The following is a 112,757-nucleotide window of genomic DNA, read 5'->3' as shown; positions in this document are numbered from 1 at the left end:
AACTACATAAAGCACCATTTTCAAGGATGAAATTTAACCCCAAATCCCATTCTGATGTCTGTTTTTACATTTCGATCAAAAAAAAATTTTCAGCTCCGGAGCACAAAAATCCCTGACCCCGGCATCTGGAATTTCCTTCGCCAGACACCAAAACAGCTCAATTTTTAAAAACTACATAAACCACCATTTTTAAGCATGAAATTTAACCCCGAATCTCATTCTGATGTCCGTTTTTTCATTTGGGTGAAAAAAACATTTTCACCTCCAGAGCACAAAAATCCCTGACCCCAGGCATCAGGAATTTCCTTCCCCAGGCACCAAAACGGCTCAATTTTTGAAAACTACATAAAGCATCATTTTTAAGCATGAACTTTAACACCAAATCCCATTCTGATGTCCGTTTTTACATTTGGGTAAAAAAAAAATTTTCACTTACCGAGCAGAAAACTTCCTGACCCCGGCATCAGGAATTTCCTTCCCCAGGCACCAAAATGGCTCAATTTTTAAAAACTACATAAAGCACCATTGTAAAGGATGAAATTTAACCCCGAATCCCATTCTGATGTCCGTTTTTACATTTGGCTCAAAAAAAAATTTCAGCTCTGGAGCAGAAAAATCCCTGACCCATCAGGAATTTCCTTCCCCAGGCACCAAAACGGCTCAATTTTTAAAAACTACATAAAGCACCATTGTTAAGGATGAAATTTAACCCCGAATCCCATTCTGATGTCCGTTCTTACATTTCGATCAAAAAAAAATTTTCAGCTCCGGAGCACAAAAATCCCTGACCCCAGGCATCAGGAATTTCCTTCCCCAGGCACCAAAACGGCTCAATTTTTAAATATACATAAAGCACCATTTTTAAGCATGAACTTTAACCCCGAATCCCATTCTGATCTCCGTTTTTACATTTGGGTCAAAAAAAAATTTTCACCTCCAAGCACAAAAATCCCTGACTCCGGCATCAGGAATTTCCTTCCCCAGACACCAAAACGGCTCAATTTTTGAAAACTACATAAAGCACCATTTTTGAGGATTAAATTTAACCCCAAATCCCATTCTGCTGTCCGTTTTTACATTTGGGTCCCAAAAAATTTTTCAGCTCCGGAGCACAAAAATCCCTGACTCCGGCATCAGGAATTTCCTTCCTAAGGCACCAAAACGGCTCAATTTTTGAAAACTACATAAAGCACCATTTTTAAGGATGAAATTTAACCCCAAATCCCATTCTGATCTCCGTTTTTACATTTGGGTCAAAAAAAAATTTTCACCTCCAAGCACAAAAATCCCTGACTCCGGCATCAGGAATTTCCTTCCCCAGGCACCAAAACGGCTCAATTTTTGAAAACTACTAAAGCACCATTGTAAAGGATGAAATTTAACCCCGAATCCCATTCTGATGTCCGTTTTTACATTTGGCTCAAAAAAAAATTTCAGCTCTGGAGCAGAAAAATCCCTGACCCATCAGGAATTTCCTTCCACAGGCACCAAAACGGCTCAATTTTTAAAAACTACATAAAGCACCATTTTTAAGGATGAAATTTAACCCCGAATCCCATTCTGATGTGCGTTTTTACATTTGGCTCAAAAAAAATTTTCAGCTCTGGAGCAGAAAAATCCCTGACCCCGGCATCAGGAATTTCCTTCCATAGGCACCAAAACGGCTCAATTTTTAAAAACTACATAAAGCACCATTTTTAAGGATGAAATTTAACCCCGAATCCCATTCTGATGTCCGTTTTTACATTTCGATCAAAAAAAAATTTTCAGCTCCGGAGCACAGAAATCCCTTACCCGGCATCAGGAAATTACTTCCACAGGAACCAAAACGGCTCAATTTTTAAAAATACATAAACCACCATTTTTAAGCCTGAAATTTAACCCCGAATCTCATTCTGATGTCCGTTTTTTCATTTGGGTGAAAAAAACATTTTCACCTCCAGAGCACAAAAATCCCTGACCCGGGCATCAGGAATTTCCTTCCACAGGCACCAAAACGGCTCAATTTTTAAAAACTACAAAAAGCACAATTTTTAAGGATGAAATTTAACCCCGAATCCCATTCTGATGTCTGTTTTTACATTTGGGTTAAAAAAAAAAATTTACCTCCTGAGCAAGAAAATCCCTGACCCCGGCATCAGGAATTTCCTTCTCAGGAACCAAAACAGCTCAATTTTTAAAAATACATAAAGCACCATTTTTAAGCATGAAATTTAACCCCGAATCTCATTCTGATGTCCGTTTTTTCATTTGGGTGAAAAAAACATTTTCACCTCCAGAGCACAAAAATCCCTGACCCCGGCATCAGGAATTTCCTTCCCCAGGCACCAAAACGGCTCAATTTTTGAAAACTACATAAAGCACCATTTTAAAGCATGAACTTTAACACTGAATCCCATTCTGATGTCTGTTTTTACATTTCGATCAAAAAAAATTTTTCAGCTCCGGAGCACAAAAATCCCTGACCCTGGCATCAGGAATTTCCTTCCCGAGGCACCAAAACGGCTCAATTTTTAAAAACTGCATAAAGCACCATTTTTAAGCATGAACTTTAACATCGAATCCCATTCTGATGTCCGTTTTTACATTTGGGTAAAAAAAAAAAATTTCACCTGCCGAGCAGAAAACTTCCTGACCCCGGCATCAGGAATTTCCTTCCCCAGACACCAAAACGGCTCAATTTTTAAAAACTACATAAAGCACCATTTTCAAGGATGAAATTTAACCCCAAATCCCATTCTGATGTCTGTTTTTACATTTCGATCAAAAAAAAATTTTCAGCTCCGGAGTACAAAAATCCCTGACCCCGGCATCTGGAATTTCCTTCGCCAGACACCAAAACGGCTCAATTTTTAAAAACTACATAAACCACCATTTTTAAGCATGAAATTTAACACCGAATCTCATTCTGATGTCCGTTTTTAAATTTGGGTGAAAAAAACATTTTCACCTCCAGAGCACAAAAATCCCTGACCCCGGCATCAGGAATTTCCTTCCCCAGGCACCAAAACGGCTCAATTTTTGAAAGTCCATAAAGCACCATTTTTTAAGAGCTTGCTTTAAACATCCGAATCCATTCTGAGATCGTTTTTTACATTTGGGTCAAAAAAAAATTTCACTTCCGGAGCACAAAAATCCCTGACCCCGGCATCAGGAATTTCCTTCCCCAGACACCAAAAGGGCTAAATTTTTAAAAACTACAAAAAGCACCATTTTTAAGCATGAAATTTAACGCCGAATCCCATTCTGACGTCTGTTTTTACATTTGGGTCAAAAAAAATTTTCACCTCCAGAGCTCAAAAATCCCTGACCCCGGCATCCGGAATTTCCTTCCACAGACACCAAAAGGTCTAAATTTTTAAACACATAAAGCATCATTTTTAAGCATTGACTTTAACATGACCAATCCCTTCTGATGTCCGTTTTTACATTTGGGTAAAAAAAAAATTTTCACTTACCGAGCAGAAAACTTCCTGACCCCGGCATCAGGAATTTCCTTCCCCAGGCACCAAAATGGCTCAATTTTTAAAAACTACATAAAGCACCATTGTAAAGGATGAAATTTAACCCCAAATCCCATTCTGATGTCCGTTTTTACATTTGGCTCAAAAAAAAATTTCAGCTGTGGAGCAGAAAAATCCCTGACCCATCAGGAATTTCCTTCCCCAGGCACCAAAACGGCTCAATTTTTGAAAACTACATAAAGCACCATTTTTAAGCATGAACTTTAACACCAAATCCCATTCTGATGTCCGCTTTTACATTTGGGTAAAAAAAAAATTTTCACCTACCGAGCAGAAAACTTCCTGACCCCGGCATCAGGAATTTCCTTCCCCAGGCACCAAAATGGCTCAATTTTTAAAAACTACATAAAGCACCATTTTTAAGGATGAAATTTAACCCCGAATCCCATTCTGATGTGCGTTTTTACATTTGGCTCAAAAAAAAATTTCAGCTCTGGAGCAGAAAAATCCCTGACCCATCAAGAATTTCCTTCCACAGGCACCAAAACGGCTCAATTTTTAAAAACTACATAAAGCACCATTTTTAAGGATGAAATTTAACCCCGAATCCCATTCTGATGTGCGTTTTTACATTTGGCTCAAAAAAAATTTTCAGCTCTGGAGCAGAAAAATTCCTGACCCCGGCATCAGGAATTTCCTTCCCAAGGCACCAAAACGGCTCAATTTTTAAAAACTACATAAAGCACCATTTTCAAGGATGAAATTTAACCCCAAATCCCATTCTGATGTCTGTTTTTACATTTCGATCAAAAAAAAATTTTCAGCTCTGGAGCACAAAAATCCCTGACCCCGGCCTCTGGAATTTCCTTCGCCAGACACCAAAACGGCTCAATTTTTAAAAACTACATAAACCACCATTTTTAAGCATGAAATTTAACCCGGAATCTCATTCTGATGTCCGTTTTTTCATTTGGGTGAAAAAAACATTTTCACCTCCAGAGCACAAAAATCCCTGACCCCGGCATCAGGAATTTCCTTCCCCAGGCACAAAAACGGCTCAATTTTTAAAAACTACATAAAGCACCATTTTACAGCATGAACTTTAACACTGAATCCCATTCTGATGTCTGTTTTTACATTTCGATCAAAAAAAATTTTTCAGCTCCGGAGCACAAAAATCCCTGACCCTGGCATCAGGAATTTCCTTCCCCAGGCACCAAAACGGCTCAATTTTTAAAAACTGCATAAAGCACCATTTTTAAGGATGAAATTTAACCCCAAATCCCATTCTGATGTCCATTTTTACATTTCGATCAAAAAAAAATTTTCAGCTCCGGAGCACAAAAATCCCTGACCCCGGCATCTGGAATTTCCTTCGCCAGACACCAAAACAGCTCAATTTTTAAAAACTACATAAACCACCATTTTTAAGCATGAAATTTAACCCCGAATCTCATTCTGATGTCCGTTTTTTCATTTGGGTGAAAAAAACATTTTTACCTCCAGAGCACAAAAATCCCTGACCCCAGGCATCAGGAATTTCCTTCCCCAGGCACCAAAACGGCTCAATTTTTGAAAACTACATAAAGCATCATTTTTAAGCATGAACTTTAACACCAAATCCCATTCTGATGTCCGTTTTTACATTTGGGTAAAAAAAAAATTTTCACTTACCGAGCAGAAAACTTCCTGACCCCGGCATCAGGAATTTCCTTCCCCAGGCACCAAAATGGCTCAATTTTTAAAAACTACATAAAGCACCATTGTAAAGGATGAAATTTAACCCCGAATCCCATTCTGATGTCCGTTTTTACATTTGGCTCAAAAAAAAATTTCAGCTCTGGAGCAGAAAAATCCCTGACCCATCAGGAATTTCCTTCCCCAGGCACCAAAACGGCTCAATTTTTAAAAACTACATAAAGCACCATTGTTAAGGATGAAATTTAACCCCGAATCCCATTCTGATGTCCGTTCTTACATTTCGATCAAAAAAAAATTTTCAGCTCCGGAGCACAAAAATCCCTGACCCCAGGCATCAGGAATTTCCTTCCCCAGGCACCAAAACGGCTCAATTTTTAAATATACATAAAGCACCATTTTTAAGCATGAACTTTAACCCCGAATCCCATTCTGATCTCCGTTTTTACATTTGGGTCAAAAAAAAATTTTCACCTCCAAGCACAAAAATCCCTGACTCCGGCATCAGGAATTTCCTTCCCCAGGCACCAAAACGGCTCAATTTTTGAAAACTACAAAAGCACCACTTTTAAGCATGAAAATTTAACCCAGAATCCCATTCTGATGTCCGTTTTTACATTTGGGTAAAAAAAAAAAAAATTCAGCTCGGAGCAAAAAATCCATGAACAACGGCATCAGGAATTTCCTTCCCCAGAAACCAAAAGGCCTCAATTTTGAAAAACTACATAAAGCACCATTTTTGAGGATTAATTAACCCCAAATCCCATTTGCTGTCCGTTTTTACATTTGGGTCCCAAAAAATTATTCTCAGCTCCGGAGCACAAAAATCCCTGATCCGGCATCAGGAACCTTCCTGAGGCACCAAAACGGCTCAATTTTTGAAAACTACATAAAGCCACCATTTTTAAGGATTGGAAATTAACCCAAATACCATTTGTCTCCGTTTTTTATATTTGGGTCAAAAAAAGTTTTTCACCTCTGCAGCACAAGAATCTGTGATCCCGGCATCAGGGATTTTCTTCCCTGGATACCAAAACGGCTCAATTTTTGAAAACTACTAAAAGCACCATTTTTAAGCATGAAATTTAACCCCGAATCCCATTCTGAGGTCCGTTTTTACATTTGGGTCAAAAAAAATTTTTCATCTCCGGAGCACAAAAATCTATGACCCCGGCATCAGGAATTTCCTTCCCTGGATACCAAAACGGCTAAATTTTTGAAAAATAGAAGAAGCACCATTTTTAAGCATGAAATTTGAACCCCGAATACCATATGATTGCGTTTTACATTTGGCTCAAAAAACAATTTTCGCTCGGAGCAGAAAAATCCCATAACTACTGCACTCTGACCCCGGCATCAGGACTTCATTCATAGGCACCAAAACGGGCCCTCACTCAATTTTTTAAAAACTACATAAAGCACCATTTTTAAGGATGAAATTTAACCCCGAATCCCATTCTGATGTCCGTTTTTACATTTCGATCAAAAAAAAATTTTCAGCTCCGGAGCACAGAAATCCCTGACCCGGCATCAGGAAATTACTTCCACAGGAACCAAAACGGCTCAATTTTTAAAAATACATAAACCACCATTTTTAAGCCTGAAATTTAACCCCGAATCTCATTCTGATGTCCGTTTTTTCATTTGGGTGAAAAAAACATTTTCACCTCCAGAGCACAAAAATCCCTGACCCCGGCATCAGGAATTTCCTTCCACAGGCACCAAAACGGCTCAATTTTTAAAAACTACAAAAAGCACCATTTTTAAGGATGAAATTTAACCCCGAATCCCATTCTGATGTCTGTTTTTACATTTGGGTTAAAAAAAAAAATTTACCTCCTGAGCAAGAAAATCCCTGACCCCGGCATCAGGAATTTCCTTCTCAGGAACCAAAACGGCTCAATTTTTAAAAATACATAAAGCACCATTTTTAAGCATGAAATTTAACCCCGAATCTCATTCTGATGTCCGTTTTTTCATTTGGGTGAAAAAAACATTTTCACCTCCAGAGCACAAAAATCCCTGACCCCGGCATCAGGAATTTCCTTCCACAGACACCAAAACGGCTCAATTTTTAAAAACTACATAAAGCACCATTTTTAAGGATGAAATTTAACCCCGAATCCCATTCTGATGTGCGTTTTTACATTTGGCTCAAAAAAAAATTTCAGCTCTGGAGCAGAAAAATCCCTGACCCATCAAGAATTTCCTTCCACAGGCACCAAAACGGCTCAATTTTTAAAAACTACATAAAGCACCATTTTTAAGGATGAAATTTAACCCCGAATCCCATTCTGATGTGCGTTTTTACATTTGGCTCAAAAAAAATTTTCAGCTCTGGAGCAGAAAAATTCCTGACCCCGGCATCAGGAATTTCCTTCCCAAGGCACCAAAACGGCTCAATTTTTAAAAACTACATAAAGCACCATTTTCAAGGATGAAATTTAACCCCAAATCCCATTCTGATGTCTGTTTTTACATTTCGATCAAAAAAAAATTTTCAGCTCTGGAGCACAAAAATCCCTGACCCCGGCCTCTGGAATTTCCTTCGCCAGACACCAAAACGGCTCAATTTTTAAAAACTACATAAACCACCATTTTTAAGCATGAAATTTAACCCGGAATCTCATTCTGATGTCCGTTTTTTCATTTGGGTGAAAAAAACATTTTCACCTCCAGAGCACAAAAATCCCTGACCCCGGCATCAGGAATTTCCTTCCCCAGGCACAAAAACGGCTCAATTTTTAAAAACTACATAAAGCACCATTTTACAGCATGAACTTTAACACTGAATCCCATTCTGATGTCTGTTTTTACATTTCGATCAAAAAAAATTTTTCAGCTCCGGAGCACAAAAATCCCTGACCCTGGCATCAGGAATTTCCTTCCCCAGGCACCAAAACGGCTCAATTTTTAAAAACTGCATAAAGCACCATTTTTAAGGATGAAATTTAACCCCAAATCCCATTCTGATGTCCATTTTTACATTTCGATCAAAAAAAAATTTTCAGCTCCGGAGCACAAAAATCCCTGACCCCGGCATCTGGAATTTCCTTCGCCAGACACCAAAACAGCTCAATTTTTAAAAACTACATAAACCACCATTTTTAAGCATGAAATTTAACCCCGAATCTCATTCTGATGTCCGTTTTTTCATTTGGGTGAAAAAAACATTTTTACCTCCAGAGCACAAAAATCCCTGACCCCAGGCATCAGGAATTTCCTTCCCCAGGCACCAAAACGGCTCAATTTTTGAAAACTACATAAAGCATCATTTTTAAGCATGAACTTTAACACCAAATCCCATTCTGATGTCCGTTTTTACATTTGGGTAAAAAAAAAATTTTCACTTACCGAGCAGAAAACTTCCTGACCCCGGCATCAGGAATTTCCTTCCCCAGGCACCAAAATGGCTCAATTTTTAAAAACTACATAAAGCACCATTGTAAAGGATGAAATTTAACCCCGAATCCCATTCTGATGTCCGTTTTTACATTTGGCTCAAAAAAAAATTTCAGCTCTGGAGCAGAAAAATCCCTGACCCATCAGGAATTTCCTTCCCCAGGCACCAAAACGGCTCAATTTTTAAAAACTACATAAAGCACCATTGTTAAGGATGAAATTTAACCCCGAATCCCATTCTGATGTCCGTTCTTACATTTCGATCAAAAAAAAATTTTCAGCTCCGGAGCACAAAAATCCCTGACCCCAGGCATCAGGAATTTCCTTCCCCAGGCACCAAAACGGCTCAATTTTTAAATATACATAAAGCACCATTTTTAAGCATGAACTTTAACCCCGAATCCCATTCTGATCTCCGTTTTTACATTTGGGTCAAAAAAAAATTTTCACCTCCAAGCACAAAAATCCCTGACTTCGGCATCAGGAATTTCCTTCCACAGGCACCAAAACAGCTCAATTTTTGAAAACTACATAAAGCACCATTTTTAAGCATGAAATTTAACCCCGAATCCCATTCTGATGTCCGTTTTTACATTTGGGTAAAAAAAAAAAAATTTCAGCTCCGGAGCACAAAAATCCCTGACCCCGGCATCAGGAATTTCCTTCCCCAGGCACCAAAACGGCTCAATTTTTGAAAACTACATAAAGCACCATTTTTGAGGATTAAATTTAACCCCAAATCCCATTCTGCTGTCCGTTTTTACATTTGGGTCCCAAAAAATTTTTCAGCTCCGGAGCACAAAAATCCCTGACTCCGGCATCAGGAATTTCCTTCCTCAGGCACCAAAACGGCTCAATTTTTGAAAACTACATAAAGCACCATTTTTAAGGATGAAATTTAACCCCAAATCCCATTCTGATGTCTGTTTTTACATTTGGGTTAAAAAAAAAAATTTACCTCCTGAGCAAGAAAATCCCTGACCCCGGCATCAGGAATTTCCTTCTCAGGAACCAAAACGGCTCAATTTTTAAAAATACATAAAGCACCATTTTTAAGCATGAAATTTAACCCCGAATCTCATTCTGATGTCCGTTTTTTCATTTGGGTGAAAAAAACATTTTCACCTCCAGAGCACAAAAATCCCTGACCCCGGCATCAGGAATTTCCTTCCCCAGGCACCAAAACGGCTCAATTTTTGAAAACTACATAAAGCACCATTTTTAAGCATGAACTTTAACACTGAATCCCATTCTGATGTCTGTTTTTACATTTCGATCAAAAAAAAATTTTCAGCTCCGGAGCACAAAAATCCCTGACCCCGGCATCAGGAATTTCCTTCCCCAGGCACCAAAACGGCTCAATTTTTGAAAAACTACATAAAGCACCATTTTTAAGCATGAACTTTAACATCGAATCCCATTCTGATGTCCGTTTTTACATTTGGGTAAAAAAAAAAATTTTCACCTGCCGAGCAGAAAACTTCCTGACCCCGGCATCAGGAATTTCCTTCCCCAGACACCAAAACGGCTCAATTTTTAAAAACTACATAAAGCACCATTTTCAAGGATGAAATTTAACCCCAAATCCCATTCTGATGTCTGTTTTTACATTTCGATCAAAAAAAAAATTTTCAGCTCCGGAGCACAGAAATCCCTGACCCCGGCATCTGGAATTTCCTTCGCCAGACACCAAAACGGCTCAATTTTTAAAAACTACATAAACCACCATTTTTAAGCATGAAATTTAACCCCGAATCTCATTCTGATGTCCGTTTTTTAATTTGGGTGAAAAAAACATTTTCACCTCCAGAGCAGAAAAATCCCTGACCCCGGCATCAGGAATTTCCTTCCACAGGCACCAAAACGGCTCAATTTTTGAAAAGTACATAAAGCACCATTTTTAAGCTTGAACTTTAACACCGAATCCCATTCTGATGTCCGTTTTTACATTTGGGTAAAAAAAAAATTTTTTCACCTACCGTGCACAAAACTTCCTGACCCCGGCATCAGGAATTTCCTTCCCCAGGCACCAAAATGGCTCAATTTTTAAAAACTACATAAAGCACCATTGTAAAGGATGAAATTTAACCCCGAATCCCATTCTGATGTCCGTTTTTACATTTGGCTCAAAAAAAAAATTTCAGCTCTGGAGCAGAAAAATCCCTGACCCCGGCATCAGGAATTTCCTTCCCCAGGCACCAAAACGGCTCAATTTTTGAAAACTACATAAAGCACCATTTTTAAGCATGAACTTTAACACCAGATCCCATTCTGATGTCCGTTTTTACATTTGGGTAAAAAAAAAATTTTTTCACCTACCGTGCACAAAACTTCCTGACCCCGGCATCAGGAATTTCCTTCCCCAGGCACCAAAATGGCTCAATTTTTAAAAACTACATAAAGCACCATTGTAAAGGATGAAATATAACCCCGAATCCCATTCTGATGTCCGTTTTTACATTTGGCTCAAAAAAAAATTTCAGCTCTGGAGCAGAAAAATCCCTGACCCCGGCATCAGGAATTTCCTTCCCCAGACACCAAAACGGCTCAATTTTTAAAAACTACATAAAGCACCATTTTTAAGGATGAAATTTAACCCCGAATCCCATTCTAATGTCCGTTTTTACATTTCGATCAAAAAAATATTTTCAGCTCCGGAGCACAGAAATCCCTGACCCGGCATCAGGAAATTACTTCCACAGGAACCAAAACGGCTCAATTTTTAAAAATACATAAACCACCATTTTTAAGCCTGAAATTTAACCCCGAATCCCATTTTTATGTCCGTTTTTACATTTGGGTAAAAAAAAATTTTTTCACCTACCGAGCACAAAAATCCCTGACCCCGGCATCAGGAATTTCCTTCCCCAGGCACCAAAACGGCTCAATTTTTAAAAACTACATAAAGCACTATTGTTAAGGATGAAATTTAACCCCGAATCCCATTCTGATGTCTGTTTTTACATTTCGATCAAAAAAAAATTTTCAGCTCCGGAGCACAAAAATCCCTGACCCCCGGCATCAGGAATTTTCTTCCCCAGGCACCAAAACGGCTCAATTTTTAAATATACATAAAGCACCATTTTTAAGCATGAAATTTAACCCCGAATCCCATTCTGATGTCCGTTTTTACATTTGGGTAAAAAAAAAAATTTTCAGCTTCGGAGCACAAAAATCCCTGACTCCGGCATCAGGAATTTCCTTCCTCAGGCACCAAAACGGCTCAATTTTTGAAAACTACATAAAGCACCATTTTTAAGGATGAACTTTAACACCGAATCCCATTCTGATGTCCGTTTTTACATTTGGGTAAAAAAAAAAATTCCAACTACCGAGCACAAAACTTCCTGACCCCGGCATCAGGAATTTCCTTCCCCAGGCACCAAAACGGCTCAATTTTTAAAAACCATATAAAGCACCATTGTAAAGGATGAAATTTAACCCCGAATCCCATTCTGATGTCCGTTTTTACATTTCGATCAAAAAAAAATTTTCAGCTCCGGAGCACAAAAATCTCTGACCCCAGCATCAGGAATTTCCTTCCCCAGACACCAAAACGGCTCAATATTTAAAAACTACACAAAGCACCATTTTTAAGGAGGAAATTTAACCCCGAATCCCATTCTAATGTCCGTTTTTACATTTGGGTCCAAAAAAAAATTTTCAGCTCCGGAGCACAAAAATCCCTGACCCCGGCATCAGGAATTTCCTTCCCCAGGCACCAAAACGGCTCAATTTTTAAAAACCATATAAAGCACCATTGTAAAGGATGAAATTTAACCCCGAATCCCATTCTGATGTCCGTTTTTACATTTGGGTAAAAAAAAAAATTTTCAGCTTCGGAGCACAAAAATCCCTGACCCCGGCATCAGGAATTTCCTTCCCCAGGCACCAAAACGGCTCAATTTTTGAAAACTACATAAAGCACCATTTTTAAGCATGAACTTTAACACCAGATCCCATTCTGATGTCCGTTTTTACATTTGGGTAAAAAAAAAATTTTTTCACCTACCGTGCACAAAACTTCCTGACCCCGACATCAGGAATTTCCTTCCCCAGGCACCAAAATGGCTCAATTTTTAAAAACTACATAAAGCACCATTGTAAAGGATGAAATATAACCCCGAATCCCATTCTGATGTCCGTTTTTACATTTGGCTCAAAAAAAAATTTCAGCTCTGGAGCAGAAAACTTCCTGACCCCGGCATCAGGAATTTCCTTCCCCAGACACCAAAACGGCTCAATTTTTAAAAACTACATAAAGCACCATTTTTAAGGATGAAATTTAACCCCGAATCCCATTCTAATGTCCGTTTTTACATTTCGATCAAAAAAATATTTTCAGCTCCGGAGCACAGAAATCCCTGACCCGGCATCAGGAAATTACTTCCACAGGAACCAAAACGGCTCAATTTTTAAAAATACATAAACCACCATTTTTAAGCCTGAAATTTAACCCCGAATCCCATTTTTATGTCCGTTTTTACATTTGGGTAAAAAAAAATTTTTTCACCTACCGAGCACAAAAATCCCTGACCCCGGCATCAGGAATTTCCTTCCCCAGGCACCAAAACGGCTCAATTTTTAAAAACTACATAAAGCACTATTGTTAAGGATGAAATTTAACCCCGAATCCCATTCTGATGTCTGTTTTTACATTTCGATCAAAAAAAAATTTTCAGCTCCGGAGCACAAAAATCCCTGACCCCCGGCATCAGGAATTTTCTTCCCCAGGCACCAAAACGGCTCAATTTTTAAATATACATAAAGCACCATTTTTAAGCATGAAATTTAACCCCGAATCCCATTCTGATGTCCGTTTTTACATTTGGGTAAAAAAAAAAATTTTCAGCTTCGGAGCACAAAAATCCCTGACTCCGGCATCAGGAATTTCCTTCCTCAGGCACCAAAACGGCTCAATTTTTGAAAACTACATAAAGCACCATTTTTAAGGATGAACTTTAACACCGAATCCCATTCTGATGTCCGTTTTTACATTTGGGTAAAAAAAAAAATTCCAACTACCGAGCACAAAACTTCCTGACCCCGGCATCAGGAATTTCCTTCCCCAGGCACCAAAACGGCTCAATTTTTAAAAACCATATAAAGCACCATTGTAAAGGATGAAATTTAACCCCGAATCCCATTCTGATGTCCGTTTTTACATTTCGATCAAAAAAAAATTTTCAGCTCCGGAGCACAAAAATCTCTGACCCCAGCATCAGGAATTTCCTTCCCCAGACACCAAAACGGCTCAATATTTAAAAACTACACAAAGCACCATTTTTAAGGAGGAAATTTAACCCCGAATCCCATTCTAATGTCCGTTTTTACATTTGGGTCCAAAAAAAATTTTCAGCTCCGGAGCACAAAAATCCCTGACCCCGGCATCAGGAATTTCCTTCCCCAGGCACCAAAACGGCTCAATTTTTAAAAACCATATAAAGCACCATTGTAAAGGATGAAATTTAACCCCGAATCCCATTCTGATGTCCGTTTTTACATTTGGGTAAAAAAAAAAATTTTCAGCTTCGGAGCACAAAAATCCCTGACTCCGGCATCAGGAATTTCCTTCCCCAGGCACCAAAACGGCTCAATATTTAAAAACTACACAAAGCACCATTTTTAAGGAGGAAATTTAACCCCGAATCCCATTCTAATGTCCGTTTTTACATTTGGGTCCAAAAAAAATTTTCAGCTCCGGAGCACAAAAATCCCTGACCCCGGCATCAGGAATTTCCTTCCCCAGACACCAAAAAACGGCTCAATTTTTAAAAACTACATAAAGCACCATTTTTAAGCATGAAATTTAATGCCAAATCCCATTCTGATTTCCATTTTTACATTTGGGTCAAAAAAAATTTTCACCTCTGGAGCAGAAGAATCCCATCAGGAATTTCCTTCCCAGTACACCAAAACGGCTCAATTTTGGAAAACTACATAAAGCACCATTTTTAAGCATGAAATTTAACCCCGAATCCCATTCTGATGTCCGTTTTTACATTTGGTTGAAAAAAAAAATCAACTCCTTAGTAGAAAAATCCCTGACCCCGGCATCAGGAATTTCCTTCCCCAGGCACCAAAACGGCTCTATTTTTAAAAACTACATAAAGCACCATTTTTAAGCTTGAAATTTAGGCCCGAATCCAATTCTGATGTCCGTTTTTACGTTTGAGTCAAAAAAAAATTTTCACCTCCGGAGCACAAAAATCCCATCAAGAATTTCATTCCCCAGTCACCTGACGGCTCAATTTTTAAAAACTACATAAAGCACCATTTTTAACAATGAAATTTAACCCCGAATCCCATTCTGATGTTTGTTTTTACATTTGGGTCAAAAAATTTTTTTCACATCCAGAGTTCAAAAATCCTGACCCCGGCATCAGGAATTTCCTTCCCAGGACACCAAAATGGCTCAATTTTAAAAAACTACATAAAGCACTAGTTTTAAGCATAAAATTTAACCCCGAATCCCATTTTGATGTCCATTTTTACATGTGGTTCAAAAAAAATTTTCACCTCCAGAGCCTGAGGTGAGGTAAAGTGAGGTGAGATAAGGAGATAAGGTAAGGTAAGTTAAGGTAGGGTATTGTAAGATAAGGTAAGGTAAAGTAAGGTAAGATAAGATAAGATATGATAACATAAGATAAGAAGATAAGGTAAGGTAAGGTAATATAAGGTAAGGTAGGGTAGGGTAAGGTGAGATTAGGTGCGGTGAGGTGAGATAAGAAGATAAGATTAGATAAGGTAAGGTAAGAAGATAAGGTAAGGTAGGGTAGTCTAGGGTAAGGTAGGATAGGGTAGCATAAGGTAAGATATGGTAAGGTAAGGTAAGGTAAGGTTAGGTAAGGTAAGGTAAGATAAAATAAGATAGGATAAGATTTATTGTTATTTTTTTACTGTGGTCACAACGACACGCATCAAAAATTAAATTTAGTTGCCTGCTCTCAAAGTGAAACACATACAAGACACTCACCTAAACATACTATATACAACATAAGTATCGACCCAAACCCCTACATATACATAACAATAAATATTAAATACTGTCTAGTATTTAATATTTATTGGAAGCTTGAGAGCTTGAGAGTTCACAAGGTTAATGCTGTATGCAATGAAACTATTGCTGAATCTGGTGAGTTTCAGTAGATACTATCTGTAAAAATTCAGTCCATTCACTCTAGAATTTAACTGAGAGGATTTAAAAGGCTTTGGACCTTAATAAAAGCAGAAGAGAGCATTTCTACCTACAAAGATTATTGGAGTGGTGTTTCTCAGGAAAACCAAGTAATAGCTTTAAGTTAACACCAGGCTACGCATGATTATGTCCATGTGTCACCGTGTACCACACTATCACAAGCCTAATTATTTTGAATTGTTCCATATTAAATTAATGAAAGCCTTCCTGATCCCATATAGAGAGTGCCAAATCAGATCTGGCAGCCTGTCTTGACACTGCCTTTGCCATTTCATCTATGCAAACTCTATTTTACTTATGAAAACATTTTATGAGAATTGCAAATATGCCTTACCCTAAACATTTGAGAATCATTAGTCTAGGCTTGGTTTCTCCCTTTGTTTCTTTTGTAAAAGGAAAATAATCTGTGCTGCTTTTAATAGTTCCACCACCTTTTCCACCCACAACAACTGTGATTTTTTTGGGGGGGGGGAAAGAAATTTAAAAGATGCTCAGAGTATTTGGGGTCACTTTAGGAGCTTAAATGAATTTTTATTATTCCTGGGAACTTTGGTGCTCTGATGGCTATTCTAGGTTTGGAGAGTTGTGAAAGGATATGAGAAAAAAAATCTGAAAAATAAAAAGCCACTTGTATTTCAAGCGACATATTTAACACAGGTGAGTAGAAAAACATGCATTTGGGAATACATTAAAGAACACCAACTTCAGATTCATTCAAAAGCTGGCAGATATTGTTAAGTCCTGGGAGCGATGGTGAATGAAGAGTACACATGTTTCTGGAACAACTCTTTATTGTGCTTATTTCAAACTCCAACAACGAGCAAAGGCACGCAGGCCTCCTTTTATAGGTCCCCATTCCCCGGACAAGATGGCAACATCACTAGGCACTTTTCGCACTGTCGCTTGGTGCCTGCTGAATGGCCTTTAATTTAGCTTCAGAAGGGTGGATACCTTGAGCATCTATCCTGAATCCCAAAAAGTCAGTAGAATTGACTGCTATCTTACACTTGTCCTTTTTTAACTTGAGACCTGCTTATTTATTTATTTATGAGACTTATATACCGCTTTAAGTGCAAGCACTCTCTAAGCGGTGTACACCAGTAAGCAATGTATATATATTTTACACTGCCCCCAACAATCTGGGTCCTCATTTTATCTACCCCGGAAGGATGGAAGGCTGAGTCAACCTTGAGCCGGTGAGATTTGAACCGCTGACCTGCTGAACACAGTCAGCTAAAGTGGCCTGCAGTTCCCTAAAACGAAGCAAGACAGCCCTTAATCTCTCAGCCAAGTTTTGAGGTGATTCTCCTGCAATGAGGACATCATCAAAATATGGACAGACTCCTGGAATACCCCTCAGTGTGTTCTCCATAATACTCTGGAAAATGTCAGGGGCTACATTTACCCCAAATTGCAATCTCTTCACTTTAAAAGCTCCTCTGGTCACAATCGTCTGAGCCTCAGCAGCTGCCTCATCAACAGGCAACTGTTGATAGTCCTGTGCCAGGTCAAGCTTCGCAAAAATCCTCCCCCCCTTTAGGGAAGCCAGAATGTGACTTACTACAGGTACTGGATAAGCGTGTTGCTGTAGTGCCTTGTTTAGTGTGCACTTGTAGTCCGCACAAATGCGAATGTCCCCATTAGCCTTTAAAGGCGTCACTATGGGGGTTTCCCAAGGACTTGAATCTACAGGCTCTAGAATGCCCTGCTGTAGCTATTTGTCCAGTTCAGCATCAAAAGTGCAAACGGAACTCTCCTAGGCTTGACCCTAATGGGTGCTATGGATGGATCTAATCATAGTGAAACTGAAGGCCCCTTGTAGGTTCCAAGCTCAGAGCTAAACACATCTGCAAATTCCCTGCAGACTTCTGCAAGGCTAGATGTTTGCAAATGGTGCAGCCCCATGACCTGGATTCCCAGAGCCTCAAACCAATCGAGTCCAATAAGACTCGCACGTTCACCCCCAACAACCAACACATCTAAAGGACCCTCAAAATCCTTGTACTGTACCTTAAGGGTGGCCTCCCCCTTAACACACACCTTAGAATTCTGAAAGTCTGTAAGTATCACAGTGGATGGCCTGAGTTTCACTCGACAGCCACTGCTGCTGCAAATCTTCCTGAATGTGTTGAGGGAAATAATGAAGAGAGCGGAACCAGTGTCCAATTCCATGGATAAAGGAACCCCTTGCAACTTTACTTTAAGGGACAACTTCTTTTTTAGGGGTTTATGTGTGCCTATCCTCAGAATACTTCTGCATGTTGCGCAGAAACCCACCCTATTTTGACTGGGGACCCTGGTACCTTTCAGATGCAATTCTTCTTTAGGTTGTACCTTCTGACGACTCAGACATACGGCTGCAATGTGGCCTTGCCTTCCACAGGCCCTGCAAGTGGTGAACCGGAATCTGCAGTCTGCTCTTCTGTGGCGTCTTCCGCATCCGAAGCATTGTGAAGTTATTGAAGCCTTCTCTGTGCGATCTCTCTGTCTCCTTCTGGCTGCCTGGTAGAACTTATTCACCTCATCTTCAGGAACCTCTTCCGAATCTTCTTGCACGTTCTCCTGGTGGACAGCAACAGTCTCTGGAGGGCTTCTGGTGGGCCGCATGTTTTTTACTGCTCCGCCTGCTGCTCCCTCTGCTGTAACTTCTCGTAGAGCATCTTGGAATGAAATATTTTCTTTCGCGAAGATCTTTTGCTGTAAGTCTCTATTTCTCAGTCCACACACAAAACGATCACGCAGTCTTTCCTCTAAATCTTCAAATTCACATGGTCTAGCTGCTCGCCTCAATGCTGCGATAAAGTCCTTAGCAGATTCTCCTGCTCTCTGATCCCTTTGTTCAAACGTGTGCCTCCATGCAATGACGGACAACTTGGGCTGAAAATGTTCTTTTAGAAGTTTCTTCAAGTCTGTTTATGTTATGCCTTCCAGTGAAGCAGGAGCCACAAGGTTTTCAGCAATTTCAAAAGTCTCTTGGCCGCATACACACAACAACATGGCAGCCTCCAGCCCATCTTCACGAAATTGGTTAACCCTAAAATAGTTCTCTACTCTTGCAACGTATGATTCCCATCGTTCCGGGTGTGCGATGTCGAATTCTGACAAGCGGCCGATTTTCACCATTGTAGTTCGTGCTGCACCACTCGCTTCTGCAGGGAAAGGGTCTCTCAGCCAAACTCACCCTCCAGCGATGCTGTACTGGCAGGATAGCTGCTGAATTTAACGCGGTTTTCCCTTCCAGGACTTCTGTTGGGTAAGTATTAAAGCTTCCTTCTAGCTTTCCTTGTTAAGAATCCCACCCTCACTGCTGAAGAGATTACCTCTGCAATTAAACAATTAAAGGTTGGTAAAACTCCAGGTACTGTTGCATTAACTGCAATTTATTACAAGATGCTATTGGAAGAAATGATAGAACCATTGAAGGAACTTTTTAATGACATTTTGCTGGGAGCAGAGTTACCTCCATCTTGGAAAAGGGCCTTCATATCATTGATTCCAAAGGATGATCAGGACTTGTCCCAGCCTAGAAATTATAGGCCTATATCCTTGTTAAATACGGACTATAAGATTTTTGCAAAGATTTCGGCAAATAGATTAATGCAGATTTTGAAACAACTGATCCATACTGATCAATCGGGATTTATAACGGGAAGATATATGAAAAATAATGTAAGACAATTGGTTAATATAATAGAATATTTGGATAAGAATAATCAAATTCCTGCTGCCTTAATATTTATAGATGCGGAGAAAGCTTTTGATCAATTAGATTGGAAATTTTTATTGAAAGTGGTAGAGGAAATGAATTTTGGAGATAAATTTTTGTGTACTCTTAAAGCTGTATATCAGCAACACTCAGCACAAATTATAATTAATGGGGGATTAACAGAGCAATTTAAAATAGAAAAAGGTACTAGGCAAGGTTGTCCTTTATCCCCTTTGTTATTTGTATTAACTATGGAAATCTTACTTATCAAAATTCGAGAATCCTCTAGATTAAAAGGAATAAAAATAAATAAGATTGATTATAGGTTGAAAGCTTTTGCTGATGATTTGGTGGTGACATTATCTTATCCAATAGATTCGGTTAATGAATTGGTTGAAATTTTAGCGCAGTATGGACAGGTCTCTGGTTTTAAGGTGAGTAAGAATAAAACTAAAATTTTACTTAAAAAAGGGAAAAGATACTATAGCTGAAGCAACAGGTTATGATGTAGTTAATAAGGTTAAGTATTTAGGAGTATATATCACAACATCTAATGGGAAATTGTATAAGAATAATTATGAACAATTGTGGATAAAGGTACAAAAAGACCTAAATGACTGGCAAAAACTACAATTATCTTTGTTGGGGAGAATTTCAGTAGTAAAGATGAATGTTCTACCAAAGTTTCTTTTTTTATTTCAGATGTTACCCATTTTGAAAAAGGATGCAAATTTGGAAGAGTGGCAGAAGGGTATCAATAAATTTATATGGGGTGGCAAGAAACCAAGGGTTAAGTTTAAGATTTTACAAGATGCTAGAGAAAGGGGTGGACTTAAAGCACCTAATCTGAAATTATATTATGATTTAGTAAGTGATTGGTTCAATTTAACAAACAAAAATATTTTGGTTCTTGAAGGCTGGGATTTATTATTTGGTTGGCACGCATATTTAGTTTTTGATAAGAAAGTAGATTGGGTGTTTAAGTCACATATTTTAAGAACTCCGTGTCTGGAGGAAGTATTATTATAAATTGAACTATAAAATACCCATTTGGGGGATTTCTGGACAGGCAATTCAAGGGGTTTCTAAAGGGGTGAATTTTGACAATATTTCCTATAAAGAATTGCTCATTTGGTCAGGTACAGATTGGCAATTAAAGTCTTTTGATTTGTTAAGGCAAGAAAATATTTTACAATCATGGTTTCAATATTTACAAATATTGGGTAGATAAGAAGGTGGGAATTACTTTAACAGATGAGAACTTGGTAATTCAGATTAAAGATCAGAAATTTGCTCATATTAAAAGAATTTATAATGAGTTGATAAAATTGGATTCAGAAACAGAGTTAGTAAAAGATTGCATGATCAAATGGGCCCAGAATATACAGAAACCAATCTTAATGGATTCTTGGGAGATAATCTGGGTTAGAAATGTTAAATTTACTCAAGCACAAAATTTGAGGGAAAACTTTTATAAAATGTTTTATAGATGGCATTTGGATCATAAAAAGTTATCTTGTATGTATCCGAATTTGCAATCCAAATGTTGGAGATGTGGTTCATTGGATGCAACTTATTTTCATGTTTGTGGACTTGCAAAAATATTAAAGCTTTTTGGATTATTATTTGGTGGAACATTCAAAAGGTTTTTAAAAGGAAAATTAAATTTACTCCCCAATTATTTCTTTTGGGAATTTTTGATTTTGATGTTAAAGAAACTATTTTAATGCTGAATTTAATAACAGCAGCAAGACTATTGGTGGGTCAGTATTGGAAAAAAGATTCTCTGCCTTCTTTGGAAGAATGGATGTTCAAGGTTTCTAACTTAGCAGAAATGGCTAAAATTTCTGCTTACTTAAAGGACCATTCACAAAAGAGATATGTTTCTGTATGGAGAAGATGGATAGAATATATTCAGAAGAAGTATGGAACAACAAAGTTTCATTTATTTTATGAATAATGGATTTTTATTAAATTATGAATTCAAGTTTGTAGAGAGTTAAGGGTTATTAGGACTCCGGTTATTGTATAAATAGTAAATTTAAGTTGACTATGTTTAGTTTTCTTTTTTTTTCTTTTCTTCTTTTTTTTTTTGTAACCCTGTATTGAGCTCTGAGAAGTTGGGGGGGGAAGGGGGTGGGGGGAGGGGAGAGCATGGGTAGTATCTTTAATAGTTCAGATTTTGGTGATAGAGGATTGCTTGGGCATTTTCCCTCAGACCGCATCTGATTGAGAAGAAGAGGAGAGGGATAAGTAAGTAGAAAGATGGAGGAGAGAGGGAGGGGAGGAGAGGAGGAGGTAGAAGGAAGGGGGAAGTGAAGAGATGAGAGGGGGATGCGGTCTGGGGGGAAATGGGTGAGCAATGTTGGAATTTGTGTTGTATTTTAACTTCTTATGTATCTGAATTTTTCTTCTTATGATTGTAATGAAAATAAAATAATAAAAATTGAAAAATAAAATAAAATAAAAAAAAGAATCCCACCCTCGTCGCCAGTGTTAAGTCCTGGGAGCGATGGCGAATGAAGAGTACACATGTTTCTGGAACAACTCTTTATTGTGCTTATTTCAAACTCCAACCACGAGCAAAGGCACGCAGGCCTTCTTTTATATGTCCCCATTCCCCAAACAAGATGGCAACATCACTAGGCACTTTTCGCACCTTGCGCATGCGCGCTTGGTCAGCGCCACTCAGTCTGGTCCCAGGCAACTTTTGCAATTGCCCGGGAACCTTGCAATGTCCCAAGCCTGCATTTGCAGGCTCAGGACACAACAGATATAGAAAAGAGTGGTTTGTTCCAAACAGAAGAAACAGTAATGTGATGTCCTAACTTTTGTATAATCTTTGAATTATTGCTCCTGTTGTCGTTGGCACTGTCATTACTTTGTTTACTGCTTTAGAGAGTAAAATAAATGAAAGCAAGAGCAGATGTTGCCAAATCTAATTTTGACAAGGAGGGAACCAACAGAAGGAAGAAAAGATTATTTATCAGTGAACATGGCAGATTATGCCCAAACTGAGTTACAAGGCATTTGAAATTGTGGGTTTCAAACATCCTATTTAGAAATACTTCCAACAGAAACTTTGTTGATAAAGCGATAATCATTTAGGAGCTAAAAACAAAGATCTTAAATTTGTACATTTATACAAAATATATCTGACATTTCTTCTCTGCTCTCTGTATTTTCTCTTACCTGCTAAGCCAGGGTGTCCAATCATGGCAACTTTAAGAGCTGTCATCTTCAATTCCCAGCATAGCTGGCTGGGGACTTCTGAGAGCTGAAGTCCACAGGTCTTAAAGTTGCCAAAGTTGGACACCCATGTATTAAGCAAAGTTGGACACCTATGTATTAAGTTGGACACCCATGTATCAATCTGGCTTCTACATTCAGCCTTCTAAAGCAGGGGTAGTCAACCTTGGCTCTTTTATGACTCGTGGACTTCAACTCCCAGAATTCCTGAGCCAGCTAAGCTGGCTCAGGAATTCTGGGAGTTGAAGTCCACAAGTCATAAAAGAGCCAAGATTGACTACCCCTGTTCTAAAGGGTGATGCATTGCAGGATTAAAGTACTATCATCCATTGCAGACGTTGGCAGAACAGTAAGCCAGATTAGATATCTGTACATTCCTGATTGCATTCAATATTACCCTTCTCTTGCAATGACTGGTGATCTTCTAAGGAGCTGCAGACATCCTGGGGCCAAAAATTATGCCCCTTTGCCCCAAGATTAAATTGGCTCCATGACAGAATGGTATTCCTGTGAGGGCTCTGATACTACCATGACAGCTCCTAAGGCTGAGGCTGCTAATCTCACAACCACCATGCCAAGGATTCCCCAAATGCACCTGCCACCTTGCTAGAGAAGAAAATCACACTTGCTCTGATAAGAATGCAGAAACAAGATGTCCTACTATGTTGTTGTCTTGAAGAGCCAACAAAGGAGCCATAAGCTTCAGAAGCACAAGAAGAGAAGTGAGCCGAGTCTGAAAATTTTTTCAAGAGTTGGAAGGCTTTTCCCTGCTTTGTTGCTTGGACCTCATGCAATGCGGTGAACAACTCCCTCTCCTTTTCCTCAGCTACATGGGAGGATCAAGATCCACTCCTTTCTTCTCATGATGCTAATACACAAGTGCTCCACAAGGCCAGAAGGTATGGCTACTAGACTTGGGCTGCAAAAATCCAGATAACCATTACAGGACAGCAAGAAGTAAATGATTCTAGAAGTTCTTTGAGGTGTCATGGCCCAGACATAGCAGCCCCATCAGAAGATTCTTTTTTTACATAGGTAATGTTAGACTTCTACTAAAGCAAATGTGGGCTTTAGTGCTGATTCTTGGATCAGATTTCTGATTTTAACTCCCGCACCGCAAGTCAAAGTGCTGGGCATTATATCTTAAGTTCTTTGTGACTCATGACCTGGCTACCTCAAAGACTACCTACTCTTAATAGACTCAACCTGGTCTGCTCAACATACGTCTTTGAAGAGTGCTAGCTGTAATAAGTTACTTGATAAATAACATCTAGGTTTATATATTCTTATTAATAAATAAAAACATATAAACCTACCTTCCCAGAGGGTGCGACATATTTAGATATGTTTTCTGGACTCTTATCAAGGACACAGTTTTTAATGAAAGAACTTACAAGCAAATCTGGAGATTAGTTTAAACACAGAGCCCTAGAAGTTCTGACTTTAGATAATCATCTGAACAGCACCAAACTATAAGCAGAGTTCTCACCATATCCTTGAAAGATAATCTCCAAATATGAGCATCACTCGTTACAAAACTATTTCCGTGGTCTTCTCCCAACTGTTAATTCAGTTTTTTCTGCTAACGCTCCTGTGCCATCCCCAAGGAAAGGGGAAAAAAGCAGCTGTCTATTCCATGCTCATTTTTACCTATTCTCTACTGTAAATCAGGATAAATTAAAGATAGAATATCTGCTACTGACAATCAATAGAACAAATCAAACCAAAGTCAAGGCACAAATCATTAGATTCAAATAATTATTAGACAAAGACTTCTCTCTTTGAAATGTCTGCAATGCTGGGAGAGATGTAAGGAATACATACATAAAACAATGAAACAACACATTGAAAAGCTAAGAAGATTGCAGATAGCTCCGTCTGGGTAATTGTCATTATCACAGTAGTCTGAGCATTTATTGAACACCAGCCGGCATCTATATTACAGAATTTTGAAAGAAATATGGAAGACTGTGGTTAATTACCAGGCTGTTTATTCTTACAAAACTCTTGTCTTTTAATCATGTATGACAGTAAATTTCCACATCACTGCATTGCTGTGTTGAGTTGGCTCATACTGTGTGTATAATCAAGCTACATCCCCAGCAGTTTCAAGGGATGGTTTTGAATTTGGGTGGTGATGGAAAAGATCTCACAAAGGAACCAGTGGCTTCATTTGCTACTGTCCTACTTGAGACACTAAGTAAAGAGAGGCATTCCATAATCTCTCTGCATGCTACTTGGTTGACCCATGAAATCTTGAATGCAACATGAATTATATGTTATCTTGAAATAATTATATCAAGGTATGGAGTGAAATTAATAAAAATGAGTTGCCTCCACTACCTATTCTTACACTGAATGTGGTTCTACTTATGATCTGAGCCGTGGTGGTGCTGTGGTTAGAATGCAGGCTAAATGCTGCCAACTGCCAGCAGTTCGATTCTGACTGGCTCAAGGTTGACTCAGCCTCCCATCCTTCTGAGGTCGGTAAAATGAGGACCCAGATTGTTGGGGGCAATATATTGACTCTGTAAACCATTTAGAGAGGGCTGTAAAGGACTGTGAAGCGACATGTAAGTCTAAGTGCTATTGAACTCAGGATTGTTATGTGCTATGATAGGTTCGATCATCAGAGGAGCATCTTAGCAGAGGGAGTTGCCAACAGTTTGATCAGTTTTTGGAAGTTCTTCCATTCAAAAACAGTTCTTGAACTGTTGGGCAAATAAAGTGCATCCTTCAAGGTTCTTCTCCTTGTAGCAAAATGTGTATTAGCACACTCATTGTGCTGATTGTTCAAGCAGTTGCTGTTTTCTCACTGCACCTTCGGACCTGAATGTATTTGGAGTTGGCAATTAGTAGCTTCTCTACTTTGGACTAATAGCATTCAAATCTAATACTTGGAATATAGCTACATAACTGAGTAACTATGGGTTATGTACAGTAACAGAGCCTCTCTGCTGCAAGGGATCATGTTCATGTGGGTACTTCTTACGTTATTTTATTGAGGAAAGAAATTTCCACATCATTTTGCCCCAAACTGTACTTACCTTTGAAGGTTTAGCTCAGGGGTCTTCAAACTCGGCCCTTTTATGACTCATGGACTTCCAAATCCCAGAATTCCTCAGCCAGCCTGCCTGGCTGAGGAATTCTGGGAGTTGAGATCCATGAGTCATAAAAGGGCTGAGTTTGAAGACCCCTGGTTTAGCTAGTCCTTTGAACCTCATATTCAGGGATTAAAACTTCCTTAAGGAAACATCTGTTTTGAAACTTAAGGCAGCGCAGCTATAAACCTATTGGGAAGCATTAGGGTTTCCTGTCCTTAAAGTTTCTCTTGACTGTTTGGAAGAGTCTTTTGCATGGAGCACCAAGAAATTGTAAATATGAGACAGAATGTTGGAATATGAAGCCAAATCTCTTACTGGCTATGTTCAAATGATGTTGTACAGAAGCTACAAATGAGCCAAGTTTAATCTGGTCTACTCTAGCTATGATTTTATGTAAACTCACGCTGAACCATGCGGTTAGTTTATATTTTGTACAAAACCAGACAAATAGCATCCAGTTGAGTCAACCACAGTTACATAAATCAGGGGTAAGCATACTGTGCAAAGATGGATTCCTTTGTTAAGAGTTCCTGGACCTTAGTTCTGTGCAAGATGAGACCACATGCAGTTACAGTATTCTTAAGACCATCATTTATATTTATATACAACAATCATTTGTACACTTTTATATGACATATAAATAATTAAGACCTTTATTCTGGAGAAAGACTGGATCCATGCTAGGTTCCCACTGGTTTCATATTATTCCCAGCAGGCCCCAAATCTGCCTATTGTCCCTCATCATTGCTGCCTTGAGCTTTTAGTTGCATTAGAGTGTCATTTTCACATTAAATTACCATGCCAGTGAAGAAAATGCCTTTATTGATATGAGAAGATAAAATTGCATCATTGTGAATAATATTACACATCAATAACGTACTTCAGTTACCCAAATTAGTTCATATATTTTATTTCAGCAAACCTAAATACATTGATCAGGTAGATTGGTTATTGTCTTCATGTTTAGGTTGTATAAAAGGCTTGAGAAAAGCTTCCAGCCGCACAATAACCATAGTGACTCCCATAGTGAATTTATGATTCATCTTCATATGCCTCGTCTTAGCCACAGGATGGCCTTTTGCTAGCTGAAATTTCAAAAGGAAAAGACTTTTAGGGCTTGATGCAACAGCCAGTGAAGACATTACAATCCATTCAGGCATACACATGGAGTTGGGAGAGGGAAATACTTTAAAATATTAAATGTGACAGTAAGGGCTTTCTGGTTCTTGGTAGTTATCATCTGAGGTAGTAACACATACAGCCATTACTGCAATTGTTTCTGAAATCTTAACTGTACTTCTCCAATTTTCCTTTTCAAACCAATTTTGTCTTTTTTTTTAAGGCTGGTTGAAAAGCTTCCTAATTTAAAGCTCAGTTCTATAATTGTATCTCTAACTTATGCCTAAACGATCTCAGGCTGATATTCAGTAACCAGATTCAAGTTAGTTTCAATGCAAAATAGAAAGATGAGTGTGAATCTCACTTGTTTTCCTACTGCCGAGGCTTTGGCCATGCACAGATTTTTTTTTGCCAGACATCAAGTCTTCTGGATGATCACTTCAGTGTTTCTCAACCTTGACAATTTTAAGACATGTGGACTTCAACTCCCAGAATTCCACAGCCAGCAATGCTGGCTGTAGAATTCTGGGAGTTGAAGTCCACATGCCTTAAAATTGTCAAGGTTGAGAAACACTGACTCAGATGCTTTGACTATTCATTTCCATAACTTAGTATCAGATTTGAGAAATTGTACCTTAGGCAAATCTTTACTGAGAAAAGGTTTTATTAACCGGAATACTTCTACTATATGCTTTTAAATTAACCATTTATTACTGCCTACTATCATCTAGGACCAATCACAGTAAAACATTCTAATCATTCTTTATGATTTAGTATTTTGGTACTCCACTTGTATTAATATAAATAGTGTGCTAAGAAACTGATCTGAACTTCACTTCTGCAATAAAGTGATTGACTAGTCTCAAGCAAATCACCATTTTCAGTTATCTGCAATATAGGTGCTATCACATAGCATGACTGTGTGTGCAATGCTCAGATTCTTTGAAGTTTCTTAAACACTCTTACCATCCTACACAAAATATTTTGAGATCCATTATTTTTCCAAAGACTGATCCCCCCCCCTTTTTTTCCTTTACTCTTGTGAGTCCAAGCCTGAAGCCCAAATTGAACATTCTGAATTATCTACTGTTATCGCTAAAGGTCTTATTATTTTTCCTACCTCATTTATCAGCTGCAGCAGCAAACTAGATACCCAAACTAACTATACTCAAAATAGTCCAGACATTTTTTTTTGTTCTTTGAAATTAAACTAATCCTAAATTAATCTAACCCACTTCTGTAGGAAACCCATTTTCTATGAACTCTTTTTAAAGAGAAGAAATGGCACAAAGTGAAGGCTACTATCTTTTAAACATGTACGTTGCTTTTATTTATACAAGGATAGAGAGACTGTAGCAATTGTTGCTTTTACTTGCGATCATTTAGGCTTAGCATTACTAATAAATTGCTAGAAATTTAGTTTAGAATCAGATAATGGGATTTTGGCCGGGAAGTGAAAAAAAATGAAACCTCCCATCCCACACCAAACATTAAAACCAGGGAATATCTAAATTTATACATGACATATAGACAGAATGTTAATTCTCTCGGAAAGAATGGAACTTGCTCACCCACTACGGAAAGAGATATTCCCCAGTATTCCCAAGTGTAGACTTTAAGGATAAGTTTCAAAAAAAGAATATAGTATTTCAGCAATCTCTTGCAGATTTCCCTCTTCAAATTTCTCATCCTGAACCCACAATGCACAGCAACCTGTTTCACTGTCAGCATGAATACCTTTTGCTGTTAAAAATAAGGCCTGCTACTGGCACTCTGGTCGGAGCAGGGATCAGAAAGTTTTGGATTAGAACTACTGGAAGGCATTCCCCCCCCACCCCCACCCCACTTTTAGGATACAGACCTGCCAATATTTTAAAAAGGCTCTAATGTTAAAAGGAGCTGTTGGACATAAGGAGGGGCATCAGTAAGGTGTGCCAAGCCACTCCTGAACAGCAAGAATATGTCTTCCGATTAAAATCTGACCCATTTCACACTGTAGGAAGCAGGGGCAAGAGAAATGCGAAGAAACTGCTTTCCCGGAATGGAATGATTGGGAAAAAGAGACAGCACAGGGATAGCAAAGTGTAAATTTCCTTTCTCATTAATATCTCTAGCTAAGTGTGTCCCGCAATCTTGTTCTTCAATTTTGGAAAGTGGCCGAGTTTGCGGTCCTCAGGAACTGGATGCCTCGTATTGGCTTGATCTAGGTTTCCTCTGTGGCAGAGCCTTGGCTTCTGGGCTGAGTGGGACCAAATGTGTCTGTAGGGACGGGGCTGGTGGGCCTGGCTCAGGACCAGGCCCAGTTCCATTGATTCCGGTGGGGCAAGTCTGGTTGAGGTTGTTTGAGTTTCCGGAGGGTGGTCGGGATTTGTAGTTGGACTGGTACCAAGACCCATTTCTATAGCGATTTGAATTGAGATGCGATGAGCCATTTTGGCGTTGTCCTTGGGACCGGTAACCTTGACCAGACCTTCTATTTCCCTGGAACCCCTGGAACAGAAAGAAAGGGGGAAATCAGAGCGATCAGTACCAGTATTACCTGAGCACTCTTTTCCATACTCAAAATAGGATAAAGATCCATAGAGACCAAGGAGATTATTTTACAACCAAAATCAGTAAAGCCGGTTTCTGAGAGGGTCTGAAAATATAGCACTCCATCCATTGCCTAACTCTATACAATTAGAATATATGCTGCATTTTTAACCTTATATTAATACACATTAATATTCTTTACTACACAAGAAGATGCAATGGCCTAGAACAGTGTTTCCCAAAGTTGACAATTTTAAGGCATGAGGACTTCAACTCCCAGAATTCCACAGCCAGCAATGCTGGCTGTGGAATTCTGAGTTAAAGTCCACATGCCTTAAAATTGTCAAGTTTGGGAAACACTGGCCTAGAACAGTGGTGGCGAACCTATGGCACATGTGCCAGAGGCGGCAGTCAGAGCCCTCTCTGTGGGCACGCACACCATTGCCCCAGCAGCCAGAGTAGCGAGCATGTGGCGTTTGGAAGCGACGGGGCAGGAAGTGAGCGAGCAAGCGGCATTGGGCCCCTGGGGATGCCCTGCAGATGGCGAGGGACTGGTCCCCGCCACCCTGGTCTTGGCCCAACCCTGGCCACGCCCATTCAGTCTGCCATGACCACCACAGCTATGCCCACCCAGCGGCCATGCCCACCCAGTGCCCCCCCCCCGCTCTCCCTGAGAACACCACAATGCTGATGCGGCCCTGGCACTTCGTAATAAATAAATGGGTTTTGGGTTGCAGTTTGGGCACTCGGCCTCTAAAAGGTTCACCATCATTGGCCTAGAATGTTTCATTTGAATGCTGTCAATCCAGTCTTTAAAAATGGGAAGTTATTTCAAATTTGGTCCATGTTCTATTAGAGTTGAATTATCATTCCAAGCATTGGCTTAAGACAAGCAACTGTGAGATTAACTGTGCGGCACAACAGCCTCTCAGTCAAAATGTGGGCCCTTTGTTTTTCCCTTCTAAGTGAAAAACTCTGCTGTAAAGAAGATCCACGCCTGGGCAATCTCCAGGTGACTCTCAACCACAGAAACAACATTAAATCATTACCTCCCGATGGGACTGAGATGGGCGGCTTGTTGCATTTGTGGAGGTTTCTATAGGGGATGATGGTTTCTTATTGGCCATTATGAGGCTAGGAGAAGAGATAGAGGCACACACTGTGGTAGCGGACTTATCCGGACTGCTCACCGCTGTGGAGGAAATAGAGCTACACCGTGATCTGGTTGAATAACTGTTCTTTGGATGTGAAACTGAAACAAGAATGACAAAAAAAAAGACTTATTTCACACTTTTTTTTTACAACAGAAAGATGAATTTACCTCTCACCTCATCGGCAACCAGTGATGATACATTTTCCAAATCGTTACATAATCAAATTGCAATAAAAATGGCTTCCAGTCTGCTCCTGTTCTTGTAGCAGCCATTGCCACCACTTTACAAATACTCCTCAGAGGTTGTGAGCTAACTGTTGAGGGATCCATGTACCTGCTGGAAAATACCCTGAAGTATAGAAATAGTAGACCTAAAGGTATGGTAAAATTGAAAAATAAAAAAACAGAACCGGCGAGCAGAGAGAAGAAGCTTGCAAATGCATTGTTATATAAACTAATGGCTTTCATTTTACTAGTACTGCAAAAGGGCTTTGAACATTTTTCCATTTTTCCTTAAAATCCACGGCATTGGGCGATCTCAAATGGAGGCTTCCTAAGAGCGGCCCCACTCCACACGTATTAATTTGAAATATTTATAGTACGCCCACACCCAAAGGATATGTAACATATAAATACATATTATACATAAAATAAGCAGGATAAAGTAATAAATGTATGTAAACAACTCAGTTCAGGGACTGTAATAATATGAAGACTAACAGTGAAACACATAAGGGACCTCGATCATTTTCTGAGCTGATAAAATTCTGAGAAGAGCCTTTTCAGCCGAAAGCCACAGAAAAATGTATTTTCAGAATTTTAGAAGTGCTTTTATCAGCCACGCGTGTTTAGTTTAGTTTAGCTTTATCCCATCGTTGCTGGGTTTTTGTTTTGTGTAGATACCCAGGACATACAATGTTTAGACTAGCTCACCTTGTCCAAAGGATTCAATGCTTTTCTTTAGGGAATCCAAGTCACAAGTGAAGCGAGCCACCCTGCCGAGATCTTCATCGTATTTGCGCTCACTAACAAAGTGCTGCAGAGAAGAAAAAAAAAATGTAGGCATGTTAGCATTATGCACAAAGCACATTCATGTTTTGGGAGAGGAGCCGTCGTGTGAATTGCGGGTATCAACCGAGGCACAAACTACACACCCTTCTCTCTGCTTCTACACAATTGAAGAAGAATAAACAACTGGATTTATTAGAAAATAATAAACAGTTTAAAGATGGAACTGCTGACAGAACAGCAATTACCAGAGTGAATTTTTCCCATGCAGTGAGATTTTGGTGGGAATTTGAACGTAACTTCATTCTGGCCTCTAGTGGTAGGCAAGGGAAGCTATTTGTCAGACAACACCACACCACTAAGAGCAAATTTCACAGTCACAATCTAATAATTCATCAGCTTTATGGAGGTTAATAAGTGTGAAAAAGTTTCAGGCAAAGTCTGATGTTTGAGTTTGTTCTTTTCAAAACTTTTTTTTTTTTTTTTTAAATAATGCTTTTGTTTTTCAGTCAATCCTAACATTAAGCAAATGTTGTTGCCAGGTCAGGTATTGAAATTGCCTGTTTTAAATGCTACAGACTAAGATTGGCTCCTCCTAAGTATGCCCTCTACTGCAGGGGTCCCCAACCCCCAGTCTCTGAACCGGTACCAGGCTGCGGCATGCCAGCAACCGGTCCGCACAAATAAGCAAAAGCCCCATCCGCAGGATGCAGGCAGCACACAAAACCACGCCCTCTCCAGTCCATGGAAAAACCTTTCTCCGTGGAACCGGTCCCTGGTGCCCAAAAGGTTGAGGGCCTCTGCTCTACTGTTCAATAGAGCTCTTCTGCGTAAGAGGAATATAAGGAAATGTAATTACATCAACAGAACCTGGGGAAATGTAATTTCTCTGTGCATACTGTGGCTGTACTTCAATAAGATCTCTGCCCCCAACTGCCTAATCTATGTAGATTAGAAAAAGGTGCACATAGCCCAAAGCAGTCTGGGGATTCACCTTTATATCCGCTCTAAGTTCTACCAGCTGTTCTTCTGACATTCGGACTGCTACATCGGTTAGTTTCTTCAGTGCCCCTGCCTTCTTTTGGCGGCTGATTAGGATTTCCACTATAAGGTAAAACAGAACCCCCCCAAAAGGCAATCACATTTATAATAAATAGAATAATTAAGCAATTAAAGCACAAAACAGAATGTCAAGTTGCTACAAATCTAATTCCTGCCAGCCCCTATTCTCCCCTTTCCCCAATATTTTAGTTTATCCTTCAAAGGTCAGCTTCAGCTCTGCAATACATCTGATAAATGCTTGAGGCCTTGGACAATACCTAAAAAGACTGGAGTTACAGTAAATGCCAGGGGATAATTACCTAGGCAACAGGGCGAGAATTCTTAAATTCCCGAAACTGACAGATGCCTATGTAGCTCAAGCTCAACACATGAAATCTGTGAATAGGGTCCTTTGCTTTCTTTCTCTGTCTCCCTTTTTAATAATAATAATAAAAAGGAAGTTATCAAGTCAAATTGGTTGTTTACTTAATTGCAATGTTTTGGGCAGGGTGCAGTTTATAACTCTTTTCTCCTGTACTCTTTTGCCAATGAATGACAGTAGAACAAAGTAGTTCTTTTGTCTTGTAAGGAGAAAACCATATAGATACTACAATCAAGCCCCGGGGAACAGAAGCAGAAAGAACTGCAGCTTCTGAGAGGTAATGGGAATTGCTTCTTTGATATACAGCTAGTCCTCACTTAACAATAGTTATAGGGACTGGAACTTCCGTTACTAAGCGAGGCAATCATAAAATATGATGTGACCTGCCCGTATTGCTTAGTGACAGCAATCCCAGCGTTTCCCAATTGCTGTTGTTAAGCCAAGTTCCTGTGTCTTTAAGTGAGTCCAAGGTGATTTGTATGCAGGCTGGCTGGCAGGCAGGTAAGTGGGGCTGCTGCCGGGTGGGGGAAGGTGCAAGGGTGGCCAGCAAGGTGCAGAGCAAGCTTGTCGGGACCAAGGGTGGGTACTGCCAGGTGGTGCAGAGTGCAAGAGACTTCAACCTTCGCTGCTGGCTTCTCCATTGACTTTGCTTTTGAGAAGCCAGCAGTGAAGGTCCCAAATGGTGGTCATGTGACTGTGGGAGGATGCCCCTGCTGTGTGAGCTGGTTGCCAAGCACCCAGACTGGATGGGATGCTGGGACAGCTGGAACTTTTGAGGATTGGTCAAAAATAGCACTTATTCAGCAACTTCAACTAGTCGCTGAGCAAATTAAGTGAGGACTAGACCTATGAGCCACATTAATCAAGTTGCATATCAATCAAGAGTCTTCAAGGAGTTATGTATTCTCGTTACCTTGTTCTGGGGAATCCACATTTTTCATGGCATGTACAAAGTTCATACTGTCGGAACCATGCTGCTGCTAACATTGGATGTTTTGGCATTGACACATACTACAGTGGTAGTAGCAGTAATGGTAGCCACAGGTTTATTTAGATATGAAGGTTAGAGGATCACAAGCAGTCTCAATTCAGACAATCGGGCTGGCTGGGCACATATTTTATTCTTGCACTTTCCCATATATTTGGACAGTGGTAGTTTTCATTCGGGATAAGTAAATCAGCATATAAATGCAACACATAGAAGTCTTAGGAGGCCTCTGTTTTAACACTGTGCTTGGAATGAGGAAACCCCACATGCTTTTCTGGTGTAATGGCAACTAGGATTAACTATGGCACTATACTTGGAAATAAATGCATGTAGTCTTTGACTTATGACAATTGACCCCAAAATTTCCATTGCTAAGCAAGACAATGAAGTGAGTTGCACCCCATTTTACCTTTTTTTTGCCACAGTTGTTAAGCGAATCACTGAAGTTGTTAAGTGAATCATGCAGTTGGTAAGCTTTGTCCCCCCCCCCATTGGCTTTGTTTCGTCAAACGTTCGCAGAAGGTGACCAGCTGGGAAGGTGACAAAAGGTGACCACATGACCACAGGACACCGCAGTGGCGGAAATGCCTGCCTGTTGCCAAGCACCTGAATTCTGACCACGTGACCATAGGGATGCTGCAACGGTCGTTAAGTGTGAAAAATAGTCATAAGTCACTTTTTTCAGTGCCACTGTAACTTTGTACGGTCACTAAATGAATGGTTGTTAAGTCAAGAGCAAAACCAGATCTTACCCATGTATATGTAATTACAAGATATTTGAAACATGAACCTATACAACTAGATGTGATAAAAAATATATATAGCCAACCTGTACATATATAGTATGGTTTACACATTTGGAAATACCAGAAATTTAAGTCCTTCTTTGTATTTTGTCTTGGACTGCTTACTTCAAAAATCTGGTAGTCTTGTACGGTTTCAGGACAAAGATATTAACATAGTTGTTTATAAAACTTACTTGCTTCTGCTTTTACTTTGTCCATTTCACCAAGTAGGGCTACTTCTCGATCCATGAGGCTAAAGGAAGAAAAGAAAGGAAATAAAAGATTAAAATTCTCTTATATTCATAGGCTATAACTTTTAGAAACCAACTCAACAATCAGTCAGGTCATTAAATTGGGACAAATCTCTGCCTCCCTGATTAAAAAACAGTTCTTTTGTATACATTGAGCTTTCAAAGATGGAATGGATAAATATCACTAACAAGGAACAAGTCAACTTTTTTTCAGAGACGTCCAGCATCTCTTTTTCTTAGGTTTAACCAACTGAAATCCTACATGGTTTATCACTGTTTTGGTTCCAAAAATCATAAGTATCTTGATGTCTAAAGCTTTCATTTCCAAAGTTATTTACAGTTGGCTGTTCTACTTTTAATTCCCATGTAGCAATCACTGTGGCCCATTAAAGTGTTTAACTGCCTGTAATTCTCATATTTCAAATGGTCATCTGTGAATTCGCATATACAAGGTTTGTGCTTGCAAGCACCCAATTCGAAACATTCCAGAACTATTCTTTGCAGGAAGTTGAGCCTCATTATAACATGTCACCTACAAGTAGTGACTCTTGTTTTTCTCCTCAGATTAGGAACTGCTATAGTAATTACTGGAACAGATAAAGCAGAATCAAATATCTCAGAGGGGACCAGGGACCGATTCCATGGAGAGAGGTTTTTCCTTGGACCGGAGAGTATGTGGTTTTGTGTGCTGCCTGCATCTCGCAGATGGGGCTCTGCTTATTTGTGCAGAGTTGCTGGCATGCTGTGGCCCGGTACTGGTCCACGGACCGGTTGCTGGCATCCTGCGGCCTGGTACTGGTCCACAGGAGTTGGAGACCGGGAGTTGGGGACCCTGAAATATCTGATATTGGGGAGGGGATTAGTGTCCATTTGGTGAGCACAGATAACATCCAGTTTAAGAACAAGTTCTGTTCCCAAGATCTGTCTTTAAGTCAAATTTGTATGTAAAGCCAGAACAGTATTATTATATTTTGTTGTTGTTGTTAATTGCAAAGTCGTGTCCGACCCATCGCGACCCCATGGACAACGTTCCTCCAGGTCTTCCTGTCCTCTACCATCTTCTGGAGTCCATTTAAGTTCACACCTACTGCTTCAGTGACTCCATCCAGCCATCTCATTCTCTGCCGTCCCCTTCTTCTATTGCCCTCAATCTTTCTCAGCATTAGGCCCTTCTCCAGTGAGTCCTTCCTTCTCATTAGGTGGCCAAAGTATTATTATATAATACTGTGTAAATAGTATTGTGTCATTAACTTGAACCATTGCGTATTTAACTCAGATTTTGATAGAACAGGTTCTAGACTGAACTCTGGGTTGTCCTTAAACCAGGGCATTCTTAACTTGGGGGCTTGTTGCATATGGTGACCACTTGAAAAACCAGAGTTTCAGGTTAAAAGTTAATCTCTTCTTTTTCACCGTGATTTCCTCTGGGTTAGCACCAAAGAACCAGTCAGACAAAACTGCTGATTGAGAATAAACATTGATGGTACTAGTACAGATCTATACAATACAACAGTGGTTCTCAACCTTTCTAATGCCGCGACCCCTTAATACAATTCCTCATGTTGTGGTGACCCCCAACCATAAAATTATTTTCGTTGCTACTTCATAACTGTAATTTTGCTACTGTTATGAATTGTAATGTAACATCTAATATGCAGGGTGTATTTTCATTGTTACGAATTGAACATAATTAAAGCATAGTGATTAATCACAAAAACAATATAGCAATGCTCGATGGAGAAGCTTATTCTTCCTTGCTCAAAAATGTTGGGAGGGAGGGAAGGAGAAGGAAGGAAGGAAGATTGAAGGGGAAAGGAAGGAGATGGAGAAGGAAGGAGATTGAAGGGGAAAGGAAGGAAGGAAGGAAGGAAGGAAGGAAGGAAGGAAGGAAGGAAGGAAGGAAGGAAGGAAGGAAGGAAGGAAGGAAGGAGAGAAAGAGATTGAAGGGGAAGGGATGGAGATGGAGATGGAAGGAAGGAAGGAAGGAAGATTGAAGGGGAAAAGAAGGAGATGGAGAAGGAAGGAGATTGAAGGGGAAGGAAGGAAGGAAGGAGAGAGATTGAAGGAGAAGGGGATGGAAGGAAGGAAGGAAGATTGAAGGGGAAAGGAAGGAGATGGAGAAGGAAGGAGATTGAAGGGGGAAGGAAGGAAGGAAAGAAGGAAGGAAGGAAGGAAGAAAGGAAGGAGAGATTGAAGGGGAAGGAATGGAGATGGAGATGGAAGGAAGATTGAAGGGGAAAAGAAGAAGGAGAAGGAAGGAGATTGAAGGGGAAAGGAAGGAAGGAAGGAAGGAAGGAAGGAAGGAAGGAAGGAAGGAAGGAAGGAAGGAGAGAAATTGAAGGGGAAGGGATGGAGATGGAAGGAAGGAAGGAAGGAAGACTGAAGGGGAAAGGAAAAGATGGAGAAGGAAGGAGATTGAGGGGGAAAGGAAGGAAGGAAGCAAGGAGAGATTGAAAGGGAAGGGAAGGAGATGGATGGGTGGATGGAAGGAAGGATTGATTGATCTTTGGAGAATCATGTTTTTCCAGATGGTGAGGAACTGCAACTCCCAGCATTCCCCACTCTTCCACAGTGCTTTTTAGAGCTGCTGAGAATGGTAGTCCAGTAAGGTCTGGAGACACACACAGATGCCCTCCGATGGCAAGGGAGGCAGGCCGGGTAGCGTGGGGGAGGCTCCGGCGGGGCACGGAGGGCAGCCGGGGGCGGAGCACGGCCGGGCAACCAGGAGGTGTGGGGATCGACACAGTGCCACAACTCAGCTCAGCTCAGCCAGCAGTAGCAACAGCACATTGCCTGAGCAGGGCGGGAAGAGAGGGGGTGGTGGTGGCAAATCATGAAAGCAGCGTCCACACATTCAGGGTGCAAATGCCTTGGACCGTTTGGCTCCCCCACCCCTTTATTTACTGATCTGCCACAAGCTCGTGCAAACAAACCCCAAGGAGTTCTGAATGAGCGGTCGTTTAAAAAAAAAACTTTCAGCAACGAGGCAGAAAGGGGAACTCGCTCACAGCTCTTTTTTTTCCCTTTCTCGGCGACTGGGAAAGCAGTCTCTTTTCTCTCTCTTTCTCTCTTTCCTCCTTCTCTTTCTGTGTTTCCTCCCTTTTTCTCTTTCTCTCTCTTTCCTCTTTCTTTTCCTCTGTTTCTCTCTCTTTCCTCTCTCGCTTTCTCTCTCTTATGGCAGTATTGTCGGGGGTCCCCACCGCCCCTGGCCTCTGCGCATCCTCAGCCGAACGGGCGGGGAGGGGGAGCAGGACGGGAGGCAGCGGCAGAGACAGGGCAGCATTGTCAGGGTCCCTGCTGCCCCCGGCCGCCGCTCCCGCTGGGACTCCGTGCTGCCCGGCCTCGGCCTCCGCCCATCTCTGGAGCCGCGGTGGAGGCAGCGCCCACCCGAGCCGCCTGGGGAGGCAGCAGGAAGGAGAGGAGGAGGGCGAGGAACCAATCGCCCTAGTCGGGACTCCGCGCTGCCCGGCCTCGCCCTTCGCCCATCCAATGGAGCCGCGGTGGGGGCTGGTGCCACACGGCCACTGCCAGCCCCTCGTCCAGCCCAGTTGCTCCCCCCCAGGCACCGCTCTTGTCCCAGCACCCACCCGAGCCGCTTTGGGGGCAGCAAAAGGAAGAAGGGGAGGAGGAAGGGGAGGAGGAAGGGGAGGGCAAGGAAGCCGCCGCCAGCGCTGGGCCCCAGGAGGCGGCTCTCCTCTCCTACTTTTGCTGCATCTCCTTCTTCCTTCCCAGCAGCCTGGATTCCGGCGCGCCTTCCCAGCCAGCAGGTCCAATGGTCGGGCTGGCTGGGGATTGCAGGGGCTGGTCTCCCTTGGGCCGCGGCTTGCGGGAGGGCTGCCCCGCTCAGCGGAGCCTCCAGCGGGCTGCTCCCAGCAGGGATCCCGGGGCTTCCCCAGGCGGCTCCAAGCCACGAGGCCCTGGCCGCGCTTCTCCCAGGGGGTGGGGCACCTGGGCGCAGGGCCAATCAGGAGCCCTGCAGGAGGTACGTCAGAGAGAGAGAGAGAGAGAAAGAGAGAGAGAGAGAGAGAGAAGGGAAGCGAAAGTGCCTCTCTCTCTCTCTGTCTCTCTGTGCAAGTGGCGGAGGCCGTGCGGAGACAGATGCGGAGCGGTGTCTTGGTTCCTAAGACCATCGGAAATATGTGTTTTCCGATGGTCTTAGGCGACCCCTGTGAAACAGTCGTTTGACCCCAAAAGGGGTCGCGACCCACAGGTTGAGAACTGCTGCAATACAAGAATCGGTATATACGGGCACATACGTAGCTGAAATGGAATGATCTAGTATAGACTGGGTTCCTTTGCCAGCTCACAGCATATCAAAATAGCAATGTTTTGAATGACACAGGTACCACTTCCTTAATCTGTTCAGAGTAGAAGAGAATATACTGCTCCTTATGAAGAGCTTCTAGCCTCTTAAGCATCCCTAGTATATTCCAAAGAGGAAGACAGAGTTGGAAAGAAAAATAGAAAGAATAAATTCCTGGTTGATATGCAAGAGAACAGGCTTTGCCAGCCTCAGTTTATTCCTATGGAATGCCAGGAATTTGTTTATAGGGGGCAAAGCTCACTCACACTCCATGCTGTAATACTCGTGAGAAAAAAATGGCCTAGTAAATCCAGGATAGTAAATGCACAGAGATTATTTATGGGCATCATTAGAACCTCTAAAAGTCTGTGAAAAGACATTCCCCTCAGGAGTCTCAGCAGAGGTTGGCATGGCTACCAAGAGCTGTTCGCCATACAGCTGCTTCTCTGATCTTCACTACCACCCTCAGTAACAAGGAACAAGGAAATAAATAAAACATTATCTGTTGATATTTTAATACAGCAATTTTAATGGAATCTGAAAAAGCTCAAAAGGTTTCCTAAGGGGGATGCTGGATCATGAATCTGAGAAAGAGATAAAGGAACCATCTGATATTTCAGTTTTAATTTCTCAGAGGTTGAGGATAATTCAGAGCAGTTATCTGTCCCACAGTACTACTAAGTCAAGCAGAGATGGGTGGTAAGATTTTGAATATCTGCATGAATAGGTTTCAGTTTAGATGCATCCAGAGGAACAACTGGTAAAGGATAAAACATAATAACTGAAAGCTTGCATCTCAGAGGTTGAACAATCCCAGCAATGATTCAGGGGTTGTCATAACAAAGGCCATGGATGATGATGATGCAATTCTAAATCCTAGTAACCATCTGTAAATATGTTCCAGCTTCTATCCAGGACAACAAGCCAAGGAAAGCCAATAAAATCCTGACAGTGAGGAGAATGAAAACAGGATAGATATCAGCCTTTATGCTGCTATTAAAGCAGCTACAAAGTAGAGTTCTGTTGCTTGCCTTTATGAATGAAAGAGAACTGGTCCTCACTTAATTGGGACTGGCAACTCCATTGTGATGTGGTTGTGAAGTGCGACCTCACATGACCATGCCAACTTACATCAGTAGTTCTGGCAGTTCTGGTTCCCATCATTAAGTAAATTCCGTGTAGTCATTAAGCAGAACATCATGTGATTGCCATTTGAGACTTCCTGCTGGCTTCCCCAGTGCTTGTGGGAAGCCAGTGGGGAAGGTCACAAATAGTGACCACGTGACACTGCAACCATCACAAATGCTGGTTGCTAAGTGCCCAAATTGCAGTCACATGACCACAAGGATGCTACAACAGCTCTAACTACGAGGACTGCTTGTAAGTCTCCTGGTTCAGTGCCATCGTAACTCTGAATGATCGCTGAATGAGTGGTAGTTAAACAAGAGCTATCTGTACAGGGGAACCAGAGAATTTGTGTTTGAAAGCAATTCTGATGGCAAGGCTGATGAAATCACAAGCAATGGATTTGTTTCTCAGACCAATATTAGGTAGTAGGCCTGAAGGGCTGAACTGCCTATGTATTTTGTATTTTATTCTTTTATCATATCTTCAGTATCAGATATGGTATGCCTGCTTAACTACATACACATAATTCTACATACACATAATTCTAATGTTCAAGGCAATCACAGAATCTGATCAGAAAGTTCAGAGGACTAATTAGGCTGCATTTGTGATGGGCTCCAACAGACGGATGATTTGTCCTTCAATAGGAACTTCATAAAAATTCAGAAATTATAAGCTGAACTTGTATATTTAAAGGTTTGAGCATCTTGAGCAGTGATCTCCAAAACCTGAAAATCTTCATTCCTGGCAATAACGTCAGGGGTTCACAGCACATTCCTTTCTTTTAAAAGTGGCAAAGAGAATTTCCCATCAGGTCAATGATTTATTGCCGTATTTTCTCAATTACAAAATAGCATCTAGAATGCAGGCCCCCCCTAAAAGATCTATTGTGGGTGTGCCTAATTCTATAGAACAGCTAATGTTGAAAACAGCAAAAGAGTAATGCAGAGAATATTTAACATGAGGGTTTGATCTTCAGAAAACTGAACACTTCAGTCTGTTACACAGCAAGGTATTCCTGAATGGATTTTCCTCTTTATGCCAAACATTATAAATTCATCACTTATGTTTGAAAAGAAATACAGCCTGTCTAATGAGCACATTATGAATTTCTAAAGCAAAATAATTAAGTTTTCAAGGGATGCTATAAAAATATTACTTGTTCAATTTTAGTTTACAATATTGTGGTAATTCCTTCGAGACCTCTTCCAGCAAGCGACTACAGCCAACATATATTAAGAGAACATAATATTCGTATTACCAACAGTTGCAAGACCAGTTCTCTTGACAGACTTCCTAAGTTGAACTGGCAATGCTGCATTTATGTGATGATGTAAATAATTTTCCTCAGAAGTGACTAGAAAGGGATTTGTACGCTGTGGTTGGAAGGTACACAGCCTCATTTGCAGAATGGCAATCACCCCGTTTTCAGGAAAGAACAAATAACAAACCCTTGATTCTTTATCTGGAATTTATTAAAGGAGGTTCTGCTGGCTTTCTTCCAAACTAGCCATGCATTTCCCTGTGTCACGGAACTGCACTTCCTGTTTTCTGCCCTTTCTCTGCCCCACAGCAAGCAGAATTATTGAAACAAGGTCTTTAACCTTTTAAAACATGACGCATGACAAGGCGAAGATTAGAGGAGTGACCCAGGAGGTGATGATTTATAAGAAGCACTAGCTTTTTATGCTGAAGGAAGAGATATCTGCAGGAAAATGCACCATCCAAATGAATGCTGGATAATGCTGAATGATAAATCTGCTGGCAAAATCCGCAATCAGTTCTAAATATTAAGTCAGCAGAGGCTGCTAGCCTTCGCTTGAGGAATCTTTCAAGATTCTTCTTTGCCTACAATCCCAATATGTATCCTTGGAGAAATAAGTCAGATGCAAGTAGCCCACATTAAAAAAATGCTTTCATTATTTTTCTTAAGGCTGTATGTAGGATAAATAGCAAAGATTTTAGTTCAGCTATGTAGAAATCTTAGCGATTCAGACAGTGGATTTGATAAGCAAGAACTGCGATAGATTAGGTCAGCCTATAAACCAAAAGAAGTCTCTTGATCTCAGATTGTTAAGATTTGAAAATGAAAATGCTTTTTGACATGGAAAATGATTCTGTCCTCAAACTTTCTATTTATTTGGTCAGATTAACTTAAACTAACTTTTTAAACTCACTTGGTATTAAGCAGAAATTCTTATTTGTATTGTTCATTCTGTAGCTTTGTGAAAATTGGGAATCAAATTATTTTAATCACCTGTGCATTTGAAATGCAAATGCAATAGATTTCTCAATCATAATGAGGATTCGTTATTAAAAAGTCAAGTGGCCAGTGAACTCCTGCATATACGTACAGAACATTTGTTTCCAAACTCTGTCCCATTTTTATCCTAATCCAGTGAGAACCAATCAGGTGCTCAGAATTCAAAAATAGCTCCAAACAAACAAACAACCAATGGCATGACCAGCTGTCCATACTGCCACACAAGACATTTATAAGCTAAGGAGAACAGGACAAGGAAATCCTGATGATGTTACCTAGTTTGGTAACGAAGCGTTCAGAAAGTATATGGAAACAAGCTTGGAGAACAAGCCACAGCCAAAATCATAAGGCAGTTTCTAAAAAATTAGGAAAACATAACAAGTGACTATCGTATGTTGCAATGCTATAGATTATCTTTAAGGCATCTACTCTTAGTAACTTGCATTGCTAAGTCCATGAGTTCCCTACATAAAGTCACCCATATACGTAGTAGTTTTATTTGGGGATAAAGTTGTTATTTGGAAACAGTTTGTACCCTAACAACATATAGTACCACCAGAATCTGGAGTCAGACCCCATTATAGTTAGGACAAAAATCCCTAGACATTTTATAGAACACGTGATCATGAACCCATGCGCTAGTATGACTCCAACTAATCATGTTGTAAATACACCTTCAGGCAAGGACTAGTTTGGTAAAGGAAAAAAGGAAGGCATTATCCTTAATCAAATCCTTTAAAATCATGCTCACACCAGATTTCAAAGTATTAGCATACCAACTCTGCAGCTCTGCAAAGACCTGCTTCATTTTCTTAATAGAAGCATCCATCTCTTCTTTAACCACAACCCGATACCGGGACAGTGACACGGTGCATCGCTGGAGGTCTTTTACCGATTTTTCAATATTGGAACCTATCCAAAAAGAACACAATATACTAAAGCGTCAGTACTCCTTGCAAATTTTCCAAGAGTTATCAAAACTACAAATTGCTTGACATAAAGTATTTGTTCATTACGAGAAAAAGAGATTCCAAAGAAACTTGAATGCTGCTTTGAGTGCCATTTCGTCCAAATATTTCTGCTAACTATTTACAAAAAAATTAAATAAAAATATTCCAGGAATAAAATAGCAGCATTGAGTTATAAAGAGAAAATATCTAATTGGGAACAAAACTGTAAAGTTCACACTATGATTGACTCTCCCCTATACAATCAAATCTGCATGAGAATGCCATTTCCTCTATAAGGCAAGGTATAAGGTTTAGGTATTTGTTGCAAAGGTTAGACTCCAAGAAAGCACATTTCCAAGCTTCTTTGTGTCACCAAAAATTACTGACTTGTGCTCACCCTCGGTTGAGCTGCTTGTTATGGCCCTTGTTAAAGCACAAACTTTGAAATGCTGCTGCCAAGAGGCAGATGTTCCTGCCTCCCCAAAACTATGGATAATGACCATGTTTAGAATCAGGATTTTGAAGGTCTCATTTGCTGACAGACATAGAAGGGAAGAACAGAAAACTAAAAGAAGGAACAGCCAGGGCTGTGGCTTTTCATTTATCCACTGAGGTTCATTGGAAACTTGGCTCACACCATGAAAAAAAAAAGTGTGCACAGCTGGGTAAGAAATATAATGATTAGAAGGGAGAGTGCACTTTTCTAAAACTAGGTTGCACACCACATATACAGAGTGAATCACTGAGCAATGCCAGCTAATTAAATAATCTAAGTCAACTAATTCTCATTTTATTTGTACATCCAAACGAGGAAAAAAATATCATCAATTAATTCTCATTTTATTTGCATATCCAGATGAGGCAAAAATGTGGTCTACAACTTGCCTCAAAGGATGCATTATTTATATTAAATAATTTACCATCTTTCAGCGCTCCTTGGTAAGTCGGTTAAAACCAGTTTCAAGTAACTCTAGCTGCTAGAGCTAATGTGCTCTGAAAATTACTCCCCACTTTAATAGGATAGATTATGTACGAGCTCTCTGCAACTCAAATAGAAATAGATAAAGAAATTCAGACAGAACTGGAAAGAGGTATTGTGCCCAGTGAAGGCGTTTATTCCCAGAGCAAGCAGGTATTGCTCATCAGGCTTGAACAGATCTGTACCAATTTTGAATTTGAATCTAAGAATCCCTTTGCAAAGTCACCATAAAGCTAAATGAGAATTATACAGTGGCAGCAATTTAACACTGAAATAGGAAAGATGGAAGTGATTGATCGAAATCAGAGAGGAGAGAATATGGCAATCAGCTTCCACAGGAATCCACTCTGCATTTACCAGTCCCAGCGCAACAGCTAACATATTACTTATGTTAAAAAGCAATAAAAGCCCCATGATGACAAATGATTTGTTGTTCAGAGCATATTAAAAAGTTATCAATAAGCACGTCAGGACAGCACAAGGATAATCATACTGAGATGTCCTGAATATTTATCTTCATCTTAAAACGTAAGTAAAATATATTCACATACTTGCACATTAAGTATCCAGAACAAAAATAACTGCAATTTTATGTTCCATTTAATTTAATCTTACTGTTTCCCAAGGAATATCTGAAATGCTAGATTAGACTCTTTTCACTTAACTTTGAAACTGCTGCTGAAGGTTAGGCTGACTTGGTACGTGGTTACCCAATGAACTTTATGACTCAGCAAGATTTGAACGGGATCAAAGTCCTGTACTACCCACCACAACACAACAACTAATGAGATATACACTAAGAATTACAAGCTTTAGAGTTAAAACAAATGTCACCTGGCACCCTATAATTACTTTGCAACAAAGAACTTCTTAGAAAAACTAAAAAGAGAACAGAATCATGTCATAGATCTGTAAATTCTACCTAGTTTTTTGTTTCCAGGGGGCACAGGGACCTCATCCAGCATTGTTAGGGATGAAAGAGCTGGAGATTGGGTGCTGGAAGCAGGTCTGGAAAGTGACTTGCCAGCGTTTCTCAATTCAGGTTGCACTCTGAGGGGCTGGGTATTCTGGGAAGACCGCGTGCTTGCAGATTTTGGACTCAAGTTGGTTATTCCATTTTCAAACTGTAACAATGCTGAGGAAGGGGGAAAAAAGGTTACTCTAAACATCCCACAACCATAAAATAACATAAAAAAGAACAATAGGATAAGGAATGTTATGTAGACTGGAATCCCAAATTATTTATCTAGGGCAGTAATGGCAAACCTTTTAGAGACCAAGTGCCCAAACTGCAACCCAAAATCCACTTATGTATCGTTGGGTGCCAGGTAGGCATGGCCAATTGGGTGGGCATGGCCCATTGGGTGGACATGGCTTCGGTGATAATGGCAGACTAGGTGGGACTAAAAACTTCAAACAATTCCAACTTTGCGAGATCTTTTATTTCCCCGCGAGAAGTTGAAATTGACTGGTTGAACCTTTTTTTTTTTTTTTTGCACATGATGGCGGAGGCCTAAAGCAAAATGGTTTTATAAAACCCAGCTGAAGGCCTAGGACTGGGGTGATGGCGCGCATGCCCACAGAGAGGGCTCTGAGTGCCGCCTCTGGCACCCGTGCCATAGGTTTGCCATCACTGCTCTAGGGTGTCTCTGTATGGTGACCATAAGCCTACCTAGAATTTACATCAGGGCCTGTCAACTAGGGCAACTTTACAGCCTATAAACTTCAGGAATTCTGGGAGTTGTAGTAGATGGTTGTAAAGTAGCCATAGTTGCCCACCCGATTTACATGGTACCCAATTTTCCACTTCAGTACATTCACCACCCATGCAATCTATGGATTTCCAAATCAGATTATATAATTTAGTACAAATTCCAGTTATCTATAATAATTACTGTCATGTTGCTTCCATTTCTACCTCTCTCCCCCTCTTTGGAAATTGGGAAGAGTCAATGCAATTTGAAAAAAGAATGGTTCATCTCCTTCTGTGGCAACTACTGAATAGTGGAAGAGAAATTGTAACTGTTGGGTTGTTAAACAATGAAATGTGGCGGAAGACACTACACAAGTAGAATGGAAGAAGGAAGCCTTCCTACTTATACAGACTTTCTGATTTTCATAACAATCCAACAAAAAACTAACCTGTCCCATCAGGAGCCTCAGGCATAGCAGACTCACTCTCCTCTAACTCTCTTGCATCAATGGAAAGTGTCTCCAAGCCTTCACTGAGTGAGTCCACAGACTCTGTGTCATTGGCCGAACCATTGACATGGTAACCGTTAATCCCGCCCTTCTCTGATGAAACGGCAGACTGTTCTTCTTCAGGGGCCGCTGGCTTGCTGGAATCAGGAACATTGACACTCGATTCTGCAGGGGTTTTTGATTTGGTCTTCTTCTTTTTGTTCTAGAATTAAGATATCAGCATTATGAGAGAAGAAACTAAGCTCAACTCCTGATATGAAATGGAACGTTATTACTATTGCCTGAATGTAAAAGAATTAAATTCTTAAGCAGACAGGTCTTAAGGATGATCCCTTAAATGTGGGATGGGATTTATGTAACAGCCAGAACTGATCGATTGTGATATTAATGAAATTCATGTGGGCAGTGTGTAGTAGCCATATACAGTGTGGATCCAAGGGATGTTAAAAATGCTGCATTTTACCCCGAATTAGTCAGAGGGGCTGACTATTCTCAGAAATATGCATATTCCACAATTCCATAGAAATACAGAAAAAGATGTGCCTTGTGAAATCTTAGAAGACAGGACAATTTCAGCGTCAGGTTTCAAAGAATTAATGGGTGAGACCTTATCATCACACATCTCCTTAAGCCTTCTACATTACTAAAAGAAGCAGAATGAATTAGCGTATGCTTGATTTTTATCATGGATATATATCCATACTAATCTTTGCACATAGAATCTATATAGAAGGTGGTGAATGTTCCTGCATTTACCTGGGTTTTCCACAGTTAAGGATGGAAAATGCTGGTCAGGCTAGACGTTGTTCTAATCCGGCAGATTAGAACACATACCATATATTCAGTGTTTCTGGGAAATCTCACCTGATGTTACAGAATGCACTAATATCCCCAAGCAAGTACTGGAATTTTTTTGCTTCTCTCTCCCTTCCCCAGAGGTATTTTTAAACAGTCATTCCCTCTTAAACTAGTTGCATCACCTCAGTTATGCCACAGGAGAACAGGAGCTAATGGGCCATGACTTTGGATTGGCTATGGATCCCTGCTCTAAGGCCGACCTTCAGCATAAATTATTTTTAATGTTGCCAATGTGAGAATTAATAAAGGAAAAGCTGCAAACGTTTTCATAAAGGCTGGCAATGAGTTTTTAAGTTTTCCCCTTCAAGGGTTGTATGCCTCGTTTTCATTGGGATAGTCACGACTTTTGGGACTAGCAGGTAATGTTGAAATTTCAAGATTGTAACAGCAGGGTGGAGATCCCTGACCACAGTATTAAATGAAAATAAAACAGAATACTCTTCTGTTTCCAAAATGGATGCAAGAGGAGGAACATCCAGCCACAAAACATCGTTTATCAGAAGACAAACAGATGAGAATGGTCCTTCATAACTCTCTTTACACCCTAATTTACTTTTGTATTTTTTTTTCTAATTATGTGGGTACACCTCTAACCAAAGCAGTGGACTATAGCCACCAACAGTTTTCATCTTCTAAGACGTGCAGTATCCATTGGTAAATTTAGATCTGCAAGTACTCCGTTTATGTAGCAGACATAACACTTTTTTAAAAAAAGTGTTAAAAGTGGAGCCTCAAGGATACTAAGTGAAGGTCCTATAGGTGCTTTGGAACCTATAAATGCTTTACTGGGGATGCCAACTCTACATCCTTGGTGGGAGAGGAAGGACCTATGAGTGAGGAATTAAAGCCTCTAGATTAGAATATCAAGAGATAATAATTAACAGCCACATTATAATTCAGTAAAATACTCTACCAAAGCAAGTTCACGTCCAAACCAAGACTAACCTTTTTCTTGCCCGTTACCGTCCATTCTTTCAACACTGCAGCAGCACTACCTATTAAGAAAAAAAAAACATAATTATTAAGATTCACATGCTCCTTAGCTATGCAAAACAATAATAACAAAACATAAAGATACAAGAATAGAATATAAAACAGTAAGCTTATGTCGCTGATATCAAAATATGGCAGACAGACAGACAGAAAAGATACGAATTTATTTTCTGGTCAGAAGATAGAAAACAGTGTGTTTTGTTTTTGTTATTAAAAAAAAAAGAATGATTGTGGTTCTTAAGGAAAGACCAGGATATGCTACTGAAGTGTGAAATTTTTAAAATTTACCTTAAAAATAAATATAATAACGAAATGCCTATAAATACTGTATGTAATGTATTCTTGAGAAGAGTTTGCTTTCTATTATGGTGACACCTGAATTGTTTTCCAGGATAATTGTTGGAATTTAAAACAAAAGCTTAAGAATACTGGTCTACAGGACATTGAGTAAAAGCTAAGCTGCTAAATAGGTATTTTTAGGACATTGTTTAGACAAAGTAGTTTTGTATCGTAGTGATAAGGTTTTAGGATTTCTATGCTTAACAGAAGCCTCATTAAGACCCATTTATTTAAGTCAAAAGCCACTAAACGGTAGCATCCTTACACAGTTTCTGAAATCATGTTTTCCAATTAATTTTAGTACCTAATGAAAAGCATTAATCCATTTCAATACAGAACAATCTCAGAAAAAATGCTTCCCTAATCTGGGTTCTGAAATGTACAATTCTAGGCTCAACCAGAAAGTCTTGTTTTCAGAAGTCTAAAATAGGTTGTGAAAGAAGTCATAGGATAAAACCATATTTAAAATTAAGAATGAAACTTTTAAAAAAAGCTATGAAAAAGGATTACATTGTTTAGAAAAAGAGATGCACAACACTTTCTGGGCTAACAGCTAAAAAGCTAAAAAGCACTGTGTTAAATCACCTCAAAAACATTAATTTCATTTTTATTTAAGTTAGTATGTTACAGTAATGTTTTTCCCCCCTATCACAATTAAAATGACAATCTGATAACAATCTTTAGTGTCTCTGGGGCAGTACTCAGAGCTTCCAAAGGCAGCATATAAACTACATAAGTAGTTCCTGTTGAGGCTCTCAATAGGCAAGGAAAATTTCAGTTTCCAGGACTTCCTGTGAACATGCATGAATGAGTTATGGAGAAAATTTGTGAATGTGCTTTGCTACTGGAGAACATAGTATTCAATATCTAAAGCAGAATTTTAACTGAGCACACTGCTCATTTTTCTCCATCCCAGGCAACCATTTCTAGTCTTCAACAATCAAATTAGAATTTAGAAATGTTTCTGATAAAAAGGGCAGACGTTTTATATTTCCTTCATAATTAACCTTGAAGTAGAGAGTCTTGTAAAATATATTCCAAGTATCATGCAAAACATGTAAATCCTATGCCTGTTATATAACTTAAAACACCATAGTATCAGAAAATGAAGAAATGTATATATTTTAATAATTATTTAGCATTCTGTAATTGCATTACGCTAAGATTGCATGTTAAATGACAACTCACTGCTTCCCCCCCCCACATCATATTTAGTTTTTGAGGCCTGCCAGAAAATATCTCAAGATAGGAACTAAGAACTTACCTTCCATGAAAGCCTGTACAGTTCGATCTACACAATTATCAAAGTGTTGCAGCACTAGGATAATCTCATTGTTGCTGCGGTTAGGGACTATCGCTCTCACGGCACTAATCTGGAAAAATGAGATACACAGGTCACATGTTAGCCATTTACTTCCCAGACAAATATTTGCAACTGTAAACCCAGGAGAAAAATTAAGTTTCTTTTCTCTTAAATTGATGTCAGTTTCGTTTTTACTCTGGGAACAGCCCATTCATTTTTCCTCTGGCAGCCTGTGTGTGGTGTTAAACCCATTTCAAGCACTTACAACTAGAGTTGCAAGCAACATGAGCCAGCAGCTTGAGTAAAGCCATCCAGCTTCCACTGGTTAAGAGGTCACTGAAAAGCAAATATTATGACTCAATATGCTCTGAAATAGTCTGACCAGAAAAGCTTGTCCCCAAATCAATAGCAGCTAAAAAAGAAGGGGAAAATAAATGTTCAGCCATGAGACAACAGGAGGCAGGACTAGACACCAAGGATGGAAATTAATCAAGGAGAGAAGCAATCTACAACTAAGGATAAATTTCCTGACAGTTAAAACAATTGATCAGTGGAATATCTTGCCTCCAGAAGTTTTTGAAGAAAAGATTGGACAATGATTTGTCTGAAATGGTATGAGGCAGGGGGTTGGACTGGAAGACCCTCAAGGTCCCTTCCAACTCTGTTATTCTGAGACAAGCTATCTGTCAATAAATAGTTGAGATTGTGGAAGAAGCAAGATACCACTTCCCACAGGAAAAGGACCACAAGAAAAGTTAAGAACTTATTGTCAATTTTCATATGTTCTATTCATACTTCAAGGGAGTCATCATACTTTCTGACTTTCAAAGCAATACTATATTATTTTCAGCTCTTAATGGTCTGTTAAGATATTACTTACCTTCTCTTTCATATTTTCAAAGGTACCTCCTTGGGCCATTACAGTATTTGACTGCACATCAAATATGAATCCTGACAAATCTGAAGAATCAGAAAGAGATGAATGTTCAGAATGAGAGGGAGAAATTTAAGTTCAGAGAGTAGCTGTAGTTATAGATTGTTCTGCGCAGGATCACATAAATATAGGCTGGAAATTATGCTAGAATAACTCATCCAATCTCTGGAAGCAATAACTTGCAGGCACACCCCCTGGGAGAGGCAGAAAGCATATCAGTTTCACCTGTTGAACACCACAGCACTAAGTACATACTTTCTTAAAGCAGGCCTCTGAAAAAAACCGTTCTGGCAATATTGCAAAACTAGTCAAATATTAAAACATGCGCTAGAAAGGATTTTAGCTGAATAATTTTCAAAGTCAGAAATTCAGACTCCTACATCTTACGGCATATTGGAGTTCTTCTTAATGTTTATCACTAAATTCTATAAATTTTCAGGGTAATTCTAGAATTACAGCAAGTTGTGTTTCCTGCTAGCTGTAAAATTTCATGGCTATTCTATATTTCAAGGCAGCATTGCTGAGTAGTCATTAGTTGATTGTTTGGGGAAAACTCATGTTCCAATGTTGATATAGCTGAGGTCATTGTAATAGCAATGAAGAATCAGTTCTTACTTTCAGGGTTGCTGGAGAAAAAGTGACCCGGTTTAACTGACCTCTACTGATTCCATACCCAGGTCTACTATACCTAGCTCACAAAAAATAATAAGTTACCTAGCAAGTACAAATGTATCCCTGAGGTAAAGATACACTTATCTACCTCAAAGGTGGCACTGGGCCACCCAACTCAGATCAGAATTCAACATTTAAAGCAGTGGGATGTGTAACAATCAACTGGAATGCACTATCTTTGATTGAAACTCACAGCAGGAATACCAGATTGACTGTGTAGTTCAAAGTTGCCTACCCCTGGTGTAGTTTATCAAGAGACACACTAGTTCCGTTTCTTTTCTAACCCGTTTATCTTTGAGAATATGTTGACATTCTTCGACATTAGCAAGTTTGGCTAAAAGAAAAACATCCAGAAAAATCACAAAAGCAATGAACGAATGAAACCTTTCTCAGATTGACAATATAGCATCAATTACGGCAACTGGATCAATTTTAACAATATAATTTTTTCTGCTCTTTACTAATACAGAAAATAAGGTATCAAATCTATGTATTAGAATCCACTTCAGCTCCAAGACTTTACTTAATATTGAATATTGCCTCTCTCTTCAGGATATATAAACTGCAGGATTTTTGTAATGCATTATTAGGTCTACTAGTTATTATCATTTTCATGAAAAATGATTAGATATTCTGTTTTTATACATGTCACCAAATAAGGACATTACAGGTCTATCCTTTTATCAGTTTTAGACCTAGCAGCAAATGAGTTGATGACTTAAATATCTAGTTCAGTGGTTCTCAACCTTTTTATACAGCGACCCCGGTCATAAGGACGTGCGGCGCCGCCCCCTGAGGGAAAAAAATGGCGGATCGCGTTGTTTGGCGACCCCCGTAAAATGGTCGTTCGACCCCAAATGGGGTCGCGACCCACAGGTTGAGAACCACTGATCTAGTTGATGATGCAGAAATCAGTAGTACAGCAAATGGCAGTTGAGATATTTTATCTGAAAATTCTCTAAAGTCTCCAGACCTGAAATTCAAAGTTCAACCAGGAAGTAAACATGTAATATTCACCTTTCTTTCAATGGTTATTCAGAGATGCATTAGTTTGATGTCTCTTTTAATTTTAACAAACATTGCTCTGTCTTTTGAATTGCATGAGGCATTCAATAAAACACTGCATGAGTGCAAAATTAAGAGGTCAAGCTAAAACAGGGGTGTCTAACCTTGGCAACTTTAAGACTTGTGGACTTAAACTCCCAGAATTCCCCAGCCAGGCAGGCGTAACACTTCTTTATTAGATAAGCATATGCAGGCAGTTGCCACAAGTAATTCACCTTCAGATTATCATTCAATCATATTTCATCAATACTAAAATAATTACTAAAATAACTAAAATACTGGAAGCATCCTATTCACTATAGCAACAGTATGTTTGTTACTTGTTGACTGCATTCAAGTAACCATTTACCCTGACACTATTTTAATAAATAAACTTTAAGAAATAATTGGTTTTAGCAAGAGTTCAGTCAGTTGTTCCCAAGCCTTTTTCCCAAGCTCCTTATTAAGATGAAACCCCAAAATGGAATCTTCTACCAATAATAATGCCATCAAAGTAACATTAGTGGCATTTTTGCTTACTTCTAATTTAGTATACTAGAAAACAGACTGCACATTAATTTGTGATCACGGTTCATGTTAAATTTGTGAGACATAGTACAGCCATGTCTTATAAATTTAACATAAACAGGTGATCCCACCAATCTACCATGTCAAAAACTGCAAAAGAAAACACTGTATATGGCAAACCATTTATATGACTTTCCATATGTGATTGCCAACGTGCAGATCTCAAGATGAGAATTGCAAAGGGGGGGGGTTAAGCTGGAATTTCTATCTATAAAAAAGAGCATAGGGGGAAAAAACAGCAAGCTCTTCCTTCTTCCATAGCTTATGCCATTTTCTTTGTTCTGAGAAGAATGGACAGAACACCAGAAAAGCTAAAGCATTTAAAATGGCTCTTAACATTTTTCTTCAAAGATTGTAGTTTGAAAACCTATGCTGTAGGTTACATAGAATTTGTTCATAATATAAACCTGTAATATATAGGAAGATGTAGGAGGTGTGAAGATGTGCACAATGTTTTGTCCTACATAGTGAGCTATCAGGATTTAAAATCTTGTCTATCCAGAACATTCATGTGGATTTTTAGATGCATGTCTACTTCTGAGACTTCAAAATGACCAGGACAAACTAACCAGGTACTTCTATCAGGTCAAGCATGAACTAAACCTTTGCTCCCTGGTGACACTTTCATAAAAGACAAAACAACCCGACAAAGTGAAGAAAGCCCGCTTTGCTTGCCAAGAGATGCTTGCTAAATAGTATGGCTATTTACTCAGTAGCAGAATCCACAGTAAATAGGATGGCTATTTACTCAGTAGCAGAATCCACAGAAAACAACAGCTCATAGACTGAACAACGGAGGAAAATTGTTGTTATCATCATATCAAAAAATATTGCAGAAATAATCCTTGGGGGCAATTTTATACCACAGAAGAGAAAATTTACTTAATTAGTCATATCTAACTAGGAACTGCTAGAAATTCAAACACCTTCTCTTCAATTCATTATTCAACGAACTGTTCAAGAACTAACTAATAAGGCTTATTGCTTATATAGAATACTTTAAGAGGAAAATAGCAATAGCACTTAAACTTATATACCGCTTCAGTGCTTTACAGCCCCTCTCTAAGCAATTTATTTAGTCAGCATATTGCCCCCAACAATCTGGATCCTCATTTTACCAACCTCGGAAGGGTGGAAGGTTGAATTGAGAATCAGCAGAATTAGCCTGCTGATTATAATCATCTCTTGGGAGGTTCCCAATGACACTCTACTCCCACCCCTCTAAGGCTCTGAGGCGAAATATAAGGAAAATGGGAAACATCACTATTCATTAGTTGGAATTACAGCTAATGCCCTACTACGTCCAGAATTTCCCAACTGCATTGGATACAAAGGCTCTAATATGAACTAATCTATTTCTTTGCTGTTCAGGAAAGTTTATTAAAATCTGTATAGTAGTGTGAAGGTTTCTATAAAGATTTTTGGGTAGGCTAGAGTAGCAGCTACAGCTGGGGTTTGAGTTAAGGTTTGCAATTTTGGGAAAAATATACAAAGCCTCATTCTTGTCATTGTACTCTTCAAGATGCAGTAAAGCAACAAATTTTTAACTAGGACTGGTTAATCTCTTGTAACGTTGTTAATATTCAAGAAACGGTATGAGTTGAAAGGATTGGATTTAGTTTCCCAAATGATATCATCGTTCTGCAATCTTATTAAAGCTGCACCTCCTAATGTCACCCATTTCATCATCAAGGCAAAAAGAGAAAGCCACTGGAAAAAATTGATTTGTATGCTATAAAATGGAGAAAGATACATTTTTGAGCAAATGTGCTGCCAAGTCTTGGCTTTTCCAATGGCAGAAATAGGGGAATGGGCCAAATGAACCCCTTAAATGGATTAAAAGAAATAGTTAAGCAAGACAAAGCTATTAATATTAGGGTTTGCAAAGTCAGTTACTTTAGCAGGCAGGTAGGGTGAATTGGGCCCAGAAGAGTTCTATTCCTGATTTACAAATTCAGTTTTTAAGAAAGTGGACTTTTCAGTGTGATAATAAAAACAATATTTACTCCCCAAATTTACTTAACTATCTTCAAGTATAAATGTATACGGGTAGTCCTTGACCTACGACATCTGCGCCCAAAATTTTCTGTTGCTAAGCAAGACAGTTGTTAAGGGAGTTTTGCCCTATTTTACGACCTTTGTTGCCACGGATGTTAAGTGAATCACTGCAGTGGTTAAGTTAGTAACACGGTTGTTAAGTGAATCTGGCTTCCCCCATTGACTTTAATAATAATAATAATAATAGTAAAGTTGGAAGGGACCTTGGAGGTCATCTAGTCCAACCCCCTGCTCGGGCAGGAAACCCTACACCATTTCGGACAAATGGCTGTCCAGTCTCTTCTTAAAAACTTCCAGTGTTGGAGCATTTACTGCTTCTGGAGGCAAGCTGTTCCACTGATTAATTGTTCTCACTGTCAGGAAGTTTCTCCTTAGTTCTAGGTTGCTTCTCTCCTTGATTAGTTTCCACCCGTTGCTTCTTGTCCTGCCTTCAGGTGCTTTGGAAAATAGCTTAATTCCCTCTTCTTTATGGCAGCCCCTGAGATATTGGAATACTGCTATCATGTCCCCCCTTGTCCTTCTCTTCGTTAAACTAGACATACCCAATTCTCGCAACCGTTCCTTACGCAAACCTCATGCAAACCGTGACTTTGCTTGTCAAAAGATCGCAACAGGTGACCGCATGATCTCGGGGACACTGCAACTGTCATAAATGCATGCCAGTTGACAAGGGTCCACATTCTGATCATGTGACCACAGGGATGCTGCAACGGTTCTGAGTGTGAAAAGTGGTCATAAATCACTTTTTTTCAGGTGCCATTGTAATTTTGAATGGTCACTAAATGAAAGTTTGTATGTCGAGGACTACCTGTAATTAGGTTTGCATCCTTTATCTTTTATTAAACAGCTTTCTGGTTCCCATTGTGGAGAGCAGATAGCCTTGTTAATATAAGCCTTTCATAGGGCATAGGTTTGGCATGTGGCCTTGTCCAATTTATTTCCTATATACGATTTAGGTACTAGAGGCCCTGCGGGATTCATTCTCTCATAATAATCTATAAATTTTACATTCTATACCAAGATGCCCATATAACGTTAGCTGTCTATATGATTAACTGCTGTTAATGGCATGAAAGATTCAAGAGACGTGAGGCATCTTGGCCGTCATACTGAACTTCAGGGACCCTTTGGAACTATGAGGCTGCTTCCAGCAAAAGTACGATTGCCATGGCCAACTGCCTTTATACAATAACCTGTAGCAAGAAAAATCAACATTTTTCTGAATAAACAGAGATTCTTAAGCCTTACTTTAACAGCCAAGGAAACAATATTCTGACTGAAAATAAATCCAGTGTTATGGTTCCGGCTAATGAAACACTTCAAAGAACTTCCAGGCATTGATTTTCCTAAAAGTCATTTATTGTTACAAAATGTCGGCACAGGCATACAGAAGGTATGCCAAGATCTAAATTCTCTTCCCCTGAGCAATTAAATTATCAGCATGTTCCCTCCCTAAATTAGCTGTCATATATCATGTTATCCAATTAGTGTGAAGGTCAAAGGTTTCCTTCCTCTCTCTTTCCTGGGCTTTTCCCTCCACCCTCTTTTGCTCTGCATTAACTCTAAAAATACCAGACAGTTCTGCATATTGTCAAAGCAAGAATATACAGTATTTGCAGCGTTGACATCCAGTATGTGTCACTTATATAAACATGGAACTGCATTTGCTATCTTTTGGTTCCTCTATTGAATTCTGCAACTTATGTGCAAATACATTCTCTCTTTAGAAAGGAAAAAAAATGAGTGAATTTTGAGTGTATGGAGTTACGTTCGTTTAGAATTCTAGAAATTTTTAGAAGATTAGGGAGAATAATCTTATAAGCAATTATTGAAATAAGAGATGATATTCTGACAGATGAAACAATACTGTACATTTATGCAGACCTAAATTCAATAAGAACTGCAAGATGGACAGCTATTTTTCTTTGTAGCAGCTTTCCTATGCAGCTGAAAACAAATACTGAAACTCTTCTAAATGAGAAATTCTGATGCAACACAAAAGAGTTATTGCTAATAAAAACAGAAAGTATAGCTGCAAATTCCTTTTTAAAAGATGGAACATAATTTTCATTGTTCCATGAATTATAGTCATTACTAAGTCAACATCATAGTGTGATTTTTGCAGTTGCTTGTTCCATAAACGCATTTTTTTTCAACAAAGGAAGATAAAAAGCTAAATGTAACCAAAGCTATTGTTCCATAAAACAACTGTGGAATAGGCAAATTAATTACAGCTAATAACATAATTTAAAACACAATTGCTCTAGGAAAATAAGATTACATAAAATTACATAAAATCCTTTTGTCAGAGGTTGGAATAAGATTATTTTGGAGTATTTTTTTTAAAGATGGCAATAATAACAACAGAATTGGAAAGGACTTTGGACGTCTTCTAGTCCAACCCCTGCTCAGGCAGCTAACCCTATACCAGTGATGGTGAACCTTTTAGAGACCGAGTGCCCAAAAACTGCCCCCGTCCCTGCTCTGCTCCCCTATTCCCCACCCCTCCTGCCCACAGGACCACTCAACGCCTCCAGGGCCCGCCGCAGATCGCCCAGGCAGCCCACTAGCGTTAAGGCGGCCACACCCTCTGCCCGCGCCTCACAGCATCAATTGCATGATGGGGTGTGAGGGCAGAGTCTTGTCTACGCTGCCTGGCTGCCATGTCCTTGGCTGCGCTGCTCTTTGTGGACCACGCTCAAGGGCGAGTCTCCTTCAGGGGGGCTGCTGGAGAGGAGGGGGTCATGGGGGTGGCAAGGCTGGGGCAACGGCACGTGTGCCCACAAAGAGGGCTCCGAGTGCCGCCTCTGGCACTAATGCCATAGGTTCACCACCACTGCCCTATACCATTTCAGACAAATGGTTGTCCAGTCTCTTCTTAAAAACTTCCAGTGTTGGAGCATTCACCGCTTCTGGAGGCAGGTTGTTCCTCTGATTAATTGTTTAACTGTCAGGAAATTTCTCCTTAGTTCTAGATTGCTTCTCTCTTTGATTAGTTTCCATCCATTGCTTCTTGTCCTGCTTTCAGGTGCTTTGGAGAATAGCTTGACTCCCTCTTCTTTATGGTAACCCCTGAGATATTGGAACACTGCTATCATGTCCCCCATCGTCCTTCTCTTCATTAAACTGGACATATCCAATTTCAGCAACCGTTCTTTATAATCATCTTTGTTGCTCTTGTCTGTACTCTTTCTAGAGTCTCAACATCTTTTTTACATCATGGTGACCAAAACTGGATACAGCATTCCAAGTGTGGCCTTACCAAGATGTTATAAACTATTAACACTTCACGCGATCTTGATTCTATCCTTCTGTTAATGCAGCCCAGCACTGTGTTGGCTTTTTTGGCAGCTGCAGCACACTGCTGGCTCATATTTAAGTGATTGTCCACTAGGACTTTGAGATCCCTCTCACAGTTACTACTATTGAGTGAGGTACCACCTATACTGTACCTGTGCATTTGGTTTTTCTTGCCTAAATGTAGAACCTTACTTTTTTCACCACTGAATTTCATTTTCACTAAATGGCATCTTTCAAAATATTTCCCAAAGGAGCTGTAAGTTGGAGGTGGAAAGAATGAATAGGTGTAGGAGTGGTGATTTTGGATAGATCTGAGGGTCTTTAATGGAGTTCTCTGGAGCTGGAGGAATGTGCCAATGTGGATGAGGTAAAGTTGCATTTGGTAAAGCAGTGCCTTGGATAGATATTGCAGATTTGGAAGAGAGCAAGAATGCTCATTAGAAAATTCAGTTCATAACTTCCGGTTAGGTGTCGCGGTGTGACAGGCACAGAAAGACAGGCTCCGTCTTCTATGTTCGATTTTGCTCCACTGGGGACTCTAAAAAGGGTCAAAGGTTGCCCTGGAGAGGTGACAAAGGAGGGGACCCTCATTGATCGCAGAGGGGGGGTGGCCCTTCCACTAGATCCGAGAAAGCCCTCCAAACCAGCGGGGGAAAGACTGGCTACATTAATGTAGCACAGACATGTCAAACTCGCAAACATCACATGACATCACGCGACGTATCGGAACTTTTCCCCCATTGCCGGCAATGGGGTGGGCATGGCTTCGTGACACATCCAGCCCATGGACCAGCAGTTTGACACCCCTGATGTAGCTAGTCAGAAGCTGCTGACAACCGAAGATAAGCACTAACTAGCAATTTTTGAGCAACGTGGATGGAACTGGGTGAGACTTTATCCTCTTTGACTTTAATACTACTGTCCTGGAAAAAAGAATGCCCAAAGCAAAGTATCCTCCCCAATGAGAGAGGGAAGGGAAATTTTTGCCCTGCTCCCTCAGGAAAAAAAAAGCGGTGAATTAATTGCTTTGGTGGAAAATAGAGAAAACTACAAGATCAATTTGGAATTAATACAGATAAGTAGCTCTGAAATTTGGGGACTAAAAGTACTTTTGAGATTTTTTTTAGAAAAGATATTTGAAAGTCTGTAAAATAGGCTTGAATTTGGAAAGTTGGAAGACAGTGTCAACGACATCTAGTGGCGAATCACAGCACTACAATTTGTTATGCTTAAAGGAAATTTGGCTTGAAGCCCGGACTTAGATAAGACTCTTTGTTGTTCCTGGAAACTTTCTCTTTTGCAGACTGCAGCTGGGAAAAGGAGAAAAAAATTCTTGGGCTGCTTATCTGTATTGGGGACCCTATTGGACTATAAAGACTACATACAAAAACAAAATGGGTGTCTCATACTTACTTAGCCTCAAATGGTAAAAAAAAACATCTTTAATACTTGTCTCCAAAACCCCCAGCTTGATATACCAACAAGAAAATATTAATGAATCTCAGAAAGAAATTCTTTCTATGTTGAAATTAATCCAAGAGACAATTGTTTTATTTAATGATGAAACTAAAAATAATGCAAATGAGATAAAAGAACAATTTTCCAACCTAAACTTACAAATCCAGAAAACGACTACAAAGAAGGAACTAGTAACCTAGAAAACAGAAGGAAAATTAGAAAAAAATGGATCCAAAGATGGAGGACCTAAAGGAAGGACTCAACAGACAGATACAGACAAATGAAAAATTAGAAGATTCAGTGATAACACCAGAAATGGAAAAGATATCTTACTTGTCAAGATCTCAGAACACAATTGAGAATAAGGAAGAAGAGCTGATCAAACGGATGATAAAGCTGTTAGAGAAATGCTGAATATTGACAAACAAGAAATGAAAAGAAAAACTGAAGGAGAAGGGTGGAGGCTGTTTAATGAATATAAATGTGTTGAGCGTTCTTCCAAAAATACTTCAATCAAATTTTCTTCCTCATTCCAAACAATATATACAAAAACAGAGGAAGATTACTTGATGATTCAAATGCACTGACTTGGAAAGTTATTTTGCAAAGGAAGAAAGCTAGAGTAAGAGTGAAGAAAATGGAGGTTTTGACCTATTAGATGGTATATTATACTATTAAACAGATGTTTGAATATGGTTAAGAAAATAGATAACTGTTAGAAATAAAATTATTATAATTAGAAGGATAGGATTTGTAACCAGAATATTATACTTTGTTATGAGATGGAAAATATGAAAATTCTAAAAGGGTTTGAATAAGGGAAGCTTTTGGTTACCCAAATATAATTTATTATGAGAAAATTATAAGCGAAAGAGATATTTTGAACATTGACGGGAAATTATTTTTTTAAAAAAAGCTGGAAAAACAGGATATTGATTGAACAAATAGATTTTAAGTGCAAATGCAATTGAGATATGTTCTGGCTAGAAAAGATATTATAAACTGACACTATCGATATTATGTATAATACCAGAAAAATGTGATGAAGATGTCTATATTTAATTGTATATGTATTAACAGTAACAAAAATTTCATTTGCCCAGTGTGGAAATATGCATACCACCAGAAGAAGAGAGGATCAAGGAAGCACTGGATGGTTTAGTATTGGAACTAGACTGAGAAAGTTAATATGTACCACTGAATTACCAATGGATCCAGACAACAAGTTGTTTATTAAGTACTCATGATTGTAAAATTAGAAAATTAATAAAATATGTATAAAAAAGATAAAGAAAATGCAATTCATGGTGTTTCATGATGATGGAATGCAAGCTTCAGGTTCAAGAATTTGGAATTGGAGGGAAAATTATTAGCAATTTCCTGTCCTGGGTAATTCCTGTAGGACTGTGGCTGGGTGTCAGTGGAGCTTGACTTACTTCTAGTATTTTAAGAATGGGACAACAAGGTCAAGATATAATGTCCTAAGTCTAGTGAGGGCTTCATGGACTTAGCAACTGAAATGCTAGAGTTGGTTACAGCTCAGGTTGAGACTCCCGATAACATCAGAATCCCTCTGATAATTCTATCAATAGAATGACCCAAGGGCATGTCATTGTCTGGTGAGCAGTAGAAGAAGTGAACTGGGTCAGCAGCTCGAGGTGGACCTCCACTTATAGTGAGATGTCAGGGGCTATAACAGGATACATTAATAAGGTCTTGAAACAGGAACACTTGGGGAGGGGGAATTAGGATGATAGAAGAAAAGAAAGATGGGTGCATGGTTGGGTTCCAGTATGAGTGGCTTTGCCATATTGCTGGCAATCTGTAGGTGTTGAAACTGTGCAGAAAGTAGTCAAAAATATTTCATATTATACTGGGGGGGGGGTTTCAGATGAGGGGGAAGCGTATTCTGATTTTGGTGGGATAGAATAGGCAACAGTAGGTATGCCATTACAGTGAAGAAGGGGGCAATTATCTGTTTTTAACTTCTGGCCTAGTGGCTTCACACCTGAATAACAGGGTTGGTGGTATAGTGGCCTCAAAATACTGGTTTTCTGCTTACTATTAAAACTGAAACTATTTTGTATTGTCCTTTGGATGCTGATGTGGCACCATCTGTTTATTGAGATTGGAACCATTATTGGTTTTAGTTATAAATAAATGTATGCTTTTAAGTTAATCACAAAGAATACAAAATTAGCATTTTTACAATCTAAACTGCTTGTCTTTGTCACTTATCAAGACTATTCAGTTGCAGCTCAGAGCAAAAATATACTTGAAAACAGATTCCAATTCCATAAAATTACAACTGGATCCACTTATAACAAATTACAGAAAGGAATATGACACATTAGGGAGCTGCAAATTCTATTACTAGATTTAAAAAAGAGGATAATCTGGAAACAAAATAACTACCTTTAGAAGGCTATTTATATCAGGCTGAAACAGAAAGCCTTTTCAGACAAAAATGTCCAATATTAACACACTTACTGTACTCATGTCAGAAAAATTTTCTCAGGACCTAAACATAAGTGGATTATTTCAATTTTCATTTGTTTCTCAGACTTTTGGCGAAGATCAAGTGTAGCACTTGTAAGTTTCATACAGACACCTCTTGATTAAATTCTTAAAGATACTAGTCCAGTGATGGCGAACCTTTTAGAGACTGAGTGCCCAAAAACTGGCCCTGCTCCCGTTCCACCCCTTGCCCTGCCCCCACCCCACCTGCCCACAGGGCCACTCACCACCTCCAGGGCCCACCACAGATCGCCCAGGAGCCCAGCAGCACCATTGCGGCCATGCCCTCTGCCCGCACCCTGCAGCATCAATTGTGCGCAATGGGGTGTGAGGGCAGAGTCTTGTCTATGCTACCTGGCTGCCATGTTCTTGGCTGCGCTGCTCTGTGTGGGTCACACTCGGGGGTGACTCTCCTCCAGGGGAGCTGTTGGTAAGGAGGGGGCCGCGGGGGGGAGGCAAGGCTAGGGCAATGGCACATGTGCCCACAGAAAGGGCTCTGAGTGCAGCCTCTGGCATGCATGCCATAGGTTTGCCACCACTGTACTAGTCCATTCAATCCACACAGAAATTATTTGTAAGGATTGCAATTCTTTTTCAAAACTGAGCCCAGGTTTTCTTCAATGTACACCTATTTTGTTCAACTGGATCTACAATTTCAGAAATTTTAAAGGCAGTTTGCTACCAATAAATGTAAAAGCTATTTTGATGTAATTTATTATTCCAAATGCAAATATACAATATCCATAGCTGTATTCACAGTGAAAATGATAAAAGTGTTCCTTTTGTTAAAATAGTCAATGAAAAGAATTTGAATTCTGAACTTCTTATCCAATGAAAGTGTCAAACTTGACAAAAAAACCACCCTCATTTTTTTTTTTCTGTTGCTGGAACCTCATCCATATCCTATATATCTTGCCATCATATTCACATTGTTTCTTTCTTTCATACATTACTCTAGATTCTGTTCAATATACTACTACGTACTCAAAATATTCAAATAGGTTGTCTATGGAGATTCTCAATCATCCAGGTCATGGATATCCTAAAGTTGCTTTTCCCAAAGGCAACTGGACTTTCTTGAGTTTTTTTTTTTAAATATTTCCTTCTCATCCAAGAAGCTTCTCCAGTTCTGACTGAATGGTGGGGAAGGGGCGTTGTCTTACCTGAACGCCTTTTCTCAGCATGGAGATGGAGAATCCACCAATGGGTTGAGACTTTATTCCTGCCCAATCAGATCAGTCAGCCAAAGTTGCCATGCCCGTCCTGGACCACGAGATCCCAGTCTTGACATGAGCGAAGCCATTGACTGACAGCAAGACGTTGTGGCTCACAAAAAAATTAAGCCTAGACCTACATGGCCTATAAGGGTGGGTGTGGATTCTCCATCTCCGGGCTGAGAAAAGGTGTTCAGGTAAGACAACGCCCCTTCTCCAGCACTGGAGATGGATAATCCACCAATGGGACGTACCAAAGCCTATTGTCCCTAAGGATGGGAAATAGACTGGTCCCGTGTGGAACTTTGGTTTAAAATCTGCTGAAGAACCCTCCTACCAAAGGAGGCCTCTGCAGAGGAAAATCTATCGATTTTATAGTGACGGATGAACGGGCAGGCGAGGCCCATGTGGCCGCTCTGCAAACTTCCTCAATTGAAGCTTGGGTGGCCCATGCCGCCAAAGTGGCTGCACTCTTTGTAAAGTGTGCCATGACCCGTTTGGGGATCGGCAAAGCCTCCGCCTGATATGCCCCAGTGATGCATGCTCTGATTCACCTACCAATAGTGGAAGAAGAGACCTTTCGACCCCTGGAAGAGGAGTGGAAGGATATAAACAGAGCTTCTGAACTGCGGAATTCCGCTGTCCGTGAAATGTAGTACCTTAGAGCCCTACGGACGTCCAATGTATGCCATTGTCGCTCCAGGTCGTGTGCTGGATTTGGACAAAAATCCGGTAGGACTATCTCCTGTGACCTGTGAAATAAGGAATTGACTTTTGGAATGAAAGTAGGGTCTAGTCGCAGGACTACCCGATCCCTGTGGAAGCAACACAGATCATTCCGTATTGAGAGCGCGGCTAACTCAGAGATACAACGAGCCGACGTAATGGCTACCAAGAATGCTACCTTGTGGGTTAGATAGCGGATGTCACATGTTTTCACTGGCTCGAACGGTGCCCTGGTAAGCGCCCGTAGGACCCGTGGTAGATCCCACAAAGGATACCTGTGTACAGTAGGTGGCCTGATGTTCGCGGCCCCTTTAAGGAATGAACAGAGTAAAGGATGATGGCCCAGAGACTCGCCAGAGTTGCACGATAGGACCGTGGAGAGGGCGGCGATCTGTCTGCGCAATGTGTTTGGAGCTAGACCCCTCTCCAGGCTGCTTAACAAGAAGTCCAAGATGTTGGGAACCGTAATTTCCCCAATGGTCAGGTGCCGGTCAGAGCACCATGATTGAAAATTTTTCCACATGGCCTCGTAAATATGGTTCATGGAAGGGCGTCGAGAAGCCTGAATTACCCTGATGACCCCTTGCGAGCAGAGTCCCCTTGTTAAGATCAAGCACTCAAGTGCCAGACGGCTAGTTGTAGCCACTGTGGCTCTGGGTGGAGAATCGCCCCCTGAGACCTTGTCCGGGGGATCTGCCAAGGATCCGTGAGGGAGAGGCTTCTCAGATCAGCGAACCAAGGCCTCCTTGACCAATATGGGGTCACCAGGAGTATCTCAGCTCTTTCCTGAAGAAGTTTGCGTATTACGGCCGGGAGAAGGGGCGGGGGGGAAAGGCGTATAGCAGACCCTGTGGCCATGGGCTCCGGAGCACATCCGTCTGTTCCGCTCCCGCGGACGGGAATCGGGAGAAGAAGCGTGTCAACTGGGCATTGGACTGAGATGTGAAGAGATCTACCTGAGGGCGACTGAAGCGGTGACAGATTTCCTTGAAGATGCTCGAATGGAGGTGCCATTCCGAGTGGTCTACTGTTACCCTGCTCAGCAGGTCTTTCTGAGTGTTTGCTTCCCCTGATATATGGTCGGCCTTGATTGAGGCCAGGTTCTGTTCTGCCCAGGCTCCCAGTAGGAGGGCCTCGGACCATAGGGAGAGGTAACAAGTGCCCTCTTGTTACATTGTCCGTGAGGAGTAGTATGTGACGCCATGCCAGCAAAGTGTGGAAGTGCCGTAGTGCTAGGTGGATGGCTCGTAGTTCGAGCCAGTTTATGTTGTGCCGGAGGTCCGATGTGGACCAGCGGCTCTGCGTCCACTGGGTCCCGAGGTGAGCTCCCCAACCAAACAGGCTTGCGTCGGTCGTGAGTACTAACCTGTCCGGTTCTCTGAAGTAAGAGCCTCTGAGCATGGCTGGTGATAGCCACCACGCGAGGGAACGCCGTGCCCATTGTGGCAGTCTCACCCTTTGTTGGGACGCACTGAGTTCCTGTCTCTGGAAGGGAAGCATGAACCATTGTAACTCCTGTGAGTGAAGTCTGGACCATGGAACGATTGCTATGGTCGAGATCATCTTCCCCAACAATTGGGAGAGACTGGCCAACGTTACAGACTGGCGCCGGCGCAATTGGAGTACTGACTCCCTTATGCTGTTCCGGCGTTCTTGGGAAAGGAATACCCGGCATTCAACTGTGTCTATGATGGCCCCAAGGTGTAGTAGTCTTGTTGTGGATACCAACTGACTCTTGAGGAAGTTTACCGAGAACCCGTGATCCTGGAGTAGTTTTATCACTAGTTCGAGGTCCACCAGGGCGGACGACGACTGTATTAGTATGTCGTCAAGATAACATTGGACTCTGACTGGTATCGTCCTTAAGTGAGCTGCCAGGACCGCCAGGATCTTGGTGAACACCCTGGGGGCCAATGACAGGCCAAATGGGAGCGCCCTGTATTGGAAGTGGCGTCCCCTGTATGCGAACCATAGAAAACGGCGGTGGGCCAGAGAGATAGGGATATGAAGGTAGGCCTCCATGAGGTCGATGGACGTCAGGAGGTCCCCTTTTCTTACCTTTCTAATATGGAGCGTAGCGTTTGCATTTTGAATTTGCAATACGCTAGATGGAAATTCAGACCCTTGAGGTCTAGAATGGCTCTCCATCCCCCTGAAGCCTTGGGGACGACAAAGAGTATGGAGTAAAATCCCTGGCCTCTCTGGTCCGGTGGTACCGGTTCTATGGCTCGAATACTTAGTAGATGTTGAACGGCTTGGTTCATGAGTCTTTTCTTTGTTCGGTTCGGGGGTGTGGGCAAGAGAAGAACCGATTTGGGGGATTGGAGAGGAATTCTAGGGATAGCCCGTGACGTACAGTGTTTATCACCCATGCGTCTGTGGTGGTGGCTTCCCACTGGTGGGCAAACAGGGCGAGTCTGCCCCCTATGGGAAGGTCTGATGAGGAGTCATCTGGAGTGGCGGAATGGGCGGTTGTTCCCATGAAAAGGCTGCTTGCCCAGCGCTTGTTGCCTAGGTCTTGAATTTTGCCTGTCTGCCTGTCTCTCCTGTCTCTCTTGTCTGGCCTGAAAGGGGTGCGATGGCTGGGAGTAGCCAAACCTAGCTTCTGCACGAAAGGACTGCCTCCTCGAATAGTGGCCGGGGCGCCTTTCCGGTCTCTTGAGGATGTGGTTAAGGACCTTGCGCTTGTCCTTGTTCTCTGTTAGATAAGGAATCAGCGCCTCCCCAAATAGTTTACCTCCCTGGAAAGGGGCAGATGCCAGCTTCCATTTGGATTTTGCATCGGCTTGCCAGTGTTTTAAGCAGAGCATGCGCCAGTCGGTGATGCTGGAAGCCATGGTCCTGGCCGCGAATCTGGCAGCTTGGAGTGATGCGTCTGACGCATACTCCGTGGCCGCTACCATCTTACTGAGTTCCTGCTATGTACGGACGTCCTCAGCTGGAACTCGGTTCTGCAGTTGCCGGAGCCAACAGAGTGCAGCTCTACTGAAAAATGAAGCAGAGGTTGCGGCTCTGGTAGCCCATGCGGCTGCTTGGTGTGTTCTCCGGTAAGTGGACTCGCATTTGCGGTCCTCGGCCTTAAGGGCCTCAGAGAAATCCCCGGATATGGCGGTGGCCGATACTAGGGGCCCTAAGGGCTCGTCCACCATTGGTACCTCCAACGCCTCCTCCAGTTCCTTGGCCACGTTGTACAGCCTCTTATCAGTGTTACCTGGAAGAGGAAGCGAAGCCGGGGAGATCCACTGTTTCCGGATTGCGTTCAGGAACAACGCGAACAGGGAATGCGGTGTTGGGTCGCTACAGGTTCGACGAACCTTGGGTCGGCCTCCGCATCAGGAAGAACAGGTTCTGATGGAGTTCCCTGTCCGAGGTGAGCTGTGGATACGGCCTTACGCAGTAGGGTAATAAAGAGAGAGGGGTTAAAGAGACCGCCGAATGAGGGTACCTCAGGTGGAATGTCCTCCTCCTCGGACATTTGAACCTCTTGCTCTATGCCGGGTTGGTCAAGGTAAGAGTCCTCAGAAACAGATGACCCGGATGGAGAGGAGGGACATTGCTGGGACTCTGTCCCTTGCTGATGGATGGACCTGGACCTGGACGTTCCCGGCTGGGCAGCTAGAGCTCTGGCCTCAAGAGCTCAGTCCACTGCTTGTGCGATCAAGGTCGCTAGACGTTCCTTCGAAGGTAACGGAGGCACCTCGCTAGGTCGTAGCCCTGCTGCCATGGGTGTAAAGGTGGCTTCGGGAATTCCCTGGGGCACCCGTGGAGAAGAGGATTGGGACAGAGAAGAGAACTCACCTGTCCCGCATCGTGTGGGGGACTGCGAAGACTCCCCCGTTGACCAGACCCCCAGTGGGGACGAAGAGGCCCCCAGAGGTAAGTCAGGGGCAAGGCCTCCATTCTGATTCTTTTCTATTCTGGCCCTTTTTTGCACCCTGGCGAATTCCTTTTCTAGGGCTTGGTGTCTCCTGTTTGCCTGTTTGTCTGCCTTCCTGGAGGACTTTTTGGTAGACCTGACCTTAGTGGCCGTTGTCATGTCAGTGCCATCCGGGCCAGGTAGACTTGACGTGGATGGTATGGCTCCTGTCGAGGGAATGATGGCTTCCTCCATTCTCCAATAGCGCAGAGCCATGGTAGGGGGACCCCGGTAATAGGAGAGTATACACACTGAGTAAGGACAGGCGCACTACAGGGGGTGTCTGGAACCCAGGGACAGCCTCTGCGTCTAGATACAATCAGTAGCTGTGCACGGATAAGGACAGACACATGACTGGGGGTGTCTGGAATCCGGCCTGGTATGCTGTGGATAAGGACAGGTACACAGCTGGGGGTACCTGGAATCCACGCAGTTACTATCCGGATAAGGACAGGCACACTACTGGGGGTGCCTGGTCTCCGGTTGTAGCCAGTCAGTGGAGTGATTAATTGTGGAAAACAAGGAGGCACCAAGTCCTGGAAAGTGGAAGACCAATGACTGTAACTGTGTGATCAAGCTTGCTTGTTTAGTGATGTAATGTTTAGGGTACCTCTTGGAATTGATTATATTATAACTAAGATCAAGATGCTTAGTGGTTCAATTAACCTTATTTCTTCAGTTGTTTATTAATAATCCTTTATTAATTGTCTCTCTTTAATTGTGCCTGTTTATGGCTAGGTCTAGATCTGCCTTCAAGTGGCTAGTCCTTATCAAGGAGCCAGTGGATAGGAATTGAGTCTGAGCCTGCCTATTTTAATTGTGGCCCGGTTTGCTCGCTGCTGCCACCTGCTGGGCTTTATGAAGGCCCCACGGGGAATGAAACCACGCAGGCGCGAAGTGATGCCGCACATGCGCAACAGCCCTCCCATTCGAGCCTGCTTCTTTAAAACCTGTCCAGACCATGTGTGAGCAAACAAAGGGAGTCGCGCGTGCATCATGCAACTCCAAAAATGGCAGCCCGCGTGGATAAGGGTGCTCGCTCGGGGCTCTCAGCGCTGCTTTTAGCAAGGGGAGGGTTTGCCGGCGGCCGCCTATCAGCTGGTCCGCGGCCGCTCCGTGTGGTGTTCTGCACGCGCATACACCCCGCTGGTTAATCACCACCCCTCCAAAGGGCACCCCTCTCCAAAGTTTGCCTGTGGGTCCGGAACAGCCCACCAAACAGCTGAGTGAGTTTGGGGACTTTCCCTACGTCCGAACTCTTCAGCGGAGCTGCAGCTGCAAGCTCCGCTCCCGAAAGCATTTTCTGTTTGCTGGAATAACAGCCGTTAGTCCAAGCCGCTGTTAAATAAGGGCCCTACTTGGGGAAAAGGGAAGAAGTGTGGGGAGGGGGGGAGGGGGATGGGACCCCATCCCCAACAGGGCCTGATACCACCCCAGTGAGAAATTTAGGTATATCTAGCCTTTTTTTTTTTTTTTAGGAAGGAGAATTTAGAATTTGTAAAGATCTATTCAAATTAAAAATTTCAATTAACTAAGCTACTAGAAATGAAATCCACCAATGGTAGACTGTACTTGCCTAAGAGCCAAGTTGCACGTCTGCTCCAATGGGTGAGATCAGTCAAGACTGGGATCTCGTGGTCCAGAACGAGCGTGGCAACTTTGGCTGACTGATCTGATTGGGCAGGAATACAGTCTCAACCCATTGGTGGATTCTCCATCTCCAGTGCTGGAGAATGGAAAGATTTATTTTCTTTGCAGTCTCAGAGTGCTAACAACCAGATGACTGCAAAAAATATAAATCCTTCCATTTCTCATTTCTAGTCAGTTAGAACTGAAAAAGCTTCTTGGATGATTTCCAAAAGGAAAAGAAAACAAAGAAAGTCCACTTGCCTTTTGGGAAAGCACCCTTGGGACACTCAAGTAGATTGTTCATACATTCATTCAGCTCTGAATCCCTATTTTAGTTACTGATAAAAGATGATACAGGTTTTCAGGTTACTTTCTAAAAAAGTTTTCAGTTTGCCTCAATAACAATCTTCTTGTTGAAAACTAAAAATGTGGCTAGTGCCAGGTGTCAGGTGACTTAGTTATATGTTAGAAGAAAATTAGAGAAAAAGTTTATGTATAAAATCAGACTGCATTCAGATACGTTTCCTTAGGAGCTGCTGCATGAGTTGATGATGTTGATAAACTTTTATGAAGCTCAGGAGATGTTTGACTTCCATTCATTTCAAAGTATGTTAATATTTAAAACAAGATTAAGTTGGGCAATTCAAATTCCTGTGTCCTGCTCATGTAAATTTTAATCTTTAAAAAAAAAATCCTGCCTTTATTATAAAAAAAAGTTGGAGAACATACCTAATACTCCTCCCTACTCTTATTTTCCCCATTAACAAAAATCCTGTGAGATGGGTTGGGCTGAGAGAGAGTGACTGGCCCAAAGTCACCCAGCCGGCTTTTATGCCTAAGACAGAATTAAACCTAGTTTCCTGGTTTCTAGGCCAGCATCTTAGCCACTGCACCAAACTGGCTCTCTCATTTGGTTTAAATTGTTTTATTTTAAATATTTAGCCTCAGCTCTTTTACAACGAGAAAACAAAATGCAACAAGATAGTTCAACCTATAAATAAATGACGCATTTTAACAAGGAATTCCTTTAGAAGAGGAGGCTATGTATGGCAAGACTACAGCCAAAACTGGTCTACAACTTTTGTAAACTAAAAGCCTTAAACTAAAGTCTTCAGGGCAGTGGAGGTCGGTATGTACTGGCCTATCCGGTGTTGCCCATAGCATACAGAATATTTTGACTTGGAATGTAAGAAAGGCTAGTGGGGAAGATATTAATTTTGGACAGAAGGGTCTTTGGAGACAGAGCACTTAGTAATGGATATCTCCCTTAACTCCCAATCCAGAGACAGGATCAGAAGATTCAGGCAGTGCTTCTTGTGGGAAGAAAGAGATCCGTCTCCAAATCTGTAATAACAAGCCCAAAAGAAAGTACCCAGGAATGGTGGGACTAGTACAGAAGTAACAGAAAAAGTATAGCAGGGGTCCCCAACCCCCGATCCGCCACCGGGCCACAGCATGCCAGCAACCGAGCCACACAAACAAGCAAAGCCCCATCCACGGGATGCAGGCAGCAGACAAAACCACGTACCCTCTGATCTGCAGAAAAACCTCTCTCCACGTAACTGGTCCCTGGTGCCCAAAAGTTTGGGGACCTCTGCTGTATACTATTCATTGTGGAATAAATAAGAGTATTAGGGACCCCAGCAGAGAGTGATGGGCTGTATGTCTTTTCTCCTACACAAAAATGACTTACAGGTAAGTCCTGTGTATGATCTGCCTACACCAAAGTCAGAGTCTTTGATATAGGATATGCTAAGGCTGTCCCTGGGAATGGGATCTTACAAGGCTTCTAATCCTTGTTGGCAATTATTTTCTGCAACATCATCCAGCTGAACGGTGCTCTGTCTGGATGTGGAAATGAACAGCACTTTCTATAGGAATATCGTGCAGCAGTTCCACATAAACATTCCTAGGTGGCTTTGGTGTAGAGGTCCTTCTAGTGAAGTCATTCACAATTTCCTGCGTGCCAGGCTTACTTGGAATTACACAGATAATTTGATGCATGGAGATGCTTTATTTACTTATAACATATGTATGGCTGCCCAACTTGAATGCTACAATTATGGGCAGCTTATAATAAACCCATATAAAATAGATAAAATGATTCCATTGAAATAACCAACCCTTGATAAGATATCAGGAATTCACAATTATTATTGTCTTCCAAATAGAGACTCCCATCTTCCTGGCCCCAATTCCTGAGGAAACAATCAGGTTTTTAATGTCCTTCTAAAAACCAACAGGTTCAAGGTCAATATACAACTGGGGGACATTGTGTCAGGATCACAGCAGTCCCAAGTGGAATTATTGGAACCAAACTGATTTAAGATTGAATTCCTCTTTCTGTTCAAGCAGATTCTGCCCAATTTACCAAGTTATTCCAATCATTTGCTAATTGGATTTTCAGAAGAGAATAGGGGGAGGAAAGGATAATTCCCTGACGGTGAAAGGCCCAATTCACCTTATTTATGAATAAGGTGCTCCTTTGCTATTCCTGGTAGATTCTAGCTTCGTCCCAAATCAATCACTTTTATTGCATTAAAGATTACCACTTAGAAGGATACTTATTCTGAACTATATTCCAAAGGGAAATTGACCGTCTGGGATTACATCAGTTTCAGAACTCTAAAACTCTCCCTTTTTTTTTAGAACTCATGGGGAAAATGTAGCCTACATTAGCTTATGATTAATTCATATTTTAAAACATTTGTGATGCAGCAAGATGAATTCGTCTGAATAAAATTGCAGGATGGCAATATGCACATTAAAACATATTCTGACACTAATGGTTAGTAGCTCCTGAATTACTGTTATTATGGGAAAGTGTTTGGGAAGATTGTAAACCCATGTGTTTTTTTAAACAGATCACAGAAGAACATTATGAAGATAGATACTGATAATTTGCAAGAGAAACGGGAATACCCTACTTTAACTAAGAAGCGGGTTAACATCTTAAAGAATGTTAAATATGTCTCTGGAAAACGTTTCAATAAGGCTGAATATAAATTTTACAGAATGAGAGAATAAAATGGTAGAAAACACACTGAAGTATAAGTTTTGGGCATGCTCTATTCATTTTAGTTTTGTATCTATATAATTTTAAATTGTATTAACTGAAGTGCCTAATAGCTGAAGCACTTTGAGTGGTTTACCATGAAATACACTAAAAACACAATCTGAATACAAAGATACAGAATTAAATAAAAAATGCAAAATAAAAACTTCATATAAATTATAAAACACTGTTGCATGTAAACTAGACAGCAAGACAGTCGTTCAAAATCTAAAATACAAATTAAAATACAATTAAGAGCCCATTAAAAAATGTCATAAAATAACAAATCACAAGCACACACATTAACTAAAAGTGGAAGCATTAATAGATCTGAATGAAACTGGTCTGAACTTCTGGAGGTGATGAATACATGACTGGAAGTAAAGATCTATGTTTAATTATAAAAGGGCTAATAGAGATGTCAGAGAATAAAAACTGCTGTAATCTAGGTTACGGTATGTATATACTAAAGTAAGAATTCATAGTTTGATGACAATGGCAATGCTGTGCTCCAGAGAATAGCAATAACGAAAATAACTAGAAATGAGTTTTGAGAGAGGTAGCACAATTTATATGAACCACTGTAATGTGAGGGAAACAAATTATTCTGTTGGGTGGCACGAATGGAGGAGGGAGGGAGGGAGGGAGAACAGAAAAAGCCATTCAGCAATCTAAGAAAAATGAGAATGATGATTACAGGTTGCCTTCAACTTATAACCAGTAACGGAGCCCAGAATTTCTACTGTATATCATGACGGTGGTTAAGTCGAGGCAGCCATATGACCAAATTGACTTTACGACATTTTTGTAGCGCTTATTAAGTAAACACTCTGGTTGTTAAGTGAACCCGTTGTTCACAATGGGTGTTGTTGTTTTATCAGAAACCAGAAATAAAGGCTGGTTTCCGGTTAAAAAAAAAAATCATCATAAATGGCAGTCATGCAACTGCGGGACACTGCAAAGGGCCATAAACCAATTGTAGGTTGAGGACTTGTACCTGTGCTTGCTTGGAAAAAGGCCCTTTCTGAATACTGTATGTAATTTAAGCATTAGGTTTATTGAGATGCACGCATGGCAAAGAGATTAACATAAATCTAAAGGAATGATTGGTCTCCTTGTTTGTGCTGTAAGACTGAGAGAATTAGCAAAGGATACAAGGGGCAATGAGAGACTTTGAATGTCAGATGGATCATCAAATGATTGAAGCCCAGAGATGCTGTTTTTCAGAGGCAAGGCCAGTTATTTGGAACAGCATTCCACTGGAAATAAGACTGTTGCCTATTACTGATTGCCTTTCAGGAGATGCTACAAACCCAGCAGACCATCTGGTAATCCAACAGTTGTTGGACTGTTGTGATTACTGCTGCTGTCATTTTTATTCTGTATTTTTAATCTCTATTATTTTTGCCATTTATCAACTTTCTTACTGCATTTTTGGTGCCATGATGAGGCCAAAGAGTATCTGGATAAGAAAAGAAAGGTTTACAAGAGAATGATTGCTGGAAAAAATAAAAATGAGAGATGTTGTATAATGTTGTAATAAATGTGTAGGCAAGTCCCTGTCCCCACATATACTATCATCGCTGCCAGCTCAGACATTCAGATCAGCCCATCTTGTCACAAGCAGAAATATGCAGCAAGCAGATGCCCCCCAAACCTAATCCTTTTTATAAATTAGGGGAAAAAAAGTTTTCTCCTTTTAGAAACTGAGTAGAAGTTGCTGGACAAAAGGCTGAAAACAAGTGAAATTTATTATCTTCCCTCAGCCTCAGATTTAAGCTGGAATTTGCAGGAAGCAGGATTACTGAAGAATAACCTATGTTCCAAGGCTAATCGATTCTTTAGAGCTATAGAGGAAAATTAACTAAGAACAAAATCTTTAGTTTATTCTTTCTGGCTTCTGATATTTATGTTTTTTATACTTGCTCAGTACATTGTTTTATGCACTTTTTCATATTAGAAGCAGATCTTTATGATTCACTTAGAACAGGGGTCCCCAACCTTTCTGGGCTATCGGCCTGAGGCATTGGGGTGGAGGCGCCTTTATGTGTGCAAGCACATGCATGCATAAATGGGACTGTGCGCACACGATCGGGGCTGTGATTGCGTGCGTGATGCAAACAGAGCCACTAGCACCCACGCAATGCTCGAATGATGCTAGTGTGAGTGGGGATGTTGCACTTGCAGCAACAATAGTGCCAGCACCATAATGCTAGCACGAGTGGGGGGGTGCGCTTAGTGGCGATGCTAGCACCTGTCCGACGCTTACAGCATTGCTAGCGTCTGCGCAATGCCATGACATTGCACGAGGGGGGGTTAGAGTGCGCACACGCATGTGTACTGGCCAGCCACTCATGCGGCCCAGTGGTCAACAACCCATGGCCCGGTAGTGGGCCGCAGACAACAGGTTGGTGACCTGAACTTAGAATCATATGTTGTTCTAAGGGAGTTTCTTTTAAAATGGAATCTGTGATTTGAGCATCCCTGTATTTTCTTCTCCAACAGGAAAGGTTTTGTATGGGACTATTTGAAAAGGAAGTTCTACATTCTTTTCTGTCCTCTGGCAAGATAAGCTGTAGCTAATAAGCAACTACGCCAAAGCAGGAAGGAGGGGCCAGTTTGTGTTAGTCCAGAGGGTTTTTGAGAGAAAAGACTTCCAACGTTTAGACTCAGCCCTGACACTATAAATGTATATACTGAAAAAAAAGCTATGAACAATCTTGTTCTGTCATCACAGAACCACAGAGTTATTTAAAACAAGCAGCAAAAATACAGAGCAGTTTTGATAGGAGTAAATGAAGGCTAAAAATGTTAACATTTAAGAAAAAAATATATAAAAAGGGATACTATGAAGTTGTTAAAAATGGTAAGGTTGCAAATGTACATGGTATGCCTGGAAAAATGTAAAAGTATAGATTTTGTTTTTTTCATGGAGTGCTGTGTAACTTATTTAACATGTGTGAGAAATGGAAAAATGATTGGAAAAATCCCAATGACTGGAAAAATCCAGTTATTCTTCTAATTAAAAGGAAAAATAGCAAGAGTAAATGTGAAAATTAGAGAGGGATTAATTTCAGACATAACTGAAAAGATGTGGGCAGAATATTGATCACAAGCAAAATCTGGAAATTCTGTTAGGGTAGTGTGTATTATACATCAGATATTTGTTCTCTGGTTGCTTAGAAGTGTACAAAAGGGAACATTTATTGCATATTTGTTGATTTAGACCCAGTGTATGATAGAGAGGGGATGTTAGAAGTGTATTGATTGCTTTGGAATGTAAATGTAACTTTATAATTTTTGAATTATTAGCCAAGAACCTAAATCAGAGTTCCCCAACCTTTCCGGGATGGCAGCCTGGAGTGGGGGGGGGGAGGGGAAAGACGGGATGGTTCTATGGGAGGGGTAGGCTTTCCCAAAAGAATAAAATGAGCATGTACAAACAAGACAGTATTCAGTTACATACTGTTACAATCAATGTCTAGTACTTGTTAGTAACATTCACTAAGTGCATATATGATAAATTTCACTGACTTATTACAGCTTCCCATCACAAATAATATACATAACTGAAACATTAGAAATTACATCTGTATACAAAATGACCATTTCCTACCAGAAAGATATGTATGAAACAAGACCAAATCTTAGTTGGTTCATAAAAATTAGGGTTTCTGCACCCACAACCCAATACAACTTGTCTCGTGGGAAAACAGTAAATAAATCAATTAGAAATAAATTGTCAAGATCAAATCGCTATGATGCCCGTTAACCTTTATCACTAATCAACTTGCCATAGAAAAGGGGGGAGGGGTAGAAACCGAAGGGAGGATATGGAATGCCAGGATGCCGTTCAAGGACCGTGACAGCCAAGGTCATTGCCGCAGGTGCTTCATGGAGAAGTGTGCCATTCCCATAACAAAAAGGAGTAGTATTATTGGACAATGTGAACAATTGGTGGGTGGGGACTGGGGAATCTATTGTTTAACTATGTAAGTTTTGCGCGGGAACCCCAGAGCTGGTTTTGCTTCGTTAGTTCTGACATGCTGTACCCAATAAAGTTTTGCCTGCTTGGACTTAATTGCCTCGAGGAATCCTTTTGCTGGGTTCATTAGTGGGACTTCTGACATAAATAGCAAATAAAGCAATTGGAAAATACAAATCAGAACTAATATCCTAATAGCTTAAGAATATGCATTAAAATATAAACTCATATGTTCCGTTTCTAAATTTTATACACAGATTATTAACCCAACCATAATTTAGCTTTAAGGACAGTGGAAATAATAATCTGAACCAAATGTCTGGTCTAGAAGAGCCAAAAATCTTTTTTCCACAGGATGAATAGCGTAACACTTTACAGCTGGAAATAGTGCACACAGCCAACTTAGCAATTTATTCTTTCACAATTGTCAAATTTTATTTCAGAAGGGACTGGCAACAGAAATTGTTAGAATTATTGCATGACATAGAAGCAGTAAGTTAGGCTTATTTAAAATCCTTTCCTTGTTCTCAATACAATAATCCAAACACATTTATAAGGAACCAAATTATATACTCTGCCGTAGGATGTTTCTGAAGCCTGTGAACAGCTATATTTTTGGAATCTATAATTAATCAATCTAGCCATTTTAGCTGAAAGTTGTTCAATGGGACTGGTCAATAAGCATGCCATTTATCCAGATCAGCGCACTTCCAGCAAAGTTGAAACAATTCACTTTAAACTCAAAATGCTGCAAAGATATCCACATATTCATAAAAGCCTTAACAGACTCATGGTCATTTTTTAAATCTAATTCAAAGTGCTAGTTTTGATCTTTAAAACCTGTCCAAATGTCATGTTAACTCAAACATACATAGTGAACCTTGATTCTTGACATATTATCAGTAGCATCCAAGAGAGGGCAGGGAAATGAAAAATACATCATAGCCTTATCAAGAAAAGACACCAGCAACTTTCATTTGCAAAACCTGCATACATAAAATAAAATGTTTTTGCAGACAGACATACTTTGCACACACTCTTTACTTAATATTAACAGGCAGATATAGATATCAGTTTTCAATAAGATTTATTGTTCCTGACCTTTAAAAAAACAAAAAGGTAAAGGCTTCCCTGTCCAGTTGTGTCCGACTCTAGGGAGCAATACTCATCTCCATTTCTTGGCCAAGGGAGCCAGCATTGTCCGAAGACATTTTCCGTGGTGATGTGGCCAACATGGCTATATGCCAAAAGTGCATGGAATGCTGTTACCTTCCCATCAAAGTGGTCCCTATTAATCTACTCACTGCATGCTTTCGAAGTAGTGGTTCTTTAAAATTATACTGACTTCTCAGGAAGACAAAATTCTGCCTAGAGAGAGGTGCAATTCCTCAAATGAGGCACAGAGAATAGACAACTCTCTGCCATAGCAGGTCTTGCAGTTGTTACCATAGTATTGATGGTTCTGAAGAAAAACTAGATTTATTTATGTCTGCCATTAGTTTAAATTCCTAACACACTTTTTTCAAATGTTGAAGACATTCCTTCTTCGATTTGAGACAAGGATGAAGGATTGTACTTTAGAAAAGTAATCTTATATTTATTTAGCAAGATGTGAACAGGATTTCTCTTCTTTACAAACACGTAAGAGAACAATTAGAGAACCTCCCTGACTTTGATGAATGTATTAACACTGACTAAATTCCCATATTTGATAGCAATCTATTATATAGTCCTTTTTCTTAGTAATACTACCTCTATATTAAACCTTACCTTTTTGGTTTTGCTTCTTAGACATAATAGCTTGTCTTATTTAATGTCTGTTACACAGCAAAAAATATGGTTCCTCAAGTATGAAAGTAGCAGATGTGATTCAAGTACTGCTTTGCATCCAGGCAGGAAATGGCAAATATCTGCTCAGAGACAGCAACCTCCCCAGCTCCCAAGGCAACTGGAGAATTGTCAAAATCCTGCTAGCTGAAGACTGTAGAGTCTTTCTTTTAGCACCAATCTTCCATCAGGAAGCACCCACACAGCAGTTCATGTTGCTGTTTTACAGATTCTGAAAAGGAAAACGTACAGGAGGAATTTAATTTATCACTTCTATTTATTTTAACAAAAAAAAATCTAGGATAATGCGGGATAAATAAGTTGTAGTCACTATGCAACAGCATTCCCCAAAATGGGGCGATTTTCACCAAACTCAATGTTTCTTCACTAAAATGTAAAAACAAAGAACAGGGGAAACTTATCGAGGCCAGCATAACATCTAGCAGACTTTGCCCTCTGTTTAAACAGCTAGCATTCTGAAACTGAAGTTAATGTATTTTACAGTTACACAATAAAAACATTTTGAGAACACTGAGAAGGTTTGACTCATGAGCAGAATTATTGCAAAAAGAGTTTATGGTATCAAAGTGATATTTATGAGTACATATAACATAAAAGAATTTATGAAATGCTGTCGTTCTTAAGGTACTGCAGTTCTCCTTTTAAAAAAAGTTACATATATGCCACAGGGGGAAAAAATAAGAAAAAAGGGTTGCTATTACCACCAGAATAAAAGAAAATAAACTAAATTAAAAATTGTTTGGTGGCACTAGAAATGGCATTAAAGTTTCAGTATAAAATCACACAAACTTGAAAGTTACTTTTAAAACATATAAACTGAAGAACAGAAAGGATCGTATAAGAATAGTATTTTACTGTATTCCAAACTTTAAATACTGAGACATTCATTTTTTTTTTGTTTAGTTCTTAGCTTTTAGCATATAGCATTATGGATGATAGCAGTTTTGCTTAATTCTAATTCCAATGATAGACTATTTCTGAAATTAACACTTAGGACAGAAAATTACATTATATCCTCTCTGTATGGGTGAGAAAAGAAAGCAACCAAACAAGAAATCTTCCTAGTCATCAACTGATCTCTTGACCCCTTTTCCCCCACCATCAAAGTCTTCTAATGGAGAGCTTCCTATGTAGAATTATCCATTTCTTGCAATTATGTCTTAGAAAACACAGAACTATGCTAACTGTTTCAGTATGGGTAAAATAGTATCTGTTAAAGCTTTATTGAGTAGATTTCAGGTCCTGGTGAGTTTCAATACTTAAAACTAAAATCAATATGTACAAATCCACTAATAAATGATGTTTTATTTCTTAATATACTTAGGACATTTTATGTGAAAAATCTTTTATTTCTATAATAGATTGTCACTTAAAAAAAATAATTTACCTCATATTAAAATTCAAGAATAAACTTAAGGCAAGCAAAGAATCATGAAACTGTTTCCTAAAAGTTTGCAATTCCTCAAAGCCAACAACACTGTAAATTCAACAGCTCTGAAACTCAGACATTACTCATTTAGTCTGGTCTAGAGTACTTATAAATCTAAAACCTCTGTTAGCTATACAATCCAACATCAGTCAGGCAATTAAAAATACCATTTCAAAATGCTAAAGGTTCAGTTTTTGTTCAAGATATAACTTCCTGTTCTCTACTTGACAACCAATATTTCCAGAAGAATGTACCTTACAGTTTCAGAAGAATTCAGAGTTTATTATGCATTTTAAGCAAATCTCAAGAACTGCAACATTCAAATTACATATAGTCTCCCAAATGGTGCAACTTACAACAACAGCTACACCCTTTCCTACTTTTTTTTCAATTAGAAAACAGATACACTCTAAAGTTTTGACAATGTTAACACACCTATAAAAAAAATCACCCCAAATAATGAAAAAAACACTCACACCTAGTTGCATGCTATCAGTAATACCATCCTATCATCATATCACATGCAAGAGCCCCCAGAGTCTGGGGAAAAAAATAAATGAAGATCACAACTGTACAAAGGATGCAAATAAGAGAACAAGGTTAATAATACTGCAATTAAAAATATTGGCTATTAAGAAATGTTTTATTTCAATATCTTTCTTTGGCTTCCCACATAGAAAAATATTTCAGTGGAAAAAAAATTGGCTGAAAGAAATACACAATCCTAAAAGTTTCAAGCATCTTGATCCGTCTCCACCCATCTTGAAACCGATTCAATTTTTTTCTTCTTCAAAAAGAGTACTTCAGGAACATACATTATTTAACTAAGCTAGTCCATTTTATTCCCTGAATGGGTTATTCTACCGGAGGTATTTTCTCTGATTAGCAAACAATGAAAGTCACAGACGCTGTCTGAATGGATCACTCACTCATGACCTGATCATCTCCCATTTGGACTGCTGCTACCTCTGAATAGTTATCAGGAAGCTTCAGCTGGTACAAAATGTGGTTGTATGGCAAGTTTGAGTGCCCAAAGAACGGCACATGTAACACCTCTACTGCACGAGCTGCATTGGGTTGCTGGTTTGCGTCCAGGTCCAGTTCAAGGTGTTGGTTTTGAGAGTTAAGCCCTAGATGGCATGGGGCCAGGTTAGCTATGGAACTGTCTTCATCTTGTTACATCAATTCATCCCATCAGGTCAGGCAAGGAAGGAATGTTTGGATTCCATCGGTTAAAGAATTCTTCGGTTAAAGAATTCTGACTGGCGGTGTCCAGGAAGACAACCTTCTCTGCTCTTGCCCCTGCCCTGTAGAATACTTTTCCCCCAGTGGTGAGGTAGGCCCCACTCTATTGGGCTTCTGGAAAGGTGTGAAAACATGGCTCTGCGGCCTTACTTGGGGTGGACAGAGGGACACGTAGCTGGTTAGTACTCTGAAAGCCCTTTCCCTCTGCCTTTTAATTTTTAATACTGATTGCTTTTTAAATTTTATATACTGTTTTTATGTTTTTAATATTTTATTTGCACACTGTCCAGAGTCCCTCTGTGAGGGAGACGGACACTTTTAAAATTTTAGAAATAAAGTTGTAAATCAAGGAAATCAATTATATAGGGTATACAGTTGGTACAGCTTATATATCCATGACATATTTTAAAAACTAAACGGTATATTGTCAAACATTATCAGAGATACATCTATATCTGGTGTATCACTGCAGTATTTGTCTATATACCAAATGGCAACTTTGGACTGTAGCCCAAGATGATTAGCTTCCAGCTTTTAACACAGAATTATGCTTTAAAAAATAGTGGCTAGATCAGTTATTCCAGCTATACAAAGCGCTGTTGTTATAGTTGTTTCCCCCAAGACAAAATAATTGCTGTGAGAATAAGCATGTTGATCCTTGCTCATGAATAACTGTCCCAAAATCAGCTAGCAACTCTAGAAGCATTACATAAAAGCAGGGGCTGTTTCATGCAACTATTTTTCTAAAAGACAATAATCTATTCAGCCGGAAGCCAAGCATACTAATAGAAAACTAATCACACTTATGGACTGCATGAAATAACATTTTTAAAATCTCAAAACTGTAACAAACAGTTTCTTATAAACTGAGTTAGACCTGAATACTTCAAAAAAAAAACCTGGCTTCATAATATCTGTAGCCAGCCATCAGCTACATTAATATTTATACAATATTAATACTTTATGAAGTTTCACAAGCTAGAAAGGGACAGTGTCTTTGTCCAACTGGAGGCTACTAAGATCAAGAACACAGCAAACAGTGAAAAAGCAAAAATATACTAAGACTTTTTTTTAAATATGCCTTTGAATCCATGTTTGACTTCTGGTGAACAATACTGGACACTGATTTTGATTTATTTGCCATCAAATTGTTTTTGACTCCTAGTGACCACATAAGATTTTCTCATGACAGTCTATCCCTAACTTCAAATCTTCCAATGGTGCACTCATAACTACTCTAACTGAAGCTTGGACATAGATATACAAAAATAAGAATTATGATGTATATCCTCTATAAAAATGGGTAGTGACAAAAATATTGGAAAAAAAAAATCTACCTTGCCCAGATTGGGAGAAGATAATCATGATGGAACTTAAGTGCAGATTATTATTCTGTAATAAATCTGGCCATCAGTTCTTTCAGAATGTTATCACGTTGCAATTAAAATACATCAAGCAAGTATACACTAATCAGACCTGGGCATTGCACATTTTATGCCTTCCCCAGGTCACATCCAGATCTTTGGCTATCCCTGTCTGGCCCAAGTGGATTGTTTTTATTTTGAAGGCAACTGCTTCTTTTTCAGTTTATGCATGTGGGTGGATGCATGCCTGTGCACCTTCACAGTCCTACTGTTCAGCCCTCCACAACAGTCCCTGCTTTTCATGTCGCCCCTTGGTAAAACTAACTGCCCATCCCTGCACTATGTGATGTATTGGCTTATATCTGAATTTCTGCCTATCGTAGAGTAGAAAAAGATAATTGTTTTGAATAGTGTCCTATGAAACAACTTAACCTAACATTCATTGTTGGTTTTGTAACATTCATAATACTCAAGGCTACATCTAGTTGGAATTACAAGAACAAAAAAAAGCACTTGTTTGTTACAAGACTTGGTCAAAAACGATTGGTTTCGTAAGAATATTAAGCATCCATTTAGCTACACTATTGAAGAATCCCATGTTGATGAAACAGCATTTCTAAACATGTGTTCATCATGTACAATTGATAATGGCAGCCAGAAGAGTAAGTGGTGCTTTGGGTGGATTAACCTGCATTTTTTTAAAACTCAATTTTTCACTATCTTTCTTGAAAGAGATTCAAAGATTCACACTTTACAGTCACCAAATGAGCTCAAGAATAAACAGATAGCACACAATTATTTGAATGCTGCATTCAATTTCAAGGCCACTCAAAAAGCAGAAGTACTTCTGAAACTCTGTGCAATTGTAGACAGCAAGCCTCCCTCCTTGGCAGTGCTGTATCAATCTGTTAAACCCATCTGTGATTAGGACCATCTTCTCTTGAAGTGCAATCCTATTCAAAAGTCACACTGAAGTCAATGCTACTCATTCCCAGAGAATTCCACAGGGTTGTACCTCAATAAGATGAATTCGAAAAATCAAAACCACAACACTTATTGTCAGAATGCAATATCTGGTACCACACTTTATAAAGTATAAATACTATACTTTATAAATATAGACTATAGGTGTGATAGTTATGAAATAAATTGCTCAAAATTTGGAAAAGTAGGTTTTTACTTGTAAAAAAATTGAAAAGACTTAATATAAATCTATAACCAAATAAACTTTATAACAAAGATGAAGACAATAGAATTAGAACAGCTTTCGATCCTGCTTATCCCCAAAAGTGATAAGCAGTATATGAAGATTTGCACATGGTTATAGAGTTGATAAGCCACCTGGGAAAGCCAAGGGAAACCATCAAAACAATTAAAAAACGAAAATTAGAATATTTCGGACATGTGATGCAACACCCAGAAAAATACGGCATACTCCATTTAATCCTCCAGGGAAATATTGAAGGCAAACGAGGTCCAGGCAGAAGAAGAACATCATGGCTTCAAAATCTAAGGGACTGGTTTGGACAAAACTCAGCAGCACTTTTTTGTGCGGCTGCTGATAAAAACAGGATTGCCAACATGATAGCCAACATCCTATAATGGATATGGCACAAGAAGAAGTAGATTGTGCAAGCCCCTCAAAAGAGGTGTTCTAGAACAAGTGGGAACATGAAATGAAATCACTGTCTATGGATACATAGGCAGAGAAGACCACAAATGGCTTCCAAAGCAACCACTTAAGCCTGGAAAAAGATACAGCCACTTTAACAATTCAGAAATATGTTTCTGAATTTTATTTTTATTTATTGCATTTATTTGTATCTCACCTTCATTATTTTTACAGCAAACATATTCAACATACATTCCTCCTTCTATTTTCCTCACAACAATAACCCTCTGAAGTGAGTTGGGCTGACAGACACTGACTAGCCCAAAGACATCCAGCTGCCTTTCAAGGTGGGATTAGAACTTACTGTCTCTGGCTTTCAAGCTTGATGCCTTAACCATTAAATCAAATTGGCTTGAAAGATGTCTCTTTTCTAAGAGAGTTGCACAGCTCTAGAAAGATCTACAATATAGAAATATTGCATATAAATTCAAATTTTATTTAAAGCAAATAATTCAGCAATGTAGAGAATATTTAAAGAGTTTTGAATGCATTCTAAAATTAAGTATAGTACTGATAATAACATACAGTCCTGTTGTCAAATTTTATATTCTGAGAATAAAAGTCCTGTTATTGTTATTAGTTGCAATGTATAGTTCCTTTCTTTTTGTCTGTCTTTCTATCTATAACAATCAAGGGGATTGACTTCCAATGCCAAATAAAACAGCCTAATAGAAGTGTTGTTAAGGAATAAATTATGGTTTTTAAAGCTCCATTTTATTTAACCATTGAGGATTCTTTGGCATACATTAAGTGAAGACTAATGTTAATGATATTCCTTAATATTCCATACTGCAGATGCAACAGATCTATAACTGAAGTAAATAAATTTGATTTGAAAGCATTTCTAAATTGCACAGATCAGGACATCAAATAAAAGTCACTCTAATCTAGTACTTTAAATAAGGAGTAAATTACAAATGCAACCAACTATTCAATATAAAATGGAACAGATAGCTGTCATTTTATCACAAACACAAAACATCTAGTCACATGTGCAATTTTAATACCTAAAAAAAGTTGTAAAAGTAACTGCAGAGTTTCCTTTCTATCCTTAAATAATACCTTATCTAACTATGCTTTCTATATTTATATAGAAATATATTTATGTAGCATCATTAGTCTATGATGTATCTGATGATCTCAGAAATCTGCCACTGTAGATCAATACATCCAAAGTTTTTGGTGGCCAATGTACTTTGAACCAAGACAGCAACCACTCCATAGTCAGATCTAGTTTGTTTTTCCGCTTCATTCTGTGGTACTGAACAAAAAAAAAGTTTACCCTTTTCAAAGCCTGAACAACATCTATGTTAAACAGCAACATCTGGCTAATTGGCTTTGAGTACAGTAGTCCCTTACCAAGCTATTTTAGTCTTGTTGATCATGAACATGAAGAGCTCTGGATGTTCACAGTCCATAACTTTCAATTACTTTCAAACATCATAAGAAAGAAGCGTCACAACAAATAGCAAAAGCCCTAAGGATCAAAACTGTTTATCCCAACTTACATGCATCTTTGTAATCAGGGAAATAAATGTATTTCCTTTCTTGGAAAGGAAATACATTTTACATTAAAGCCACAAACTACAGTTAGATTAGCACTGTGTGAATGGAACTGTATAATTAAACAGGAAAACTCATCCTCCAATCTTAGGACATTCTTTTCCTCTCTGTTTTGCCTCGATTTATCTTTTCTGCTTAACTAATATAATTCCATTCAGTCTAAAGCCATGCTCCCTATAAGCTTCTGTCACACAGGTGCTTTTTCCAAAAGGCAACTGGACTTTCTTGGTGAAAAGAAAGTCCAGTTGCCTTTTGGAAAAATCACCTTTGGGACAACCATGAACTGGATGATGCAGAATCTCCAGACATATAAGTTTCTCTGTTTCACCTTTCCATTGCAAATAGGGCACACCGGTACATTGTTACTGTATCTTTCCAGAATACCAATAACTATAATTCACTTCAGCAGTAACATATTTTACTTTTGCACTCTTTAGCTACTGCTGTTTCCCTTTGAAAATATGTTTTTCAAATACCAAAATGCTGCAGTTCAGATGCAAATATTATAGCAGCAGGCACTAGTCTATAGTACTGCTACAACTTGCTTTTTTATAAACCTCATAATCCCCATTGTTATTTTGCCTTCTTCCTCCTTTCACCCTCTCCCTCTCCCAGTGCTGGGTGGGAGAAGGGGGTGACAGTGGAATTAAAGGTTTAGGGCATGTGGGAACACTCTAATTCCGTATGGAAAAGAAATCCCTCTAGACAAGATCAGGACTTTTTTGCATCCTTCTGAAGGCGTTTACCAGGTTGCTTGATGAACGGTTCTCCTAAATCGAACTGCTTGCCCTGCAGCCTGTTTTGTAAATTGTTCTTTGCGAGTTCTCCTGGGAAAGGGATGTCCTTATCCGTAAAGGACTCTTTTTTTGCAAAGCCAAGGCGTCCACTTTTCCGCGTGCGCTCTTTCTTTTTATTTTTTCGTGGGATGCAGATATTGTTCCTCTGCTGTGGAGTTCGGGAGTCGCCAAGGCTCTGGGCTGAGCTTCAGTCCTGCCTGCCACATATTAAATCCCTCCTCCCACCGCCACATCGCCTCTGCGTTCTCCAGCCCGCCGCCCCTCAACGGCCTGCCTCTGAGCCCACCCCTTATTCCCCCAACACAGGCCATTCGCTCAGCTGCCTGCCTGTGCCACGACTCCTCTCCTTGTTCCCCATCACCGCTTCCAGCTTCTCCCCTCCGAAGCTCCTTCCCCACATGCTTTTCATCCCCCCCCACCAATGACGCCCAATCCCCGCTCTTCGCCTTGTTCCCACGCGCCAACAGTCCTACCCACCTCGGCGGAAAACCTCATCAAACCTCAGCCACTCCACTTTCACGTCCTCACCTCAGGCCGCCGCCGCCAAGCGCCGGGGAAAGTGAGCCCCGCCCACCCGTAAGGGAGAGACCGAGAGAGCAAAATCGTCGAAGGCTGCGCGAGCCCAACAGCCAACCGGACACAGGCGCCCTCTTTCCTTCAGCCAATAAGAAAGGTATTTCTCTTCGGCGGAGCGCCGGCCAATAGGAGCAACGGAGAACCGAGTTCACTCCCACCTTTTCTCTCCTTCCCCCCCCCTCCAAGATCCAAAATTGAGTTCGGCTCCAGGACAACGGAACCGCTCTAGCCACCGAAGCGCTTTACCCGTTGTCCAATCGGCTTAGGCGTTAGAAAGACCCAATCAGCGACCACGAAAGAGGTTGTTTCGGCCGGATGGTTACTTACGCTAAACCAATTGCCAAAGCCGTGGAAGGAGACCCAATCCAGGCGTACGGAGGGGCGCGAGGAGCTCTGGCTACCCAATAACGTCTCTCGCCGTTCTTTCCTCGCCTTCTGCGAATCCTGAAACAAGGTGTGGAGATGCGCGTTCTTTCCTGCAACGGCCGAAGGAGGATCCTTTGACGGCGGTTGCTTAGGCTCTTTCATTGAGTGGCTCCAGAGTTTTGGTGGAGGCGGTGGACGCCTCCGCCCCCCCCCCCTAATACCTGCACGCCGCTTATACTTTTTTTAAGTTTTCTGTATGCCGGCTCTATGTATAAGCCGTTGTTATTCGTTGTGCGTCTGCCCTGTTTTATGTGAGAGATTCAGAATATCTGTCCCTGAGGATGTTGACGTGGATGGCATGACCTACTGAACCATGGATAGCTTACCTATGGCTTCTCGACCCATGTTTCTGAATTCATCGAGCATATCAATTCATGATTTCACTTTTATGCTAGACATTTGTCTCAGTGTAGGCCCTTTTATACTAACACTTTTTAAGGAAAAAAAAAACCTGCAGGTTTGCTGAGCTCTCACAGGCAATGATTGGCTGAATGTGAACATTGCTCAAAAACGTAACAAGCCACATTAGTGTAGGGTGAAATCAATCTCAGAAGGTTTGTACCATGATTAGACAATGGCACATTCTGTGCAGGATTCCACAGTGATACTATAATGAATTTCAGTTCTCATTGAATTTGTCTGATTTAAATTCTCCCCAAATCTTCCATCTTTTAGACAAAGCATCACTTACCTTCAAACCTCAAAATGATTTCTAAATTTGGCTGGAGACCCATTGTCTTCCCAGCCATAATATTTAGGGTGTGGTGCTGCTTCTAAAATACAGATAAAACTTTTTTGAAGGCTACTACATCCAGACCTGATTTTTTTAAAAAAATCAGTTTTCTGTTAATAGCTCAATAGTGTCACCTGCTGGGCTTAGATGACCATGTAAGTATTTCAAACCAATAATTCATACTGTGTTTCCAGTAAAAGGTAATTAATAAAATATATAATAAATAAAAATATTGGTGTATGATTTACCAACTACAGTCATCAAAGCACTCAAGAAAAATTAGCAAGATAAACTGCAGTGTAAAGGAAAAGTACTCTTTCAAATGCTACATCATAATAAAACTGATGGCCAAGTTTGCTGTTTACTCAGGTTGAGGATAATTAAATATTGTGGGAAAAGAGAAACTTATAAGATTTAATGCTATTGCTCTATCAAAGAGAACATCGGGACAATTAAAACTTAAAAGAAATATGGAAAGGAGTATTAAGCAAGCAATTTAGAGGGAATGTAACAAGTTTAAGGAAACCTATGATGCAATAATGGATTCAGTAGGATTTCTATGCATGCACAGCATGAGGTTGCATACTAAACTTACCTTGGGCTAAACGCTTTCTTGATTTTTCTAATTTAAGAAACGCATGTCTATAGTGTAAAAGTTTTCAAGGTAGCAGTGTCATAACCAATCACTATAATTAAAGTTAGTCATAAATATAAACCAGCAATAAAATACAAAGAAAATTAGTGAGAACATTTTTATTTATTATTAAATTTCTGTGCTGCCCATCTCCCCTGCAAGATGATTTTATGCAATTCTTATTTTATTTTCACTGAAGTTAGAAAGGATGAGGTTCATTTTCCCATTGTTAACATAGTAGGATTTATTTGATAAATAAGATACCTTTCTTTTGATATCGTACATATATTTCAGGGGCAGAAACCAGCAAAGATTGATGGCACTGATTCCCTTTTTGATATCTTGGTCCATGTTATTTTGAGAACCATTACTTTAATAATAATGGTTTAATCCCCAGCTGTTTGATGGTAAAAAAATTTCTGTGCTGTCTAAAATGCAGTCATGCAGATTTTGGCTTCTTTGTCTGCATGAGGAGTTCGTAGGCAGCTTGCACTTCAATAAAACGTCTTTCAGCTTCTTCTACTTGATGTCGATTATGATCAGGATGCCAAAGCTTCACCAGCTCCCTGTAACTTTTGGTAATTTCTTCTGGAGTGGCATCATTAGGGACACCTAAGATCTAGAAGAAGAGGAGAGAGGTGAATCAGCATCCTATCACAGCTGTGAGTTCACTAATATTTTAATTGTCAATTATCTAATTGATAATTGGCTGGCTGGGTGACTTTGGGCCAGTCTCTCTCAGCCCAACCCACCTGACAGGATTGTTGTGGGGAAAAGGAGGACGAGGAGGAAGGAGCATATTTGTTGTCTTGAGTTACTTATAAAGCAATAAAGGAAGGGTAGCATCTAAGAAAGAAATAAACTAGTCATTTGTCAGTGATGGAGCGGAGGTGGAGAGAACAAAGAATAATTTTCTTGCACGTACTGTTACAACTTATTGGAAAATCTATAAAAGCCAAAAATCCAATGAAGGATGATTTTTATAGAGTTTGAACTAATGTAAGGTTTTCCACTTAGCCTCACAATTGCCCCAGCATTACTCAGGAATTTAAAAGCCAAAGAAACTCCTGAGCCGAGGTTTCAACAAAGATTACAACTTTATTTTGATCAAAACAGAGAAGGGCCACCTGATTCCTCTTCGTGGCTGATAGAGGAATGAAGGCAACAACCAGAAAAGATGTCTTCCACCTTTTATACCTTTCCAGAACAAAAAGATCAGGTCTTGGTACCAGGCATAAGATGGCACAAAAAAAATAATTCTTAGATGGTGACTCATATACAGCAACCCAGGCTCCATCCGTAACTCCTTTTCCCCCTCCCCCTACTGTGCTCTTTTCATATAAGCCAGTGGTTCTCAACCTGTGGGTCGGGACCCCATTTGGGGTCGAACGACTATTTCACGGGGGTCGCCAAACAACGCAGTCCGCCATTTTTTTCCCCCTTTTCCTTAGCTGTGCTACTCCCTTTTATTCTATTGGCTTTTAAAAGCCAATAGAATAGATTCTCTTGAATAGAGTCTAATTCTATTGGCTTTCAAAAGCCAATAGGAATTGTCCAGGCTGTCTCTGCCCTGCTGAACCCGCCAAAAGTCCCAGTCTGCAAACGGTGCTGCAAGTTGTCTGCAGCGAAGGCGAGCTGTCTGGAAGCTTCCACCCCTCCCTGCTGAGCAACTACTAAAAATGTAAGCAAAAAAGGGCCAGGGATGAGAGGTGGGAGGCCAGCGGACGCAGGGAGGGTTGCTGGCGCGCGTGGGGCCCGACAGGTGCCTTACCTCCCTTGGGGTGGGCCAGCTGGTGGCCCAGCCAGTGGTCGGCCTGCTCCATCTCTGCCACTTGCCAGCTACGCCTCGGCTGGCGCAAGGGGCGGCACCACGCATGCGCGGTGCTCCCAGGCAGGGAAAGTCCTCCACTTACGACCGGTTGGGTAGTCCTCGACTTACGACCGGTTGGGTAGTCCTCGACTTACGACTGCTTGGGGTCGCGGCATTAAAAAGGTTGAGAACCACTGATATAAGCAATCACCTGTACCTAAAGCATGAAGCCCTTACTTTTTCAATATATACAGTATATATAAAGCATCTGATCAAGCAATTAACTACAAAATAATGATTACAAAATAACAAAACAATGATTACATGATAACACTATAAGTATCAATATAAAATGGTTACTATATATAAAATAAATGCTAATGTCAAACTTAAACATACTAAAATCATAAGCACAATAAAAATCCCTTCATAATAGTAGAGCACATTAATTTGCAGAGCTTTGAAAAGCTAAGCATAAAGACACTTTCTTGCAATTCTGCAAAACACCCTTGTCTGTTCTTTCTTTCTACATCCAAAGACATCAAAACTGAAGAGCCTTGTTATTATCTCTAGTCATATATTTTAGGTAAAACTTTCAGCCAGTAAGATACTATACTATTTTCAGCCTTGAAAGATGACGTGTAATGTTTCAGATAATCTCAGAAAGTGCCATTACAATCAACATGGTCTTGGTGTTAAGTCAAGTTAAGAATTCAAACCAAGGGATATATTAAGAATTCTGAGAATTTTAATTCTAAGATATAAGGAAAATATGCTGTAAATGGAAGAAATAGTCAATACCGGAGCAAGTAGGTGTGACAGACAACTTACCACATTGTTTACTTCTTTGCCCTTTGAACTCTTTCCCTTACAAGCAAATAGTTCTAGTTTCAGATAAATCTTATTCTTTTCATAAGTAGTGTTTAAAATTAGTAAATGAATGTCAATGCAAAATTATTGGCTAGGTAGGGTCTTCTGATGTGTTTATTTAGTTGCTTGTCTATTTTAAATACTGTTAAAATAGAAGATTTTATTACCGAATTGAATAAGAATTTTTCACTTACTTTTTTTGGTATAATTAGATTTAACATGACTTACATTTTGTTGTTTTATCTTGTACACCGTACAATACTACTATATGAGCTTCCTTTAATGCCCTTTTACTATTAATACAAATTGTGGTTGTTTAATATATGCAAAGCTAGTTGTTTGATATGCAAGGCTTGAAGTGAGAATTTTAGTCTCTGGTGACATAAGCCAGTTTGATGTACTGGTTAAGGCATCAGCTAGAAACTGGGAGGCTGTGAGTCCTGCCTTAGATACAAAGCTAGTTAGGTGATCTTGGGCCAGTCATTTTCTCTCAGCCCTAGGAGGAAAGCAATGGCAAACCATTTCTGAAAGACCTTGTCTAGAAAACTTGTCTAGTTCAAGTAATCGCCAGGAATCAAAAACTAACTTGAAGGCACAAAAATATGACAAGCTGAACCAAGGATGACTGTGGGAAGGGGCAAAACAATCAAGAGGGTGGTCACAAATGTGCAACCAAAGCTTATAAACACTGTGATGGATATACAAAGGGAACGGGTTTTATTGTGTAGTAATGACCATCAGCTTGACTTTTTTTTATCCTTCCTGTGCTAGTCCAGAATGTTAGGAAAGATTTAGTATCATGACATGCAGAGATTCTCATATCCTATATTTGACTATATAACATTGGATCACTACAATGCACCCTACATGGAGCTGTCCTTGAAAAACATTTAGAAGCTTCAACTGGTGCAAAATGTGACTGCATGGGTAGTAAATGATTTGGATATGCTATGGGCCCCATCACCTAAGGAATGTCAACTGGCAGGGAGACGTATCTTCTCTATTATAGTCCCTGTCCTCTGGAACATTCTTCCCTCAGAGTTGAGGACGGCCCTGATCCTGTTGGATAATTTGTAGGAAACATGAAACTTACTGTTTCCAAAGGCTGAAAAATAATAAAGTCCACTGTACCTGATACGCCATCTGACATCTTTCATCCTGGAAAGATTGTACAAATTTTAAAATGTTTTCCCATTCCTGGAAATAGCCACCACTTAAACCCAACATCTTCCCGGCACGGTAAGGGAGAAGCAGCACCCATTCCAATATTCCACTCAATGATGGAAACACGCTGACATAATCCAGGGCTGCTCCAATCGTGCTGGCTATGTAGTTGGCAGTTGCTGTTGTATTGCTGAAGGCAGAGTAGGCCAGTGGTGTTGTGAATGCCAGATAGGCCAGGCCTAGTCGGTAAAGTCGGAGGCTAAGCTTCTTCTTGGTGCGATTGACGGTTTTATAGCGTCGGTAATTCTGGGCTGTCACACTAGTGGTGAGAGTAATGGGCAAGATCCCCAGAGGGTGGCCATAGAAGATTGGTGCAGTTATAAAGGCAGCCGTTAAGGTTGCTTGAAGATTGGAGGCTTGGTTGCCCACTTCAGACACCAAATGAACTCCAAGACCCACAGCCAGAGGAAGGGCCAGAAAGTAAAAACCTGGCAGAGTAGAGAGACCAATCAAAGCTACTACCCCAAAATAGATGCCTACTAAAGCTTGGCCAAGAAAACGCACAGGGTTTAAAGGTGGGAGTTGACTGTTGGGCAAGTCTGGCGTACCATTTGCCTGTGCTACCCAACCAGGGAGCAGCCACAGCTCCCAAAGCCACCCTATGCCAAAGCCACCCAAAGTCAACATCCAGAGTAAGGCATGGTTATCTCTGCCTAAGTAGAGATGGTGAAGCCCAGTAGGGCCCCCCAAAGCCCAGAGAGCAATAGCCACCACAAGACGTTTGGCCATCTCATTTGGCCATAGCACCACCAGACGTCTCACTGCAGACAGTGCTGTTTTTTGTAGTCCATCCTCCCTGGATGCCAAATAATAGTTCTGTGGGGGGAGAGAGAAGCAGTAAAATATAGCAGTATCTGCAGCGCAAGGCTAGCCAAGGGTCCTGATTTCTTCCTGCTGTCTCAACCACACCCTCCCTGGTAGTGACTGGCTGCCTTTTTTTCTGGGTCTAGGCGTCTGCATTATGATACCATGCAGGAGAACCTAGTGCCAACTTCATTTTCCTGGCAACTAATCCAGGGAACCTTTGGTACTTTCTTATCATTTATCATCTAAAAAATGAATCATTTCCTAATCAAAGCATTGCTTCCGTAGCCCCTCCAGACTTTCATGGATTGAATCACCCCGAAGTATTTCAGTGGCAGAGTACCTATTTCTCAAGCAAAAGCATCTTTAAGGAGGATTAGGAAAGACTCCTACTAAAAACCCTGAAGATCCTTCAGCAGATGGTTCAGAAGGAGAAGGTGCAAATGTTTGCTTTGATCTAAGGCAGATCTCTGAACCATTTTCCAGAATCATAATCACCTACCTTTCAGCTCATTGTCAGAGGGAACATCAGGAAAATGGAGGCAATTCTAATGCCTGAGAGAGCCTTTGACCTCACAAGGCTAATAGACTTTGTCTCCTTCTGGGGGAGGAAGTACGGCAGAGCGTGGCACACTGTGCGGTATATCAGGAGAGGAGGAGGAATGGTCAAAGGGCAGCAGAGCACACTCCATATTACAGATAACATCAGAGAGAGATGGCTCTGCAGAGAATCTTTCCCAGAATATGGTGGAGAATTAAGCACCGGAGCTTGGACAAAATTATAATATCTACCCACACTTTTCAGAGTTCATTTATATCCATCCAATTACTAAAGAGATAGATTATGTTTGTTTATTATTATTTTTAATTTATCCAATTTGATGTAGCAGTAAAGGTACTAATCCGAGAGTGGGGGAGATCCAGATTCAAGTGACCATAGATAATATATGACTGATTGATTTTCGGGTCAGTGACTCCTTTCTCAAAGCACTGCTCTTAGGGGGATAAAATGAAGGAAGAACCTCGTAAGCTGCCTTTTCTTGAAGGAAAAGCGTGATACAAATCTAAAAATTAAAAATAGTAAGTCAAGTATATATATTTCCAGTGTGAAACTTTATATAAATAAAAATAGGTTACTTTGTGATTTGAATAGGAGATTACTGTAAAGCAGGCGTGTCCAACCTTTTATTTTTGTTTTATTTATTGTGGGGCTAGCTATCCAGGGCCTCATGCAGCCTACGCCTGCTGTAGAGGCTAAAGTGGAACTTGGAGAGCACATGTGACCCCTGGGTCATAAATCCCCCCTCCTGTTTGTTTGTTTGTTTATATTCTGCCTTTGTTATTTTTACAAAAAAACTCAAGGGAGAAAACGTATCTTTTTTTTTAATTGAAATTTTTATAAACTTTTTACAATGAAATCCCTCCCCACCTCCCTCCCTCTACCCCCCCTTTACCCTTCCCCCCCTTCCCAGAGCTGAATACAGAGCTAAAAACAGCAAAAGAAAAAACATAAAAATTAAATAAACATCAATCAACTATACATAAATCCTAAAAAAATTAAAAAAAACCCTTTAACTCCATTACATTAAAATCCATAACAACTTTACGCTATAAGTTATTCAAAAGCTAAATAATACTTTCTAATCCCATATTTATTCTGAACAAAATTTACCCATCTTTTCCATACAGAATTATATCTCTCTTGTGAATGGTCTTTCAGATAAGCCGAAATTTTAGCCATTTCTGATAAATAAACTTTAAAAAACCATTCCTCTAAGGTAGGCAAGGAATCTTTTTTCCAATATTGCCCAATCAATAACCTTGCCGCCGTATAGGGAGAAAACATATCTAATACTCCTTCTTTTTCCTACTTTTCCCATAGCAACAACAACCCTGTGAGGTGGGTTGGGCAGAAAGACAGTGGCTGGCCCGAGGTCACCCAGCCAGCTTTCATAGCTAAAGCAGGACTTGAAATCACAATCTCCAGCTTTCTAGCCTGGTGTCTTAACTACTAGATCAAACTGGCTCTTTATCTAATTAAGAGTTATTATGAACTCAAAAGCTTAGATATTGTTCTGTGGACTTGACTTAACCTAATAAAGGGAACACCCCTGATACAATTTTGGAGATTTCTCCTTGATCGAGGTGGGCTCTCTGTTTGCTGAGATACTTATTGTTTCAAGTGAGGCTTAAATGTGACCACTCACTTCAGTTAATTTGGTCAGCCAACAATGTCTGCCTAAGTCCATTATTACCAAGTTGCCTTGTTTGATCACAAAACTCCAGAAATGGACAATACAAAGAATTTAGGCTAGATCCTTAATCTCCCTAATAACATGAATAAATCTATAGCTGAAAGATTTACAATAGATGATGAAATCTACAGTGTATTGACAGACACATTAATTAAAAACAATTGTACTTCATAAAAAAAAACCCACCAGCAAAGTACTTGAGGATGAAATTAACACAAGGAGTAAAGGACAGGTATTTAAATAACCTTTCAACTTTTTCCCCTTAGTTTAATCCCTGCCACAGAAGAACAAGGGGCAATTAATATTACTGCAGGACTTACGATTAACTACTTAATTCCTGTCCATATATAACTTCTTGGCACAAAGATTGCCTAAATCAGAGATTCTCAAAGTTTGAGATAATTTGGATCATGAAATAAGATTAATTATTGTGACAAACCCCCATAGCCCATAAATAAAACTTAAGTTTTCATTGGGCTAAAAGTAAATATGCTGTATCCTATTAATAATTTAATGTTTGTCTGCATAGCATAGCAAATAAAATATTGACAGAACCTCACAACTCTAAAAAATGAAGCAAAAAAATGAAAATTTATTTTTTTTAAAAAAATGATGGAAAAGATGAGTTTGTTTGGGGTTTTTTTTAGCAATTATTCTCATTTCTTGTTCCATGTTTATAGTATCTAAGATCAGCATTTAATTTTTATAGCAGCAACTGAAGAAAAACATGTCAACTTTTCCACAGAGACCAGGTGCAAGTTCTAACAGCAGTTCAGTTTTGTTTATGCAAGCCACAAGGCTTTCACGTGCAGGGCTGGAGCCCTGATCAGAACAAACACTCCATGCTTTGGTTGAAAAGTCACCTGTTCTAAAGAAATTATTCAGCGGCTTTATTTACCAAAAGAATAAATGGTAGCATATGAACAGGAGAATTAAAGCACCAAGACTCTAGGCAGAACAACTGCAGGGACTGGCTTGTGACTACATACATCTTTGGGATCTTGGATGAAAGCCAAATTTGTTGAATCCCCAAATTTATACAAGATCGGGTTGGGCTCACAGGTTGGAGCCAGCCTGCAAGTCCTTACTTTTGCTTTACCAAGACTTGGCTGATGTAAAGGGCTGTGGGAAGTCAGCCCCGCAGAGAAGGAAATATTAAAGGGCAGAAAAATATATTTCCTCAAAGGATCTTAAAGAGGCATGTTCAGTTTTCTTAATAGTCCCAATCTCCCTCCCCCAAGCAGAAACCAGCTCTGTAGAAATGCAGATGTAAACCATTCAGGAAGGTGGAAGCTAGAAGATTAAGAAGACAAAGACACCTAAAATCTACATACCCCACCCAAATTCTAAGACATAATAGGATTAACCCACAGATGCCAAAGGGCACACTCAGACTCAGGTCAAAGTTCATGCCACAGGAACAACTCCAAACAAAAGGCTCCAGAGGGTATAAAAACCCACTCCCTACATGTGCTCTCTTTTTTTTCTTCCAGAGCCATCTTTCTGTCTGGCTCTCCTCTTCAATAAACTGCAACCTTCTTTCTAAAGCAGTCGCCATGTTGTTTATTCCCAGCTTGGACTGAACCATGATGAAGACTTTTCCTTCAACAGGGCATTGAGAATTTTATTGGAATCTGCTGCCTTGCTCAGAAGATTGTATGTGTGTGTAGAATGTGCATACTGTATGTGTGTTGCCAACTCTAGCCTTACCATAATTGCCACCTTTCCTTACCCCATTCAGAAAGCTTTGAAGTAACAAGACCTTCAGGCTAAAAAAGATTCCCTATTGCCTTTCTTAAGCCTCAAGATCTGACCCAAACAGCCCAGAAAGAAAGAGAGAGAGAGAGAGAGAGAGAGAGAGAGAGAGAGGGAGAGAGAGAGAGAGAGGGAGATGCAGTTTCTATCAGCAGAGATCAGCTACTTAGCTATAAACAGGGTGTCCAAGCAGAAGAACCTTCAGTGTAATCCAATAGTACTCTTATTCCCTACTAGAGCTCCACAGGTTTCATTCTGAACTAATATCCCAGAGTTAAGCCCCAGCCACCTTAGGTCCGTCTTCAGTACAGGTAGTCCTCAATTTACGACCACAATTGAGCCCAACATTTCCTTTGCTAAGCAAAACAGTTGTTAAGTGAGTTTTGCCCCATTTTATGATCTTTTTATCACAGTTGTTAAGCGAATTTGGCTTCCACTCTGACTTTGCTTGTCAGAAGCTGACTGGGAAGATTGCAAATAATGATTACATAATCCCGGGACATTGCATCTGTCCTAAGTACATTGCCAGCTGCCAAACACTCGAGTTTTGATCACGTAACCATGGGGATGCTGCAATGGTCACAAGTGTGAAAACTGGTCATAAGTCACTTTGTTCAGTGCCTTTTATAACGTTGAACAATCACTAAACAAAGAGTTGTAAATCAAGGACTACCTGTACATTCAAATCCAAGGGGCTGCTTGTTATTCTGGAGCCTGGCCGTGGTCTCCTTTGATGGAATAATAAACCATCATAGCTGAAGCAGCCTGTATTTTGCTTTGTTTCACTTCAATCCAATAAAACTCCTGGCTCTGCTAAAAACAGCATCAAGACACCAGATGGCAGTAGCAACATCATAATGAAAGCTGCTCCATTGCAAGTTTTCTTCTTTCACAGCATCTAGAGATGCAAACCCCAAAGGAAGGATGTGCTGGGAGTTGGAAGCAGCTTACTTTTATTTTATTTTTTTGAGATATTGTGCGATTCAAGTATAATTTAAGTTGCCAGAGGTATGGCGGCTTTAACCTCTTGCGACCAAAACAACACCAGCATCTCTCAACTAACCAGGTGGATGAGCGAGTTTATTATCATACACATTTCATCTTTTGAGTTCAAGTCAGTGTACAAGGAGGGACTGTCTCCTCATTTTATTTTCATAACAGCAAGCTAGTCAAGCTGGTTGGGTTAAAATAGGGAAAGAATGGCTCAACGTTATCCAGTGAACTTCACAGTTGAATGGGGACTTTCCAATTCCAGACCGGCACCTTTTTGAAGTAGGGTCTCTCGCTAGAAATGTATGAACATAATTGTTTAACAATGAGAACTTTTCTATATCAAAACACCACCTAGGATTGGTCATACAGCATCACAGTCTGGTTTGGAAGCATCACTGCTTCAGACAGAAAGGCGGTGCAGAGAGTGGTGAGGATGGCTGAAAAGATCATTGGCTGTTCCCTCCCTCCCATCCAGGACATAGCACAGAAGCGTTGCTTGAGCAGGGTCTGTAAGATTATCTGGGACACTACACATCCTCTTCACGACCTGTTTTCCTTGTTACCTTCTGGGAGGAAGCTTTGTGGTATCCACAGCAGAACATCCGGATTCAGCCATAGTTTCATTCCATACAGCATTAACCTTGTGAACTCTCAAGCTTCCTCCTTCCGTTACATATTCAAGATGGACAGTATTTAATTTATTTGCTATGTATATGTAGGGGTGTGGGTCTATACATATGTTGTACATAGTATGTTTCAGGTGTGTGTCATGTATGTGTTTCAATTTGAGTGCGGGCAACTAAATTTCATTTTTGATGTGTGCCATTGTGCCCACAGTAAAAAAAAATTCAATAAAGGTTATCTTATCTTATTTTATCTCTTGTCATAGAGCACATCTATGGTTTGTTTCCTTTAATGTATTGTGATGATTCTTTCCTTTTTTGTGACTAGGGTGGGGAAAAAAATATTGATTTTGTGTCCATTGTGCGTGCATGTGTTTTAATGAAATGCAGGTCTTATTCAAAAACCACACTTGTTGTTGATAAGTGCCGCATCTGTTGATGAACTTGACTTTTAAAGCTGCCACTTCAGTTACCTCTTGCACAATGTCATTCACTGTAACCCTATTAGCTCCAACTTTTATAAAGTTACAGAGAACATGATGACTAAAACAAAAAAGATATTTGAATTTCAAACACTTTTACTTTTCCTCCCACAGCACCACATATAAAAAGAGATTAAAAAGCAAGATGCAACTGAGTCAAGCTTATGCTTGGGTGGACATATAGGCAGAGGTTAGGGGGACGGTCTTCCTAGTATTCAGTGTATCCATGCTGTTTGTTCTTCCTCTCCTTCCTTTGACCAACGGATGCATCTCGTGTAGTTTTAACAAGATAGCCCAAGATAAACATCTCATCGGCCATGTAAATTTCATTCTGTCACCCCATAAAAATTAATAGCACCACAAAGCCTTCTCCCCAAACCACTGCGTGGAGCTGAGTTTGCCCATTGCTCCTTAGTAAGTTTCTGTTTGCACAAGCACACATAGCATTATCATCCTTATTTACATAGATTACTGAGTAGCAGGCCGCCAATTTGTCCTAATTCATAATTAATCAACCCAATCTCCTTCTATGTTATTGACTCAGCCACCTGCTTCCTGACCTACGCAAATTGGGAGAATTTTGCATCAACTTGGAAATGTATTGGGAGATTTTAAAGAAAGAAAAAAGAAAACAGCTATCCATGCTATTACCCCAAAGGTTAGGAATTACTGATGTGCTCTGAAGCATGAGATGGTAAACTGGTTTTTAGTTTACCAAAGATTAGCAGATATAAACAAAAATTGGTCCCCCTTCTGCTTAAAGCACATTTTGATCTGGAATTGGTTACAATTGCTGCTACTGTTTCATATCAAGCTGTATCCTTGGATACTACCCAATCCCAAAATAAGAGTCAGTTTTGACTAGCTGCATCTTGATCTGATTTCTAAATAATCTCCACTTTGTTTTTATGTACTGAGAAAATTGGGAATTGAGCTTTTTTTTTTTTTTTTGAACTAGGCCTGTTTTAATTTTTTTTAATCAGTGTACAACTAGGAGCAGTGGTGGGATTCAAATATGTGAGCAACCGGTTCTCTGTGTGGATGCCACTTCCGGAAATCTTTTCTGGGCCTGGGCAACAAAAAAATTAGCTACCAGTTCTGCTGAATTGGTGCGAACCGGCTGAATCCCACCACTGGGCATAATACATGTTTTGTTTTTAATGTTTTTGTCTAATTTTGTTTTGCCTTTCTAATTTTTTTCTTTTCTTTTGTATTTTGTATTTTAATTCTCTGAATAAAATAAAAAGTTGAAAAAATGATAAATAAATTTGATATTTTGTGCAGAGGACAAAATGGTATGTGCCCTCACCTCTAGCAACTGACAGGCAGCTGAATTTTATTTTGACATTAGTAACAGTGTGGTGTATAGATAGTCCTCTACTTTTGACCATAATTGAGCCCAAATTTTCCATTGCTAAGACAGTTGTTCAGTGAGGTTTGCCCCATTTTACAAACTTTCTTTCCTCGGTTGTTAAGTGCATCACTGCAGTTGTTAAGTTAGTAACCTGGTTGTTAAGTGAATCTGGCTTCTCCATTGACTTTGCTTGTCAGAAGGTCACAAAAAGTGAACGTGTGACCCCGGGGCACTGCAACTGTCACAAATATGAGTCAGTTGCCAAGCTTCTGAATTTTGATCACGTGACCACAGGGATGCTGCAAGCGGTCATAAGTGTGAAAAATGGTCATTAAGTCACTTTTTTTGACGCCGTTGTAACTTCAGATGATCACTAAATGAATGGCTGTAAGATGAGAACAACTCGTAGTGATTATGGCATCTTGGCAGATCCAGATTCAAGTCGCCACGCAGTCATTCAGCCAAATGTCTGACCATGTCCAGTAATTATCCAGTAATGATCTGTCATCTCATTGTACCTCACAAGATGCTTGTTATGAGAATTAAATAAGTGGCATATACCAGGGGTTTCCCCCCCTCCCCCAGTCCATGGAACTGATCCCTGGTGCCAAAGGTTGAGGGCCACTAGCACATACGATGGGCACCATCTTGCATTTTAAGCAGAAAGTGGGTTATATAGGTGAAAGTAAACAAGAGCAATAAAATATATCTCTGTTCTGATGGTTTTGGCAGTGGGCAGGAAGACACGCGAGGCATACAGCTTGGTTCGTGTATATTATCTCAGCATTTGCTACCTGAAGTAATCCCTCTCTGAGGGAGATGGGCAGCTCAAAAATGTGAAAAAATAAATAAAGTAGCTGCTTCATTTTGTCTAATGGTGAGACCAAATTTACTTGGAGCAAATTCCAGTTCCTTTCTTGTTTAATACAGGGTACAGGGTACTTACTCTTAATTTGGACAGGGGCGGGCAACTATGGCCCCTTTAGGATCTATGGACTTCAACTGGCTCAGGAATTCTGGGAATTGAAATACACAGATTGTAAAGGGATTGTAGTTGCCCACCCCTGATCTTGGGCCTTCACTGTGCTGTGTCAGCCCCTTTTGTCCAAACGGAATTGTTAAGCCACCCAAAGTCTTTGATTGAGATGGGCGGCTATAGAAATCAAATGCATAAATAAATAATACCCAGTCCTATTAAGGCCAGGATTTTTTTTTTTTTTTTGCAACATTTGTATATTCTACCACATGACCGAATAGTTAGGTTCGGTGGCCTAACAGTGACAGGTGAGAAAAACCTCTCAACCCCTGTACTTTGAGCAAGAAGACTAGGAACTAAAACTATACTACTTGTGAACATCCTTCAAAACCCCAATTCCACTCTGCTAGCAAGACTCATCAGTGTCGGATCTCCATTAGAAAAATGATGGGAATGCAGAGACACAATGAGGTCACTGAAAAAGGAGAAAATTGTCATCTGGGAAAGGAACAGGTTTTAACTGATTAGATTGGGGTGGGGGGAAGAATTGCCAAGTACGGAAGTTAACCAAAAACTAGCAGGTTAAAGGATAATAGTGAAAGATAGTTGATGAGCTCCTTTGTGGGAACAGAGGCGGACAGGTTAGGGAAGAATGTTAAATATTTAACATGCTGATGAATTTTAATGAAAAAGTGGTGCCTCTTGTTGCCTTTGTATCCCCACAAGAGACAGGGATGCAGCCTGGCTCTGCATCAGCATCAGTGATTAGCAGGTGCTCCTCTTGTGATTGACTCAGATGTTTGTAGTCATCATCTGTTTACAGGTCACCTGGATTTGAGACCTCCAGGAGTATCCAGGCCTGGCCTCTTCATGCATTGAAAGCTCCCTCATTAGGGATGTGAAGTCAAAGGAGAGGGCAATAAAGCAGGCTATCTGAATTCTGTCCATAACTCGGGAAGGGAAGAATAGGCCAAAGATTAAGATGAGGCTCGAAAAGGCCGCTGGAATAGCATGAAATAGTGCAATTATATGTTGTATTGTCAAACATTTCACAATAACCCTGCATTCTGCTTTCTGTTAATGCAAAGAATCAAGGATGCATTTTGAATGCAATTTGAAAGATTAGGGCTAAGTGTAAGGGAATGCTGAGATCAGTCCTGTCCTTTTTGTTGTAAAGTTCTCTCCATTTACAAGCTTCTGGAAGACAGTACTATATATAAGAAACAGTATATTCAGGGATGATCAAACTCATATGTTTAAAGAAAAAAAAAATCACCACCCTGCAGTTGGTCATAAGCCATGCTCACAATTCAGCCTAAAAATATCAATGTTCCCTTTGATTAGTCAGAATTTTAAAAAGCTTTGTTAGTGAGTAAATCCCACAGAACAAAGTGAGATTTATTTCTCATAACAATAGGTTGTCCTAATCTAGCTCTTAACCGCGGCTCCAGTCAAGCTGTCCATTCGTAAACATTTGATGTGACAGTATGGTGTTTGATAATGAAAAAGACATCCACATGCAGTCTTGCTGCAGGATAGAAAAGATTGAAGCCCATCTTCACAAACAAGTCATCATTTAGAACTACTTAGAACTACTAAGTTCTTAACTACTTAGAACTTATTTAGAACAATTTAGGAGGACACATTTTAAAAAGCTAAAGATTTCCCCTGTCCAGTTATGTTCAAATCTAGAGGGTGGGTGCTCATCTGTTTCTTAGCTGAGGGAGCCAGCATTGTCTGAAGACACTTCTGTGGTCATGTGGTCATCATGACTATATGCAGAAAACACATGGAATGCTGTTACCTTCCCACGAAAGTGGTACCTATTTATCTACCTGCATTTGTATGCTTTTGAACTGCCAGGCTGGCAGGAGATCTTGAACTGGGATCTTGAACTGCCAACATTATGGTTGGCAAGTCTAGCATTTTAGGTGCTTGACTGCCACGTCCTCTGGAGATCAGAATATCAGTCCAATTGCTCTCATGAGAGATGGCAAACTTGTTGCCTTCCCATCATCCTTCATATTAGTCACGCTAGCTAGAGATACTATGAGTTGTAGTTCAATGATCTTTAGGCAGCCAGAAGAACACCACCCTGCCACATGAAGAAAGCACTGAATAGGTTTTAAAAAATCAAGTCTACCTTGAGTCAGAAACAGAAACTGGTGAATCCGTGGATAGCTCAATGTAGGTTTTTGGCAGCAGTATGGAAGCAAGCTGCCATATTTTTACCATTTTTTTTAAATTTTCCAGTCTATAGTCTTGGGATATCTTGGTGCTCTCCCTTTCAAATAATAACCATCTGCCCCTGCTTAGCTGTTTTCAACATAAGTCAAAATAAGGTGCTTGCTGCCTGCTGAGCTTAATCCAGAAGATACTTCAGTACAGGCATTTATATGGGGTAGTAGCACACCCAGACATTCTGGGACTCTTCAAATGAACTTAAATGTGCCTCTCTGGGATTTACTTCGACTGTAAAATCATGCAACTTTTTTTGTGAGTTTAGGCAACATTTCCTCACCTAGCCATTTAGTTAACTGTTTAACATAACTGACAAAATGAGGTCTATTGCGTCAAAAGACCACACCACAAAGTCGTCACTTTTAAAGTGAGCCAGAACTCTGCTCTTGTAGCCTAAATGAAAGTTGGTTTTCATCAAGAAAATATAATCAGAAATCCAAAGAAAACTTATCCCTAAGAAAAGGACTAGGGGATTATAAGAAACCAGAACAGCATTTATAGAGGTGCGGGGGTCTTCCTGTCTGTCTTCCCCACCTCTTCAACCCACCATTCCCGCAAACTATTGCTTAGTGTGGAGACTCCGCTTCTCTGCTCCAATTCCTACTTGTCTCTTTCTAGACAGGAAATCCCAGGGGGGACCCAAAGAAAGAACAGTCCGGCACAAAGCACAAATCCTGGGTTGGCTTCAAGCTGCGCTGTCCCACGGGGGATCCTGTGGAAGCAGCCAAGGGTGGAACCCAGCCAAGCGCAGACAGTCTATGAAAGCTCTTCAAATCAGGCTTTCGCTCAGAGAGAGGAGAGGAGGGGAACTGAGCGCTGCAATAACCAGCCCAAGATTCTTGGTTTGCAGTGCAAAGCTTTTCCAAAGGGTCACAGTGCTAATCTTTGGCATTGCTCAGGTTCATTTCTGCAGCCTCAGAGAGGCCAAGTCATAGATACTGCTGGGGCACTGTTGCCCCCCCCACTCACCCATCCCAACTGGTTATTTTGAAAACAGAAACACATATGAAACCACATCCCAATGCAGTGGATTTATTTTTTTTTTACATCCATTAAAGATTTCCTGCCCTACTAGTTTGATAAGATCAATTGTTGAAGGAGGGGGGGGGGTTCTCTGATCGATTCAGTAAAAGATCTGGCTTTAACCTGTCAAATTTGCCTTTTTCTGCTGGGGGCCGGATTAGGAGGGAGAGGATGACAAGACATCAACATTTGCGAAGGGCAGGCAGCCCCAACTTGGTGGGGCTCTGCCTTGCTCAGAATGAAGTCCACAACTTATCGCCGGCCTCACTTCGTGCTCAACTTCTGCCCATCTTCTTGTCATCTGAGTAAGGCGAGCCCAGGCACCCCTTGCCCTCTTAAAGCAATTAGATAAGGATGCCTGGCTTAGCGTGCTTCCATCTCAGCCCTCTCATTTCATTACAGACACTCCACTGGGGCAGATGGGAACCTTTCCTTGCGGCTCCCTGTTTGTGTGTTGTCATGGAATACGGTGCTGCATTTCCACAGCCAGGAGACAGATACCTGACAGGTACCCATGCAGGTGATCCGGCTGTCAGTCTGGTTTGGAATAGGGAGGACTTGGGAATAGAAGTTGCTTGAAAGGTTGCCTCTGTCTTTTACATTTAAAGAAGCTAAACTAAATTTCTTTATTTCATGCTGCGAGCTTCTCCAAGGTTACTTAATGGGATATATCTTCTAATGAGCATTTTTAGCAATAAAGCTTCAATTGTGTGCCTTATGCCTAAATATTATTACTAATAGCACACTGCCTGTGTATTATTCTTAAAACACAGCCAAAGGATTGTGAATACACCCAGATCCCTAAATATTAACATGCCTCATATAAACATGCAGTGAGAACAAGAGATTTGACTGGCCCTGACCCTGTTAGCCTTCAAGAAGGCTTTGAAGACTTGGATGTTCCCCCAGGTGTCGGGGCCACGAGGTTAGGTGGATTCATCCTGGCAGTTCAAGTATATGAGGTTATGCTCCAATTGTGTGATTTATTGGGGGGATTTTTCAGTTGGACATTATGATTGGTTTTATGGTTTGCATGCTGCGAGTTGGTCAGCCATACAAATCTTTAAATAAATAAAATAAAATTGGAGTTTAATGCCAATCAGACATTCATGAAAAGACAATATACAAAGACACGGGCATAAAAGCCCAACCAGTGTTTTTCCACATGTATCCATGCAGCATACTTAGAAGGCTGAATATTATATTTGTAAATAAGTGAAAAAATAGTTAAATATAGGCAGGTATGATCTACATACAATATATGTAAATGTCAAGTGGATATAGATACTGTATATAGCATCTAGGAACATGAATGGAAGGAGATACAGTAAGGTATATTCTGTATTTCCCTGCCCAAGAGCTTAAAATACTCCATGGACAGTATATATACCATTCTAAAGATGGACTGGATGCAAAAAAAGAGGTCTCTCCAGTTCTCACTCCCACTTACTAAAACCCCCTCTTTCACATCTGTTGCTCTAGGGGTTTCACTTGTCCCAGTTGATGGAATCAGACTTAACAGTGCTATATGCAAAGATTATTGATGCCCAGCACAACAAGGAGTTAACATCCCTTCCCAAAACTTCTTTCCCCTCTAGTAGATAGACTAAATGCTTAATCACGTGTGTTTGGATGAAAATTGTCACAGAAGCAAAGGGACTGGCATTTGTGTTCTGGCAGAAGACAGGTATCCCTCAGGCAAGAAAAAGGGGAAATTATAGGACTCTCAAGCAGACAGCTCTGAAGATGGCAGTGAGGCCAAGATGGCCCTCTCCAGCTGAACACACAAGCCTTACCATCCTTAAAGTGGAGAAAACAAACTGGTATAAAATGTGCTGTCTCCACAGCCAATTCCTATCTTACTTCTGTAGTTTCTGTTCTGATTCCTGCCACTGTCCTAATTGAGGATGAGCAGGGCACATCCAGGAAAACAGCCTGGTTTTGCTGCCTCTCTGTCCCCTTTCTTTACATTATCAACCCGAAGAAAGTCATTTTTTAAGTATAATTTTTCTTGAGCTTCATAAACAATACAAACAATGATAATCAAAAGAGAAATATACCTTTTTCATTCCAAAGTATGTTCTTAAAATAGTGATACACTTAAAAAAAAAAGACTAAAAAATACAAAAAGAAAAAAGAAGGGAAAAGGTGAGAAAAACCCTCACAATAACGCTATAGAACAGGGGTGTCAAACTGCCGGCCCACGGGCCAGTTTCATCATACTGAAGCCGCACCCACCCCATTGCCGGCAATGGCAAAACTGGCCCGATACGTCATGCGACATCATGTGACGTCGCGAGTTTGACACCCCTGCTATAGAATATCACAATTTTTCTGCAATAGAGAAAATAACTGTTTGAACCACTAAAGTAATAATTATATAAATCACTATAAACAATGAATTAAATCTAGACCACTGGAACCGTATCATCCAATCTTGCCCCTCTGCCAATAAAGAGCCAGTTCAAAGGCTGAGCATTGACAGGTTTCATTAAGCCAACCTTTAGACTCTGGTGCACGCACATCCTTCCAAGCATACATAATCACCTTTTCTGCCACAGTTCAAAAACAATATAGCCAGAGCATTTCAGAAACAGATGAAGTCCAAAGCAAAAAAAATGTTTGGAATATAATTCAACACTGCATTGATATCTTTAAGCTGTAACTTTTTCCCAAGGACCTGCCACACCAAAAGGAAGTACCAGTTTCAGAGCATACGTTTTAAAATTCCTTCAAATTTACTACAGCTGCAGCATATTTTAATTTAGTTCAATTGAATTCCTTCTGTAGAGATGCCACCAATTCCAACTAACTCTGGGTGTAAGTAAAACTAATAGAATGAAAACGGAATACCATACATATATAAGAAGAAACAACAAAAACCTATGATGAATCCAGCTACCCACAGCCACACCCAATCCATCAGGGGCCACAATTAATGTACTCTAACCCAGGGCCTGGGAGAAAAGCCAGACATTTTTAAGGCACTCTGGAATGACATCTAGAACAAGAACAATTACTAACCTTTTTTTAACATCTGTTGAGAAACCCAATACACTCAAAAAATATGTTTTTGTAAAGGTAATTTAGTTCCTTACTTTAAAAAACTGCTAAGATAATTGTTTTTTAAAAAAGTATTTTAAAATAAGCTATTCCAGAAGGTTGAGAAAAGGTCATACTACTTGAATGAAGTACTGGTCCTGCACAAGATCTAAGTACTTCTTCCAAATAATTTTCCAAGTATACTTAGCCTATTAAATTATCATTGTTTTATGTGGGATGTGTATAAATTCACATGAATTTAACATTTTTTTAAAAAAAACATTCCAACAACAAATTGAGCATCTTTCAAATCAAAAATAGATCAATTATCCAGTATCCAGTTGGTGGGTACTTCTCCATTTAACACCCTCTTGCCATGGGATAAGCTGATATCTTAAAATTCAAAAATCTAGCTTTATTTTGTTGATTTATTTATTGATTGATTGATTGATTGTATTACTTTTTTATTTATTTATCAAAGATCAAGCCTCAAACCTAATGGCAATAAGGATTGAGCACGTTTACTACATGTTACATAGTAAATGATGTTGTAAACCATCCAGAGTCATTCAGGTGAGATGGGCAGTGTAGAAATTTAATAAATAATAAATAAAAATTCTTGTAGATTTTCTTTGAAAAGCCTGTGAAAGGGAAGCAGATAACTTCAGTGCCAAGTATTATGTTCTGAAAGTGTCATGATCCAGGCTCAGGATTCAAATTTTGTATCTGAAGAAACTGAAAATGTGGAATACCAGCCTCAGGAGTCATTGAGTCCAGAGTCACATGAGGCTGATCAAAAACAGGCATCGACTGGACAGCTAGGGCAGTCAGATGAGGATGAGGTAAAGCAGGCATCTTCAAACTTGGCCTGTTTTATGACTTGTGGACTTCAACTCCCAGAATTCCTCAGCCAGCCACGCTGGCTGAGGAATTCTGGGAGTTGAAGTCCACAAGTCATAAAAGGGCCAAGTTTGAAGACCCCTGAGGTAAAGACCCTCCTAGCCCCTGCCTCTGGTGAGTAGAGAGGAGAGCAGAGACATTCTGTGAGGCTCCTTGCCAAGCAAGGGAATAAATCCTTTTGAGTTGTGACAGCTTGTTGCAGTCTGATTTAAAAGGCAAGCATGTTCGTTTTGCTGGAAACAATATTTGACGTCTAGCTCTTATGTGGCATTCCTGTGAATTCTGTTTGTGTAAAAAAAAAAAACCTTGAACCTTTGACCCCTAGACTGGCTGACAATCTTGACAAGACTTTTGGAATCTTGGACTGATTTGGAACTATTCTTCTGTGGACTCTTATTTAAAAGCCAATCTTCAGGCAAATGTCTGAGATTGTTTGGTTGACATGCTTTGATTGTTACAATCTCTTAACCTTGAGTAAACTGTGAATTGCCATAATAACTATATGTGAGTCATAGTGAAACCAGAAACAAGACAGATAATAGCAGGAACAGAAGTATTCCCATTGCAGCTGGCAAACTTGATCATTGTTTTAGTGGCCTTTTGGGCCTAGATCAGGGGTGTCAAACTCGCCACGTCATGTGACGTGCCGTGACATATTGCGACTTTTTTCCCATTGCCGGAGCTGGGGTGGGCATGGTTTCAGCCTGATGCATCCAACCCACGGGCCAGCAGTTTGACACTCCTGGCCTAGACAAATATGATACAGCCAAGAAAGAGAAGACTGAAAGTAAATGCCTAAATGCCTTTGCCTACTTGATTTATTTATCTTATCTCTCAACAAGGCATTATTCAGTTAATGCCCAGAGGCTGCAATGAAGCCCAGCTTGAGTTAAAGAGAGACTAGGCAAGCAAGGAGATTAAACTGTACTTCAGTGAAGGAAGGAGTAGAAATTACACTTAAAGAAGGCTTACACAATTCCTGTAACATGAATGTTGAATAAACAGATACAAAGATATTTCCTTGTGCGCAGGGTAGAAAGGACTGAGGTATCCTCATGAAGCATAAAACGTAGCTACAATAAACGGCAACTGACAGAAGCTATTTTCAGCTAATTTCTGCCAGAATCACCTAAGAAGGAACCCAAAAGCTGCCAACAATTTTAGTGATCTAGAGCACTAGATCGAACGAATTGCCCCCTTTTTGAACGAATTGCCCCCTTGAGCAAATGAGCAAGTTGTCATCGCCCCCTCCCCCAACATAACCTCTCAATCATAGGAAATAATTCAATTTATGCAAACACTTTTTTTGTTTTCTTTAAAATTGTCATCAGGACATATCGATGGAAATAATTTATTTCCAGTCTTTTCCCCATATCTCCCATATTCTGGCCAATGGCGTGCCACTGTATGGATAGAGGCTGCTGCTGAAGATAAGCGATGCATATTCACATATGTACGGTGTTATTGAAGCTAGCTGGAGGAACATTTGAAAACACAATTCAATCCACTAATAGCGAGCGATCTGATGTTTTTGTTCGACAGATATACAGCGATTCACTGTACGAAAAAGTCTTAAAAGTGTTCCCAAAACATCTTGCTCCATTGCCCCCATATCGCCCCCCTTTCGTTCCTTCACCCCCGTCGCCCCTTTTCGTTCCATTGCCCCCCTGAAAAATGAAATCGCCCCCTGGGGGGCAATATCGCCCAGGTTAAGAACCACTGATCTAGAGGCTCCTCCAGCTATAAATGGCCCTAATTCTGCTATCCTTAAAATATGACTTGCTTTTACACACCAGGTTTAATCTAGGGTGGGGTATGGGCCTCCTCTAGAAAGGGTTTACACATTTTTAGTAGATGTTACTATGTTTTAGCAGAAGACGTGCCAGCTTCTGTTTCTGTTCTGTTGGATATCTTTAGATCTTTGTTTTTAATTCTGTGTGCTTACCCAGACTTGTCAAACAAGAAGCCCTCCGTAGAGAGTAATCTGACACACAGAAATGTAAATTAATAAATTAGTAAATTAATAAATACTGCAGGGATGGTTGCAATTTTTTTAGCCAAATGTGGACATGCTTCTGCAACTGGTGAGAGGCATTTAATGTTTCATGAATACATTTCAGTAGCTTGATGGGCTTAAGAAAATTAAGTAATAGGGGTTCAGGTAAGTTTAGAAACGGGGTGACTACTGCAGCATTCACATTAGACCACTTGACTTGGGAAGTGTGTACAGTAATCCTCGACTTACAACCATTCGTTTAGTGATGTTCGAAGCTGCAACAGCACTGAAAAAAGTGACTTGTGACTGTTTTTCACAGTTATGACCATTGCAGCACCCCTATGGTCACATGATCAAAATTTGACCACTTGGCAACTGGCATGTATTTATGACGGTTGCAGAGTCCTGGGGTCACATGATCACCTTTTGCGACCTTCTGACAAGCAAAGTCAATGGGGAAGCCAGATTCACTTAACAACCGTGTTGCTAGCTTAACAACTATAGTGATTCACTTAACAACTGCTGCAAGAAGGGTTGTAAAATGGGGCAAAATTCACTTAACAACCGTTTTGCTTAGCAATGGAAATTTTGGGCTCCATTGTGGTCTTAAGCTGAGAATTACCTGTAC

The 112,757-nt window shown here is 40.2% G+C and overlaps 2 protein-coding genes across 4 annotated transcripts; both read right to left on the bottom strand.

The window, feature by feature from the left end:
- Window positions 1-26,626: 26,626 nt before the first annotated feature.
- SPATS2 (spermatogenesis associated serine rich 2) lies at window positions 26,627-88,172 on the bottom strand. 3 transcript variants are annotated; one of them, XM_039332842.1, is made up of 13 exons: window positions 87,890-88,170; window positions 79,265-79,553; window positions 51,279-51,358; window positions 50,360-50,468; window positions 48,709-48,758; window positions 46,846-47,107; window positions 45,626-45,838; window positions 43,551-43,686; window positions 35,024-35,082; window positions 32,628-32,737; window positions 31,559-31,661; window positions 30,522-30,724; window positions 26,627-29,430 (listed from the first exon to the last, which is right to left on the bottom strand). In XM_039332842.1, exons 2-13 carry the CDS (start codon window positions 79,287-79,289, stop codon window positions 29,113-29,115), a joined length of 1,668 nt encoding a protein of 555 aa, XP_039188776.1. In that variant the 5' UTR covers window positions 79,290-79,553; window positions 87,890-88,170; the 3' UTR covers window positions 26,627-29,112. The 3 variants fall into 3 exon arrangements, with proteins under 3 accessions (XP_039188776.1, XP_039188774.1, XP_039188775.1); XM_039332840.1 differs by having other exon boundaries at window positions 29,113-29,430; window positions 87,941-88,172; XM_039332841.1 differs by lacking the exon at window positions 87,890-88,170 and adding an exon at window positions 87,362-87,587 and having other exon boundaries at window positions 29,113-29,430.
- A 1,713-nt stretch (window positions 88,173-89,885) lies between these two features.
- Window positions 89,886-95,084, bottom strand: DNAJC22 (DnaJ heat shock protein family (Hsp40) member C22). The gene is made up of 3 exons (XM_039332864.1): window positions 94,992-95,084; window positions 93,593-94,501; window positions 89,886-90,400 (listed from the first exon to the last, which is right to left on the bottom strand). The coding sequence occupies exons 2-3, from the start codon at window positions 94,412-94,414 to the stop codon at window positions 90,221-90,223; spliced, it is 1,002 nt and encodes a 333-aa protein (XP_039188798.1). The 5' UTR covers window positions 94,415-94,501; window positions 94,992-95,084; the 3' UTR covers window positions 89,886-90,220.
- Window positions 95,085-112,757: the final 17,673 nt, after the last annotated feature.

Source organism: Crotalus tigris, unplaced genomic scaffold (assembly GCF_016545835.1).
Source record: "Crotalus tigris isolate CLP2741 ecotype Arizona unplaced genomic scaffold, ASM1654583v1 scf7180000024465.619267, whole genome shotgun sequence".
Taxonomy (NCBI): domain Eukaryota; kingdom Metazoa; phylum Chordata; class Lepidosauria; order Squamata; family Viperidae; genus Crotalus; species Crotalus tigris.
The sequence above is the reverse complement of the archived record's forward strand: the minus strand, read 5'-3'. Positions and strand labels throughout refer to the sequence as shown.

What these genes read in the sequence shown, in the direction of transcription:
- DNAJC22 (XM_039332864.1), bottom strand. Translation starts at nt 94,414, where the DNA reads ATGGCCAAACGTCTTGTGGTGGCTATTGCTCTCTGGGCTTTGGGGGGC. An exon ending in GATGTCAGATGGCGTATCAG is followed by an intron (nt 90,401 to 93,592) that starts GTACAGTGGACT and finishes CTCTTCTTCTAG; the next exon opens with ATCTTAGGTGTCCCTAATGA.
- SPATS2 (XM_039332840.1), bottom strand. Translation starts at nt 79,289, where the DNA reads ATGTCTAAGAAGCAAAACCAAAAAG. An exon ending in CGGTAACGGGCAAGAAAAAG is followed by an intron (nt 47,108 to 48,708) that starts GTTAGTCTTGGT and finishes TCTTAATTCTAG; the next exon opens with AACAAAAAGAAGAAGACCAA. An exon ending in TGAGGCTCCTGATGGGACAG is followed by an intron (nt 45,839 to 46,845) that starts GTTAGTTTTTTG and finishes CCCCTTCCTCAG; the next exon opens with CATTGTTACAGTTTGAAAAT.